General features: G+C 34.5%; 11 protein-coding genes across 16 annotated transcripts in view; 6 read left to right on the top strand and 5 right to left on the bottom strand.

Moving 5' to 3' along the window:
* The first annotated feature begins 11897 nt into the window (after positions 1–11897).
* Positions 11898–19299, top strand: LOC129874798 (uncharacterized). Of its 4 annotated transcripts, none has more exons than XM_055950160.1 (8): positions 11950–11986; positions 13145–13237; positions 13636–13872; positions 14065–14192; positions 16171–16273; positions 16551–17069; positions 17306–17643; positions 18786–19299. In XM_055950160.1, the coding sequence occupies exons 3-8, from the start codon at positions 13704–13706 to the stop codon at positions 18942–18944; spliced, it is 1416 nt and encodes a 471-aa protein (XP_055806135.1). In that variant the 5' UTR covers positions 11950–11986; positions 13145–13237; positions 13636–13703; the 3' UTR covers positions 18945–19299. The 4 variants fall into 4 exon arrangements, with proteins under 4 accessions (XP_055806132.1, XP_055806134.1, XP_055806135.1 ...); XM_055950158.1 differs by having other exon boundaries at positions 11951–11986; positions 13606–13872; XM_055950157.1 differs by lacking the exon at positions 13145–13237 and having other exon boundaries at positions 11898–11986; positions 13606–13872.
* A 5336-nt stretch (positions 19300–24635) lies between these two features.
* On the bottom strand, positions 24636–54627 carry LOC129872175 (pre-mRNA-processing factor 39-2). The gene is made up of 12 exons (XM_055947061.1): positions 54371–54627; positions 52107–52201; positions 48347–48576; positions 47570–47737; positions 42353–42713; positions 42131–42274; positions 41135–41287; positions 40940–41056; positions 39001–39081; positions 34086–34235; positions 31073–33055; positions 24636–25204 (listed from the first exon to the last, which is right to left on the bottom strand). Exons 1-12 carry the CDS (start codon positions 54420–54422, stop codon positions 25094–25096), a joined length of 3645 nt encoding a protein of 1214 aa, XP_055803036.1. The 5' UTR covers positions 54423–54627; the 3' UTR covers positions 24636–25093.
* A 9897-nt stretch (positions 54628–64524) lies between these two features.
* LOC129873211 (two-component response regulator ORR10-like) lies at positions 64525–66034 on the top strand. The gene is made up of 2 exons (XM_055948255.1): positions 64525–64907; positions 64998–66034. Exons 1-2 carry the CDS (start codon positions 64817–64819, stop codon positions 65420–65422), a joined length of 516 nt encoding a protein of 171 aa, XP_055804230.1. The 5' UTR covers positions 64525–64816; the 3' UTR covers positions 65423–66034.
* Positions 66035–67968: 1934 nt separating this feature from the next.
* On the top strand, positions 67969–72348 carry LOC129872982 (cold-regulated 413 inner membrane protein 2, chloroplastic). Of its 2 annotated transcripts, XM_055947955.1 has the most exons (7): positions 67969–68050; positions 68151–68364; positions 68555–68668; positions 71021–71116; positions 71210–71274; positions 71805–71874; positions 71952–72348. In XM_055947955.1, the coding sequence occupies exons 2-7, from the start codon at positions 68207–68209 to the stop codon at positions 72115–72117; spliced, it is 669 nt and encodes a 222-aa protein (XP_055803930.1). In that variant the 5' UTR covers positions 67969–68050; positions 68151–68206; the 3' UTR covers positions 72118–72348. The 2 variants fall into 2 exon arrangements, with proteins under 2 accessions (XP_055803930.1, XP_055803929.1); XM_055947954.1 differs by having other exon boundaries at positions 68022–68364.
* A 967-nt stretch (positions 72349–73315) lies between these two features.
* LOC129872615 (uncharacterized) lies at positions 73316–75072 on the bottom strand. Its single transcript, XM_055947555.1, has 4 exons — positions 75048–75072; positions 73796–74473; positions 73584–73683; positions 73316–73496 (listed from the first exon to the last, which is right to left on the bottom strand). The coding sequence occupies exons 1-4, from the start codon at positions 75070–75072 to the stop codon at positions 73316–73318; spliced, it is 984 nt and encodes a 327-aa protein (XP_055803530.1).
* Positions 75073–76770: 1698 nt separating this feature from the next.
* Positions 76771–85389, bottom strand: LOC129872981 (carboxyl-terminal-processing peptidase 1, chloroplastic). 2 transcript variants are annotated; one of them, XM_055947952.1, is made up of 13 exons: positions 84958–85389; positions 83493–83612; positions 82535–82672; positions 81708–81812; positions 81456–81624; positions 80657–80733; positions 80533–80577; positions 80322–80405; positions 79361–79399; positions 79221–79283; positions 77528–77657; positions 77399–77455; positions 76771–77322 (listed from the first exon to the last, which is right to left on the bottom strand). In XM_055947952.1, the coding sequence occupies exons 1-12, from the start codon at positions 85345–85347 to the stop codon at positions 77400–77402; spliced, it is 1416 nt and encodes a 471-aa protein (XP_055803927.1). In that variant the 5' UTR covers positions 85348–85389; the 3' UTR covers positions 76771–77322; position 77399. The 2 variants fall into 2 exon arrangements, with proteins under 2 accessions (XP_055803927.1, XP_055803928.1); XM_055947953.1 differs by having other exon boundaries at positions 76771–77201.
* Positions 85390–87834: 2445 nt separating this feature from the next.
* Positions 87835–96519, top strand: LOC129872226 (GBF-interacting protein 1-like). Its single transcript, XM_055947136.1, has 10 exons — positions 87835–88219; positions 89213–89256; positions 89782–89881; positions 89971–90085; positions 90417–91030; positions 92145–92427; positions 92989–93262; positions 94044–94205; positions 95166–95627; positions 95944–96519. The coding sequence occupies exons 1-10, from the start codon at positions 88048–88050 to the stop codon at positions 96232–96234; spliced, it is 2517 nt and encodes an 838-aa protein (XP_055803111.1). The 5' UTR covers positions 87835–88047; the 3' UTR covers positions 96235–96519.
* Positions 96520–97312: 793 nt separating this feature from the next.
* Positions 97313–101595, bottom strand: LOC129874330 (coatomer subunit zeta-2-like). Its single transcript, XM_055949590.1, has 6 exons — positions 101459–101595; positions 100385–100544; positions 99684–99831; positions 99512–99589; positions 97843–97927; positions 97313–97721 (listed from the first exon to the last, which is right to left on the bottom strand). Exons 1-6 carry the CDS (start codon positions 101459–101461, stop codon positions 97662–97664), a joined length of 534 nt encoding a protein of 177 aa, XP_055805565.1. The 5' UTR covers positions 101462–101595; the 3' UTR covers positions 97313–97661.
* A 6917-nt stretch (positions 101596–108512) lies between these two features.
* Positions 108513–112131, bottom strand: LOC129874144 (probable methyltransferase At1g29790). Its single transcript, XM_055949387.1, has 2 exons — positions 110703–112131; positions 108513–108969 (listed from the first exon to the last, which is right to left on the bottom strand). Exon 1 carries the CDS (start codon positions 111835–111837, stop codon positions 110716–110718), a length of 1122 nt encoding a protein of 373 aa, XP_055805362.1. The 5' UTR covers positions 111838–112131; the 3' UTR covers positions 108513–108969; positions 110703–110715.
* A 3008-nt stretch (positions 112132–115139) lies between these two features.
* Positions 115140–122041, top strand: LOC129873097 (uncharacterized). Its single transcript, XM_055948102.1, has 7 exons — positions 115140–115296; positions 115862–115927; positions 116028–116077; positions 116178–116242; positions 121440–121531; positions 121638–121709; positions 121802–122041. Exons 1-7 carry the CDS (start codon positions 115294–115296, stop codon positions 121838–121840), a joined length of 387 nt encoding a protein of 128 aa, XP_055804077.1. The 5' UTR covers positions 115140–115293; the 3' UTR covers positions 121841–122041.
* Positions 122042–128735: 6694 nt separating this feature from the next.
* Positions 128736–133277, top strand: part of LOC129874059 (two-pore potassium channel 3-like) — a 7712-nt gene continuing 3170 nt past the window's right edge. The window contains exon 1 of the mRNA XM_055949281.1: positions 128736–130024. Within this exon, the coding sequence (XP_055805256.1) occupies positions 128907–130024 (1118 nt within the window). The 5' untranslated portion in view covers positions 128736–128906. The remainder of the gene's footprint in view (positions 130025–133277) is intronic.

Genomic DNA, 133277 nt, shown 5'->3' with positions numbered 1-133277 from the left:
AGATAAAATCATTGCAAATTCATTATTGATGTTCTGAAATGATATTTATTTTAAAGTAGAAAATAAATTAGGTCAATGGGAAGTCTAAATTCACTTCCCTTAGCGTAAATAGAAAAAATAATTATCGAGTTCAATACTTGTATATAGGACTATCGAAGTCAAATCTTAAAAGTGAAAAGTTGAATATAGCAACATGCATTTAAAATATTAGTTCAAATATATATCTGGAAGAAAAAATATATATTCGGACATGTCAATCAATTTATCCCTATGATCATACAATATTAACAAGGTTTGACGAATGAGTCATCAGTCAACCCTGACTCTGATTAGTTAAAATATGACTACAAAGTCTTAACATATCCAAAAAATATTTAAAGATTATTAACAGAGACCAAGAAAAAAATAATCAAATTCTTCATTGGGAAAGCCTAACTCTTTAAAGGAAAGGGATGTAGCGCAGTTTGGTAGCGTTTTTGTTTTGGATAAAAAATATCACGGGTTCTATGATATTTATGTGCATTTTATATTTACATTAAACTCTTTCTTTCCTTCATTTTTACTTATTACAATTGAATTTGTCACACTATTTAAAAAAATGATTGAGATGACTATTTTATTACACTATTTTTATTAATTGATGTTTAATAATTAATCTTAAGAGTAAAATATGAAGAAAAAAATTGTCTTTTCATGAAGTAAAAAATGACAAGTAAAAATAAAAAGTTGATTTTAAAATAATAGACAAGTAAAAGTGAACCGGGAGGATATTTTATAATAACATATTTCTATTCATTGATGTTTAATAATTAATGTTAAGAGTAAAATATGAAGAAAAAAAATTATCTTTTCATGAAGTAAAAAGTGACAAGTAAAATAAAAAAATAATTTTAAAATTAGTAAACAAGTAAAAGTGAACATATCGGATGATATTTTATAATAACACATTTAGTATAGTGTCACAAATAAAATTTGAAGAGGGTGAAATACCTACAAATCCTATTCTTGTCTTATTGTTATGTAGGTTGTTTCTATGGACCCTTGACGCAAATACACATCAAACTCATATATATAATTATGTATATGAGTTAGATTATACGCACCTCGACGAATTTTAAGAGTTATTTACCATCTCTAAGACCAGCAACTTGTACCTCTATCCATCAAATGCAAATAGATATGAAAATATCAATTGATGTTTTTTTGATAGCTGATTAGAGTACTTATGCAAATATTGGTAATATATGAATTAGTAATGAGTGAGTACATGTATTAGTTATGCATGGATTAATTATTTATATATTGATTATGTTAGTAAACTGTATTGTAAAATATTAAACAGTAACAGAAACTTCTGAAAATAATAAAAAATAGAATCTGGAAATTTAATGCAAGAACAAAATCGAGCCCACTGACTACACAGTGTGTCCTTAAGGAAATTATTCCCCTCAAAGTACCCGAGGTATTGGAATCTTTCCTCCCAGGATAGAACGATTTACTCACGAAAGTAGAGGTACTGCAAATCTTTGATGACTTCGAACCACTTGATGACTGTATTTCACACGAGTTTAGGAAGTGCAGAAAGAAGAAGAAGATTGTATATTCAGAATTTCGTATGAAACATTCTGAAGATTTACATATATATATATAGACTGTTTACACCTTTTCAGAAAAGGCACCTGTTGGGAAAAGGTTTGCCTGTTGAGAAGGTTTGCAACTTTTCGGACAAGGTTGCAACCATTCAAAAATCCGTTGGAAAAAACGGAGGAAAATTTTAAATTAATCCGGGAAGAAATGGGTCGCGGGTCGCGGGTTGCGGGTCAGGATTTTTTCCACTTAATTAATTAAATAAATAAATAATATTAATTAATTAAAAAATTAAAGAAAATTTGGTCCAAAAAGATTATCAATCAATTGACCAAATCCAAATCCAAATCCAAATCCAAATCCAAATCCAAATCCGAAGCCGAATCCGAAGCCGAAGCCGAAGCCGAAGCCGTAGCCGTAGCCGTAGCCGTAGCCGAAGCCGAGCCGAGCCGAGCCGAGCCGAGCGAGCGACGACGACGACGGCGCGAGGGGAGACCCTCTTCTTGACCCTTTAGCAACATGAAGGAGTGCTTCTATTTTTAAATAGGAGACTTTTCATTTCCACCACCTATGTGAGACCAAAGCTTATTTAATAAAATAAGAGAGAACATATCATTTTCTCTCCACTTCTTTTTCCCTCAATTTCCCATTCAACCTATCAATTAAACCCAACAATCCCCCACATGAATGGGGAATGTCTACAAGATAAAGGAATGCACGGATAAGTGTGTGATATACAAGCGAAGATTAATTGCATCTGGATAAGTAGGTTTCCCTTTGAACTTTTCATAGTGAACTTATATAGGATATACTCGATCAATCGGTAGATGCGATATCTTTGAACCGTCGAACTTTGTTGTATAACTAGACAACATAAGTCACACAATCAATCATCCACCATCTATGGTTCTCACGGTTGTGTTCGTTTCAGCCATGAACACCGCCTGGTTTCGTGAATGCATAGAGAATGGGCCTTTACTGTTATTCCCCTTGAAGCGGCTTATACTTCACATTCACATAGGTGATTTCTAAACGTGTAGTCCTATAGACACACTATCTAGTCATTTTCCGTCAGATTTAGATAATCATTAAAAAACCTTTAAAGCTTTATTAACTCATTAAAAAGCCTTAAGGTTTTATCCTTTGTTTCTGAACATTGTCATTATCACGAGAATGGGTTGAGTTATTTGACAATGTTGAACCGTCAATCATAACTTTGTTTGATCTCTTTGAACCTAGTTCTTGGGATCTCCAGTCTACTAGGTAGAGTTACCGCCATGTTGACTTGTCCTAGGCCTTAACCCCATTCCCCTCGATGATCTTTCAACAGCCTCTCTAGATAAGCCTTTTGTTAGTGGATCCGATATATTATCTCTTGACTTTACGTAGTCAATAGTGATAACATCACTAGAGAGTAGTTGTCTAACAGTATTGTGTCGCCGTCGAATGTGACGTGATTTTCCATTATACATAACATTTCCTGCCCTTCCTATTGTCGCTTGGCTATCACAATGTATACATATGGGTGCCAAAGGTTTGGGCCAAAATGAAATATCTTCCAAAAAATTTCGAAGCCATTCAGCTTCTTCACCAGCCTTGTCTAAAGCTATAAATTCAGACTCCATTGTAGAGCGGGCAATGCATGTCTGTTTTGATGATTTCCAAGACACTGCTCCTCCACCAACGGTGAAAACATATCCACTTGTGGATTTAACTTCAGATGATCCGGTGATCCAGTTTGCATCACTATATCCCTCAATTACTGCGGGATATTTATTATAATGCAAAGCATAGTTTTGGGTGTGTTTCAAATACCCCAAGACTCGTTTCATTGCCATCCAATGAGTTTGATTAGGATTATTCGTGAATTGACTCAACTTGCTAATAGCACATGCTATATCTGGTCGTGTACAATTCATAATATACATCAAACTTCCCAAAACTCGTGCATAGTCCAATTGTGAGTCACTTTTACCTTCATTCTTTTGAAGTGCAAAACTTACATCAATTGGAGTTTTTGCAATATTGAAATTTAAATATTTAAACTTATCAAGTATATTTTCAATATAATATGACTGTGATAATGCTAGACCTTGTAGAGTTTTATGGATCCTAATTCCTAAGATTAAGTCAGCAACCCCTAAGTCTTTCATGTCAAATTTGCTAGCAAGCATACGCTTCGTAGCATTTACATTGGCAATGTCTTTACTCATTATCAACATGTCATCAACATATAAACAAACAATGACTTCATGATTTGGAGTATTTTTAATGTAAACACATTTGTCACACTCATTAATCTTAAATCCATTTGCCAACATTGTTTGGTCAAATTTTGCATGTCATTGTTTAGGTGCTTGTTTAAGTCCATAAAGTGACTTAACAAGTTTGCACACTTTCCTTTCTTTACCTGGAACTACGAAACCCTCAGATTGTTCCATATAAATTTCTTCCTCCAATTCTCCATTTAAGAAAGCTGTCTTAACATCCATTTGATGAATTTCAAGACCATATACAGCTGCAAGTGCCACTAACACCCGAATAGATGTTATTCTTGTTACCGGCGAGTATGTGTCAAAGTAATCAAGACCTTCTTTTTGTCTATAACCTTTGACCACAAGTCTTGCCTTATATTTATCAATAGTGCCATCAGCTTTCATTTTCCTTTTAAATATCCATTTTGATCCTAAAGGTTTATTTCCTGGAGGAAGATCAACCAATTCCCATGTATGGTTATTCAAAATTGATTGAATCTCACTATTGATTGCCTCTTTCCAAAATGCTGAATCAGAAGAAGACATTGCAGCTTTAAATGTTTGAGGCTCATTTTCAAGCAAGAATGTCACAAAATCTGGTCCAAAGGAAGTAGATATCTTTTGACGTTTGCTACGCCTTGGATCCTCTTCGATTGGTTTACTTCCCTCTTGAACTTCTCTTGGTCGTTTAGATCTTTCACTTGGGGATTCACTTTTAGTTTTATACGGATAAATATTTTCAAAAAATTCAGCATTATCTGATTCAATTACCGTATTAACATTAATTTCAGGATTGTCCGATCTGTGAACCAAAAATCGACAAGCTTTGCTGTTTGTAGCATAGCCAATAAAAACACAATCCACGGTCTTTGGTCCAATTTTTACCCTTTTGGGCAAAGGAACTTGGACCTTTGCTAAACACCCCCACACTTTGAAATATTTCAAGTTGGGTTTTCTTCCTTTCCATAGTTCATATGGAATAGTTTGTGTTTTGCTGTGGGGTACTCTGTTGAGTATTCGATTAGCTGTAAGGATAGCTTCCCCCCACAAGTTCTGCGGTAAACTGGAACTTATTAATAAAGCATTCATCATTTCTTTTAATGTTCGGTTTTTCCTTTCCGCAACTCCATTTGATTGAGGTGTGTAGGGGGTAGTAGTTTGATGAATAATTCCATATTCTAAACATATCTTTTCAAAAGGAGATTCGTATTCTCCACCCCTATCACTTCTAATCATTTTTATCTTTTTATTCAATTGATTTTCTACTTCGTTCTTATATTGCTTAAATGCATCAATTGCTTCATCCTTACTATTAAGCAAATATACATAACAATATCGAGTGCAATCGTCAATAAAAGTTATAAAATACTTCTTTCCACCACGAGTTGGTGTAGACTTCATATCACAAATGTCTGTGTGAATCAATTCTAAGGGACTAGAATTCCTTTCAATAGATTTATAAGGATGCTTAGCATACTTAGATTCAACACATACTTGACATTTTGATTTATTGCAATCAAAGTTAGGCAATATATTTAAATTAATCAGTTTTCGCAAGGTTTTATGATTGACATGTCCTAAACGTGAATGCCATAAATTATTTGACTCAAGTAAGTAAGAAGAAGCTTGAACTTTATTATCATCAACAACCATTACATTTAGTTTGAAAAGACCCTCAGTGAGGTAGCCTTTTCCTAGATACATTTCATTCTTACTGACAACTACTTTGTCTGAAACTAGAACACACTTGAATCCATTCTTGATAAGAAGGCCGGCAGACACCAAATTCTTTCGCATTTCTGGAACATGATACACTTTGTTCAGCGTCACCACCTTGCCGGATGTCATTTTCAGAAATACTCTCCTATATCCTTCTATCTTTGCAGTTGCAGAATTTCCCATATAGATCGTCGCATCAGGTGCTACAGGGGAATAAGTAGAGAAGGCTTCTTGGACTGCACACACATGCGAAGTGGCTCCCGAATCAAGCCGCCATTCTTTGGGATTACCTACTAGGTTGCATTCTGATAGCATTGCACACAGATCATCAATACCTTCTTTATTTTCCACCATATTGGCTTGTCCCTTTCTCTTGTCCTTTTTCGGAAGACGACAATCTGGAGCTTTGTGTCCAACTTTCCCACAATTATAATAATTGCCCTTGAACTTTTTCTTGTTCTACTCCTGATTCTTTCCAAAAGGTTGCTTTCTTTTCTTATTCTTTGGAGCAGCATCTTCAACGATGTTCGCTCCCATAATTGCTGAATTTCCACGCAACTTCTTTTCTGCTGTTTTGTTATCTTCCTCAATCTTGAGACGAATCACAAGATCTTCCAACTTCATTTCCTTACGCTTGTGCTTTAGATAATTTTTGAAATCTCTCCACGAAGGAGGCAATTTTTCTATCATCGCAGCCACTTGAAATGCTTCATTAACTACCATGCCTTCAGCAATAAGGTCATGAAAAATAAGTTGTAGTTCTTGAACTTGGGTTCCAATAGTTCTGCTATCTATCATTTTATAGTCTAGGAACTTAGCAACCACAAATTTTTTCAAGCATGCGTCTTCAGTCTTGTACTTCTTCTCAAGTGCATCCCATAATTCTTTAGAAGTTTTCACAGCACTATAGACATTGTACAAATCATCATCCAAAGCACTTAGGATGTAGCCCTTGCATAGAAAATCTGCCTGTGTCCATGCCTCAGTAATCATAAATTTTTCATTGGCCGGCATATCAGCAGCGGGCACAGGAGGATCTTCGTTAGTGAACTTCTGCATACCAAGAGTGGTAAGCCAAAAGAACACCCTTTGCTGCCATCCTTTGAAGTTGGCTCCAGAAAATTTTCCTCGTTTTTCTGCCGTTGGCACAGAAGTGCGGCTTGTTGCAGCAACAGTCGCAGAAGTAGTAGCAGTATCACTTGTCATTTGTTTTCACTGTCAAAATAGACAAACTGTCTTAATATTTCAGAATATCAGACCTTTTACAAAAAACAACGATGAAGTTTTTATACTCTTCAAATCGTTGTACAAGTATGAACTTTAATATTCCAACGAAGTTTTTATACTCTTCAAGTCAGAATATTTATTTCATACGGAGTAGAAAACCACACAGGTTTTAGTCTCCAAAAGTATAATACAGTTTAATCAGAAAACAAAATAACGATAATTTCCTTAAGATTGTTAGTAAACTGTATTGGAAAATATTAAACAGTAACAGAAACTTCTGAAAATAATAAAAAACAGAATCTGGAAATTTAATGCAAGAACAAAATCGAGCCCACTGACTACACAGTGTGTCCTTAAGGAAATTATTCCCCTCAAAGTACCCGAGGTATTGGAATCTTTCCTCCCAGGAAAGAACGATTTACTCACGAAAGTAGAGGTACTGCAAATCTTTGATGACTTCGAACCACTTGATGGCTGTATTTCACACGAGTTTAGGAAGTGCAGAAAGAAGAAGAAGATTGTATATTCAGAATTTCGTATGGAACATTCTGAAGATTTACAGATATATATATAGACTGTTTACACCTTTTCAGAAAAGGCACCTGTTGGGAAAATGTTTGCCTGTTGAGAAGGTTTGCAACTTTTCGGACAAGGTTGCAACCATTCAAAAATCCGTTGGAAAAAACGGAGGAAAATTTTAAATTAATCCGGGAAGAAATGGGTCGCGGGTCGCGGGTTGCGGGTCAGGATTTTTTCCACATTGATCAATTAACCGAAGCCGAAGCCGAAGCCGAAGCCGAAGCCGAAGCGGAAGCCGAAGCCGAAGCCGAAGCCGAGCGAGCGACGACGACGACGGCGCGAGGGGAGACCCTCTTCTTGACCCTTTAGCAACATGAAGGAGTGCTTCTATTTTTAAATAGGAGACTTTTCATTTCCACCACCTATGTGGGACCAAAGCTTATTTAATAAAATAAGAGAGAACATATCATTTTCTCTCCACTTCTTTTTCTCTCAATTTCCCATTCAACCTATCAATTAAACCCAACAGATTATATATGTATTAGTTATTCCACCTTTTATCTTGCTAACCAAATATCATATTAATTTTATATATAAATCATTACCTCTTAGTTAACTATCAAACATAATGTTATTTATAAAAAAATTAATATCTATATAACTCACCTTTAAATCATCTATCAAACGACCCCTTAATATTTTTATCTCTCCTAAATTTTGAATAAACGCAGAAATAAACTGATGTCCACCATCAGTATCTTCTGTTAACGAGCAAGCAAAAAGTATTCATCATGCATTTGAACCACATTTTAGTAGCGTGTTCTTCACGTACTAAAAAGGCACGTAAAGGAGCCATTTCTTCTATGACTGCTTTCTTTCTGAGAAAGCATCACATGTCAACATGTTATTATTGGCTCGGATAACCTTCCACGTGGCAAATATCTACAGGAAAGGCCCATTCCAAGGACTCAATCTCTTCCATCCACTTCTATCTCACACAAATTGTTCGGAGTGTGCGAAATTGATGATTATTATTTATTTTTTTTACCTATTTAAGTCGTGATGCAATATTAAAATTGTTTCATCATTAAAAAAAAATATTATTAATAAGTGAATGAATAAGAAAATAGCGGTGGACAAAAGAACATAATAAGCTAAGTGAATGAATAAGGAAAATAGCGGCAGACAAAAGAACATAATAAGCTAAGTTTAATTAGATGACATTTCATGAGTGGAAATCTAAATTCAAGAAAATTTGATAGAGTATGCGTTATTCAATAGGATAGTTAGGTTAAATACAGTATGAAGTCATTCGATTTGTTATGATTTGCATAGTTGTTAAAAATAGATTTTTCTTTTTTTTTGTATGTAGTATTTAGATCACCATGATCCGACGTATTTTTTAAGTGATCTGATAATTAAGTTGAATATAACATAAAGTCATATCAATTTATTTTAATTTACACGTCATAATTATCGACATTGTTTCATCATTTCTACCGCTTAACTTAAAGGGCATTTTAATTTGAATTCTCTTTATTAACTTAAATAAGGCATTTTTCACACAACTACCATAATTTGAAGTTATATTTTTAAATAGCTATACACAAATTGACCCTTTTTTTGTGCAAATTACTCACTTAGCAAACTATTTACCACAATTGATTTCATAGTCAACCATCTTTAATCACCTTCTTTGTTTTTTTTTTTTGCAACTCAGAAATAATGAAGTGGTTCTAAATACAAATATCAATCTTCTAATTAATTTCCAATTTCAATTTGAATATTAATAATTGGTATTTTTAAAATAAAATTTACACACTCCAAATAATACATCATGGTGTAGTCTTTTATGATTTGAAATTTCTGATCAGTGTTTTAAAAGGGGAGACGTGAGACGAGGCGTTTTACTTAATATAAGCCAAGGCATTTTACTTAGTATAGGGCGAGGCGTAAGCCCTATGGATCTTTAAATTTTTAATTTACAATATGGTATAATAATATAATAACATAAAATTATAAAAATACATAAATAGTTTGAAATAATTACAAATATGATTAAGAAAACTAATAGAAAATAAAACTTCTAACATGACTATATAAGTCTAAATACTGTAATATCTTAACTTTATAATAATAAAAGAATCATTATTTCTCAAAGTAATTTTTATCATAGTATACAATTTACCCTCCTAAAAGAAAATAATCAATAAAACTTACTAGTATTATAATAAAAACATCACTCCATCATGAATAAAAATTAAATTACTTTCAAATAGCTAAATAAAATATGATAATTTGAGACATATGAGAAAATCATGAAGACTAATGATAAGTGAAAAAGTAAAATTTTGCCACATATTTTTTAAAAAAATATTAAGTAATATATAATCACCTTCATAGTGTTACCAAATAATAAAAATATGATACTACAACTTGTTATTTGAATTACTCTTAATCTTCTCATCTCTGTAGATTAAAAATTATTATTAAGTTGCTGCCATGTGACTAGGAGATCACGAATTCAAGCATTGGAAACAGTCTCTGGCAGAAATGCAAGATAATGTTGCGTACAATAGACCCTTGTGGTCGGGCCCTTCCTCGGACCCTGCGCATAGCGGGAGCTTAAGTGCACCGGGCTGCCCTTATTCATTTATTCAAGAATTATGAGGGTAGACAGTGTCAACTAAAGATTTTAACACAATTTGTGTAAGATCTGTTAGGCGAGCCCGAGAGTTGGACGTGCTTAAAGCGTATAGTCGGGTGCTTAGAGTGTAAGTCTTACTGAACTAAGTACCACAATTAAGTCTTAGGGCGTTTTGCTAGAGCTCTGCCCTAGGACAAACCCCTAAGTGAGTTTCAACAAAGTCTTTTAAAACACTGTTTCTAATACTAAACATGATATTAAAAAAAAAGTTATTTTGACTTTTTAATTATGCCACATAAATTAAAATAAGAAAAAAAGTTAACAACAAAGCAACAAATTCCATCCATCTCTATCCAACAATCGTTTCTCCATGCTTTCACTCTCACGCTCTTGCCACTTGGTTTGATTTTTTTTTCTTGTTTTATTTTACTTTTTCATTATTTCATTACAAAATTATATAACCTTTTTTTATTTCATTAGTTTTTTCTATTTTTTTTATGCTTGTTTGATTTTGAAATTCACCAAAAAGAAAAAAGTAAGAGCATGCTATTATAACTATTTTAACTCAAGCAATTCATATATAGACAATTATACATTGATATACGACGTATATGCACCCTTATGCAGTTATATATATATATATATATATATATACGACGTATATATATATATATATATTATACCCGATTGTATCATTGCATAATTGACATCGAATACATGTATCTTCTTATTCTTTTTCTTCTTAATGTATATTTGATACCAACCAAATACATGTATAATCTTCTTTTTCTATGTATGCATTTATACATATATACACATGATACACTACGTATTTGACATCAGATATATGTATCTATTCACAAAAACACTACATACATCAGTTCCATCTCAAAACTAATATGTATCCATGCATAAATACACTAAATACATTAATGCGTTTTTTATACTAATACACTAGACATTTGATACTAGATAATTGTGTCTTCTTTTTTCTAAGTATATATCTGCGCATAATTATCCTGAATACATCACAATATATGATATCAGATATATGTATGTAGGTACAAATACACCAAATACATGTGCATATTGGAAACTAGATATACAAATAAATGAAATTGTGAAATTCAAATATATTGTGAAATACAGATACAAAAAGGAAGAGTATGAAAAGAGGGAGAGATACAAACAAGATAGATACTATGAGCCCGTTTGGATGGGCTTTTAAGTTTTTTTTTTTAGCTTTTGGACGTGTTTGCCTAATGCTAACTTTAAGCCATAAAGTTCTTAAAGTCAGTCAAAAATGAAAAGTTAGGATTTCTAACTTTTTTTTTCTAAGTGCTTAAAGCCATTTTGTTTGACCATAGAAATTACTTTTATATCCCTTGTATTTTAGCTAAATTTCCAAACTACCCTTTTTATTCTTTTAACACTAAAATTCAAACACTTATTTTCAACATAAGCACTTTTATCCAAACACTCAACTGCTTATTTATAAAAATAACTTTCAGCAATTCAAAATTCTAAAAGCACTTCATACATAAAAGTTACTTTTTTTAAGCTCATCCAAACGGGCTCTATATGACTATATCTCCCAAACATATAAATCGTGAGTTGAATACATTGTATCTAACAACAAACTCAAACACGTTTATAATTAAAGTAACTGTCGCTTCCTTTTATAGTTGCACCATATACACAACTGCTAAATTCATTCACGTCATATTTCATTTTTTAAAAGAAATAGTTGAATAGAGTCTCTATATCTATAGTATGTAAGGATTTTTTTTTATATATATTCATATATATAAAAGAAGAAAAAAGAAAATTTTGAAATGTGTGTGTGTTCACATTCCTTAAGTACAACTGCTTACAGCTTGAAGTACAAAAATACAAACTAGTGTCAGCCGTAGACAATACAGTATCTTTTGTCTCTCTCTATATATATACAGAAGAAAGGAGCCAAAGAGAGAGAAAAGCGCGCGTTTAGAGAGAGAAAGAAAGAGAGAGAGACGCTGGGTGACTCTACCAGGTAATATAGAGACCTATAGATACAGAAATTTGTATCTATAGGCTGACTATCTGTGTGTATTTATCTGTCATCCATTAATCACCTTTCACTATTTCTGTATGTAGTACCTTTCATCTTCTTGTTGGAAGTGTTTATTTTTGATTTTTTGTTTAAAGTTGGTAATTTGAGCTGTTTTTGGACTTTGAATTTTTTTGTTTAGGGTTTTTGATCTGTTGATCATTTGTGGTTTTGGTCGTTGGATTATGTGATATGCTATGCGTGATTCCTTGATTGAATTGGTGAAAGTTGATTGAAGTTGACTTTGCGATCTCCTGGGTTTACTTTTAATTATTTTGGGGTTTTGGGTTTTCTCCGTTTATGTGAATTTCTTAGATACGAGAACTTCATTACTGGTAATTTTTTTTAATTATAAACTTTACAAATACAATTTTTAATTTTAGTTACCTTTTGAAAATATTCTGAAAATATGGATTATTCATGTGCGGTTTAAAATTGAGAATGATTTTCTTGACTACATGTGCAGTATACTGCTTTCATTTTTTTTAAAAAAAAATTGGGTAGAAGTTTGATTTTTATTTTTGAATTACTTAGGAAATGAGCCTTTGTTCTTGTAGATCTTAATTAAAAATGGTTTATCTGGAGTAGATGGGTGGTGCAGTGGTTTGTAGGTTTCCTGATCGGTCTGAATTAGGTTAATTTGAGGAAAAGTTTGGGTTTCCATGAGCTGGGGAGGAAAAATCAGAGGAAAAAAAAGAGTTGTGTCCACAGCTGTGATTCTTCTTTACAACGTTCTGATGAAAAAAATCAGTCTTTATGGGGTTAACTTTAAAGGTGGGCAGAAGTAGCATCTTATCTTTGTTTTTCATGGGAAAAAGCTTTCATTTTCTATATATTTTTTTAATGTTTGGGGAAATTAAGCTTCAATTTTAGCAGATAATAATGAAGGATGACGTTTATGGAGTAGATAGTGATGTAGGAAGTGAAGAGTAAAAAAACATGACTAGAAGAATTGTGTGAAACAAGTAATTAATTCAGTTAAGGCATTATTGATTGATGAGATAAAAAGGATTCCCTCAAAACAACTCAACTCCGGCAAGCCTATGTGGAAGAAGGTTTGTGTATGTTTGGTGGTGTGAATTGGGTGGTTTTTGTTGGCAGGTCCAGTTTTGATGGGTTAGTGTGGAACAAATAAAAAGAGTCCGCAAACAAAATTGGTCTTATCATCCATCTTTACAAAGAACTGATTAGAAGGTGTGATTTCACTTCCCTTGTAACTTTTGTTAAAAACTAGCAAATTGTGGTAAAAAAATTGTTTTCATGCTTTGATGGGGGAGAATTATTCAGTGCAGAAAATTATCTATAAAGATGTTTTTGATGTTTGCTTCAGCCAATAGTTGAGTTTTAGGTGTGGTTTATGACAGCAGGAGTTTTCTCTGTTCCTTTATATCAAAAGCGGTTTTGGTTATTGGTTTGTCATTCATTTGAGTATGATTTCTTTTGATTATTTCACTGGACACAGTCGATGACTATAAACATCGTGCTATATATTCTACTTTTCTATATGCTAACTTTCAGAAATAGCAATGAATTCTAAAGTTTTTTCAATTCTTTGACAACAGTCTCTTGTGGCTGATACTATCTGTCTGAAGGGGTTTTGAATCCCTACTACTGATGCTTTCAGATCCAGATTGTGCTAGATATCCCAAGTACGAATCAAATGCCATCACTAAAAATGAAGACAAAGCTAGCCACATCCAGTTCAAAAGAAAAAAATGTCCTCCACGTCTGTCCAAACTCAAGTGTCATATCCAAGAGTTCTCTCTCTCGAACCAGAAGTGTGCAGAATGCAGACGAAGTTGCAGATCTGATTCACAATACTCATGATGGTAGGTTTGGTTCCATGTTATGGTTCTTCGGAATAAAAATTCTTTCACTGTTTTTGTAATGATGTGGGAATTATGCTTTTCTCCTCACTCACAAGTTTTACAATGGAAGTCTCTGCTCTAAGTCTACGCTGACATTGCCATTTCTTTGTACTGACATCCTGGCTCATTCATCCGCTGCTTTAATTGTTGCAGTTCCGATCTACTATAAAGTATATCAACACCAAGTCGGAAGAAATGGAGATCATGCTAATGATTTGGTAGATGGACTGCTTGAAAAGCAACAACCACCTGTTACTGATTCTGCAAACCTTGATACAATGGTAAATACGTTCTGGAGTGTTAACTATTAGTTCCTGACGTTTTTTGTGTATAGTAGTCTTCATTTATTTATTCGTTTCTTTCAACTATTTGGTGTATAATGGACACGGATTCTTCCAAATATACACATTGCTGTCATGCATCTTAATAAATTTATATAGTTTCAATTTTCCTGGTGAATGGTCATAAATATATTTTTCATAGACATTATGGAGACACAGAAACTGAACATAGGAGCAAACAAGGAACCAAAGAAAGGTCCACAGTCAAGCTGTCTGTTCTCTCCATATCTCTACTTTAGTGGCTGTGTGAAAATAACAGTATGTGAAAGGGCTGAGGGCCTGAGGCACAAGCCTCAGGAAAGTAGGCCATGTATTCCCCGTCTCAAAAAATGACTTGATTTGTTTTACGAGGGTGAGATTGAGTAATCTTCATGTTGATATTTGACATGAATTAATCCATCTTCGCGAACAAAATTTATATGTTAAAAAAAAGTTTTTCTTGAACAGGTATTAATTTTTTTGAAATGTCTTGTTATAGATGTTAAAAATCAGCACTAAGAAGGTGCTGCAATTACATCATAAAGGAACAAAAAAGAAGAAAAAAACGTGCTGGCTCTCTTTACAAAAGATTCAATGAAATGTAACAGGGTTTCACCATCATCTATCAGTTCCTGTTTAAACCAAAAAGATACCCACAAAATGCAATCTGACTTGATCTTCAAGACTGAGCTCTTCTGTCCTTCAAGACATCTCTTGTTTCTCTCTTTCCAAACACACCACCATATGGATGCTGGTATTGTGTTTAAAGACCTTTCCTGTTCAACATGACGGTAAATCTGATGTATTACCTAGCATTACCCATTTGATGCCCCAAAAAATCAAGAAAGACTGCTACAGCTGTGTACTGGTAGGACAATATAGAAATAAATGGTCAACAAACTCTTCTTCACACATCTGTTTTCTATTGGAATCCCCTTCTTTGTAGATTGTCTTTAGTTGAGTAAGCCTTCCTAGCCACTGACCATACAAAACAGTTCACTTTCATGGTGCTTTAGAGTTCCAAACTTGTTTCCAGAAACCAAAATGCCGCTGATATGACTCCCTCATGAGCAAATTATAACACGTCTTTTCAGTAAAGAAGCCTTTCCTGTGTTCCTTTACAGGTAATATATGTTAAGCAAATATATAAGAACTTTTAAACATAGATTTCATAATTGAATAAAACTGATTTTGGAAATTGTGGGAAGATAAATTTCATCTTGCAAAAATTGAGTGGGTCATAACAAAACCCCAATGCAAAGGCTGCTGTAATTAGAGCCCAGATATTCCCATAAATAGAAATTCATTATGGTGAAATCAAAGTATAATAATTTATCTCAGAAGTAAATAATGCTTGTTAAATATCCAACACAAATAATTTAACCTGATATTTCAGTATCTAGTTGCCAGAGTGTTGGACACATTGACAGCCTTATTTACCCATAAAATAAAGGTCATTGAGAGACCCTTCAATCTACAGATTACTATGTGGTTTCATGCTTTATCTTGTACACTTTCTTTGATTATGCATTTGTTTCTAGCTGCTTTTGTTGTACTCAACTCATGCTTGATTGTTTGGCTCAAGAAAAAGAATAATGCACAAGTTGAGTACAACAAAAGCCGACCCCAACTAGCTTGAGATTGAGTCATAGTTGTTATTGTTGAGTACAACATAAACAGCTAGAAAGAAATAGATAATTCACATAAATTTTTTTGGCAGAGATAATGATTCACATAATATAACTCACACATTCTTACTTTATTAATTCACATAATATTGGGCTGATAGACACTAGGATATGTGCTCCCATCCACTGACAGTTTTATACATGTTAGTTTTCTATGCCATACTTGTGTCTGCATGCCAAAAGTTGACAATTTGATTTTTGATGTTTGTTTGATGTTTGTACCTTCCTATCATGTTTTGGAATCGCTGCAGGAGTCTACAATAGTAATCTGCAAATCAAGTTCAGAGACCATCTTTTCACCTAGTGTTGAGCCTGTTGGGGTGCACAGTGAGTCTGATATACCAAGTGTTGAAGGTACACCTCCAATTTTGTTGGATTCCTTTGTTGATTGTGAAATTCATAAACAGATTTTGTTTCTTCTTCTCTTCGTCCTGAAAAAGTTCTTAGGCAAATCAACAACCCTCCCTTAAATTTGCTTTATTTCTTCTGATCTTGAAAAGGATGTTATCGAACAGCCAAAAGCCCCTCGGGCCATAGATGATAAGAGCTGAGGAGCACAACTCTCTCTCTTCTAGTTCTTGCAAAAAAGATCGTTCTTACATAAACTTATTGTATTTTTGATTTTTTACAGCAAGCAATGATTTTTATGTACCCCAATTGGAGACTGAAGACAGTGATAGCAGCAGAAGTTCGTGTGAACATCAGACGTGCAATGTTTCAGATTTTTACATCTCTGATATGATTGTTTCTTGTATGGCTGTCGAGGATGAAACCATCTATGATGACAGTTTGACTGACAGATTCTTGTCTGAGTACAAGTGTGAAGAACCAAATATCTTTACTAATGTTGATGAGGAATACTTGCTGCTGCCTTTTCTTGAAGACACTGCAGCAGCTAGCTATAGTCAAGAGTGCAGAACATCTGGAGAATCTGCCATTCAGTCAGATGATTCGAGCTTATACATGGCAATTCACCAGCTCAGATCATCCGAACAATCTGATGCTTTCACATATTTAGAATCTGATCAAGCAGAATGCTTTGACCCACATATTTTCATTAGAAATTTGCCAGACATATTAGAGAGGCCGAATATTTTGCCAAAAGAATCACAAAGATGCAAATCGATCACCCTAGTACTTGACCTAGATGGTGAGATTCACTACTTGGGTACTCCAATTTACTTCTCATTTTAGTCTTGCTGCAATTTTTTGTTACTCTGGAAATGATGCAATGTGTAGCTTTGCTATACCTGGGCGCTGGTTACTAAGATTCTTTTACGGCAGGGAGTACCCTGGTACATTCTTGTACAGACGTATAGTTTACAGAGTATGACATGGTTCCTACGAGATGGTCTAATAGTTTGTGTATTCATTTCATGTCTTCAGAAACACTTGTTCATTCTACACTGGAGCACTGTGATGATGCAGACTTCACATTTCCCGTTTTCTTCAGCATGAAAGAACACGTTGTCTATGTGAAACAGAGGCCTCATCTCCGGACATTCTTGGAGAGAGTTGCAGAGATGTTTGAAATTGTAATTTTTACGGCTAGTCAGAGCATATATGCGAAGCAACTGTTGGATATTCTGGATCCAGATGGAAAGATTATTTCACGGCGAGCATATCGTGAATCATGCATCTTCTCTGATGGAAGTTATACAAAGGATTTAACAGTATTAGGTGTTGATCTTGCAAAGGTTGTAATTGTAGATAATTCCCCACAGGTAATCTACTTGCATCTTGTATTTGATGATAAACCTATTATTATACACTGGTCCTGTTACTTGGGAATATGCTTTAGTCAGGTTAATATGTTTGCTTTAGGTCCTATACTTTCTAGGAGTCTTTTAGCCCTGTTAGATAATCTTATGCCACTAGAAATCTAGAGAATGTCTAGTACTTGTCCTTTTTTTTTTTTTGGGTATAATGTTGGCCTGAATAGATTATAAATGGAGAAACATGTTCAGTGAGGATTTATAACAAACCCCAATTTTGAGACTGAGCCACTGAGGTGTAGTAGTAGTAGTTGTTGTTGTATATGCCTATCCTTTGGTGAGACAGATGGAGACAAATTCTACTTTTGTTTTCCTTTTCAAATTTGGTTATGGGCGGTAGGGGGGAGTGAACTGGTGAGATTAAGTCACTAAAATTCCTGGTCAATAGGTGTTACATGTGTCAGCCAACTTCAGAAAGCATCAACCACCTTATGCTTCACTGCCCAATTGCAACACACTTTTGGAACATGTTCCTAGCGCTTTTTGGTATAAGTTGGTCCATGCCCTTCAATGTCAGTTATGCCTACACTAGTTGGAGATCTATGGAAGTTAGAAAATCCATCGGGAAAATCTGGATCATGACCCCAGCTTGTATTTTCTGGGTTATTTGGAATGAAAGAAACAGGAGATGTTTCGATGGAGTTTTAACTCCAATTTGTAAGCTTAAGGCTAGTTATTTGGTTAACCTTTTTAGCTGGGCTAACTTTTCCCCTGTAAATAACTTAGATTACTACCTGGATTTTGTCAGCTCCTTAGCTCTATAAGTTTTTGTTCTTACTGAGCTGACAGATCCCCTTTTGTATCTTTGCATCTACTGGATGCCTTAATGAAATCTCACTTACTTAATTAAAAAAACACCTTTATCAGGCATTTCACTGCGCTACTCTAGTCTTCTGTAGGAAGAATTCAAAATTGTTTGTTACAAAAATAGTCTCTTGATGTTTGCAAGTTTTTTTCAAGTTTGATGTGTTTAGTTGGTAATTGGAGAAAACTTAAGAGACATGAACAGCAATATGCAGAGTGCTTATTTGAGCATGAAGTAAGACTATTGTTTTATGCAACTGAATATTAATTTCCCATCTTGATTTCAGGTTTTCAGATTGCAAGTGAATAACGGGATTCCTATTAAGAGTTGGTTTGATGACCCTTCAGACTCTGCACTAATTTCTTTACTTCCATTCCTAGAGACACTGGCTGATGTTGATGATGTCCGACCTATCATTGCTAAGAAATTTGGTAACAAGGAATAAAGAGGCCCTTGTTTCTTCCTAGTAGTTCCTCTAACATCCTCTTCTCTTCTCATTTAAACAGGATTATCCTTCATTTACATGCTCATTGTTCTATCCTCATTGAGCCTTGATATAATTGGGGTGTGCAATAAGAATACTAGTCCTTTTCTGGTTGAGTCAGTTTTTTGTGCGTATTTCTTTCTTGTTTCCACCCTGTTGACAACTATCTTCAGTCCATTGCTTATCTAATTTGTTGTCGCATATAGTTGCAAGAGGTTCTTCTTGTGTGCAATGTACAGTTATATTTGCCTAGTTATTTACAAGCTTGTGTATATGAATTGATCTATTGTGAAATAAATTGTGATTTCATGTTTCATTATCTTAGCATAAAGCTGTCCATTGGACTAAATTACCTGTTAATTGTATAGCTTTTGCACAATCTCATGTACTTGTCAATTTTGCAAAAACTTTAGCTTCCGATCAAATGCTAATTGACAAAAACATCAGGGTTGCCGGTAGAAATAGGTTAAGAAGCTATTTGGATCATCATTAGATGATGCTTTAAAGATCACCAACTTTTAGAAGTCAAAAATAGAATAGCATGGACATGCAAGCATTTGCTTGTTTCTTCATGTAGAATAGTGCTGGTTGTTCTGATCTTCTTTTCAGAACGTTACTTGTTATATGTGCTAAACATAGTTGAAAATCCATCAAACTTGCCTCAACGCCCAAGTGTAAAACCTTAGTCCTGGAGGTGCTACTCAATTTGCCTATTGATGAAAGATTCCACTTGTAACATTGACTGCCTACTATTTATCAAAAGATAACAGTTGTCTGAAGTTATAATCATAAAGTTAAGAAATTGATCAGTTAAAATGTTAAAGAGGTTCTGGCTAACATTTCACCCAGAGAATTGATTGCTTTGGAGTTGAAAATAACAATGGTATAGTTCCACCAGTTATTTATTGCAGGGAGGCCAATTTTAGCAATCATACTGCTAAGGGCTAATTAGAGCTGTATCACCAGAATGCTTTGAATATTGGTAGATTGCCTTTCTTGGTCGCTGATACCTGCTGAACAGCATTAGAGTGATGGCTAACTGTAAATTGTACCAAAGTAGAGACTAGATATATGTGCAAGGGTCATGTAGTTTCCATTTTCTAACAGGTTAATTTTTTTACCTCTACTTCAACTCTTCCTCTGTAACTTCTTGCATGGTGTAATAACTGTTGGTCTTTGAGTGGAAAATCCCTCTGCTTCTAAAGGATCCCAAACAAAACAAAAAGAAAAAGGAAAAGAAAGCTCAAGATGATACCTTGTCAAAAAAGTAAACACTAGGTGATAAAAGTAAACATAACTCTGAGCAACATAATCTTCTTCTTGGTATAGTGAAATTGAAAGCTAAAAACATTTCGTTTAAGTTTACTTTACCATCCATTTTATGAGCTCTCTCATTTTCCATGCTTGGTTTAACAGTTCCTTGTGATTTGAACATCATGCTGTTGCTTAGTGCTTTGGTTTTGATTTTGTGTTAGTGAATCTAGGTAAGCTATGCTTCTGCATTTATTTAAGTTTGTACAACTGTTTTCATACTTGATATGATGAATTCCTAGATATACTAGGGATGTTTTATTTTTCCTAGTGGATCTTTTTGGTGGGGCGATGTCTGGCCTGCCCAATTCAAGTTTGAATTGTGTCAATCTGCTAACATAGTTGATGAATCATTGCTACTGGACATGAGACTATATCATTCTTTTGGATTATTCCAAGAATGAATGCTCATCAAGATAGCTGAGCTAAAGCACTAGATCATTAATGATTAGCCTTTTGCTAAAATTGGAGTTCTCTGTAGATTTAGGTCATTAAACTTCAAGGAGTATGGCACTTTCGGCCTGCTTGGTGGCTCAATCTGTATATAGTAGTTTTGGGTGCATGGAATATTGTGCAAAAGGATTACAGTTTGACTAGGACACACGGAGTTTTTGATGTTATGCATGACCAGATGGCATGAGAATCTATAGTCCATCCCTGGGATATGAGTTGTATGACAAGCTTGTGATATTAACCATGACTGAGCTCTATAGGAGTGGAATATGAATTAGCCTTGTGAAAGCATGTCAGATGATGGAGTGCATCATTGTGGGTCAGCGTGTAGTTCTGAGAATTTGTTTGATAGGTATATAATTGCAGGATGTTTCCTTGGTATACCTGCTTCCCATCCTGTCAGTATTCTCACCCATTCGATTCACAACATTATTGACTTGCTTTTTGATCAAAATGATTTCATAACCACAAAGAAAAACCTCTTTCAATATCCGTCTCGTCTCCCGATATAGTATTCAATCAGGTGTAGGATGCTCTGTATTTGCAACACATGTTATTACAGATGTATCATAAAAGGCTTCTTGAAGTGCTTAATTCCAGAGTGGAACCATGGTAGAAGAAAGATATGAACTGTTGGGAACCACACAGGATTGAGCCTTTAAGGATAGTTGTCACAGCATGCACGATCTATTGAATTATGTTAGTGGATTAGCTGTGACCTAAATCATTGAGAATCTCTCTTAGTGAGTCATACATCGAACTTTGGACATGAGTGGGATTTCTAATATTATTACTGGTGTAGTGACATTAAGCAATTGACTTTATATTTGAGGCAACTTCTCCTTAGTCATGCTTGAAGGAACCAATTTAATCCGGTTGAAGATGATATCAAGTACACCTTTAGTTTAGTCTTTGTCAGTTATATAGATCATCTACCAGCCCACTCTACTCGGGCCTACTTCAAGAGTTGAACACAGTATTCAGAGTATTCCTTATAGGCCATCAATCTACACAATACTTAATTCTTCATCCGGGTTGTGGACTGGCTATGTTTTGCGAAAGCCACATAGACGGGTTAAAAATGATAATGTAATTTTTTATGTTGTTCGGACCCTCCAAAAATACTGCCGCATCCGTGTCGGATCCTCTAAAAATGCACTACTTTTGGAGGATCCGACACACCCGTCTATATTTTTGAAGAGTCCGAGCAACATAGGTAATTTTCCCCTTGGTTTAGTCCACGTGTTATTTCCTTTGAACATGATGCTTAATATTGACACGAGGATTCTATTTCCAGTATTGAATAGTTTAGGCAAGTTCTGCAAGAATGGATGTTTTCTAGTTGGTGACAAAGGTGGTTGTGGCAGCTGCAAACACTCTAGATTGATGTCTCTGGTGATGTAGAGGTAGGGATTAGACTTTCAATTGGATGTTTCCCAGTCGAACCCTCTGTGCAGATACTGAGAAGTTTGCATGATTTGGAAAGCTCATGGTCCAGCTTACCATAATATTTTTTGTCATTGATATCTGTGCTTGTAAAATTTCATTACCCTTTCCAATCTGAATCTGTTATCTGCAGGTCATATGGAGATAACTAATCTTTTGGCCACCAAGTGGACTAATCTTAGGTATGCAGTATTGATTTGTTTAATGTTTTTTCAGGGTCACGACAGAAAAACTACCTACCTTTTGTTTTATTTTGTTTTGAGAAAAACTAACTACTGCTGACAATATCAGGTTTTCATTTCCAAAATCAGGTTGTTTTCTCTTATTTTGTTTTTTCCTTCATTATTGAAGTGTCAGGATGAACTCAAAACTGTGTAAGGTATTTTCCTAGGGCAGGGTCTATATTTAGAGATGTTATATCTCATCCCTTTTTGTATAGTATGTCCATGCAGTATAGCTCAATTGTCATTGTCCTTTTTTTTGTTTGTCATGTCTTTGGTGCTCTTTTAACTTTGTGGCATGAAGAGTATTTGTTCAACCAAGGAAAAACTGTAAAAGAGTGCCTTTTTTCTTTTTCTTCTTCTTTTTTCGTTTTTTTAAAAGAGAGGTGTATGAACAAAATTACCCTTTTCAGCCCTTTATATGTAGAGGATTATTGAGTTTGTCAGCATCATCTGTGTATGTGTTGAATTGGACTGCTTGCTTATTAACTGTGAACTTTATTTTGATATAATAGTCAGGCTGTATTACTTCCTCTGGTAACTTGTGATGATTGTCCATATTGAGTGCTTGACGCATACCAAACAAGGGGCACTTGATTAATTATCACTTGAAACACGATAAGCTTTTTCCAAGAAGAAAGTAACCACCTTTTAACTTCTCGAACTCTTGAATTATAGGATCTAGTTATCTTGATGGGCTCTCAGTATAATGACTTTTCTTCGGATTAATTCTCGTATCATATTGTTAGTATTATCTTAGGGAACTAATCTCAGTGAATGACCATTTAATTTGTCATCTGCTGGTCTTAAAGATAGTCTATTCGACATAGCCTCAAGAGTATTTAGAAAAGTTGATAAAATGGCTCAAATATTCTAATTAAGATTATTCGAATAAAGTGTCGTTGCTGCTATTGCACTTTAGGCTTCTTGCGCAAGGATTTTGGTATATGACAGTGTGTTAATTGTTATGACTAGCATTCTTATATTTTCCTGGGTAACACTTGAAGAAAATAACAGTCGTGTATGTGCTGTGCGGTCTTGTTATAAAGAACGGGGATGTTGATATATGGCTTTTTAATAATCAATCTGTATGCAAATATCATTGACAGATTAATTTAGTATTTGGAATGGTATGGAAGCAATGAATATAATGCGTTCATGGGATGTAGGACATTCTTTCATAAGAATATGAACAGGAAAAGAGAGAAAACAGCAGCTAACTAGGCAAAGTAGTTGTGAGAAATATAGGAGAAATATTATTGAATTGTGTAAGAATAATATTACACAAAGACCTAGTGTGGTTTACATTTCTTGTGTGGTTTGCAGGCTATTACACATCGGGGGTTTACCCAGTGCGCACAGAGTGTATACAAATCCCTTCTCTTCTTCACTTAAAGAGACAATGAATGATACTTGATTCATAAAGAATGATTCTTTCGAAGTTATACAACCGTTTTGTCCTTAAAAAATGGCACACGAGCATGTCACGAAATATGTTGCTCTCAGACTTATTAGGTGAGGCCAATGCACTAGCCAAGTAGTGTGGTGAAAACAGTGTGCTCTAAAACTAAGTTGTTTATCTTATAGACACAGGAGATGATTCATAAGATTTAAAGGATTTTCAGTCCATTCCGTATTTTTAGCACTTACTACATTGATTTAAAATACTAGGGTTTGTCTAGTAAGTAAATATCCCTAAATTCATTAAAATATATATTGCAATAAAAGCTCGGCAGATATTGTCATCAGTTTCAAATAAAGCTATGTTCTGTAATATTAAAGTAAAAGTTTTCGGGAAACTTACGTGAATATACCGTCGTCAGCCAAACATAACTACCCGCAGACGGCATAGTCTAATTGTGCATATAATATACATATATTCAAGTATACATATATAAAATTTGTACAGTGAATATTTTGTAAACTAGACCATCAAAGGTATTGTGCTGTAATTTTCCCCAAAGTCCAGTTTTTTCCCTTATAGTTTTAAAGGACTTTATACACGCCAGATATGCTGATAACACAGATCCTGCAGCATCATCAGCTCTTTCAGTCATTAGTGCATATGTTGCACCTCCAACTGGCTAGATTATAAGCTAGTGCTGGTTTTGACTCAGAAAAAAGTACAAACTCAAGTTGGAAAAATTTACGTAAGACTACCCACTCTGACTCTAACCAAAATTTGAGTGAACTAAATCTGATTTAAACTATTTTACTCTGCCCACATCACTCAACCAATCTATTCGACACCCTAAGATGTCAATTTAAGCCATAAAAAGTGTAACCAACAACTACTTAAGTTTAACAAGTTGGATTATGACCTATTCAATCCATTGGCGACAAAACCAATCTTGACTCAAACAAACTTTGATCATATGATAGATGCAAAGAGAGGGCAGTTTAGACCACTGAGTAGAGATACATTTGAGGTCCTGGAACAAAATCTAAAAATACGTGATAGACACAGAGAAGTAACAACCTCTTTGGCTTTTGATCTCAACACCTTTTCCTTTCTCTGTGACTTTCATTTGCGACTCTAGGGCACAAACATACTCCAATCTTACTGATCTCTGGAAGAATTTGTCCTGAAAATGAAGAAGCCTCTGATGCCAATGTGCCCATACTATGTAAAGGTGAGATTCCATGAGCAGGGGCCCGCCTATAAGGGGATACAGAATATCAAGATTTTTCTGCAGAATGTGGTTGCCTTGCAGTTTCTGGTGATTCTGATTCATGAGCAGAAGCAGGAGCAGGAGTTCCTGAAGAATGTGGCTCCACAACCTGTTGACCCTGTGCATTGTAACAAGTCAATCTCTAGTGGCAGATGACGGTGTCAAAATCATATGCACAAAAGTTTATTATACCTATATTGACAGAGACAGGTATTAACTATTATCTGTTTAAGTCAACAATTAAAGAATGTAGTAAGTTGGAATTCTACACATCCAGTAATCCCAACACTCAGAAGACGCTGAGAGAAATCAATACTTGCAGCAGACTGTTCGTTTAATATTTAGCCACTCACCTCTTCACTCTCTTCCTTTGTCTACCTTCAAGATGGTGTTCAAATCTATTTTTTCTGGGTGATAAGGAAATTTTATCCACTGTATATGCCAGGCGGGTGCAAAGATGCACAGAAAGGACAATGCTCCTTTGCCCACATAAGGAGTCCAAAGAGCCCACCAGACTATTCCTATCATTTACATTATTCATCCTATACCAATATGTTGAAAGTATGAACATCCATACTTTGTATCGTGTCAGCCTCAAATTGAAAGACATGAGAACATCTATAACTACATTGTTCAACACATTCCAAATTATGCATGCGAGAACAATTCTACAAAAAGTTCTCAGTGCTTTGTTGATCTTTTTCCCTTGCAAGCTTTCAAAAATATTCTATCACTGATGACCTAACCAGCTTTATCCCAAATAAATTCAAGAATAGGCACTAAATCTATCAGCTGAAGTTACAATGCAAGAACAATTGCACAAGGGTTTCACAAGCACTTGATAAAAACTTCTGAACCGGACACCACCGTTGTAATATAACTGATTTAGTGCACCATTTCATCATGCATATGATACATGTTTTTATGTCCACAGCTTTTGCAGCTCTTCAGCACTTAACCTCCATAACCATTTACAGAAGAGGATTTTATTTTGTAATCTCTGGTTCTTTGCCAATCCTCCTTTCTTCTTAACTCAGAGAAGAGCTTTTCGTTCACCAGACGTATAGTTCTCTTTACTGCTTCACCATGCCAAAGGAACTCTCTCCTTACATATCCAGTTGTTTCTCCACCCTACTGGCATAGGATAATGAGATATTAGATTAGAAATGTTGTCCGTAATACTATTGCCTCATGGGGATCAGGGGTGAATTTATAGGCAAAAATTGGGGCACGTGAACCCGTGGTCTCTCCATAAAACTAGGTATTTTATGTATAATTTTCTAAAATTGGTATAATTTTATCTGCTGGCACCCATGCTACAAGAGAACTAAATGGTGCACTTGGTTGAAGGTTGTGTTATATACCTAGAGGACTAGGGATCAATTCCCACCAAATCATTTTTTCCTTCTTTTTTTAGTGGTGCACCCATATTCTAGAAATCCTAGATTCGCCACTGGTGGTAATCTACCTCCCATAGATGATATTATTCCTTCCAAGACTTCTTTGCCACCTTATTTACCATGTACTTTTATTTTCATGCTTCTCCCGCAAAGGCATTTCTAAGTGTTGTAGGTAGATCCTCTATACCACATCCCAAAGGTCTAGCTAAAGTGTGGCTGTTATCATCCCATTTTACTATTAATATAAAGATTTCCTTGTGTTTATAGAGCACAACCCGGCAAATACAGCAATAATTGCTGTTCATCGAAATTGCATATATCAGTCTATCATCTGCATAGAGAATATGAGAAACAATTACTGCATCCAACTATCCTTCATCCACCTTAAATCCGTTTATCCCTTTCTTGAACTTACTCAAAGCCTTTATCACAATCAGGACGAGAGTAACTTCTAGATGCAGGGAAAAAACAACCAGGATCTCAAGTTGAACTACAGAGAACCTCACGTATGAGATGCAAAATGTTATCCAATTTATCCATTTGTTCTTTCAGGAACTTTAAAAGAGAAATTTGAACAAATTCACATGATCAATTGAGAAGTAATTATCATACAATCAATCTGCCGAAACTGATCGAAGTGGCATATTAGAACTCGTAGTCATATATCTAAATCCAGTTTAACCACAACACCTCTTCCTTCAGCCTCATTCTAGAATCTAGATCCCTGATTTGTTTTTCCTAGATGGAAGCATTTCGAATCTCAAAATTCAGCTTGCCGACAATGATCTTCAATCTTTTAGTTAAAACTTTGACAAGGATTTTTTTATGATGCTGCCAAGTAAGCTAACTGCCCTAAAATCTTTCAACTCTGTGGCCCCTTTCTAACTAAGGAAATAAAAGTAGCATTGACACTCCTCTCACATATTTATGTTTGCTAGGAGTGTTGAAATTTTTAAATACAACTTTTTTAAAAAATAAAATAAAATAGGCCGGTCTGTCAGATAGAATGCTGGAACTGTCCAATCCTGGAGCTTGTCTCCAGCACTATTTTTAGTTACCCAGTACATCCTTTCCAGATAAAGTCTTTGCAACAAATCTCTTTCTTTATTGAAAATCATCCATTTTGACCCCACTCTGGCCTCCAAGTTCCTACTTGAAACAGCTATTCATAGAACTCTAAGATCATTCCACCTTCAACTTCCAACTTATCTATATAATTGTATCTTCTACTCAGATTGGCTATTTCCTTCGAATAATATTGTTTTTTGTCTACCTCTATAAGTTAGCTGCGGCTAGTTTTTTGCCTCCATGAAACTTCCTCAACTTTTTGCCATCTCTTCTGAATCCTCTAGACTATATATCTGGTACTCTACTACCGTCCATTCTCTTTCTTCGATGATTCTAGTCCTCGTAAACAATCAAGCATCTCAGCTGACCTTGTTTCCAGTCTCTCAAACACTTCGGAGCTTCAATGTTCCTTATCACATCTCAAAAATTACATTTTTTGGGGGGGCGGGTGGAGGGGGGGTTAAAACAGTGCCAGGTTTAGAATAGTTGGCGCAAAACCACCAGCTCTTCAGTTGATCCACAAGACTCTTTGCAGTTAGTCACATATTTAAAACTTGAATAAGATTTACACTTTGCTTCCCACAGTCTAGAGTTACAAATATATGATCAGAGAAGGTTCTGGATAATCTCAGTTTAATGTACGTGGACATACTTTGCGGAGATCAAAGCCCTATAAACTACTGATGCTGAACTGCTGTTACCATCGCTATGCCATGTGAATTTACTGTCATGAAGTGGGATATATCAATGAACTCCATCTATTGAATCCATGTCTTGAATAGATGAGAATACTTTCGTTCTAAGAGCTAAAATTGAACTCCTTTCTTTCTTTGTTCAATGAATCCTGCCAAATAGATTCAACCCATGATTCTATAACATCTGTACCTTCGGGCTAAGGTTTGACCCATGGAATATGAATAACCTGATCCAAATCACGGGAACTTGATCATTCAGATGAACTAAGGTTTAATTTTATGTATTACATCATCGCACAAGTGTGGAAGTATTAAGGAATTAAAGGAACTGAGTTTTGGAAATTTTGTGCCAAGTATGGCTGTATATATGACATACGGGGCCGTACATTTCATCTACAGTGACAAAATTGAATTATGGCCTCAATGACTCAACTTACGATCCATACTGGATCCACAGAGGGACTAAGATATGAAGCTTCTACGATTCTAAGTGTGGAGAGGATGTTAGGCCATAAAATGACATATGGATTGTACACGGGATCGTGCTTGAAGGTCCCCCAAAGTTGAGCTACTGTTTAAGGATTGGTGTCCATGTACGGCCAACATACAGACCACAAACGACTTCTATGACCGTATATGGCACCATAAGTGATGTTACTGGATTTACTTGAGACGCAGGCGTGGATCCCATACGGTCTGTAATTGAAATCCACGGTCGTACCCAGTACCATATGTGAAGCCTCCGGAATCGACAACGCCAGTTACGGACACGACTTACGACCGTGAAATTGATATAGGGACCGTCTTGACCATGCTCGATTTCGAGGCTACTACTTAAGGGCCCGGTATGATTTACGGACAGACCTACAGACGGTATGTCCGATTCACGGACAGTACTTGGAGATCTAGGCCGCCGTAAATCGCCCGACACAGCTTCTATAAATACGCTTTATCCTGATTTTTCTTCCATTTTATACCTCTCCAAGCCCTAGCACGAGTACTCTCTCTTCTCCTCTTCCTCCCATATCAAGGTAAGCATATTCTAAGTAATTCCAAGCAATTCTAACATATGATTATGGATTCTAAGTGCGATTCTACACTTCAATCTTTTGAAAACCCATCTCAAGAACGGATTTTTTGAGTTCTTCTTCAAGTATTTTGGAGCGATTAAGGTATGTTAGACTATCTTTTCATGCAGGAGCATTATTGTTTTTCCCCATGTTACGTTTCGTTGAAAAACCGTACATTCTCTCCATGAGATAGTAGGGTTAATTATGAAAAGACATGCTTTGTTAATGTAAATTTACTATGAACACCATGAACTCTTTATGAAATCCTTAGGGTCTCATTATGATCCTATTCCATGAATTTCACTATTCTCCCATGAAAAATATGCTAATATGAATTATATTTTTTCTTCAAAAGAGAAACTTATGATTTTACGATATGATGAACAAGATGATGGAATGAACTATGATTTATGAGCCCTTGAACTAAACTTTACCACATAATGAGTTGGGAATATTATTGTTAACTGAGAAGGCGTGAGTCCTACGACAATAGCCCGAAACTACGTGTGCCAATGTAGGATAAGGATTGTTCTGAACTTTTCGGTGATATCTCTATGCCATCCACTTGTGGATATGATATGGATCCAATGCTAACTTATGGAATGTCTATCTCATGCCCCAGCAAGGTGGGATGGCTTAGCCAATCGAGCCAAGATTGAACTCCATGTGCTCACATGATGGATTATGCTGGTCAAACTAAGAAACTCCCATAATGGACGAACTTATGATCAAAGACGAAACATTAAGGTCAACCTAATGATTGAATCCTTTGATTCCTTTCCATGTCTTATTTATACTCATTGGTTGTCCTTTCAGCTCATATATTATTCTAATGTTTCATTCCATGCCATTTTGTATACGAGTACTATTCCACATGTAATACGTCCCTTTTGCCGGGGGCTGCATTTCACGATGTAGATACAGATACGCAGAACGACAGAGTTGTTCGCTAAGATTCTGCATTATCAGCTTATTGGTGAGCCCCACTTGATTCATGAGACAGTCTTCTTTATTCAGTTTTGCTTATGTATGGGTATGTTAGGGTCCTGTCCCAACAACATTTTTTTAATTATATGTTAGAGACTTCATAGATAGACGCGTCTAGACATCCATTTATGTAACAGTTCTTTCTATTTATTGGATATGTTATTATGAAAAGTTTTGAACTTAATGAAAGCTTTATGAATGGAAATTCTTTTTTAAAGACTTTATTCATGAATCTATTTCATTCTATTCCGCATATGTCTCAAGGGTATGTCATGTTAGCTGATTCGCTCATGCAAGTTAAGGCATCGAGTGCCGGTCACACCAAGGCCCAGGTGACCAGGCCCAATTGGGGTGTAATAGCTTGGCTTCATGGGCCTCCCATAGTAGATAACTCATACCGTAGTTCACTTCCCCTTCTAATTTGTGGTCCACATACTCTAGAGAACATGCAGTTGAAATTTGTAGAGGTATTTTTCAAACTTAAAGTAATGGAATGAGTGTCAACCATATTTAAGTGAAAATAGAAAAAATTGTCAGTCACTTGATTAACGATGTACAAAGGTGATCCTTATATCGCAATTTGAGCTATGCATAATATGGTAGGTTATAAATTTGTATGCTAATAAAGTGACTAAATATTCTATAACTAAATTCTAAATATTCCAAGGTATCTTATTCTATATTGATTTTCCTCTTCCATTTTTTTAAGAAAAAAACCCATCATCAGATAGCAACTCAATAAGATAAGCAATTATAAGGAATGAACCTGATGAGTTTGATTGTAATCCTCATCTGTTTGCTGCTCCAGATGATGACATTGCTGCTGTTGTAGGTGAGAGTACTGCTGTAATTGGAGATGTCCCTGTTGTTGCCATTGTTGTTGTTGTTGCATACTCTGATATCCTTGTTGATGTACTTGGTACTGGTGCAAGAGTAGTTGATAACCATGTTGTTGCATCTGGTATGCAAGTTCTTGGGACTGACGATATTGCTCCAGCTGCTCCTGTGTTTGCAGAAAGTGTTGCTGCGTTTGCTGGCCTTCCTGTGGTTGCATCTGTTGTGCTTGCTGTTGAAACTGCTGTTGCCATAGTTGGTGTACCTGTGGTAAATATTGTAGCTGGTGCAGAAGATATTGCTGTTGTTGATATTGTGAAGAATGAATTTGCTGGAAATACTGTTGCTGTTGCGGTAGAGGTGTTTGCTGCTGACTCTGTTGCTGAATAAGCTGCTGCTGCTGATACAGCTGTTGACTTGGATGTGGATGCATCTGTTGCTGTTGTATACTAGTGTAGGGCTGTTGCATTTGCAGCTGATTTTGCTGATACTGGCCGTGCAAAAGATGCTGCTGCTGGTAATGGTGTTGCGATGTTTGATTCAGTGCTTCCTGGTGGTGTAAGGGCCCAATTTGCTGCCTACTCTGCCCAGAATGTTGAGGTGTACTTGGTTGAGAAAATGAAGCATGTGAGGAAGACATTTGAGCGTGGTTTTCTGATAGAGAGATGTGTCGTGATTTTTTATTCAATGCTTCGTGATGGGGATTCAGCCCAATTTGCTGGCTATTGTTCACAGAATGTTGAGCTATACTTGGTTGAGAATAAGAAACAGGTGAGGAAGACGCCTGGGGATGGTTTCCAGACATGGAGATCGGCTGTGGCATATTATTCAATGTCCAGCATTGGTTACTCGGGATATTCCCCTGAGATGTACCTGATTGACACTGCACAGTAGCCTTATCCAGGACCTGTTGGATCTGTGAATCACCCTGAGAATCACACAGGCGCAGTTCTTGTGAAGCAGCTCGTTGTGGCTGCTGATCATATCCTGCAGGTTGATTGGGCACCTTTGAACTATTTCCCTCAGGAACTGCGACTGTATCATTTAGCTGTGAACTTTCAGCAGTAACAGCTGGAGATGAACAACTAACTGGTCCATTTCCATCATTTACAGGATCTTGTGGTTTGCCCGTGCTTGATGAAGGAATTTCTTCACCACTTTCAAGATCATCAGAATGCATGGCAACAAAGTCCTGGGATTCCGTTTCCCCAGAAACCAAGGAAAGATACTCCAAGGAAACCGGCATTGGTGGCTGTTCAAGTTCAACATCCTGATCTCGATTGATAATTTCTGAACTTGGATGTTCTTGTGAGGCTTCTAAAACAGAAAAGGGCCTTGGTGGTTTTTTAAAGTCCAGTACAGGCCCAGGAGACTTGGATACATCTTCTCCAGGTTGGGGTATGGAATCATAAGAGAAGTCCATTGGTCCAGGCAAATCTTCTCTCCTCTGCTGTGATGGACCATGACTTAATTCCATCGGCGTAGATGAATCATCCTTTGATTGAACCACAGGCTCAAATGACAACTCATTTTTTCCAGAGCCATTTCCACTGGATAGATCTTCCATTTCTGGAGATAGCTGTTCTTGTTTACCAGTCACATCATTGCCATTGACCACAGCTAAAGACGGGTCTGCAGAAAGCTGATCTGGTTGATTCCCATCTTCAAGTGTCAGTAAATGCACCTGCTCTCGTTTGGACAGCTGGATCATATGGCCAGAACTCGGTCCTTTTGATGGCTGATTAACTAAGACATAGGAAATGTTTCTCCTTTGCTCAGTAAAGCTGTTCAGTGCACTCTTCTCAGTACTTATGTGTTTAGATGAGGTATTGGTTCTTATGAACTGAGGAAACAATTTGATGTGACGACTCCATGCCTTTCTTATCTCAGAGATAGAACCACAAAGATCAACTAACTGTTGTAACCATAAATGATGATTATCAGGGACAGGTGAAAGTACATTTAAGACATCCAAAACACAAAATAGTAAAACTTGGTAAATATAATTTAAAAAAAGGACACTTCACTTTATAGAAACCTAGGGCCAGATTCAGTAGATACAAGACCATGAGGAATTGTAAAGAAGAAAAACAAGTAAACGTTTTGCTTTTAGTATGGTGCAGATTTGGTAAGGGCCAGCATATCTCCTAGCAAACTGAATCAGAAGTTTCAAGTAAACTGAGTTCTTGGTTAAAAATTGTTATTCCTGTAGGCAGGTGGTATTCACACTATTGGCTGGTTAAAGGTGGAAGTGGTTTGTCTAGAAACAGTAATTATTGCATAACAATTAGAAATAAACTCACTGTTGAAACTGAGACCATCCCACATACATTTTGTACTTTAAGATGAGATCTAAAGTAGAAAATCACTATACATAAAATAAAAAAGGCAGACGGTGCACTAAGCTCCCTCTATGCGCGGGTCCAGGGAAAAATCACTATACATCAAAAGAAAAATCAACTTATCATGTATGCATACTGAGTGTGTCTTTTTTAAATCACTCAGTTTCAAAGTTTTCTCATTCACTTTAGTATGATATGACTTAGTTAGTCGTGACACAATCCTCTTCTACCTCAGCTAGTTAGGAAGATTTGATAACATGTTGATAGATGTGAACTGTTGGATCAAGTTTACAATATGCACATCAGTGTTCAGCTCACTTCCAAACTGTTGTTAGTTGTCCCTACATGTTCACTAGTAAAATTCTTATGAAATAGATACTTGATTATGTTGCACTGAAGTCATTTCTTTCAGATTTCCATTCCATTAATTGTTGATGGACCCAGCTGACCAGCAGAATCAGCAAACAGATGAAGCCACGAAAATATTGAGCAATTTTTCCACTTCATAAGAGAATTCCCTCCTCATTTTTCCTTCCACAGCCAAAATGGAGAATAAGAAAAGAAAACAATAAAGAACTGAAACATTTAGAGGGGGGCTCTCACCTCCAAAAATAATAAGGATATACTCTCTCGATCTTTTACATCCAAATCTTGGGATACGTCTGACACAGGAGAGATTGCATTAGCTATGATAGAGTCTACAATGCTCAATTGCTTAGTTCCTTCATGCACCATTGCAAATCTTATCAATTCCTGCAGAAGTAGAATATATTCATTATTTGGTATTTGTCACAAATCTCATGTAGTGCCAAAATAGCTCACAACTTAGAAGCTCTTCAGGATCTTTTCAAGCAAAAGAGTCAAAAGAGTAGTAACTTTAAGATGTGTACCTTTTTTTTTTTTTGATGAAGTAAGTTGTTTCATTACCGGCATCAAGAAGATGCAAAGAGTACAAAAGTAGATATGCTAGCTCCATTAAATGATAAAAGTTAAGACCCGGGAGCGAGCCACAAAATATAGATGGTGATTTTGACTTCTTAATATAGATGCCCCCGAGAGTTCTTTATTATTAACAATGGGATCCTCACTACACAACAGAATTCCAAATGCGCAATTGGCGTTAAACCTTTCCAAACTCAAGAGTGTGAACCTATTACTTACAAATTGTCCTACTAACAGAAAACTGAATGCTATTTTCTTTTTCTTTTTTTAGAAAAAATACTCGTGGTTAAATAATGGTGATGTCTGGGCCAGCTTGTGCATGCCTCGACTATTCCACCAAGTAACTCTACCTGCAAAGGCTTAAGCAAATGAAAAGAAATCACCTAACATGTTTTGGTTCAGTTGGAATTTGAACACAGGTCTCTCCAAGGTTTCACCAGCTTCATTGACAGCTACGCATTCAAGGAAGAGAGGTTATGGAAGAAAACTAGTCAAAAAGTGAGCCACAATGAAGAGGACATAAGAAAATATTTGCTGTAGGCAAATTATCGCGATAGTAGCACGTGTTAGCGAAGAAGGGAAAGGTAAAGATTTGCAACAGCAAAGCCCCTACCACAATAATGATGCATTACAGAGCTCCCAGATATATTAAAATCATTACTCTCTCGGGTAGCGATGCATCATTCGGCGATCACGGAGAACTATGACCTGGGGCCTAGGCAAATCGAGGATTTGAAATTTATGGATTGCTACAGCGATTACAAGTTAATATACAGTAATAAATGGGTTCATAATCACATCTTTGTAGATATTTTATGGATCTCTAATAAAATATAGGGTCCGAGCAAAAGCTAATTGTAATGACCTTGAGGGTGATTTTCGTAAATTTGTACAAAACACGCGTGAACAGTAACACGCGTGAACAGTAACACGCGTGAACAGTAACACGCGTGAACAGTAACTTTTTGGGCAGAAAATGCCCCTTTCTTCCCATTTCAATATTTTTTTCAACATTTGTTTGAGTTCTTGAACTCCTTGAGGTGATTTGAGAAGAGATTTTCGAGGCAAAGTGTTGGGTAAGTGATTTTTGACCTAAAACCTTCCTTTTTCATTAAGTTTTTGACGATTTTAACTCTTAAATTTTAGTTTCAAACCCCAAAAATCCTTGTTTCTTCCCTAATCCGAATTTAAGGAAAATTGTGATTTCCAACTCGTTTTGAGCTCTATTTTTATGGGTTTTTCAACCATGAGTTCCTTATTACCAATAGAATGGGATTGTTCAATAAATTTACAGATTTGACCCTTTTCGAAAATAGTTAATTTTTGGACCATTTTACCCCCGGTTCCGAAACCTATCAATATGGGTGTCATTGGACTCCTTGTGACGTGTATGTTTCATTGTTGATAGTGGATTGTCATTCCGGGCGCTGAATTCGAGATTTGCTTGTCCGGTGGAGGTATTTGAGTGCGGTTTCGGCAATTGAGGTAGGTTTGGCTATCTTTCTTTGAGATTGAGATGGGGTAATTAGTCATTCATATGTTATAGACTTTGGGATGGGGTTGTAGTATGAGTTGAGAATGTTATATATATTGTGATGTCCGTGTGGAGGCTTATTTATTAATGTGTTGCCGTGACGGGGTTTATTTGTATTACATAGCCCGTGTGGGGGCCTTATTTGTTATCTTATTTGCTTTGAGAGCATGTGAATTATGATTTGCCTAAGAGAGAGGCTTGAGTATATTATTTGACTTGTGATGCCGCCTGAGAGATTGAGTTGGGGTTTTTGAGCATACTTGGGTATTGAAATATTGTTGAGAAAGGGGTGAATATTTAAATGAAAGTGTGTTCTTCCCGTTACTATTTATTGAGGGTGAATATCATGTGTAGGTTAAGTTTTGAGAACTTTGAACCTTATACCACATGTGAGTTGATTATTACTTCCATGCATATGTGTTTTGATGCATTCATCCTCATTCATCATATCATGAAACATGGGAAGTTGAGAAATATGGAAATTCTTTTTGAGAAAGAAAATGAAACACCTTTAAACCTTTGTATCTTGAGTCCCTGACCGAGGCAGTTTTCCGGCAGGGTAGTGGATGCATTGTGATCCCAACCTTTGTATCTTGAGTCCCTGACCGAGGCAGTTTTCCGACAGGGTAATGGATGCATTGTGATCCTAACCTTTGTATCTTGAGTCCCTGACCGAGGCAGTTTTCCGGCAGGGTAGTGGATGCATTGTGATCCCTTGACCACGAGGAGGTGGCAAGGATAATGAGATTGAGGTATATGGTCTGCGAGACCCCCATGGGTCCAGCTTGGTAGCACAGCTCGGCAGGTGTATACGACAGGCTGTGCGACAGTCTTGATTCCACCGTACCACCACATCATTGCATCATCATATTGCATTGCATTGCATTGACATTTGTGCTGCTTGAATTATTTGATTAATTGTGATTATGAGTTGTTATTATACTTTATTCGTGCCACTATATATATAAACTGACGGCACCGATGCCGAAGTGGGACTTTTCTATATGCAGGTGGAAGCGTTCCTTAGTTTATTTCATAAGTTTGATTAATTCCTTATACTCAGTCAGCTAAAACCTACTGAGTACATGTGAATTGTACTCACCCCTACTTCTGTGTCCCTTTTTGATGCAGATACTAGTCGGGGTACCCCACGTGGCAGTTAATATTCTAGCGGATTGTGTAATTCTCAGATTAGTGGTGAGGTCCCAGAATTCGGATCGTCACTAGTCTATCTTTATTTTTCAGTCTTTTGTATCATTCAGAGACTTATGTTGTATCTTCAGATTCGAACATTGTATTAGATGCTCTTTATACTTATGACACCAGGTTTTGGGATAATTTCTTCATTGTTTTTTTTTTCTTTTTATTTAAATCGTGGAATCACTTTCCCCTTTGGGAGTCTTGTATGAATTTTATTTTTAGGGTTACACATCAGATTGGGTTTTGAGATGTGTGCCATCATGACCTCAGTTTTTCGGTCGTGACACTACTGGTTCTGTGAACACATAAACTATGCTCTGGATTCGCTACTGACCTGGGCAGATGTGAATACTATTTTGGAATTTCAACTTGGATAATTTCGGAGGTATATAAGCAACTTTTGAATGGAATTATCAAAATCTTTGGCTACTTTTTTTTCCAGATAGGTAACTGAAAGAATATTATTGATGTAAAGAGGGGGGCAACTTTAAGACAAAGCTGGACAGAAGTACATCCAAAAGATAACTTAACAATGAGTGTAAAGAGCTAAGAAAGTCAGTCAACACCTCCAACTCTAATACATTTGTTGAGGTTATGTTGCACCAAAAACTAAGCAAAAATAAACATTTGTCGTTTAGATTAAGAGCCTGTTTGTATTGGCTTATTTGAAGTTCTTTAAACCAAAATAGCTTTTAAGCACTTTTGTAGTGTTTGGATAAAATAAAATAAGTGCTTTTACACACTTGTTTTTAAGCCAAAAAGACAAAAATAAGCTATAAGTTAGAGCTCTTAACTTATGCCTTTTGGCTTATAAGCCAAAAACTCTAGCATTTCTCTCTCTATACGACCCACCAAACTACTGCTGAGATAGATTTCCAGATGTAACCCGACGTTTTATGCATATCCTGTTTGTGCCATGAAAGTAAAAAATCAACTGTGCTCCTAGGCATGCACCATTTAATTCCCACAGAAATGGCTACTTGTGGCTATTTTCAAGCTGTGGGGGCAAGGAATCAACACTCAAACACCTTGAAGATTGAATATTGGATCACTTTAATTGAGAATTTCTTATCTTTTCTTACTTTAATATTCAATTCCTTGTTTTGTAATGAATATCAGTGGTGTAATTAGTTTAATTTCATATTATGAATAGTGCTAGTAAAGATACTACGTAGCTAGGGCTTTGATTTATCTCTTGTTGCTTTTGTATTGATGAATTCTTATTGTTTATGAACTGGATCTTTGTTTGTTTGATTAATCTCGTGTTTTATTGCTACTTTTCAAAGGGTGATATTCCCTATTAGCCTTAATGAAACTTGGGAAGGAAGTTATAGGTTAATTAACAAGATCTATGTTGCTCGGATTCATCAAAAATACCGATGGGTATGTGTCGGATCCTCCAAAATTAGTGCATTTTTTGGAGGATCCGACACGGGTTCAACAACATTTTTGGAGAGTCCGAGCAATATCGAAGAAGATTCTATGTTAATTGACGGATCAATTAACTCAGATCTATGGAATTGAGGTTAGAGATAATTTTTTCATAATTTTTTTTGCCTACTTCCATAAAGAATTTTTTTTAACTAATAGTATAACATGAAGTTTACATAATACTCGCATACTTCATAATAGTACTATATATATTTTCTACAATCTGATACAAAAGTTGAAGCTATGGACCTCACTTCTTCCTGAGTATCTCATTAAATAACAGCTTTCTAAAATACTCAACTTTACAATGTCCCAACTCCAAGGAAACTCAATTTGGAGGAGGGAGTATTGACATAAACTACCAGTTGCAAGAAGGGCATCCTTTCCACAACAGAGATAAGAAAAACATACCTCATAAAGAAGTCTAAAACCAGGGAAACGCTTTATTCCATCAATTATTACATCTCTTGCAGCCTCCACACTAGAAGTGATCTGGCACCAATGAAAGGTAGTATCAGATTCTGTCCAAGAAAAAGAGCAAGACCCATAGAAAGAGCTATTACAATTAAGTTGTATTAACCGCAATATGAAATGGTTTACAAAGACAAGACCTTGTACTAAACAACACGTCTCATTTTTATGAAGTAGAATATCATTAAACCAAACAACATGTCTCACTCACCCTTTACTGAGCTAGATATTAAGTGACAATACTTTCTCATGATTACATTTGAGCAACAATCTGCAATCTCCCAATAAATGTAATAAACTTCTAAATTTAATTATGTCTATAGATATGGGTGTCTGATGGGCTGCGCCAGCCCGGACTGCACGGGTAAGCCCTCGAACCGGTAAAAGGGGCTGGGGGTGGGCTTTCTAAAAGGAAGTGGCTGGTCCGGGGTTTTCCTGGATACCGGGCAACTGGGACCTGTTAAGCCTGCTTTAGAAGAAACTGAGTAAGACAAGCAACTGTCAAAGGGAGATTAATAAGGAAATGGTTATTGATAAACTCCGAAAACTCCTTCGTCGCCTACCACCTTTCCTCTGGGAACTTGATAGTGTCAAAGTCCCTTCCTAGCACCCATGGGATATTCCATTTCCCGAAAAACAACTGTCATCTCTTTCAAAATAGTTTCCTCGGAACCCTTCCCGTAAGACCACACACTCCCTTCCGAATCCCCACTCCAACCCATTCCTGGTATTTCTAAACCGAGCCACTAACATGAACTCACTTCTCCTTATCTCCATACTTCCTAGTTTCCTCTCATCTCATAGTAAATTGTATACCACCAAAATTTCCCCTAGCTGGTATATAGTCATATTTCTCCCATCTCCCCCTCCCGGCACACTTCTATAATACTATCTAGCACGGCCTCCATTTGTAGTTTCTTGAAAAACAAAGTCAGTCTGCCCCCAATCTTACCTTTTTGTTCAGGTCATTCATTCCATCACATCCAACTAATGACTATCCATTGACCATTTATTTTTCTTACCCCATCATTTTTTTCCTCCACCACCACCTTTACCCTTCCTATTCCCTGTTCCCCTCATGTATACCACTATGTGTCATCCCCTTTTTGTGTGACAACTGAATAATTTCCCTCCCTGTCATATCAACATTTTCTACTCTTACATCTCCTTTTGACTCTTGTTCTGTATCAAGTAAGAGTTCAATAATTCTATCCTTCTTTTTTTTTTAATTTCCAACTTTGATCATTGAAATGGGCAAAAGTACAGCTTTGAGTTTGGCATCCCAAACTTTGACAAGATAAAGGGGAAGCAACAGTGTAGGACTGTTCTACTAAGTACCACCAAAAAAAGGGAGAGGAGGGTGGTGGTGTCCAAATTAGCTCAAAAGCTAAATGGACACGCGAACTAAGATCAGCATATAAGTGGAGAAGTGTAAAGGGGGATATCATCCCCGAGTTTCGAAGGCTGTTGTTGGCTCCAGACGAATTACTCGGTCATCAAAAAAAGTAACTTTATCCTCCTTTCCTTCAAATGAAACTCTAGGAACTTTCCAAAGTTGAGACATGTTTCCGGCCCATTTTTGGTTAGCTTCTTCTCCCTTTCAATGAAAGCCAAAGGTTAAGGATCATTAGAGTAGGAAAGCAGCAACTCAACTTAAAATATGGTATGACAATAGATAAAGGCATAAAAGTCAAAATAGGGGGTAAAATGATTGAAACTCCTTGAGATTGATTATCCAAAGAGATCTGTCGAGAAAGCATCCATAATTCTCTCTCTATCTCCCACTCCCTTGTCCCCCCAACCAGTGAAACATCAAAAGAAACCACTAAACCAACAATTGTGAAATAATGTGTTTTAAGCTGCAGCATAAATTGCATACCATGTGTCGAAGACGATAATAACCAATGTATAGCATAGGAATGCATTGGAATTTCTGCTCCTTTACTGCCATATTAATTGCTCTTTTGTAAATATCACAAGCAGCTGAGCAATTTCCCTGGCAAATTCAGGAAGCAATGTCTTATGATAATTACCGTTACTCAATTTAGGACAACTTGTTTAACTTAGTACATACCAGACGTTTTTCCATATTTGCTCGATTAGTAACATATTGAATGAAACAGGAGTCCCAATCTGCATTAATAGGAGGAAAGGAAGCACGAGCACCATCTGGATCTCCAATTTGCTCCATATATCTAGCAGTAAAAAGATGGATTTCTGGAACATTCTGCATGAAGCACTTAGAGATAAGACTCCTTGCTTAACATTGAACAATATAATATATGGTGTCCAGAGAACTCAACTGTATGATTTAGTTTTGAAACACTGCGTCCTTTTATCTTATCACTCTCTTGTAAATAAAAGTGTTTTTAGCAAGTAATTTCATTCATGAGCAAATTCTAGAAATTTTGGTGAAGAATTTGTCCAGGCAGCAACAATTTACTAACCCAACCATCAGAAACAACAACATGCCCAGTGTAATCCCACAACCACCAAACATCAGAAACTCGGAAAGAAAACTTCAACTAGAATAATTCAAATGAAGCTTACTTTCAACAAGTCGCACTGCTATAGAAAGAACAGTCTGTAGGAACATAATGTGCTTCTTGGTGCCCTCATATTGAAACACGCACTGTACTACTCAGTCTTCCAAATGTTCAAATTTTTTGTTATTGATTCTTTTCTTTTTATGAGACCTTTCCGTTATTGATAATTTAACTGGGAAAAATTGGTCTCCAGAATTCATAGGGGGCAGTTACCATTTCCTCAATAGGGATAACCAGCACTTGCTAGAACTTGCTCTTATGCAGGTATAAAAGTAACTAGTGAACATATTTGCAGGTAAACCAAGTGATCCAAATCGCAAATCTGAGGTTGGTAAATTGCTTAATTTAAAAGTTAAAAAAAGTAAGCACTCAAGATTATAACTGATTAACTTACATATTCACTTAACCAGATCCAGCTATAGCAGTAAGACAAACCAATCAATAAAAGAAAAGTGATTCAACATTCAAGAGAAAATTGAAGTCGTTGTCAACCAATGCCTGTCCAGGAAGTATTTTGAAGTTACCTTTGAGAAAACTTTTGTTGCTCGTTCTAAAGCAAAAATCGCTAGCTCTCGTCCTCCCTTAGTCTCCATAAAATCAACATAACGTATCCAGAACTCAGGGTAGTTGGCACAGGATATCAAGCACCTCTCATACAGTTTTAGGGCCTGTGGCAGAATAGTTTACAATTTTGGAGTAAAATCAAGCAGGAATCCCCAATATCTTCAGGGAACACTAAAGCATACCCAATCAAAATCATCTTGCTTTTCGATGAAGTCGAGATAATCATGCCAGTTCTTCAGCTCATAGTTGTCAAGAGGAATTGCCTGGAAATATCGCCTCTGGATGTTTGATTCAAAACTTTTAATTTTTTCCTTTAGTTGACACGCTTTCCGGTATAGCTGATCTCCACAGTATCTGTACTTATACAGTGCTTTCACTCTGATTGAACTGTCACTAGGATCCTGGAGGTCCTTAACAACTTGAGCAATTTCTTTATTTGATAACGCAACTGTTGCATCGGATAATTCCTTTAGTTGTACTTCACGGCTGTCATCACTGAGATGTAGAATCTCCTCTTCTAAATTGGTTACAAGCTTCTTAAAGCTGGATAATTAATAAGGTATATGAACTTTTTAGGATTCACAAATGATATGCTTTAAAGCTGAAGCAGAGAAGATACAATCAAACAGAATGTGGCAAGAGGTGGCAGGTGCTGACCTAGCACATAGAACTATTCCATTAAATAGAAATGTTCACCTTTTGCCTTACCATGAACCAACTCAGGTTATGTTAAGGGCAATGTTGTTGGTAATGTAATACAACTGTGCATCCATTTTTCAGAAAATAAAATTTTATTAATAATAGGAGACCATGTAAATCTTTTACTGTCCTAAAGGGGTGTTTTGAAAATAACGAATCAGGAAATAATGGAAAAATATAAAATGCCTACTTAGGGACTGGTTTGATAAGAATTAGCAGATATTGGCAATCCAGGTACAAGAAATGCCTCTCCACATATCTAAATAACTTTTTTAGCACATACCCTTTATCAGCACTGAGCATATTAACCTTTTAGTCATATACTTTTTTGGAGTAATCCAATCCATTTAGCACGTGAATTTCTACCAAGGCCAGAAAGGGACTAGAGCCTTCATTCTTCGAAGTTTAATAAAATAAAGTAATATGGCCTACTTAGTACTTTCTGAGCATAGATAATGAAGAACCTTTTTTTTGATAACTAGTACTGTTGTGCTCCTCAGCAATTAGGGATTGCTGGCCACCCTCAAAAAAAGTTACAAAGTAGCAAGATCTAGCTTTACAGTGCTCCTAGGAAATCAACCAACTCTTCTACTTCCTCTATACAATTTTCTTTACACCAAAAAAAATAAAGTCACTAAGCAATTCCATTTGATATCATGGATGGACTTAATCTTATCTTCAAAACATTTTCCATTCCTCTATTTTCATATTGTCCACCAAATCCATGAAGGTGTTATCCTCCATTTCCTGGCGCTCGCTTCTCCCTCTTCTAATCCAACAACTCATCAGGTCAACTATATGCTCAGGCATTGTCCTAGTCTTTGTAAGACTGAAAAACAGATTCCACAATTGGGCAGTGAACTTGCAATGCAAAAAAAGATGGTTATTTGCAGTGGCTGATCCAGAATTTGAAGGTCATGAGTGCTCAATTCCTTTAATGTAAAGTTGCTCGCCAAGAAGTGTTCCTTTCTAGAAGCTTACTAACATTTTTATAGTTTAGTTAGTAAATAAAATATTAAAAATAGAAAATTGGAAAATAATAAAGAAAAAAAAAGTAAATAGCAGTGAAAAAGTATAAAAGAAGAGTAAAAATGTAAAAACATGTTGCAGTAACATGATTTGAACCCTCGCTAGAGGACATTGGAACACTCAAACATCAGCTTCAGAACCAAAGCACCCATCAGACCTTTTGGTTTATGGGTGCTCATGAATAGCTTATATCGATTTTCCAGTATAATCTATATACATATACCAAGATTAGGAATGACGGTATTCGGGAGAAGGTGGGAGTGGCCTCTGTAGAAGACAAGATGAGGGAAGCGACACTAAGATGGTTTGGGCATGTTCAGAGGAGGTGTGTTGACGCCCCAGTTAGGAGATGCAAGAGGTTGGATTTAGGGGGTATGCAGAGGGGTAAGGGCAGACCGAAAAAGTATCGGGGAAAGGTGATTAGATAGGACATGGCACAACTCCATATTATTGAGGACATGACTCTAGATAGGAAAGAGTGGAGGTCGCGTATTAGGGTAGAATGCTAGTAGGGGTAGAATGTTGTCTTGTCTTGTGACGATTTAGGGTCTGTCATAGGACTAGTCGCGTCTTTGTAGTTGGGTTGTTATTGCTTTTTGATTATCACATTAGTTTGCTACTGTTTGTTTTTCTGTTAGAATTTACTTTGCTCTTCTTTTAACTGCTATGCTATATCTATTGTTGTCTTCTTCTTTCACTTGGGTTTGATACATTTGAGCCGAGGGTCTTTCGGAGACAGCCTCTCTATCTTCATGAGGTAGCGGTAAGGTCTGCGTATACTCTACCCTCCTCATACCCTACTTTGTGGTAGGGCTGGGCATAAATACCAAAAAACCGAAACACCAAACCGAATCAAATTTTTTTGGTTTTTCGGTTTCGGTATTTTGGTTTTCGGTTCATATTTTTGTAATTTCGATTTTTTGGTTCGGTTTTTGGTAACATGATTTTTATATTTCGATTTAAACCAAAATTTATAATACTTTTTTTAAAAAAAATTTATACATATATATTATATACATAGCCCAACTGAACTAAAATATTCCTAATTTCCTATTTCCTATTATATACAACGAAGACCAAGAAACAGAACAAGCCTTCTAGTTTGCTGAACAAATCTGCAATGAAGAAGGAGTTCCGCCACATGGCCAAGGCAGTAATAAACCAGGTTGCAGACAACTATTACAGGCCAGATCTGAAGAAGGCAGCCCTTGGAAGGTTGAGTGCTGTTAACAGGAGCCTCAGGGTCGCCAAGTCTGACGTGAAGAAGAGGAACAGGCAGTTTTAGTTGCATGAGTGTTAAATTGTGTTTTTTGCAATGGCATTATTGTCTCCTGTCATTAAGTACCAAAGTTTTGTTTTTCAATTTTATATTTGAATTCTATTTTCAAAAAGCTATTGGTAAGGGGCTTTGCTCCGTGCTTTTGGATTGAAGACATTATGATCATTTAGAAAGTATCTGTTTAATTTGTGGAAGGTGTGGTTTATTGGACTTGGTTTATAAATGGTCACCTCCTTCTGCTTTTTTTTTTAAAAAAAAAAAAGATTGAGTTTAAAATTATGTGATTGAGTTTAAAATATTTCTTGTAAGCTAACAATACTTGTTTACGTTTGTTATGAGTCAATATTATGTGATTGAGTTTCAAAAAAAATCAATTTTTAACCTTAAAATATAGTCCAATTTACAAACAAAATTTAGCCCATTAAACAGGCCCAAAACCGAAAACCCAAAATTATTAAATTGAAACCGAACCGAACCAAACTAATTCGGTTCGGTTTTCGGTACACATAATCTTAAAACCGAAAAAACAGAAATAAAAAAACTGAAACCGAACCGAATAACCGAACACCCACCCCTACTTTGTGGGATTTCACTAGGTATGTTGTTTGTTGTTGTATATACCAAGTTCCCGTCGGGGTCAATGGGTGCTCGAGCACCCGATATTCTATACTTGGGTCCGCCCCTGGTTATTTGGCTCCCCAGTTTCATTGCACAAGAAACATTTTGTCACTGCTACTCTCCCCTTCTTTTGTAGAACTTCATGAGTAAGACATGCCCTCTTTACTACTAGGCTAGCCAAGTAAAACATTTCACCTTGGTAGGTCCTATGCTTTTCCATACATTCCTACATATCCTCAGACCTTCCTCGTGCATAACGCTATTTTCCCTCTTGTATAATCTGTTCACTGAAAATCTTCCATCCACTAAATGTTTCCATCTTAGGAGATCAGATTCCATTGTGGTATTAGAGAAGGAACCCACTTCATTAAGCATTCGATGTCTCTGTGATGCCAAAGACTTTCCCCCAGATCAAAAATAAATATGATTACGATTATCCATGGTAGATAAAAAGCAGTGTTATCAAAAGTAAAAAAGCACAATAAAGCTCTAAGGTCCGTTATGGCTTTAAGCGCAAATAAAGTGTGGGCTTTAATAAAAAAAGCGAAAAAGAAGAAACAACACAAATATATACGTTTAGTCCACTAAAACTTATAAGCATGAATGACAAATATATGAACAAAGAAATAGGAAAAAAAAAATAGGATAAAGTAGAGTATCAATTTTTTAGCGTCACCTCTTCAAACGAGACTCATCGGCAAGAAAAATATGTCTTAGAACCTGGATGATGACACTGAAACACACATTAAGTGAGGCAAAGCGCTCAACACTTTTTGAGCCTCGCTTTAGGGCTTAAGCGCGCCTTTGACTGGATAAAAGGCTTTAAAGAACAAAATAAAAAATGAAAATGGCTGCTCTAGCGGTCAAATACCACCAGAGAGGAGTAACTCGAAGTTCCGTAAGGGACCCTAGCTGATCACCTCAAGAAAACAAGCTTGAGAGCAGGACGGGCAGTGGTTTTTAGTGAGAGAGATATATCGGTCTGGTCGGAAAAGTGTTTCCAGTGGTCGGAGAGTAGATCTGGTAGGGTTTCGAGAAGAGAGAAAGAGATTTAAACGTTAAGCTTTCAGATCTTGGAATGGTTTGGAGGAGAGTGAAAGTCTTTAAAAATGCTGGAGAAGATCAGAGAGGGTTTAGAAGAGAGAAAGTCAATGGTCAGGCTGGAAAAGGTATTCCAACGACCATCAATGAAAAAGGAGGAGAGAGAGTAGTGGAGGAGAAAGTGATCTGAGACTTACCTCCTCTAAGCTCCACTGCAAGATATTTGCTAAATTACAATTTACAGGGTTCACAAACAAATTCGGTTTGGGGGGGGGGGCGTTGCTGTTTTTAGATAATGAAGAACCTTAGGCTCTCAGCAATTGAAGTATCAAAATTCAAATATGCAGTCTCAGAATCAGCACATCAAGAGCAGTGTAGTATTTATACAAGCTCAAAATTCAGTATTCAAACATGACTTACCACTAATTGTAGGTACTCTTGTGCCACTTAAGTATGAAGTAACGAATTTGAGCCCTTTATAATTAATATTTTTAATCAAACACTTTATTTTTTTATATCAAGTAAATAATTTTTTATTCGTGATTAATCAAACACTTTATATTTATTTTATTTCAGAATATGATACACAACCAAAAGTATCTAGGGTAAAAACCGTTCTCTGAAATTTACTCAGGGGACAATTACCAGAAAAGAATAAAAGTTGATTCAAAATAGAAGCTGAAACCAAGACAAATACTCGATGTATGAATGGAGAAAGTAAAGCAAGACGTACTTCTCATAGTACTTATGCAACTTCTTAGTGGGGAAGCGTAGAGCCTGTACATAAACTAGAGTAAGGAAGCCCCACTTCTCCTGAGAGAACTCAAAGGACATGTACTTGTCCCATAAGACATGACAGAAGTAGTCCTTCCCAACAAGGGAGATTCCTTTGGTAAACAACCTGTCAAAAGTTTAAAAGAATAAACTGATTATATAAATTACTATTTATGATCTCACTAAATATGAACATAACTTACAATTGAATTTTCAGAAGCTTTTAATGAATTTCAAACGTGTAAGCATATTGTTGCACATAACGAGGTTTTCACTTTGTATGAAAATGAAAGGTGGAACATGAACAGGTAAAAAGAAAAAGAAACTAAGTCTAATTATATCAGTATTTAGAAGAGTTATGTGATGCAGGGATGCTACTTCTGTCTATGTGCAAACTATAGATGGTTCTGGACTCAGATAAAGGACTCCAGCTATGGCAGGTTGACAGCCAGTATAAAAATAATTAACTGGGATGAACCCTCTCAATTGGATAAAGATTACTCATATAGTGGACACGCTAGTTTGGGATTGAGACTTAACTGATCTAATTGAATGTGATGCAATGATGCTCTCCTATAGCTACTTCAGTAGTGAATTCCACTGTTTCATTGTCTTTTCGCTTGAAAATATTTCTCAGATGTTAACATTTTCATCATTATAGATAACAACTAACATGGGAGGTAAGTCTGGCCTCTTTTTCAAGAAACTTACAGAAGTATAATTTCCAAGGATTTACCTACGAATATCAAATGGATCCTCGAACGAATTCACAGCAAAGGTACAATAGTCAACCCACAGACCAACAGAAAATGGTGTTGATTCCACAGCTCGCTCAAAGATTTCAACAGCTTTTTCAGCATTACACAGCCGTGCCTCATGATAAGCATATCTTTTCCAATGCCAGTGGCATAGTGGAAACTTAGACAAAAAGGAGTCAAAAGCCAAACAAATCGCATTCCTATCATCCTGCAGTATTTGGAACAGAATTACTTGTATTGACCAAACAGGGCAAAAATATAAGAATGGGAAGAAGCATGTGAAATTGCATGTAGCGCGCTTCACTAATAAGATAGAAAGGGCTTTTCTCACTTGTTTGTTCTAACATTAAGAGGTGGCCTTACTTCCTTTTTAAAGCAAGAATGAGGATATAAAAAAAGAATTTAATTGATAGAATAGAGGACTCTTTCTCAAAAAAAAAAATTGATAGAATAGAAGAAGACTAATATACAGCTGATACTCATATTGATAAAATGATATGAACAGCTCATTGTAAATTGTAAAAAGGGGGATTTTACCCCATTTATCTAATGCCGAATCGACGACCTATTCAAAGTTAGAAGAGCTCTTTGGATTTGAAAAAAAAAAAATTTGCTGACAAGTACATATTTTTTTTGTCAGAAGAGTCCTCCGAATATTTTGGTCTTACATAAGTTTGGATATCATCAACAGATCTAGATGTATATCTTCTATGTTCAAGTGACTGCCCCTTGGAAGATTTCATCTTCTACTCAACCTTTTTGCCAATCTGGAACAGAAAAACAGTTTGACTATTGATTACACCTGCTCCTCATAGAAGCAGAAACAGTTACAAGAGCGCAGTTCCTGCAAGCAGGTAAGTAATACCTATGATGTGTTCTGGCCAAGAGAGCAACCAAGAAGCTTATGATGCTAAGAAAGTCAAATGGCAAATGAGAAATGGAGGTCAAGGCCAGAGAAGCTAAAAATTAGAAGTGAGGAGCAACATATTCTATCAAGTGAATCATGACCCAATTTTCGTTTTCTTGTTTGGTTGCTTAATGTTGTTACATAGTATTATGTGCTTACAATGGTGACTTTGTTATTTTATACTTTGATCATAGTTGGGTGTATAACAAAAATGAGTCCTTATCCCAAAAAAAAGTGTTGTAAGTGGAGATGGACCAAGCTAGTGAAGAGGGTACATGGACACTACTTTATACTTTCTTGCCAGGTGAGTATCACAAGAATGCTTGTTGGGGGTTGACTCATCATCCGTCCTTTGATGCAGGTTCATATTCAAGGATGAATCCTTCTAGATAAGGGGGATGATCTATGTTGCTCGGACTGCCCCGCGTCAGATCCTCCAAAAATGCATTTTCAAGGATCTGACACACACCCTTTGATATTTTTGAAAAGTACGAGCAACATAGGGATGTTGTGTGTATGGGCAGCCAAGAATTAAACCGATTAGCTTATGATGCTAAAATAGTAGAATTGTGGTGAGTAATGCGGATCAAAGCATGATAAGTTAGAAGTAGAAGCGAAGAGCAACATATTCTACCGAGACAATCATGATCCAGTTTTAACGATGCACACACAACTCTCTATCTATGGGGAAATTGGACATGACTCATGAAATAAAATTGTAGCCCTTTTTTTGACAAGTAATTTATAAAAGAAAATTGTGGTTTTCAACTTTATCAACAAAAAAAAATTATAAAAGAAAATTGTAGCTGACATCTAGTTTGTATGGATTCAAACATTTTTCATTTGGATTCTCCTACACAAAGTTCTGGCTATCACACTAAAACGTACAGAGCTAAGTATGGCCCATAACTGCACGACAAGGAAGAAGCCAATGCAGCAAGCGCAACGCACTGAAATCAGAGAAGTGCCATTTTGTAGAGGGATTAACCCAAAAGACCCTTCAGTACTTTTAATTAACAAAAAAATGGCCAGCTTCTTCTTCGACCTTCATTGTCTTCTTCTTCGTTTGCTTTGTCCTTCTTCTTCAACCTTCATCATCTTCTTCTTCGTTTGCCTTGTCCTTCCTCCTCCTCCACCTCCTCCTTCTTCTTCTTCCTCTTCTTGTTCGTCATTCTTCTTCATCGTCGTCTTCTTCTTCTCCTTCTTTTTTTTAAAATAAATTGATGTACTACAAACGTGAATCGTTTCAAGTGAATTATATATCAAAAGACTCGAAACATCAAGAGGATTTCATATCTAAAATTTGGGATTGTTTAGAGGTGATTTTGAGTTGATCGAAATAGTCAGTGTATACTTCATATATAGTTAACCTACATTCAGCTTTTTGAGTGTATCATAATGTATAGTCAGTGTATGGCTCATGTATAGGTAAGCTATATTGTATAGTCAATATATATTTTTTATGACTTTTGTCAAGCTATATTGTATAGTCAATGTATACTTCCTACAACTTTTGGCTATTTTTATGTAAATAAAACATGACTATATTTGTTGTAAGTTAATTACTTTATTGTATATATTTGAAACTAGACCTTTTGTACAGTAGCTTAATGCGTGGTCACTGTTGTACACATTTTGTTATATTGTTTTGAGAGTTTTTGTTATTTTTGACCAAGCCCGCGAGTTTTCACGGACAGATACGATTATTTATAAGTCTATGCAATGTCACTCCGAGAAAGGCTTCTCTCCCAAGTTCTATTGAAGAATTCTACTTTGCTACCTAAGATTGAATCCTTGTAGCATTCATTCATCTTGTAGATTAGGTTCATGAAGACGAATTTTATACACCTTGCTTTGTGATCAATTTCTAAGTAATTGGGTTCAATCTCCTCCTACTCCACCTTTACTTTCTGGGCTTTTGATTCAATAGAGAGTTGAAGTTTTATACTTAATTGCCTTTCCAATTTGAGCTTTTGATTTTATTTTTTAGATGTAATAATATTTTTTTATTAGAGAATACCAACAAGAGAGTTCAATTGATGAATATTACAACCCCAGCAAAATGCATCTAAGTACAATAGCTACATGTGAAAAGCACCAAGGAAATTAATCATTTTTTATTGTAACTAAGGAAATTAATCATCCTATCTATTTCCTGTACATTTTCGTTTTTATACCAAAAAGTTAATAGAGCTTAACATATATGCTTCAAGGTACAAATATTTTCCTCTTTGTTTTCAACATCTCTTATTTATTTCCTTCCATACAATCCACCATATAGCCATCAGTATAGTGTTCCACAACTTTTTGTCACCTTTTGTAGTCTTCTTCTAATCCAACAATGTAGCATGTCTTAAACGATTTTGGCATGCATAATTTAACTTTCTGGGCTTTTGATTCAATTGAAGGTTGAAGTTGAATATACATACTTCCACTTGTCTTTGACCCTTGGGTTCAGCATCTATCAATATATTGTAGGTATCAGGCAAATGCTCATCATAAGTTCATAACTACTAAGCCTTAGTTTTCTTAACAGAATCCATCCTAGTCTAGGCAATGTTATACTTAATTCTCTCGTACAATCATCCCAAAGCCATGACCATAGAAGAGCCAAACCCACCAAAACATTGACCATTGCAGTGAACTAATCCAAGAACAAGAATGTTGTTTTGCTTTCTGGACTGGAGTATTGTCGTTCTTATACAAACTAGAAAATGCAAAATAGTAAAGTTCAATACGACATGTTAACAAAATCCCAATATAAAGCTATGGCCTATATCAAGCATTATAATAAATTTGACCCATATGTAGCCAGGTGAATTTGGACTTACAGGGTAGGTTTTTTCAATCTCTGTTATCAGTGAGTACCAGGAATCAAGGTCTTCTGAGCCTCCAGAAATCATATCCTTAAGTCTTTCATTATGAACTTCAATAAAGGAAACCATAATTCTGTCTTCAGAATCAAGCAATACAAAAACATTGAAAAGAAAAATGGCACATGTTGCAATACTAAATGAGGCTAGTTACAAGAAAACTAGAGAGACAAAGAGGATAATAACTTAGTCAAACTTCCTGAAGTTTGCAATAAAAGGAAAAATGTGGAAACTGAAAAACTAAAATTTTGAGATATCATAATTGTCAAACATAGATGAAAAAGAAATGAGAAACAGAAGAGCAAATAGCCGAATAAAGCCTTAAAATTTTCCTTCCTAGGTTCTCTGTTGCAATCAATGGCTGTTATTCCGTGCAAGAAAGGCCAAGCCACCGGGAATATCACGTTTGAATTTCATGCATATGAAAAAGTTATCAATCTACAGTGAGTGTGCTTTCATTTTTTTTTTCATTCTTCTTTTTTTACAAGTTACATTAAATGTGTTCATTAGAGAATCATGGCACGAAAATGTCTGATAGTCTGAGAGTGGAGGTTCAGATTCCAGCTTAATCGTGCAAGAGAAATCATAAAAAAATGATCGAATCTTCGGACGCCCCGAAAAAACAATGCACAATGACCAAAGTGACTGTTTCCCTATAGTAGGAAACAAAAAATGAACGTGCTATTAAAATGGATAAGCTAAATAGAAGAAGGATGATCATCAACAACTGGTATCTATTATGTGAAGAACGATAAAAAAACATCACCCACATGCTATTGCAATGTGATGTAATGCTATGTTTATGGATTTTTAATGTCTCATACTCAGTATGAATGGCTGTGTTTCTCATGTTTTGTAAAATAGAAAAAGTCAAGTAGACCCAGGGTGTAAAATGTTGAAATCACAAACCAAGAGATGACTGTGAACATTCTAAGGTATTCAGCAATCTTTCATTTTAGAAACTAGCTTCAGAACAATGGTGAATTAACATCTGTCTCCAAGCTACATGGCCTAAGATGGCTTATCATGGACCCCAACTTTTTTTAGACACCCAAAAAAAGTTATTATAACGGCTAATATTGCGTTTCACTTGAATACTTCATTTTCTTTGTTGTCTTATTTCATTAACAAATTTCTGTAGACGAAATGGTTATACCACTTGCTACCCTTCATCCTGACCATTCAAACTCAAGAAACACTAGGAAGCTATAGAGGAGGAATAAAATCATAAACTACCAAATAGCAATTTTCTTTAGATAGTAGATACTGTATATTAGATTTTCATATTACCTTCAGTAATATTTTCATTACAATGTTCTTTGGTAAATTTTAATTAGCTACACCAAATTTTACTTTCACTAAAAATATTCTAATACTTTTTAAGAATGAAACAACATTCTAATACTAGTAAAACGAGCTTCTAAAATCATCTCCGTATAAAGTTTTTTATTCTACTCCAATACTTTAGCAATGATGCTCACAAAAATAACAAGACAATCCAACAGCTGTGCATTATCTCCTCAAAAATTATACGCACATGAATTACAACATTTCATGAAAAATGATACTTATTCAATCTGACAAAAGGAAAAAGTTATTCCAACAGCTTTGTTTTGTTATTTCTTAGCAAATCATCCTTTATCATAAAACTTGTTCGTAGAGCTACAATCCTAGTGAAACTAGAACCTAATTAATATGGTCTCCTGCTTCATTTCATTTCAATCTTTTTTCGTAAAACTAGAACGTAATGTAAGTTTCTTACCCCGTAGAAGATGATAACAATCACGAGAATGAGAACGAAAAGTAGGATGTGTGGATTGGGCGCACGTTAAACGTTCCAACCTTGCCTCTGACATGACACCTGACCTTTAAGTGATAGCAGGATGGAGGGGCTGATCTAAAATTCTCTGAATTTCAAACTTATGGGTCAAAATGAGATTGGGAAAACTAACTCACTAGGGATTTCTCGATCATAATTTAAAAAAAAAAAAACAAGAAAGATTGAACATGTATGCACATATACTATGAAAAATTACACATAAATCATCTTATCATCAACCATATCACACATGTGTGCTAGTTATATCTATTTAAGTTAGCATGAATGTTATTTAACAAGTTTGATTCTAGAAATAGCAGTTCAATCAGTTTGTGATTAGCAAGCGATTTGGTGGTTATCAAATGAAATTAGGATGGAAAAACTTCAATTTAGAGGTATAAACCTAGAATGGGATGAGGTCCGTCAGCAGCATTGTGATTGTACACCTCCTCCATAGCTGGAGAACTCTGTTGGAAGCAGCCAACTAGGGTTCACGTTTGATGACTGAATGCTTTCTGTACATATAGACGGGAGGTCAGGTTTTGGCTGGGGAACTGAAGATGAAGAAGACCGGACTGTGAATCGCCGGAAACAGCGCCTCCAACCGGTGATATGTTTTCCCCTAATTACTGCATAAGGAGTATTATAATATGGAAAAATAGTCAGTTGGTTTGTTATAATGTAATTACAATATAATTACATGAAGATATTGTTTGATTGCATATATATAATTATACACTTGAATTAAATTTTAAAATAAATATAAGCTATAAACAACTAGAAGTTAATATTTGACAAATATATGTTTTTATAAATATAGTAATTATACAATATAGTAATTGCGATAATTTATTTGTTTGTTATAATATAATTATAAGTGTGCTATTTGATTGTATAAATATATTATACAATTAGATTAAATTTGATTATAAAAAATTAAAAATTAATATGTACCTTTATAAATAAATTAAGTATTTAAGATATATATTATTTCTTGAAAATATATTAATAAATAAATATATATTTGCAACTAATATTGTAAAAAAATGATATATTTTTTAAAAATAATATATAATTTAATTAATTATAAATTTTGAAACTACACACTTTGGAATATCATTGAGTGCATATTTGACAAAATGATTGATATTATAAATATAACGACATAAATTAGTATGATATTTGACAAAAAAAAAGTTAATTTGACTATTTTAAATTAAAAAATAAATGACATGCAAGATGAAGTAACAAGTAGTGAGTTTCATACTTAAATTATCACTTATTAGTTTTAAAAATACTGGTGTATGTAATACACTCTCCTTTTTATTTAAAAAATCTTACCATATGCTTTCACCATGACATAATAAAATAAACTTTTAATATTAGTTAAAAGTTAAAGATCAAATTATTATTATCAAAAAAAAGGAATTTTTTTAATAATGTATTTATTTTCTTAAAAATAAAATTTAAAATATTTTTCTCATCCAACTCTACTCCAATAGAAAAGTGTTAAAAGTTGTTTGGGTGGTTTTGTAAAACTGAAGTAAAAAATAATGGCATAGATAAGTTTTTTTTCAAACAACAATGCATAAATGAGCCAAACTTTTAACGGATGACATAAATGAGTCTTTTTTCAAAGTTCAATAGTATATTTGAGCTTTTGAAACCTGGGAATTTGTAAATTATATATGAAGACTAACTATGCACTGACTTTTTTGGGGATTTTAAGGGAAGTCCTCATAAATCCACAACTTTTAAGTTAACTTTTAACAATTTTCATCATTTATACAATAATTGTGATCACGTTCAGTCCTATTCTCAACTTGAAAATGATGTGGTGACTTATAATAATAAACTCAATAAAGGTTGGGATCGATGTCACGAATTCGTGTGATACCGTGAGTTAAAAGTGTTCGAAAGTGTGTGAAATTACATGACTGTTTATCAAAATTTACATTGAGCTTTTAGCCAGCAACATGGATGATGAGGTGATTAACAGTAACATAAGCATATAGGAGGCTTTATTACTTTCTAAAATTTAATCTTCTTACTTTAATAGGGTAATAAATAAAAGGAATACAAAAGAGATCAAAACTGATTTTGGTTGGCCTAACACAACAGGTTCTAACTTCCTTTATTGCAGTTCTCCCACGTAATATTTGTTCGTGTTTTATAGTTGCTTACCACTTTTATTGTTTGGTATAAACAAATAGGAAAACTAGAAAATTCATCACTATTTGACTAAATGCAAAACAGAAGATCTGAATAAAAGATACTACGTACAATTTTGAAAAATTGACTCTCTAACTACAGTCATTAAATTAAAAAAGAGAAAGAAAAGAAAAAAAAAGAAATACTTCTACCATTTTAAATTAATTGTTATGTTTTGCCTCTCAGGAATCAATATGATGATTTTTTAAAACTAAATTTGATTAGTCCAACTCAATATTTTACGATTAAAATTTAGATATTAAAAAAATACGAAAAGTGCTATAAATTGCAATTGTATAAAATTTGCGTAATTTGACTCTCGAAAAGCAAAACATGACAACTTATTTGAGACATAAAAAGCATATATACTCCCTCTTGTTCAAATTTATGTGACACTTTTTTCGTTTGAATCAATGCCAAAAAATGGCACATTCTAATATTTAATAATAACATAACTTCCTGAGTTAGGCAATTTTGGTGCAATAAGTAAAACCTTTTTGTTCTACTGACCAAATGATGGTGGAATCATGAATTTCAATTTGCATGTATCGTTGAAGTTCCTGCTAATATATTTTGTTAGCATTGGTGGTAGATTGGGGTTGATTTTCGTTTGATTCATTCTGGTGTTATTGTAATTATTAGTAACAAGTACTCAACCGTGGGAACATCTTAAAACCTTGCTATAGATAATTTCATATCTAGATATCCTATACATGTAAAATCAATAACTCTGTCAAATCAGTGATACTCCATATCCTTTTCCGCTGCTCATCCAGAATCCAACCTTTGATCAGGTAATTTGAATTCAAATCATAACCAAAATTTAAAATACCAAGCTTTTCACCTATATTTACCAGTATCTTTTTGAAACTTCCCTCTTCCTCCTCCCTAAAACTCTCCAGTGCCCTCGTCTTCATAAGTTTCATGCGCCTGAGGTCAAATTTCAAAACAACATCCTGCTTCACTTCGTCGTCCCTGGATTGTTGGGCCAGCCCAGCAGAGGCAGCTCAAGCTAATCAGTGGCCTAAAGTAAAATAAATCGGAGGCTTAAATTTTTTTAAAAAATTATATATATATTTAAAGTCTATTCTTCTAGTTTTTTGAGATGCAAAGTTATTTTTTTTAAAGAAAGAAATTAGTTTTTCTATAAATAGTACTCCATACATTTTCATATTTTTCCGATTTTGAATTGACACGAAATTTTTTTAAAAAAGATTTTATAATCTTATGATCTCAAGCTAATGATATGTATATATATCAAGATATCTTTTAATCTCGTGATCTTAAATATGTCAGGTGGAAAATTAAAAAAAAAACATTCTTTAATGTTTCGAAACGAACTAAAAAATATAAGACAAATAAATTAAAAGACACAATATAATTTTTTCTTTAAAAAAAATTAATAATTTTAATTATTATTGAAAAGTGGGTTGCCTAAAATTTGAGGTCTAATGCATCATATTTAAAGGCATTGAACCGCCCTTGCCAGCCAGTACAGTTCGTCTTTAAAGATGAGATCACACTTGTATTTTTTCTGAACATCCAAGTCCAAGAAAGTTTAGTGCACACCCAATTACCATCTAGGTTTTCTTGATTTTTTATGCGTAGATAGTAAACTTCTTGAACATTGTTCATAAAACGGAACCTTATAACGATGAACTCCTTTTTCAAGGAATCAAAACCTAAAGCCCAGGAGAAATTCTAGGATTGGGTTGGCGGTTTATCAGAGACAGAAAATGAGATGAGCAAAGACTTAGTTATGGAAGGATTCCATAAAATCAACGCCACCGGTGCATTCGACGGATACAAAACCCTGAAAATGCCTTTAATGCTACCCATAATCTCAATTTTGGGCAAGAAATTCGGTCGAAAATGATGGAATTTTGGAACATATCTTGCCAGGGAGAAGGTGTGTCTACCATTTTTGGTCTTGAACTGAACGAGGATATTATATTTCACTCGGCTCGATTGCAAATACATAAAGTGTGTTTCAGTAATCAAATCACGCTTGGACAACAAATTTGAAACCATTTCAATATAGCAGGTAATCTGCTTAAGATACTTGAAGTCTATTTGGCTTAACTTATCTAAAATAACTTATAAGCCGGAAATAACTTATAAGCCAAAATAAAATAAGTTGGGGTAGGCCCAATTAAATTGTTGGACTTATTTTAAATACAAAATGACTTTAATTTGGCTAATCAAACATTCAAAAAAGTCAAAAAAACAACTTATAAGTTGATGAAAACAACCTATAAGCCAATCCAAATGACTCTTGAAACCGACTCTGAATTTGAAAACACCAATGCCACACTCTGGCATGGGTCTTCTGCTTATTTTCTCCATTCCATTGCCCTTTCTTTTTATCAGCTTCCATGGAGACCTTATAAGACTCACATAGATTTCTCCAAGAATTGAAAAGAAGTTTTTTTGGGACAACGACTTCTTTTGCCCTTCCTTTTTTTGCGTAGAATGTGACTTGACTAATTTTTTTGATTATTAGAGTTTATATACTAAATAAAATTTAATTAACATATAAAATAATAAGAAATTATATCATGATTTTCTTAGTATTAAATCATTTTTTATTATTAAAATGATGTTACAAAAAAGAAAGAGCAAAAAAATATATATACTTTTTGTAACGGTTTGTTTCCGTCGTTATGATTAAGTCAATGGGGAAGAAAATTGGAGCCAGAAAACTTTTAGATAGTGAATTGAAAACATTGAGCCTAGGCAAGACTTGGACAAAATTTGAAATAAGTGAGGTCTAGAATAATCCGATAATGCATCGCGGATTGAGTTTCTAATTTGATCATTCAAGTTAATAGCCAAGACGATACGGGCATGTGCAGCTTTACGAAATCGTATTCAAATGAGTAAAACTTTCAAAATTGAACTTGACGTGAAGTAGTGATTTTAGAATGTCATGGGTTGAGGGTGTGTTGCAAAATGGGAGCTTAAGACTTAAGAAACGACTTTCTGTTTTCGTGCATCCCATCATAGTGGGATTATTCCCGCCTATGACGGAATGGTTCTGCTGTGGTGGGACAGTCACAAATTAAAATGGGAAAAAGTCCAAAAATCATTTTTATTTTTCTCACTTGTTCTTCTGAGATCAGAAGCGACCTAGGGCGATTTCTTGTAGTTTCCACCAATTTTAGTGCTAAAAGGTAAATTAATCTCTCCCTAAAATTCATGAGGGATAACTTAGGGGGGTTCTTGGCTTGAATTTAATGGTGAAAATATTCCTAGATGGGTGATAGGATCGTGAAAGTGGCCAATTTTAGGATTTTGATATAATTTGGGCATTGTAGGCCATCAATTGTTGATTCATTATAATTGTTGTTGTTTTTAGACCAAGAACAAGTTGAGAGACTTCGAAAAGGAAAAGCTCTAACTCTTTAGAGTTTTCAAAGCTTGGTTTCGAGGTAGGTGATGATTTATTTTCTCGTATGTGTCATGTGTGCTTGTTAATTGCTTCATTTATATGCATATATATATGTGAATAGGGAAAGATAAAATGAATCACGTGAAATGACTGTTTATTGTTAATGGCATGCAATGAACTTGTTCTTGGTATTTATGATTGTTGAGACTATTCATTGTGTTTGTAATTGTACGGTGTTTGATTGGACCAGGTATCATGTTTTGACACATAACTGAACTGGGTGTCACGTTCTGACACGTAATTGAATCGAATGTCATATTTTGACACAATATTGGATCGGATGTCACGTTCTGACACACTAATAAGTGAAGTATAGGTTCCATAAAAGCACCATTCTTGGCTGTGTATTGGATTGAGATTGCAGACTTCTATAAATGTGTGTTTACTGTGTTGTAGTTACTTGTTTATATCTCACTTATTGGAATAATCGGGTTATCCTACCAGTACACCGTAATTTTGTGTATTGATACTACATTTGCTCTTTCTTTGTTGAGTACAGGGCATCTTCATGCGGTTGTTGAGTGATCTCAAGTAGACTATCGCTGAGTATCAAATTCAAGGGTGAGTCAACTTCTTCAGGCTACCGTGAATTCTCCTTAGTCTTGATCCTTCCTCCATGACTTAGACCTTTAGACTCTAGTTATCTTTTTTGTTTTGATTTCTGGATTATATCCCCATCTTTAGACTTGTTAGTAGAAGTTTTGGTACAATGACCTTCAGTTCATAAGAGTTGAATTTTCACACTATTTATATCTTATCAGCTGACTTATTGAGTATATGTAAACTCAACACTTATTTCACCATTTAAATCTGCTTCTATATCTTCAAATGTTTGTCTCTTGTCAATATTGTTTAGTTAGATTGTAATAATAATTCTCCCACCGGAGGGTTAGAATAGGTGTCAATCACGGCGGGATCGGGATAGTGACAAAGTTGGTATCAGAGTCTTAGGTTTGTTGATCTCGTTGTATCAAAATGAGTCTAGTAGAGTCTTGCAGAATGATACACAAACGTCTGTACTTTTCTTCGAGAGGGTAAAGTACTTTAGGAAAATTTCTTGATCTTCTTTCCTTTGTGCTATAACTTGATTCTAATTGATATCTGGTGATCCAAATTGGTATCTAACCTCTTTCACTTTCTTGTCCGCAGATGATTAACGCTCGCTACAATGGTGTTCGACCCATAAATCCTGTTGAGCTAGAAGAGGAGTTAGTCATTAGAGGACGCGACCGAAGTAGGGAAAAGAAAAGGGAAAACAATAGAGGCCGAGGAAAGGCAGCACCCGCTAGGGGTGAAGTTCAAGTTGAGGACGTACCCAGAGAAGAGGTCTCTCCTGCACCCCAAGATGAGGTAGAAGGGAAAGTGGATGTTGAGGTAGAAGAAGATGTTGAATAGGTGGAGGATACACAAACTGGGGTTGCAGGTCTTCTCCCTTTGGACCTGATTCTAGCTCAGCAGATTATGACTTTCTTGAGTGGGTTGCTCGGCACTGGAGTCATTCCCACAATGCCCGTAGCACTGGCTTCAGTTGCTCGCCCATTTGCTGTTGCAGCTCCTCAGATAGATGGAGTGTTGGAACACGAAATTTCCTCAACAAAAAATGAAAAAATGTTGTAGTTTTGTAATAGCACCTTTAAATAATGGAACATGAAATTTCATAACCCCTTTCATTACTGTAAGTTTAAAGTTGTGATAAATGAAACTTGAAGTTTCCTCTTCAATGACACATAAATTTTCATCAAACAAATGTCAAAGAAAAGGAAAAAAAAAGAAGAAGAAAAAGGCTGGAAAGAAAAGGAAAATAGAATAAATAAAAATAATATATATTACATCCACTTTTGAACACAAATTTGGGTGTCACTTTTTAAAGAATTATATATTCAACTCTTAAAATGTCCGGGATAATAGAATTTCTGTAAAATATAGGAGTGTAACTAAAAATTCAGTAATAGTATTTAACTATTTTCTCCTTTTAACACTTAACTAAAAAAAAAACTTTTTAAGTTAATTATCTTTAGGTGAATGACCATTTGAGATATTAACTTGTGTTTAAAGACAAATATATAAATATTAAAAGAAAATCTATTATTTAAGAAAATAAAGAAGATTAACGCGGAGAATCATATACTAATTTGTTTTAGGTTAAACCATGACTTCTCTGTTCTGAAGAAAATAATGGATACAATTAGGGGTTATTTGGTAGAGTATATTAGGAAAACTAATGCATGCATTAATTAGATATAGTAACAGTATCTTATTTGTTCATATTATATATCATTAGTTATATACTTTATTGTATATTAAAATATGTATTATTAATATCATAATTTTTTAAATATTAATAATATAAAAAAATTTAATATATGCGTTAACATGATTAAAAACTCAAAATTTCTTCTATTATCATCATCATCAAAATGGTCAGAGTACAGTATGAGTAGAAATCAATGTGGGGTAGAGCTGTTGATGCCATGTGCCCACGATATGAATGGAGACAAAGAGGCCGTTTATAAATTGTTTTCAGCTTTTTTTTATTATTTGGCTAGCCAACTTAAAATTATTTTGTGCTTAAAATAGGCTCCAATAAATAGTTGAATTTATTTGAATGAACTTATTTTAAGCAGTTTATAAGTTGAAAACAGCTTATAAGTTAAAAAAAAGTTGATCTGCACCTACTTTTTTTCAAAAAAATTTATAAGCAGTTTTCAACTTATAAACTGCTTAAAAATAAGTCAATCCAAACAAGCTAAAACTCTAGTACTATCGATCTCCAAATGCTGTGTTTCTTTAATACTCTACCAAGAGTGTTTTACAACTCAATCATTATTGATTAAAATTAAAATTAAAAAAATTAAATTAGTTTAATTAATTTTGAAAATTATTAAAATAAAAAATGTAATTCATATTTACTCGTTTGATTGTTATTCCTTTCAGTTCGATTTGGTTTGGTTATAAACCATACACGAAAAATAAAAAAAATAATTCATTAAAAAAAAATAAAGACAATAATTCATTCAAAAGAGAAAAAAAGACAAGAATTCATTAAAAAAGAATGAATTGTCTTCGTGTCATTTTTGATCTTATAATTCTTAAATCAGAACTCCAATTATATTTAATTTCCTACTTATATTATTAACTAATTCAATGTAATAATGCATAAGCTTTTGATATTGCTGCACAAATAAAAGACACATCATATTTTACTCTTTTGCATTAAAGTATTGCATATTTCGCATAAAAAAATTATTCATAAAAATAATATTATATATATATATATGTAATTTGTCGGTTCGATTTGATTATTTCTTCGAATTTTTTGAATAAAATCAAATCAAATATAATTGATTCTTAAAAAATGTAAAACCAAACCTTGATTCAATTTTTCAATTTGGATCGCTTTTTATCCAAATTGTGAACACCCTTAAATTGGTTACTCAAGTTAAGCTATTTTGAATTATATAAAGATTATGTTCTTTTAAAGACAGATTTAAAAAGATAAATTGGAACCATGAGAGTACTATTATATTTATAATTATAATGATGTATCTCTACACTTTGCTTTGATTCTAATGTCTCATTTGTAATATCATATTCTCTTCTTTCTATTTCCGGTGGGTCATGTGAATCTAGAGACTTTCTTTTTTATTTTTGCTTTAAATTAACTTTTAAAATTTTCATCATTTATGCTTGTGACTACATTCAAACTTATTCTCAATATGAAAATAGTACGATGGCTTGTAATAATAAATTCAATAAAGTTGGGATTGATGTCATAAAAAGTGTGGTTGAGTTATAGTGTTCAAGAATATTTAAAAATACATGACTGTTTATCAAAATTTACATTGAGCTCTTGCCATAACATGGATGATGAGGTGATTAAAAGTAACATAAGCATGTAAGAGGCTTTATTATTATTACTTTCTAAAATTTAATTTTTTTGCTTCAATAGAGTAATAAATAAATAAATAAAACAAAACAAAAGAGATTGAAACTGATTTTGGCTGGCCCAACCCAACAGGTTCTAACTTCCTTTATTGCAATTCTCCCACCTAATATTTGTTAGTGGTATATAACTATTACCACTTATATTGTTTGGTATAAACAAATAGGAATACTAGAAAATTCATCACTATTTGACTAAATACAAAATAGAAGATTTGAATAAAAGATACTACGTAAGATTTTTCAAAATTGACTTGCTAATATTAGATTACACTCGTAAAACGTGTGGTCCAACAGTAGAGAAATGGTAATCTTTTCCATAGAAACTTCACAGCAAAATCTCAAAAGAAAATTATAGTCCATATTGTCAAACATTAAATAAAAGGAGAGAAGAAAGAAAAAAACAACAAAAAGTCATACTTCCATCCTTTCAAATTAGTTGTCATGTTTGACATTTCAAAAAATTAATTTGATAATTTTAAAATTAAATTAAATTAGATCTACTCAATATTTTATAATTTAAATTTAGATATTCAAAAAAAAAAAGTAAAATACTACTATAAGCTACAACTTTTCTTATGTCAATTTAATAAAAAATATATTTTAAAATATTGATTAAAATCCACATAATTTGATTATTAAGAAGCGAAATAAGTGAGGGAGCTAAGTATATATATACTCTTTAATTGTGATATTTCTTCCTTCTGGGTCAATTCTTTTTAAGAAAAGACACATTCTAATATTAAATAATAACGTAACTTTAAACGTTCCAATTTACTTTCAATAACATAAATTATAGGTGTACAAATTTTTATTACTTGTTTTATATTAGTATAATTTTTTAATTTTTTTTTAGATATGATTAATATTAAATATAACATCATCGTATAAATTAAAATGGAAGAGATAATAGATATCATGTCCATGCAATTTGATTTGAAAAATAACACAAAATCAAATAGTGGGATCCACTATGCACTGAATCCATCCTTTGCCTTCTCAAAGAGTCATTTTCATAAACAAAGGCCCAAAGATTTGTAAAATCAAGAAAATCAACATAGAAAATCCTTAAGATTCTGATTTGATATCTCCATTCGTATCTCTCTTTTTCTTCTGTCAATATTTTGCGTATCTTCTTGAAATCAACACCATATCCCCATATATATTAACCTCATAAACACCAAACCACATAACCAAAATTCACAAATTCATTCATATTTTTGCCAAAAAAAAATAATAGCAACAATGGATACACAATTTCATGTTCTAGCTGTCGATGACAGTATTATTGATAGAAAACTCATTGAAAGGCTTCTCAAAACATCTTCTTACCAAGGTAATTTAATTTTAAAAAAATTCCTCTGTTACAATTTATGTTGAATTAATTTAGATTTTGGTTTCTAATATGTTTTTTTTACTATGACAGTTACTGTTGTGGATTCTGGAAGTAAAGCTTTAGAGTTTCTTGGATTGTTGAGTCATGAGGAGAATGAAGTAAGAGAAGTGGGAGTGAATTTGATAATTACAGATTATAGCATGCCTGAAATGACTGGTTATGATTTATTGAGGAAGATTAAAGGATCATCTTATTTGAAGGATATTCCAGTAATAATTATGTCATCAGAAAATGTTCCATCAAGAATTAATAGATGTTTGGAAGAAGGAGCTGAAGAGTTTTTTCTTAAGCCAGTTCAACAATCAGATGTTAATAGAATTAGGCCCCATTTGATGAGGGACAAACCAAATACTCTCAAGAGAAAGGCTATGGTTGAATCCATTTCCCCTGACAAAACAAGAAAATACAACAACAACAACTTGTGTGGCATCTTTTTGCAGAACATTTGTGAGTGAAGAAGGGGATGCTCGATTCTTTGGGAAAAAAAGTTCTTCATTTCAAGTGGAAGGAGAAGGACATGGTTCAAGAAGAAAGAGTGAAAATTGTTTCAATCCGATGTTTGTACCAACAACAAGAAGGTACTCTCTGTAATTCTAAAATTGAGGTTAGAGAATATGATAAAGTGTACGCAGACTTTATCCTACTTCGCATACGAGATGTTTTGTAACAAACAAATGAATTCGAGGCTTATGTCTCGGAATAGATTTGCCACACAACAGGAATTACAGACGAATTATCAAAAAAAGGTTGAAGATGATGCAAACTTCATCATGGTATTCTGGATTGGATGGAAAGTAAATGGATTAGCAATTTGTTGTGTTGAGGGCCATGATTAGTGATTCTGTAAAGTGGATTTACAATGATGTTACTGTAATCAAGTAGATCTGATCTGATTTGGGTCTAATTTAGCCCTAATCATATACATTATACATAGGTGATAGGACGGACTTAGGAGTAGTACATAATTTTCTTTTTGCTGTTGTTACACAATCTAATTGAAATCACATGTGTTTTAACTTTTCTCTTTAATTGGAAAAAAGATGTAGCAATTGAATTCATTAACCATATTAGGTAGACCCTTTTTAGATCCAATTTTGTGCAATTTGAATGACTTATTTCATTTTTGTGCGAAAAAAACAATCGTAAATTGAATGATTATTTGGGAATCCCTAAAAATTTTCCTGTTGAAATATAACAAATTGTCTATAACCACAAAATGGAATTGGAAATTTGGAATCATAAAAGCAGCAACAGGTTACCCAAATAATTGAAATCTAAAGTCAATATCAAGAAGGCAACTAAAAAATAAAAGAAAAAAACTTGAATCTAAATTAACAATTAAGCAAAGATGAAAATATTTTATTGAGAGGGAATCATAACCAAACAGTTAACGATAACACAGCTTTCACCAAACAGAAATAGAGCAGAGCCCTGATATTTTGCTAGAAAACAATCACTTGATGTCTAACATATAGGCGTTAGCTGTCAAGTTAATTATTGGAATTAGGAAACAATTACATTCATAAATCATAATTGATTGGGTGCACTTGTTGGTACGCCAAAACAACAATTTAAATCAAGACAGCCATCTATCGCGGGTGTTTAAAATATACAAAAATCTAAGTAAAAAATCATTTCAATTTTAAGTGTTTGTTGATAATTAAATTTAAATTTAGACCTTCGAATTTGAGGTTAGCTTAGAGAATAGATTCAAATTTAGATGGAATGTCTGAATTTGAGTTGTATGAAATTAGGGTTTGGCAGAGAGCAACTTCAAACTTGACGGTTTGTATTCAGAAACGAATTGAACTTCAGACTTGTACGTCAAAGTGGCTAAAATTTAAAACTTCATAAATTTCAGATGTGTTATTTTCAAATTGTGCACTTTGGCCATCCTCTAATTGGGCCTTCAGCAATCTCTAGACTCGATTTCGGTGCTAGTCGACCACCGTTTTAGGCCCAAATATTGAATGGGTCACAAAGAGAGAGAAAAGGTAGTGAATGACTTGTTTGCCCTGTTGTCAAAAAAGAAAACGACCTATCTAAATAAAGAAAATTCGAGGGTGACGCAAATAATGAATTTAATTTTTAAATTTAAATATTAAATTCATCATAAAACTAAAATTATGAGTTTAGATACTTATAATATTATTGAGATTTTAATATTTCGTAAAATCATGAATTTAGATAAATTCGTAATTAAAAAGCGATATCCGATCACAATCAATAATCTCTTTTTCACCTCAAATAATTTCAGTATTTGAATACTGTGGCTGCTATCTTCCATGCCGGATCTATCATACATGTGAATGTTTTCCCATGCTCAAGTAACCGCACACGTACAGACATAACTCAATTCATCATTTTCCAAGGGCCCGTTTGGATATATCATTTTCAATTTTTTAATACTTTTTTAAGAAAAAAAAAAACTCACAAAAAATTTAGTAATATATTTTTTTTAAAAAAAGTAAACACATCTTCAAATATTTATTTTTTGTTGATGATAGTGCATAAATAAGGTGAAATGTAAAATCACAAGTTTTAAAACCACTTCTAGTATATGTCAATAACAACAATAATAACATATCCGGTGAAATCCTACGAGTAAAGTTTGAAAAGGGTACAATGTATGCAGATTTTATCACTACCGTGTGGAGGTAGAAAAACTATTTTCGAAAAATACTCAACTCAAGTGCAATAGATTCCAGTATAAAGAAGAAGAAGATAATAAAGATAACATAGTAAATATCAAGAAAACAATGCTTCTAATACTTCCACTGTTTCATATTAATTGATCGTTTTTTATTTTGCACGATAATTAAGAAATCATAAATAAGAAAATAATTTTACTAATTCATGTCTTAAAAAACTTTTTGAAAACTTTAAAAATAAATGTGAATACTTTCAAAAAGAATTAATTACAAAATAATATAAAAAATATATTATGGAACAATTATTTTTAATATTATTATAAACTAATATGAAACGGAGGGAATTCTCCAATCATTCAATAATCCAAACGAGACAGAGTTGTAGTTGCCCAACTAAACGCTCTTCGTTCGACAAATGGCACACTGTTTCTTGTACGTATGAATCACCAATCTCTTTTTACTCTCACTTCCCACTCTCCTTCTTCACCACTTTCTTAACTCTGATTTCCACTTTGTTTATCTTCATTCGCAGGCCTAAAAGCAAAATACTAAGTTAAACAGTAGAGGAATTTTAAACGAAGATATAAAATGATGTCCCTTTCTCTTTCTCTCTCTTCTCCTACACACCATTTTGCTTCTTACAATAAACAATTATGCGCTTTGAGATCTCCTCAATCTCATCACACTAGGATTTCTCAGTACAAGTTGCAGCAAAGCTCCAGTTTTCTTGGCTATAACCCTCTCAGGTAAGTTTATTGGGAATGAATGATTCAATATGAGAAACCCCATTATAAATTTGTTCCATTTTCCCCTTTTCTTTGATTGGTGGGGTTCTCCAAAATCCCCTTTTGCACGTAGCTTATTCCCGAGATATTCTATCTATTCCTCATGGGGTTTTCACTGTTTCTTGTTTTTTTCCTTTTCTTTCTTTTACAGAGTGTCAATTGATCGAAGTGGAGAGATGAAGGTGAAGAGACGTGGAGGAGTGGTTTGTTATGCTGCGGCTCTTGCTCCTAGAACTCTACAGTGTGTCTGTGCTATTTCCTCTGTGTAAGTCTCCTTTACTTCATTGCGCTTACTGGAGTTGGTGCTAAGTTTGCTTGATCATTTGCTGCTAAAATGGGGGCATCTAAAGTTTTGCCAAGTGAAATTAGGACTTATGAGTAAGGAACGGGAGGTATAAATCCAGTAAGCTACTCCAAATGGTGTTGTATGAATTTTTTTAGCACATGGTGGGAGTGACTTCAGTGGAAGAGTTGTGGGAAGCAAGGTTGAGATGGTTTAGGCATGTGAACAAGAGATGCATGGATAGCTAGTGCGGTGGTGTGAGAGGTTGTCTATGGATGGATTTAGGAGAGGTAGAGGTTGACCAAAGAAGTATTGGCGAGAGGTCATTAGACAATACATGACACAGTTGCAGCTTACCAAGAATATGGTCTTAAATAGGAAGGTGTGGAGGACACGGATTAGGGTAGTAGGTAGAGTGTAGTGGACTTGCTGTCCATTTTAGTAGTCGTAGTATTACTCTTGTTTCTTGTTCTTCGATTTTTATTATTATATGTTGTTTCGTGTAGTTTGATTATAGTATTATTTTGTTGTAGTATTGTTCTGCTACTATCTATTGTTTTATTAATGTCTGTTTTTTTATTTCCATTATTTCTTTTTCTAGACTGTTTTTATCTTGAGCGGGGGGTCTATCGGATACAACCGCTCTACATCTGGGGTGGAAGTCAGGTCTGCGTACACTCTACCCTCCCTAAACTCCACTTTGTGAGATTGGGTATGTTGTTGTTGAGTGGAACTCTAAGTGCACTTACGAAAATGAAGACTTCGTTTTTTGGATAAGCAAATACTTTTTAGAGTTCCAGCACCAAGGAGAAGCTTGTAGACAAAATAAAATATACAAAACTTAGCCCTTATCTAAAAGTTGTAGGGAGCATATGAAGTCCATCGAAGCATTTACATTATTCAAACTACACCAAACATCAAGATGTAAAATGTAATTAGCATGAGAAACTCCATTAAAACACCTCCAGTTCCATTCCCTCAATAAGGGCCAATATAATGCATTATGGAATGTAACAAACCTTTCAAAGAGAGTTTTGTGGCTTTCTTCCCATTCAACTACAATATGTATCTCTGAAGAATTCGGCATTACCATAGGATCCCAGGTGAATTTACAAACATATTCTATATGTCAGTAGTAACCTCAGAGTGTAGGAAAAGGAGATTCTGTCCCACATATCCTTCTCTCACATTTATCACCTATTGCACAAAATCGTTTCTCTCTTCCTCAGGGTGACACATGCTTCATTTTGTGCTGTCCAATTAAAACAACATACTTTTAGAGGAATCTTATTTTTTCAAATTAATTGCCAAAGATGAATTCCAAGATTCATTCCTCCGGTTTATATATAGTAACACCTGTATACACTAAACCTCTTTTGTGTGCCACTAAATCTTCCTTTTCAATAATCTTGTTTTCTCAGTTCAGTTGTCAGCAACAAGGTAACCTCTCCAATTTCCAGTCTTGACTCTCCTATTGATGTTATCTCCATCTATTATTTTCTCGACAATAGTAATTGTGCATTAGGATGTGATCTGAAGCTGGATAAGTTTTGACATACCTCCTCACAAGGGATGTGACTAAACCAGTAATTGCTGCCAAAATTTGATCTTCACACCATTTCCCAATTCAACCTAAACATGTTGCCTCCGGATTCTTCTCACAGGTTTCTAATATGCACCAATGATCATGTAGATAATATTTCCATCCATATGATTTTAAGGTCTATATGGTTTCCTTTTAACCCCTTCAATCATCACATGATGGCACATGTTGACCAGTGCAGGATATGGCCAAACCATCTCATTTGACTTTCTCTCATTTTATCCTCGTGTTCAACTTGGACTTCCAAAGCTTCCAGATTACTTGATGATTAAGGGTCACTTACAGGCTAATGTACAAGCTTGAGATTTTAAGAGCTAAGGTATATAAGGAAAACAGGTTGCTGGTAGCACCACTCGTTAGAAGCATCAACCAGGAGAGAGCATTGGCCCTTGGCATTGACACATTAGTTTTGCTTGCCAAACACACTTTCGTTAACACAACACTGTACAGATAGAAACTATAAAAAGAGAGGGACATGTGCAGAAGTCTTTTCTATAGATTGTACATTTGTTCCCATCAGGTAACATTAATTAATATCATTTTTAGAGACTTACTCTTTGCTTTCTCTTTTTTCTTGAGTCTGACTGGACATTATTTTCTTTGGTACAAGTGTGTAGAATCTTAGAAGATTCAAAGTCCGTGCCTCTTGTTTTCTTTCAAAGTAATCCTTGTTCTGCATGCTGTACCATGATTTGTATATTGCAATCTGACAGTCAAATGGTTATTTTTAGGGTACTCATGCTTGCAAAGGGCACTGCTATTCACAAGGCTTTTCTTGTTCCTTTATTTGCTTTACAAGCCCCTATGGCAGTTGTCTCGTGGATCCAGTAAGTCTATTAGCATCTGTGATCTAGCTTGTGCTTACTTTATTAAGGTGAATGTTTTTGCAGTACAGAAACCTGACGATAAATGACTTTCAGGGGTGAATATGGCATTTGGTCAGCATTTTTGGCACTTCTTGTTCGGCTCTTCTTCTCCTTTCCTGGTAGGTCTTCTGGTTGGTTCCTTTATTATGCCTATGGTTTAAACCTCAAATCTTGAAAATTGACAATCTTGTCTTTTGCTTGGTGTATTTTGTATGTGGTTGGATAACATTATCCAGCCAATATTCCCTCGGGAAGCAGGCTATTAAATTGTACCCAATATTTTTCCTGGTTCTATTTTAAGGTGAAAATCTCAGCCATTGTTTGGGAAGGAAGTAAGAGAATATGCCCGACTTTTGTATGTTTACAACCCTTAGTGAGTTCAACATTATAAGAGAACAGAATAAAGTCATAGTAGGAAGCAGAATATGTATTCATGCTGTTTAGCAGAAAATTGTGAATGGACATTGCAAATTGAAAGTTTGACCCTGTTCTATGTTATTAAAAGTGATAAGGAGATGATTATATAAGGTCGTTGTCAAGGTTTTTGCTACTCATTTTCTTTGGACGCTGTTATGTTTTTAGCTACTACATTCAATCATTTTAGATGATTTTATTCGAAATATCTGACTTTCGTCTTGATCATTTGTAGGTGAACTGGAATTGCCATTTATAGCATTGTTGATGGTAATTGTGGCTCCTTATCAAGTTGCAAACCTAAGGTTGGTATATATTTCTCTATAAATGTTCCTTGTTCAGATCGAGTAGAGTTATATCTGGTTCATATTGCTCTTGGCAGGGGGACAAAGGAAGGTGTCATTCTTTCCTTGGCAATAGCAGCTTATCTGGGTTTCCAGCATTTCACACGTGCTGGCAGCTTGCAGAAGGCGTTTGATCAAGGTTCAATTATTGCCACCCTAGCCATCATATGTATTCTTGCTGTGCCATGCTTGCTCTTGATTTGACGTTAAACTACAGTGATTTCTCAAAGGAGTCCTGTAAATTATTGAGTCATTTGAGGGTTGGAGATCACACTAATAAATATCTTTCTTTAAATCCTTCATGTAAATTTCTACTGTTTATCTAGTCAAGTTTGTGGGACAAATTAAGGTGAATGTATTTATGCAGGAATAAATTGGATGACCTCTGTGAACAAACTTCCATTTATATCCTATTAATTTCTATACTTTGGGCAACCTCTGGTGCTACTTATCAACGAAACAAAATGATCCTTACTTTGGGTTTTACCATTGATGTAAAGAAAGAAAAAGTGTTTCTTTGGGCTATTGCATGGAATGAGTTTGCAAATTCCAGTGGTTCCTCCAAAAGATAAAGAACCCTCCTTCCAGATTCTACTTGAAATGTAAAAGCCTAAAAATGTACAGAAGGGATAACTGCTTTTTGTATAAGCACAGGGTTGGCACCGCTGCCATGCAGGTCAGACCTGGACTTTTTATACGTTCATGTTTCTGGAAGAGTGAGTGGGGCTTGCAGAGCATGTTTGCTCCATTGAAGTCTTCACATTTTTACATTTTTTTTTATTTCTAACATGAGTTAACATTCTTCTGAAGTAGTTCAAATATTCTAATTCAATTATGTTATCTCTCTAATGTTGGTGTATCAAGAAAGGACTCTGTCTTGCTCCCTTTGTTTCTGATAATGTTATGCGAGGAAGAAAAAAACAAATGGAAAAGAAAGAAGAGGTCAAAGTTTCAAATGATTCTTCAAAACTTAGTTGTGCTTTTGCAATTTATATAGTGTGCTACTGTGTTCTCTGTATCTTGGGAGCAGCATTCCTCATATGCCATAGTTTGGAGGATATATGGTTAGATCTTATTAGTCTCCTGTCGATGGGTCCACTTCCCGGATTTTGTACATGACTCTTCATTGAAATTCCTAAAACGAGATATCGTGTCTAAAGAATTTATTAACTGCAGAAATATTTTAATAGAAATTGGCTACATTAAAATGTTGTTCTTCACTACGTACTGACTTCCTACTTGGGCTAAAAGCCATAAATGGACGAAGTACAGCAAGTTTCATGTGTTGAATGCCATGGGATTTTCACATCTCATGATGATTCTGCTCTTTAGAATCAATGGGAGTATGGAGACAACTAGTGTCTTCTTGCAACCCCTGTGAACAATGTCTTGCCCAATCTGTTTAGAAATGAATTGCTGTAACTGCCACCATGAAAGAGGCCACGGCAAAGAGAAACTGGAAGTTGCTTGATAAATTATCTGCTCCACTGGGGGTACTTGTTGGTTCTGCACCATAATCTGTTGGTTCAGAACCAAAACCATTCTGTCCACCTGAGGTGTTTGGATTTATTGGCGTCATTGTGCTGCAATTGCAAGACATCAGACAAACATCTTTACATTTCTTGGCTAGGAGATAATTTAAAACTCAAATAATTTCGGATGGTTCATACCTTGGAGGTGGCAGAGAAGGGGGTGGCAGGGTAGGGGGTGGCTGTGCAGGTGGTGTGGTAGGGGTTGATTTTGATGATGCATAGTGACAGTTCCCAGAGCCTGCAGTAATGAAAGGAAAATTAGAAGCTTTGCCAACTTTTCTGGATTAGCAGATTAAAAAACTACTTATATGTGATGTTTAGCAGCTTTAGTGCTGCAGTCTTGCACGCACTTGGGTCAGTATAAGTAAGCTGTGCTGTTCCTCCAAAATCACAGCTTGTGGGAGCTGGATTCTTTTGGTAGTAGTCATTGAAAGCATAGGAAGCATGGTCTTTAATTGTGTTTGGATCGTAGCAGCTTCCGCCAGACTGAATAGTTGAACAATCTGCACCTCCAAAGCCACACGCATAGTCCAGTGCTACTTGCAGAGCAGTTGTTGAAGCAGTGGGACTGGCTACACACCAAGTCCCCCCAGTAGAAGGCCCCGGATTGTTGCTCGGGGCTGGGTTTGGGTTTGGGTTAGGATTTGGATTTGGATTTGGATTTGGGTTTGGGTTTGGGTTTGGGTTTGGGTTTGGGTTTGGATTTGGGTTTGGATTAGGATTTGGGTTTGGGTTAGGATTCATGTATGGACTAGGGTTCGTTATTGGCTGTGTGGTAGATGGTGGCGGGGGGCTATCCATCGTAGGGGTTGGATATGTTGTACCTGGGGTTGTTGGATTAATAATGGGAACATCTAGCTGGTCAGAATACATGGAAGGTGAAATGGCAATGTCCTCCTCTTGGAATGCTAGTTTCTTGCTTTTTCTGATGGCTTCTGTGGGATGCTTGTCTGCAATGCTTGTACCTGAAGTAAGTGTAAATACCAGGTAGGTGTCAGTTTGTTCTTTCTTTCTTTTTTCTTTAGATTCTGCATGTTGAAAGAATTAATAGTATACCACAAGGACCAAGAATTTGTTGTTCTTAGCAGTTGTATTATTTTCTTAGGGATTGATATATCTTCAGAAAAATGGGGCTTCATAAGAACCACTTTTTCTGTTTTTCCCTCAGAAGACAATTTTATTATCCAGGAATGAAATTGACATTTCTTGGAGAAAGCAAACTCCTTTGAGTAAGCTTTTCATTAGGATTTATTGTTGTAGATTCAAAACTTGCAAAATTGTCATTCAGTAGCCTTTATCTGTGCAAAACTTGACTTCTGAAATCATTAAAATTATTTGTATGTCCATAATCCAAATTGATTAAACTGAAAAGTTTTACTGGTATTTAAAACTTAGAACAGTGCATGCATGCAAAAGAACAGTGAGATGGTAAAACAGTTGAATTCAAATGAGTTGCAAAGGAGCCACACAAAATTGAATATTAAAATCTACATTCCTCTATTCAGCTCAACATAATCTCATGTATGAATTAGCTCCCAAATTTAGTTTGCCATCAATTGCAAACTTCAATTTTTTGGATGGAAATATTGAAAACTAGCAAACCAACTGTAGGAACATATCGAAACATCTATAGTCCAACGGAAGACTACCATAGAAGGATTAAAAGACGAGAAATAGTAGAAATATCACTTCAAATTTACCAGAGTTGAAGATTATGTAATTACATTTCGAAACATTATAAAAGAAAAGGGGTAACATAGTGATATTCACCTGAAAAAATCAGGAGGCAAAAGAGGAAACAGAAAGAAATTTTCATAGCTACTTGTTCAACAGGTTTTCTATACTTGTTCTTCCTTGTTGTTTTCTATGAGAGATTTTGTTTGTGATGAGAATAGTAGTTAGTTTCTCAAAGAAGAGAAGCACTAGAAATGTAAGCTGTGAAGAGGAAGCAATCATTTGTTGCTGCATGTAATGTATATATATAATTTTATGATAAAGTTAATGAGAGAACAGAATCGTAGCTTTCTTGTATTAGAGTACAGGTTTATTGAGTTTTAATTTAGAGGAATATAAGAAAACTTGAGAAATGAGGCATGAGGTAGCTAGAAACTGCAAGCAATTGGAGGTGCCTAAATAGCAAAAGGTTGTTGCCTCAACAAGGCAAAAGCCAGCAAAAGCTAATCTAATTTTGGATGAAAATCTCAAGTTGTATGTTTGGACACCACTATATCTTCTTCTTTTTAATTAATTTTTTATAACCGTGTAGCGTCCGAGTCAGCTAGCGCGTACCTCGACTAATCTCACAAAATTTGAATATGAAATCTCATAATTCTCAACACACTTTATTAACCACTTAGGTTCTAAACACCACTATATAGTTACTAGATTGTATAATTACTATCAGAATAGCAAATTCAAAGATACAACATAGTGCTTCGTTATACAAGTGGTAATTACATAATTAAATAATTTTTTATAATATTATACAACAATTAAAAAAAGGTTTTTATCCAGATTTTTTCCTCATATGTTCTATTTAAGTGAGTTTCACCAGTTTGGATTTTCTTGTATATGATCTAACATATGATGGTTGAGTTTGTTACAATTTTCTTCCCTTTTTTTTCTGTCTACCTTTTCACTGTTATACAAATACCTTGAGAGGTAAAGTAAGGAGGAGAAGGGAAAATGACAGATTTTTGTTATTTAGTACTTGCTTTACAATTTATGCTCTGAGGGTAAAAAGTTTTGGGATATCTTGCCAAATTTTCCTTTGCCTGTTGAATATTTGACAATCTTATGAAGTGTATAGATTCAAGCTGTCTAAAGAAAAGCCTATAGAAACTACTACTATGAGAAAATGCTTACCTATTCATCTTTTTTATTGTATTAATAATTGCATTTTGATACCATACTTCACATTAGCAGCCTAATCAAGATTTCTACTACATAATAGAATCAATGTTTCCTTTACATCATCACAATCATATCTTGTTCACATGGCCACAAAAAAAAGGAACATCAAAAAGGAAAAATTAAGGTAACTTCAACTTAACCTTTTCTGGCCACCTGCCCCTTTTCTCAGGTGTTACAAATCTTTTTGAAAATTTCATCTTAGCCCCAAATAATCCTTGGGGCTAGAGATAAACTTTTTGGGAATACTATGTAAAATAGATGTAAAATTCTGGAGACACGACTCAGCTGGCAAAGGAACTCTCTGTGCAACCAGATTTCATACAATATGCATGAGATTAGCCGCTTTGGTGGGATCTTTTATCCTGGTTGGAGGAGAAATTACCAAATGTCTAACATTTGCAGAGGCTAAAGATGCATGAATCTAACACTTCATTACTTCCACTATTAACTTCAATTTTTTGTCTCTCTCCTCGATGAGTAATGTTTACACCTCATTATGAGGCACAAATTCCATCATAGAACTGATTTACAAAAAAAAATGTATATACAATATGCTTTGTTGGTACATCAGGTAAATTGCTAGTTACAGTATTTATGTACACACCTTGTGCTACTATCATCCATTGGCACCTGCCATCAGTAAGATAAATACAATGACACAACTCAGCTGGTTCTGGCTGCTAATTTCATCATCGAGTAGCCAGTTTCTGCATCTTGATAGATTAAAGTTGCTGATATTGATCTGATTTGTTCTTCAAGACTGATGTCTAGGCAATAGAAGAGTATGCAATATGTACTTTGTTTCTTCCTGGTGATGCTCAGACAAAGGGTGAAGCTAAACGGCTGTGAAGGTAACATCTGTTAATATCATATCAAACTGAGTGTTGCACGACTGAAGGACTACCCCAATTATCCATCCGTCATGGTGAAGAATCAGAATGACACTGAAAGGAAAACGAGCCAGCTGTGTATAACAGAAAGCCATGATAAGAAACCATAAGTTAATAAAGAAACAAGAAGAAGAAAATAGAAACCTTAACCTTATCCTTCTTGTTGCTTATGGCACTTTGACAGACGATTGTTGACTTCACTCCAAGCTGCAAAATTTTATTTAGTTTATATTCAGAGAAACAGAATGCTGTTGACACATGTAAATGTGAGTCACTTACCAGGAAAATTCCTGAAATCCGGTTCAACTCCATTGCCATTAATATCCATATGATTTGGCGTGACATACTTCCCAATTGTTACAACCACGCCCGAGCCATCGGGAAGCTCGAATACAGACTGAATCAGCCCCTGAAATGATGATAAGAATACAGTGATGTTGTACCTCAGAAAGAAGACCAGCAAACCTACCATCCCATACATCAAAATTTTCTAACTACCATTATAAAGATATAGTTGGCTTCAAACCAATTTCAAGCTACTCCAACTTCACAGAAAGACCATATGCAGCCAACTGCATGGATCTCCTCGCAACAACTAAAACAACAGAACTCAAAATAATTGATTACAAAGCATGTATCTTTGAAATGGTCCCCTTGGAATCTAGTTACCCAAATAATAGTGTTTCTTCGTACACTTCCTTTGACGTGTGTAATCGTATGCATCTCAACACTTCTCCGAATAGCTACTGCAATAATTGTAGCAATTGCTAGAAACACACATTCACAAATAAACTAGTCTTAAAGAAGCTGCAACAGAAATGCCTCAGATCGGGAACAGGAAGGAGTTGAGAGCCCCTACTAAGCCACTCCTCTTTTCTTAAGTGTGCCCCTCTTCAGAACAAATGAATATGCTAATCGTTACTAATGCTAATTATTTTCCCATTTGGCTGCTAATTACACTGGCCACAATAGAGGGCTACTAGTCCTCGCAACAACAAATAGTGGCACCAGACTAGTTAAGGATTCACTTAGATCCCCTTTACATAAGCAGGACTATAGCACCGGAAAACTATCAAGAAAATAAATTTTTAGGTTGGTACTCAGCGAAAAGACTTCAACTGATAGACATAATTGATTCTATCAGACGATTCAGAAACCATTGGTTATTTCATTGAAACAAATGACTTGATTACTTCTTCTCTAAAATGAATGAATTAGCAATATCTAGCAATCATACTTTGGCTCATGGTATGAAGTCAATGTGAAAAGAGATGACTTCATTAGGGGCATAGTTAGCTAAGTCTAGACGAATAGCTTTAATCTTCATCTTGGCCGCGTAAAAAATCATAACCAATGGAATATGCCAGTGGGGCTTAAATGCATTGCACAAAAGGTCGTCTGAGCCCCATGTGCATTAGTTGTCCAACTATTATTTTTGGCCTCAGGCCAGTACAGTTAGCCTCATCCCCACAAATTTCCAAGTCCCATGCATATTCAATTTATCTCTACCGTGCTATTTTGTCAATGATAGTGATTCAACGAAAGTTAGTCTATAGCAAGATTTTGTACCTCTTTGAGAACTGATGAATGGGATGAAATAATGCAAAAGCAGAAAGTAGGTTAAGAGTGATGATAAAGGTTCACATTCAATCAGGTCATCAGAAGCACAGCATTTTGAATTTTTGATCATGGTAATGCAACATTCAAGAAATTTCTTTAGTTCTACTTATGCATTTAGATGATTGGAAACACTTTCTGGAGGAAATAAAGAAGTCCCACATAGCTGGATATGCTCTCTCTAGTATACTGTCAACAGTTTAGGATTGAAGAGTAGTTGATAAATATAGTGTACCATTGAGGCGTTTACAAAAGTTGTTTTACAATTTATAGAGATGTGCTTAATACTAACTAGTATGCCAATAAAGAAGTTCAAATATTGAAAAGAGAAACCAAAGTAACTAGAAATTCAGACCTTGCCATATGTCTTGTCTCCCACGAGAACAGCTCTGCAATTGTCGTGAAGTGCAGTTGCAACCTGAAATGAAATTCATAAATTAGAACACAGTTCAGCACTTCAAGAACGGGTGTGGAAATGTAGTGTGAGTAACTCACAATTTCACTTGCACTTGCAGTACTTTTGTTAACTAAAACCTGCATTGGAAGTTACTAAAGTCATCAGAGTGGTAAAGACAATTAGTAACTTTTGAGAACTAGAAGAGAAAAGGATGTCTTCTTGAATTTGCAACAATAACCAGAGCCTCTCTATAATTCTACAGTCAAGCAACTATAAGCTCAAAATCAAATTGTTTGATCTTATATCAGCTGTTTATTTCATATATCCATTGCTTTTAGCAACTTCAGCTAATTTAAGGAATCTACTCTTTAAGTTTCAGCCATGCATCATCTTATGATTCTGTAATCAGGAAAATGTTAGCACAAACCACCAAAATGTTATATATGAATACCTGTTTATTTCATTTATCCATTGCTCTTACCAACCTCAGCAAGTTTAAGGCATCAAATATTCAAGTTTGAGATAGCTTCAAGCAAAGACTCAAGCTAATGCTGAGGGATGACATATAGCAGGGCTAAAAGTCAATATCTAACACTTCTTAGACTTATACTGTAAAACTGCAGACTTTGAATATGTCAGTGGTCAATATACCTTAAAGAAATTGGGGCAGCATGTGGGTTTAATTCGATGCAAAGAGAAATTAGAAACAAAATTTGCCTTAAATCTACAATCCACTTGACCTTAAAAGCTCAAAGGTTTTTGTTCAAAGTGAAGTCTGCTTCAATTTGACAGTGAACAGAAGTTCCCAAGTTTCTCATTCAGAACGAAACTAATGGAATTGTTCATTCCAAAAAAAAAAAGAGAATAAATGCAATTTGAAGAAAGTTTTAATGGATTCTTCTATTTCATAAGTGATGATATCAAAATGCTTGTAACAACGACAAGAAAAATATGCAATTGAAAGAAAATATTGAAGAATTCTGCTGTTTTAGAGATGACATCTGAGATGTGGAGTCTTATATAATGAAAATTGTAATTTTTATTTATGAAGAGCCTTACAATTAGTGGAGCTGTAATAAGAGGTGGAGCTTCTGCAACAATATTCCTTGTATACTGTGGATCCCTTCCAACAGTGTAAATCACCTGCCAATACATATATTTCAGAAGAAAAGCTTCTTACTGAACAGTAAGAATTTAAGGCTGATAATTCAAGCATATCCATATCACACAATAGCTAATGTTCCATATAGAAGATGAGAAATATGGCTACCGTGTCTCCTTCATTCAGAAAGAGTTTTGCGATTTCAATGCCAGCCTGAAACGAAAAAATTCACCGCTTGATAAACAAGTAACCTGTCAAGCTCGACCAAATCAAATAAGGGGTAAAGGAAAACCTGCACTAGTCCACCAAGGTTATCTCTGAGATCAAGAACAAAAGACGAGGCACCCATGCCTTCGAGTCGCTTAATTGCTGCAGAAAGTTTTGACAATTTCACAAACAAACTACACACAAAAAGCTAATACGCATTAAGTTGCTGAAACTGAAAGAGTTCAGACCATGTCTCAGGGGTGAGATCTTCGGAATGGACAATACTCTTAGCAAATCAGACTATACAGTTTAAATGCCAACACAAAAATATCCAGAATACAATAAAACACGATCTCCTGGCATTTCATTTGATATTCAGGTCTTAATGAATAGCTATTTTAAACTATAATCAGTTCAACTGAAGATGTTATATCCCGATGGTTCGACGACGTTGAAAGCTACAAAATGCAATTATAGTCATCATAGAGTGGTTCCAAGCTGTTCTTCCAAGACATGCAAAACCTCTTAATGAGGCATGTACGACTTAAATTTTGTGCTTCCACTTGATTTCTGTGGAGCTTGGTTCAGCTTATCGGACAGAGCCATTAGCTACATGAAACCCTCTGGTGAAATAAAACTGGATTTCATTTCATATTTTATATCCTCCAATTAATGTTTACTTCTGATGTCAGCATCTTCGCATCTGTCATCTCCTGTTATTCTAGTAAGAGTTGCCCGCTTAACATCACAATCTTAACAAGAAAGTTTAGGTAAAAAGTAAAATAGCTTTAATTTCTCTGATGAAGTTTTTAGTAGCACTTAAACTAGTAACATCTTTCAGTTGTTTTACTCAACATAGGGCTGCATCAAAAACAGATACATACCAGTAACCAAATCTTTTCTAGCCAACGCATTGAACTCCTTTAAGCGCACATAACCAACAGAAGTAGAACCACTTTCAATCTGCTCCAGCCGATAAAAAACCGGTGTCTTAGCAATAGATTGCCTCTCCACATCAATGGACTGGACAGGTCCACAATTCCCATGCTTGACCTGCAACCACATCATGAGAATCAGCATGAAGATGTCATTGAACAATAGACCTATTGAGTTCCGGCAGTGTACAGAAACACAACCGTGATGTTCACAGATGTCCCAGTTGGGCCTAGTAACAGTGAAGATGCTTCAAAGGAAGATTTACCCAGCACATCCACCCCATTCACAGATATTAGTTCATCTCCCTGCCATGAGTTCACATGAAAGATACATGTTAATTTTTGTTTACTGAATGGTAAATCAAACTAGAATAGAGAAAATTGTAGTGGACCTAGATACTTTCAGTGGGGAGAGAGAATGTAAAGAAGTAGTATACGCTAATATTTACACTCAATTGCAGCCAAAATAGCACATCTTCATACAACAACATACCCAGTGTATTCCCACGAGTGGGGTCTGGGGAGGGTGGTGTGTGTACATAGACAGACCTTACCCCTACCCTATGAAGGTAGAGAGGAGGTTTCCGATAGACCCTCGGCTCAAGTAAAGCAATTCAAAATAGCAAATTTTCATGCGGTTTACACATTTAGCTATAAAATTCCATCACTTAAAATATATCATAAGCCATCAAGCAGTACAAGACACCTATCAAACTAACAAGCAAGGCCCCAAGCACGTATGGTGAGAAGGACCGGACACCTTGAGGGAAAAGCATATTGAATCAGAGGCCATTAGTTTGGCAGTTTAATGCTTCTCTCTCCTTTTTCAATTGTATTCATAAATAACCAAGACAAACCTTGCTGTTGGCATTATCAAGTAATTGTGACTACAATAACCGAGATATTTAGCAATTCATCAACAGGGAAAAGAAAAGAACCACAGCATAAAGCTAAGCAAAAAAAAAATAAAAAAAATAAAAAAAAAAATGGAAGTGCTTTTATAGTAAAATAGACTGTAAATGACATACCTGTCGTACACCGGCATTATGGGCAGGGCCATCCAATAGGAGCCCTAAAACCATCAGTTTTGAACCTCCAGTGCCATCTGGAACATCCCTGAGGTTAACTCCAATCCCAGTCATATCATATCTAGCCATCTTGGAGAACTTTCAATGACAAGCAGTACATGTCATGGAACAAGAACACTGGAAAGTTTGTAAGTAAGACGTTTATTTGAATAAGAAAAATGCAAGATACACTGAAATAGAAGGAATCAATAGAAGTCAATCTATCTCATGACTTACAATACAATACCATGCTTGACTGAAAGTAGAAAAGTACTAACAATCGTCGCTAGCTCATATGGTTTCATCAAATTGTGTTTCATCCAATTAAACAAAATGGAAGGATGATAATGCAGGAGGATGACAGATGAACGATCGGTAAAGATTCGGGACGGTTAATAATACAAACATCTATTGGTATCACGGGTAAAGTTGCTGCCATGTGACCAGGAGGTCACGGGTTCAAGCCTTGGAAACAGCCTCTGGCAGAAATGCAAGGTAAGGCTGCGTACAACTGACCCTTGTGGTCGGGCCCTTCCCCGGACCCTGCGCATAGCGGGAGCTTAAGTGCACCGGGCTGCCCTTTTTTTTTATTGGTATCACAAAAGAGAAGGTGTGAACATAATGTAAAGGAACTTCCAACCACTAATGCTCACAAAGAAATGTCAAACCTCTTCCAAACTTCCCTAATAAATTTATTTCAACCAATAAATGAAGGAATACATCCAAAATGCTTAACGCTATGCAATATTAAACTCGGAAATAAAATTTCTAGTCCTATGTAACAACCTAAACCAAAAAAGTTTTGTATTTCCATGTGGTAGACATCCCGCCTTCCTCTAAAAAAATGTATGCTAAGTTAAACATACGTATCAAAATCAACAATACAGACGTAAATATAGTTGTAAAGAGGACTTATTACCTGTTCAGGAGAAAGAAACCGTGTATAGGGGTCACCCAAGCTAGCCAACAGACGCTTGATGATATCATGTGCTTTTGACCTTGTCTGAATTGATGAACTTAAGATGTCATCTTTTTTTTGCTGGTAATAACATAGAGAACAAAATATTTAGTCATTAATACTTCTAAGCTGATATCAAGACAAAGAATATGATAGGGAAAGCAATGATCTAGGTAGGATGAAGAAAAGGCAAGAACCCAGGGAGAAAAATGATGTCAGTAGAGACATAAAAAGTTCAGGTCTTATTGAAAAGACATAAAGACATGATGTTGTGCAAGCAAAATGCTTTCACTGGTTCATTTATCATGTTATATCCACATGAGCAACTTTTTTTCACTATATGCTTTACTACATCAGACTTACTGAGCAGTTAAGTGAAAGACTTATATTCCACCACTATTACTACACATCGTAGTTAAGTGCACTATCTACAATAGAAAGAAACTAAAAACTCTTCAGTATTATAAAATATTTGACATAACATTCATACATCAATTTTCAAGAATCTGACTACTAATTAATCTAAATTCAAACACTATCTTTACAGTGTACAATTCCATTTTATTTTTTTGATGAAGTAATTGACTTCATTAAAGGCATCAAACAGATGCAGATAGTACAAAAGAGAGTGAGAACAGAAGTGAGCTTGTTAGATCCATTGCAGTGAGCCCTGTACTAAAGATAAGGAGCTAACAAAATCCAAAAAATTGTACAATTTCAGTTATTTAGCGAAATATATTTGTATTCCTGCCTCACAAACAGAGCTAATCAGCATTTTCAGGGAACATTTCAATATGGATCTTAACCTCCAGCCCTCACCAATTCCTAAGAGCATCTCTTTCGCCATGTTGGAAGAGAATTTTCAGGTAGAGGATTTTAAAGCCATAAAACAAATTCCAATATACATAAAGAATGAAGTTAAACATATTCTCCTAGTAATAGTATTCTAAATATGTTCCAAGTATGTATTTTTACAAGTTCAGTGATCTAAGTACGTCATCAAATTTAATACCCCTTACGCTAAAAGAAGGAAAAAATCCATATTTAGAATGAAATACGCATATTCTCTGGCAGCAGAATACGAAACAATCAACAGATACGGGATAATTATCAATAATTGAGATATGCAAGAGAACCCCTTCAGCTAAAAGGAAGAAAAAAAAGATGCTACATTTAGAATGAAATATAGCATATTTTCAGCAAACTACCAAACAATCATTGAGATAGCTGTCAATAATTGATATGCAAGAGAAACCCTTCATCTAAAAGTAAAAAAAGATTCTACATTTAGACTGAAATAGAGCATATTCTCTGGTAGCAAAATACCAAACAATCAACAAGATAGCTATCAAGAATGATATGCAAAGAAACCCCTTTAGCTCAAAAAGGTAGATTTTCTTTCTTTTAGAGAGAAACGACATCTTACAAGCCAAGATTCAGGAGACCAAGAACGACGATTGCTGGTATTAAGAAAGCTGTCATTGACAATCTGCCAAGCTTCTTCCACAATGCTTTCATTGCTCACCGCTTTGGATACTTCAGTGTCATTATCATACACCTCCTCCGTCTCATTCTCGCGGCAAATCACCTCCAAAGATGAGTTAGAAGATTGAAGTGAAGGAGATTCCAAAGCGATGGAAATAGGGGCAGAAACAAGAAGCCCCAAAGAAAGAACGAGTGAAACTCCAGTAGAGATAATTTGCTGAAGGGGTTTATGATGAGAGTTGAAAGATGATTTTTTCGGAAGAATTGAAGCTTTGATCGGCGAAAAGGAGGTTAACAATGGTGGAGGTAAGGGGCTGTGGAGGAGCCTCATCTTCAGAGTGAAGTATCTTTTCTTCCAACAACTAATTTTAAGATTAGATAAGAATTCAAATTTGAAGAATTAAATTAAAAACTATTAATTTACGAAATATTAACAGCAATAATATATTCAATATAATTTTACAATGTGATGTGTGCACAGACTTATATATTATGAAGGTTGAGTATATATATCCAATTGACTTTCCGCTCAAAAATCAAGTAGGAAACAACGACACATAATACGAAAATCAAAATAGAGAAAATTACAAGTACTGGAAAATCGAAGGACAAGATAATTTTTGAACAACAATAACAATAATAATAAAGTAAATATTGTTTCGACAATATACTAAATATGTTAAAATTTCATTCTATAAGTAACCAATTTATTTCATTTTGTATTTTTTGAATTGATTTTATTCTTTTTTGTGTGTGCGGGTAAAATGATTCGATAAGATCACATACTAGGTTTATTTTATTAGGATAAAATGTTTTAGATTTCTTAAACCTTGTATAAATATGAATAGATATACAATGTGATTTAATATAAATTATCTTTCTAAATTAAATTAGTAAATTAACAGTGACATTTGATTTCCATATAATAATAGTAATAAAAAAAGAAGGTAAATGAAACAAATGAGTTCCATCCCCTAAACTCATTGTGAGGAAAAAGAAAAGAAGGCAAAAAATAATATTATTGCTAAACAAGAGACAATTCGTTTTAATTTTCATCAAAAAAAAAATGCAAGACAAAATTTTTCTCAAATAATACGTCAGATTAATATTTATCACTCCTTAATTACTATCATTTTTTGAATTTAAGTTCCATTCTCGAGTCATACCTCCAAATAAATATTCAAAAGAAATCAAATTAACACTTCTATGTTTGTTTTTTTATTCTGTATTCGATATTCATATTGGAATTCGATTAAATCAGATTCATATCATGATAGGAATCAACTAATCAAGATTCGTGCCGGATGAAACCCATTCAGGAGATATCACTTTGTATCAAGAATATTTTTCATATCCAATATCCAAATATGAGATTTATAATTAAAAAAAGAAGAGTGTTAACTCTCATCTACTACTGCACCATATCCTTAATTAACACTTTTTGCTTGAAAACAAAAAGGAATTTCATGTGCAGCTTTGTCCAAATGCTTACACCAGCTGATAACATTCTCCGCATAGGCCCATTATAGATATCAGAGCCCAATACGGAAACTCTACTTCCTTGTGGCCCATTAAATAATAAGCCTTTTTGCCCAACACGTCATCTTCTTTACCAAAAGTTGCCTGCTAAGTTGGAAATTTGGACCAACCAATCAGTGACTTTTTAATATTAAAAACATTATGGATAAACATCTTTTTAGTAATCGGATTCCGATACTCTCATCATTCAGCGCGTGAATTACAAACACAATGTAATCTCAATTTCTAGTGAGCCCAATTCGTATCACGTGCTTCTACCGAGCGTGACGTCTCTTTTAGGGTATCCAAATTTAATTAAAAATCCATAAAAAACGCGGCTATATCCAATAATTTACTTTTCTGTCATGTAATCTCACCGGATTTTTAATTTTTTGAGTATTCAATAAAAAGATTTAAGAAAAAAAAAAAAAATCTTTCATTTAAGTATATAAATTACTTCTTTCGTTAAAATAATAGTGAGGTGTTTGAATTGATTTATTTTAAATATTTTAAAGTATTTTTTAAATTTAAAAAATTATAAAAACAAGCTAATAGTAAAAAAATAAATATTCTCAATTTATGACTTTTAACTTTTAAATTTTATATAACTTATAAGCTATCTTAAAAATTCAATCCAAACACTCCTTATTTTGGTCAATTTTTAAATTCACAAATGTCTAACTATTATTTTTCTAAACAAAAAAAAAGTACTCACAAAAAATTGCAAAATGAAGAAACCTTAAGAATAAAACTAAAGGAGTAATTCATTCCACTTGTATTTCTTTCTACTTGAACACTAAAATAATGTAAAAGGAACATTTCAAACTCTATGACTCTCCTAAACGTAACAAATTTTACAGAATTGTAAGATAGATGTAAATTTTGTAAGAGATATATGTAATTGTCTATCCATTTTAGTCAAAATCTCATAGAGATTGATTAATTATTTATATATCCCTTCTATATTTTATTGCTTGTTAAAAGCAAAAATGAGAAATATAATTTAGATTTAACAAAAGAAATTTTATTAAAGTTGAATACTTCAATTTCAACTCAAAACTTGTTATATATATATATATATCATTTGACCCTTCTTTTTTTTGATAATGTCATTTGACCTTGTTAAATATATGTATGTCGATGAAAAAGAAAAAATACCACGCACGTAGTAAAAAGATTATTTTTTTTAAAAAAGCAAAAATCAAGAAGAAGAAAAAAGAAGAAGGAAGATTTTCCAAAAATAAAAAAAAAAAAAAGAAGGAAAAAAAACCACATTTATTTACTAGTATTAGGAGGAGAAGCCCATATAGTGGAATCTCAAACCCACAGAGAGGAAGAAGAGAGCAGCAAAAACCCCTTCACTGTATGCGCCTTTCATAATATAACTAAGATATACAGAGAAGAGGAGACCCAAAAACCTAACTTTAACAGATCTGAAACAAGAAAATACTTTGTGGTTCTTTCTTGTTTTTTCCTCTCTTTTTTCACAGAAAAAGAGTTGTCTTCTTGAAGGATGAGTAACAGAAACAATGGCGGAGTTGGGGTACAATCGATACCCGCAGGGTCAAGAAAGATGGTACAAAGCTTAAAAGAGATAGTTAACTGTTCTGAACCTGAGATCTATGCTATGCTCAAAGAATGTAATATGGACCCTAATGAAGCCGTCAATAGGCTACTTACTCAAGGTCTACCATAAACCCTAAATCTTTAATTTCTTTTTCTTTGGGTTTTAGGGTTTTTTTATGTTTTGGGAAAAAGTAACTGTTTTTATGGATAGAAACAAGAAACGAAAGAGAATCTGTAGCAATACTTCTTTTCTAGATATTGGGTGTTTAGAAATTGTGGTTTTTAAGGAGAAGGAATAAGAAAAGAATATCCTTTCTTGCTTTTATAGGTCTTTGTTTAAGAAAGAAGAATTGACGCCTGTTTGCTGTGCGTGTGAAGTATAGGATTTATAAATTTCATGATGTGTAGACAAAACCCTTTTCTTGAATGCAAGATTTGATTTTTATGCTATACCTGGTAGTTAGTTCCAGATTTATTGAAAGATATCTTAACTGTTTGAGCATGCAGATATCATCATTGATTGTGACTTTAGAAAATGAAGAGAAGACAAATATAGGGTCTTAAGGGATTTTGCTAATCAGATTACTATGATTTCTCTTTTTAATGCACTCTGTGTTAATTATTGTTTAGTCTTATCTGGTTTACAATTACTCTTCTTTTACTACCCTTGTGCTCTGATCTTCATCTATCCGGTTTAATGGGACTTTCCTTTCTTCTTTTGTGTGTGAGTCGTCTTATTTGGCAGCCTTTTCTTGGACTTTTAAATTAATGTTGTTGTGATTTTGGTTGTACAAGTACTAAATTCCATTTTAGGCAACTTTTGTTTTTCAAAACTGCATGCTTTAACTTAAAGCCTCAGGAACTTATTACTTGTGCTTTTCACTTTTAAACATTATTTACAGCAGTTGAAAGTCCTTGTTCAGATTTTGCCATCTTTTAGGGGGTCCAAATGAATCGTGTTTGCCTTCCTCTGTGCTCTTCTATGCTGTAATTGTACTTGAGGTGATAATATTTTTAGTTCTTTACTTCATGGTCTTCTGCCATCCCATTGAATGACCGTAGTTTGTGATTAATTTTGATAACCTTCTGATTGAAGTTTGTTGATTGGCTAGATACTTTTCATGAGGTGAAGAGCAAACGTGAAAAGAGAAAAGAGGTTTGTGATCTTTACTTAAAGCAGGAATTCTATGGACAAATTGCTTTTGGAGCTGTGATTTAAACTTTCTCATCCTTAATACCGCCTGTTTCTCTTGTGATTTATTTGATATGAGATAGGGAAAAATTAGTCTACTCAGATCTCTTACTACCCTGGTTCGATGATTAACTTCTGATGGAATCTTGAATATTTCATCTGTAAAAACAAAGGAGAAAGTGAAAGAATTCTTTATTTGGAAATTTTATCAGTAGAGGTTCTTTTTAGTAGGCACCCTAATCTTATTCTTGATGTTCCAATATCTCTTCCTGTTTTATACTAATAAATTATGGTGCATTATTCTTTTCAAAATAAATTATGGCTTACTATGTTGTATTGAGTTGTGCACGGAAGTTTTCTCTTAATATGTTTTATGTCTTATTGGATATGTTACATGATCTAGCCGAATATTATTAGGTGTTACTTTGTTGCTTTCTTAAATGGCTTGTTCATTTCTTCATTCTTCACTCATATTTATCTTTGGTTCAGAGTAAGGATCCGACTGAATCTAGGCCACGTGGTGCAATTAGCAACTCAGGCCGTGGTAGCAGGGGAGGTGCAGAACGATATGTTGGACGTGGTGGGTCAGGTATGTACATGATAATGTACACTCTTTTTTGAATAGTTTGTCATGTCATCTCATGAGGGTATTGTTTTGTTTCTAACCACCTTTTCCAGAGTCTACCAAGCCTATTTCTGGATACAGAAAAGAGAATGGATCAAATACGAGTAATATGACTTCTACTCCTGGAATTTCCGGAAGTAACATAAGCAGGAGGGCTACAACAATCAGGTTAGTAGTTTCGACTTTGTAAATGGTTTAGATTCTCTCAAAAGGACATCAGTTGCCTGTAGATGTTCGTGTTTTTGGTTCCTATAGAGTATTCTGTAGCCCCACAGTATGTTTCTTTTTATTGAAGTGTCTCTGGCGTTAATATAATTAACTTAATAATTACAATCAGTAATCCTTGTATTGGATTAATTAAGCTGGAAATTCTTTTCATGCACTACAATAATCATGCAATGTGAGCTATTCTTAAAATGCATGTGACAAAGCACACTTTGAGTGCGCTTTTAGGAGATGCATAACAGTGTTCTCAGTGCTTTTATGATATGTGTTACAGTGATGTTGCTGCAAATGAAAGTAAAAAGCCAGCACCTGCAGTGGTTGATGGTGTTTCATTAGTCTCACAGCGTGAGACTTCTTCTGGATATCAACCTACATGGGGTGGGGTGCCTGGTCAAGTTTCCATGGCTGATATTGTGAAGATGGGTAGGCCACAGAGCAAAGTGCCAAGTGTACCTAATGTATCTCACCATAATGTCAATTCCATCCCAAACCATATTCAGGGGCTCCCTTCTGGTGCATCACATCAAAATATTCAGTTCTCTGATAATCATACTACCAAAGTTTCTGAGGTACATCGAGAGCCACAACATCCTTCAACTGATGAGGAATGGCCTCTAATTGAGCAGCCATCAGTTGATTGTCAGTCATCTATCTCAGAGCCTCCGGCTGATTCAGAGCTGCATCCTGATCCAGCTAACTTGTCATATGACAGAATTAATCATCAAAATGAGATTGATGAAGTTCAGGGGACAGACAACTGCACGATTGAAAATCTTGGTAGTCCTCCAAGCAGAAAGTTGCAGGAGGATAGTGCTGGAGGTGCATCTCTTTATGAGAATGACCTCTACAGATATCAGAACCAGAATCATACTTTTGACCATCAACAAGGTTAGTATATCACAGTTTTGATTTGGTAATGTGATATGCATTTCATTGTTGTTGAGAATATGTAGGATTTGTTGTCAAGTAGCTTGCGTAATAGTTATTTTGACATGGTACTGTTGGTTTTTGTTTTTTTGTTTTTCTCCGTGAGGGTTCCAGGCTTTGGCAAGTCTTTAGCTCAAGTAATTTAAAGATTCTCTCTTTCACCGTTCTACCATAAGTAATCATTACATGTTTCATAGAGCAACTATACTTGCACTTTGGTTTTTAGGAATGCAGTTTCAGAACCCAAGGCTTTATATCATACTACCAATATAGCTTAAATAAGCTGGACATTGAGTTATGGCTCTTTAAGATGCGGATTGTTTAATATGTGGAGTGGGACATATAGCAGCAGTGGAGTTCCGGGAATTTCATCCTAACTGCCTCCAAAGCTCTTTCTTACTGTATTTGGAGCTTCATGTAATTCAAGTGGTTGTCACTTTTGTTTGTCTTGTCACTTTTTGATGGTAATGTAACATAACAAACTTGGTTGGCATAAACAATACACTCTTCCCAGCTCTTTTGTTTGTCTTATATTTTTTTGATAGGAATTTAAAATATTAATTTTTCCTGCAATATGCGCATTTTGGTATCATTAATGTTTTGTTGACCATGGCTTCATACATTACTTGTTTGATTTACTGGGGCATCTGATAGATGGATATAGAGGGAAACCTGGAGTGCTGATCACATGCTGTTCATACTCATAGATTGTGTCAACATGAAGTTACTGCATATTACGAGGTTCTTCTCCTGCAGTGTCAAATTTACCACATAAAGTTGAAGCTTGATGTTAGTGCACATGGTCCCCTATTTGAAAGAGAAGAAAACCCTAACAAATCTCAGGCCACATAGAAACTTCTCTCTCTCTTTTTGTGGGGGTGGGGGGTGGGGTGTTCATGCGATATGCTAGCTTGGAGACATATAAACCTGCTTTGTCATTATATAGTCTCAATTTAGTGGAAAGCAGTGTAGTTTTACTACATAATCAAATCGTTATTGTTCCATCATATTTTGTTACTTATAAACTTTTGTAATGTCTATTTTTGTGTAATAATGCTGTGTCATTATGTTGCAGTTGAAGATGTTAACGACTCTGTTTCATCAGTTGCTGCAAACTTTCAACAGTTAAATGTACAGGATGATGAAGGGTTGCCACCTGAGGGAGATGGTCCTTCTGTTGTAATACCAGACCATCTTCAAGTTCAAACTGCAGACTGCTCACACCTGAGCTTTGGTAGCTTTGGTTCTGGTATTGGTGGCTCCTTTTCTGGGCCTTTGGCATCTGCTCCAGTGACGAGTACTTCGGAAGATGCACCTAAGGAAGTGGATGGTTCATCAGTTGGGCACTTGGGATCCAGGTAGGCCTCCTTCTTAACTGTGGATTTTCTGTAATTCATTGATGCTTTATCTAATTATATCAACATATAATGTAGAAATTATGTTACATTAACGTACCAAAACTCTATTGGCATTTCCCCTACCTAGATATGTGGGTAATTTTCAATCATTGTTTTACCTCAGATTTTTACAAAATCAAATTACAAATATCCTTGCATTAGTATTTTTGTAGCTGGCTTGTTCTAAATGTTCCTCATAATAGTCAATCAAATTAATCTGTACTATTCTAACATCCCAAACAGCTAGTATCTATATGAATCCTCTGTACAACTTCACTGTTTTCGGACTCATTTCATTCCAGTCAAATAATTTATCATTTGAGACAGGCATGCAGATTTTCTCTGCCCTCTCATACCAATTTTTTTTTTGTTTTAGACGAGTTAGGAGTTCTCTAAAGCTCACTAAACAGTGCAATTTTCAACTTTTACATAAACAGTTCCATGTTTTTTAAGTATAAAATATCTATCTTACAGGATAACATTAGTATTTCTCTTAATTGTTAGTGTATCTTTATATTGCAGAGCTTCAGAATACTATGGTGATGAGTCTCTCAGACATGCATCTGAGAGTAACTTATACCATAGAACTAATGCAAGTTCTGGAAATTATGATTCACCTTCTGCTTCACAACCAGAGCCTTTGAAAGCAGAAACAACTGAACAAGGAAATCAATATTCGTATCCCTCCTCTGCTGCTGGCTACACATATGAAAGTGCACAACAATTAACTGCAGCATTTAGTCAGCCACAAACAAGTTCCCAGATGCAAAATCTTACTCCTTTCTCTAATGTAATGGTAATTTTCGTCTTTTGTCAAGGATGTAAATAGTTTCTCTGCTCTTCATTGCATGTTTACCTGTGCATTTGCATAGCTTAAGTCTGAAGGTAGTTGTACCGAGTATATTTTGGTCTTTCTGGGGTCGTGTATTTTTGTACCTTGGTACCTTTATTAATAATGCCTTTATGATGTTAAAAAATATATAGCTCTTGCACCATTAAGGACAACGTTTTGCAAGTTATATGCATGAGACCATTCAACTAACAAAACTGAGTAATTAACCAGTTTTGTTTTTTAGAGGGAAAGATGACTAGACAATTTTTTTGGTTTTTATTTTGTACTTTTTGATTAGTGAGTTATTTCTTGCAATTGTTTCGGAAAATTGCCTTTTTCTTGTGATCCTTAAACCTCTTTTGTGGGAGTCACTTAGGATAAAACCTGAAGTAGAAATTCCTTCTGCTTAATCTGTTTTTGAAGTCGGTAAGTATGAAACTACAGTGGCAAAAATATAATCTAAATCCGACGCACTACTGTAGGGGTGCTCAGTGTAAGTGGTAATTTTCTATTTTTTGTAAATTGTAATGTGTGTATATTCTTCCAGGAATTTGTCTTTAGTTTTTACTTATTCCAGAAAGATAAAAACCTATAATAACTTTTCCTCCCATGGGAGGATGGATGGTAGGTCAATGGTGTACAAGAGAAGCAAAATTGGAACATCTAATATACCATTTCATTTGTTAGAGAGCCTAACACCAAAATTTTCTACATTGAGATGCTCACTGCTATTTTGTTTGAGTAGGCATTCACAAATTCATTGCCTAGCACCTTGCTGGCTGCTAATGCTCATGCTGGCCGTGAATCTGATCTTTCATACTCACCATTTTCTGCAACACAAGCAATGGCTATGAAATATGGCAGCTCTGTTTCTTCAATTGGTGGTTCAACAATTTCCATGCCTGAGGTAATGCTATCCTGATGAAACTAATTGATTCTTCATAGTGAATGTCTATTTCCTCTTCCTTTTTTTTTTTGATAAAGTAACATTCTATTTCCTCATGTTCACTTGGTGTATTGCTCATGACTTGCTGCTTGTCAGTGTTTTCATGTAATGTAATAAGCAAAACATGTTGCTTTTTGTATGTTTTTTAAAAGTAATTTTAATGGTTCTAGTTGTTTATTTGTGCATGATGGAAATGTTTTACATAATGGATATAGTTGCATCTAACACCTGTGGGTATCTCTCAGCATTGGGGAAGAGAGCTTCTGCTATTGGAAACTAAAAATTCGAATGTTCTCTCTCTTGATGTCGACCCAAATGTTTGAGGGGAGCCAACCTCTTTTGTATTTTGTAAAATCTCTATAGTGGAAACATGTATACAGAGAGAATTTACTTGTCATGGATTTCAGAGTAATTCAAAACCGGACTTGATGTATTTGTGTGGTACAGTTTAGAGGCTCTTGCTTGTTGAGAGGAGTAGAGGAAAATCACCCTTTGAATTTAGGAAAAGGAGGCCGAAGTTGTGTGTGTAAATTTCTTATAATAATAAAGCTCTATTTTGGTTTTCCTTATCAAAAATATGTTAGTACCTTCATCAAAAAAATGTTAGAACCTTTTGGTTTTTGCATGTAAGATTTTCCTTTGGGTTGTTGCAAAATAAAAGAACGGGCAATTAGTTGTTAATAACCTGTAATTTAATGATTCACAATAAAAGTTGCTAAATTCGTTTCCTATAAGACCTACATAAAGATTGATTTCTCTAAGAGGAGTGTGGGTTGAAATTCAGTTGATGATTCATATAAAGCTAATGTATAAATCCCTCATAGTTTTCCTTTATCATGGAAAGGAGTAATAAGTTGAATGATTTGCGCTTATCACTTATTTTTGTGGTATGCATCATTGATTTTTTCTTTTGACTTGCAGTCTTTGAAGAGTGCTGGTTTTCCATCAGCACAGTCTACACAGCAGACACTTCCTGGAACTAGTGTCACCACTGGACCTACTGTGCCGCAACATCTTGTGCATCCATATTCCCAACCAACACTACCTCTGGGACCATTTGCTGCTAACATGATTAGTTATCCCTTTTTGCCTCAGAGTTATACATATATGCCATCCGCATTCCAGCAACCATTTGCTGGTAACAGTAATTATCATCAGTCGCTGGCGGCGGTGCTTCCCCAATATAAGAACAGTGTTTCAGTCAGCAGCTTACCTCAATCAGCCAGTGTTGCTTCTGGGTATGGTGGTTTTGGAAATACAACAAGTATCCCTGGTAACTTCCCAATGAACCCCCCTGCTGCTCCCTCTGGTACTAACTTGAGTTATGATGATGTGTTGAGCTCTCAGTACAAGGATACCAATCATTTAATGTCTCTTCAGCAGGTAACCATTTCATTTGCTTTAACAGCTGTTCAATTCTTTGAAGTCAATAGTATACTGCAAATTGCTGTTGATTCTCCCTTATTCTAATATAATAGGTTTTGATATGTATATTTCTAAATTGGACTAATAGTTTTTATAGCATTGCTTTTGTCTGGTTATTAGCTCCACTTTTGTCGAAATGGTGCGGTAGGAGGAATGCTTCATTTCTTGTGCTAGCTAGCTGTATTCTATTGTTTGAGCATTTGCTCGTCAACCCCTCCTTCCTTTCTCGAATTGAAGGCAGCTCATTTATATGTTCATTATCCCTTCCTTTCAGAGCGAGAACTCAGCTATGTGGCTTCATGGACCTGGTTCAAGGACAATGTCAGCTGTTCCTGCAAACACATATTATGGTTTTCAAGGTCAAAACCAGCAAAGTAGTGGATTTAGGCAAGCTCAACAGCCACTGCAAAATCATGGATCATTGGGTTACCCAAATTTCTACCATTCTCAGGCTGGGATCTCATTAGAACATCAACAGCAAAATCCGAGGGATGGGTCATTGGGTGGTGGATCCCAAGGCCAGCCAAAGCCATCTCAACAGCTATGGCAAAATGGTGGCTACTAATCTCTTACTGCCTCCTACTTTTTTGGAGTCTCGTAATGAGTGTGAAAGTGGCCTTTCAGGGTGTTGCTTTGGAAGTAACTAGAATGCACAATCGATTGGATGCTTCCCTGTGCCTTGAGGTTGTACTTTACGTGTTTGTCGTCGGTCAAATGTAACTTAGGATGTGAGCTAACGTCGCGCTAGTGGACTTTGTCTCTTGTTTCGTCAACTCTGTCACACAGTTAACCCCTTTGTTTCTTTATTAATAGTGAAGTGTTCTGTTTCCACTAAAATTGCATTGTCATCCATCTTAGTTTCACGTTATTTGGATTAGGTAATTTAATTTAGTGGATGATACTGATCTCCTACTTCCCTAATCCCTTTGTTTGGAAATATACTATCTACTGTCAAATTTGGTTCAAATTCCACCAGAGAAATTAGGCATAAAGGTTTTAACAGAATTCACGCTTTGGTTCTATAACAAAATCGAGTTTACTCATTTTTCATGAATAATTGTGGACATTTTTAAAACCGAACTAAGGTGAAATGGACCACATCAACTTGTCGGACTTTTAGGTCTGTTATAAAGAATTGAGAGATCTAATAGGGGTATTATTTGACAACAGTTGCTTAAGCTAGATTTGGATCATGACTATTTTCATATACGTTACTTTACATTCTTTTGGTATTTATCCTAACAAAGACATCATAGCCATGGCATTGATTTGTCGTCTGTCTCTTTATATTTACATTAATAATAACAATCAACAACTTGAGAGCCCTGGCGCTTGGATGTGTTAAGAAACTTGTTATGTTTAACCGTTTCTTGCATCAATGATAAATCAACAATATCTCAGAAAATTGTTGTGTTAAATGAAGCAAACTTTTGGTTTCTTCTAACATTAAAACTGTAGACTTCGACAAAACAAGGACATCCCAAGAAACTCAAAGGACGACCACAAGCTCGGAGCTTGAGGACATAGAATTCAACTTATTGAAAGGTAGTTGGATTTTATCTAATGGGATTTCAAGATTGACTGTCAAATAAGCTTAATGGAGTTGAGGTGTTATAACATCACTTTGCAGGTGACACAAGAGATGAACAAAAATAATTAACTGCATTGAGGGCACATTACTATTGTTAATTATTATAGTAAGGGGAGGACCAAGAAAATAAAATCATGAAAAGTCTAAGACACTATATGAGGCCAAAATCCACATTGCAAACGAGTTCTTTCCCCCTGCTCTATGGTCGAATCAAGTTTGCATTACATGATCTACATCTTAGTGGATCCAACAAAATCCAAACATGTAGAAACAACACACTCTGCGTAAGTTGAAACTTTTTTTTTTCTCCAAAACACATTCAACTCGATGCTCATCAATTAGTTCATTCAGAAGGAAAGAAAATCAGTACTTGCAAGACCTTGGTTTCCCTTCCTTACAAATCATTTGAGAAGAGATCTTGCCAAGTGTTCTCGTGCAGTTGCCAATGCTTGACTTATAGTCTGTAGAAAACCACAAAGGTCGTGTAGTGAAAAATGAGTTAATTGGACGGGCATGGTAGTTACTGAAGCAACTATTCCATCAGTTTGAAGGACCAAAGCATCAGGAAAGAGCAATATTTACCTGCTCTGACAAAGGTGCCCCAGAATCCACGCTATTGCTTGCCACTTTCCCAGCAATAACATTTGCATCCGTTTCAAGAACAATTCTACAGAGACAAGAAAGTGAAATGGAGGATCTTCATAAGATTGTAAGCTAATCAGAAGTAGTTTCAAATTCTTCATCAGCTTAGTTCCATAAAACTGAAATTGAGAGCAAGATTGAATGCCCTCTTTCTTTTCCATTCTCTTTCTCCACTTCAATTCTCAAGGTCAAACACTCTAATATGTAATAAACACGGTTAATCAAAAAGGGTATGAACTCCTAATGCTCTACCGTGGAAGTTGGGAACTGGGATGGATGAAGAAGTGGACGTTGAGGATGTGTTTGGTATGGAGGAAAAAATGTTTTCCAATTTTCCCATGTTTGGTTTGGTCAAAATGATTTGGAAAACATTTCTCTGAGAAAACAAGTTCATTCAAAATCAGTAAAATAACCCTTGGCTCAAAAAGGAGCAATCAAAGAGGGATAGAAAGAAAAACAACGACAACAATATAGCAAGATAAACAATGCAATCAAAGTAACAAAAAGTAGTAAAAATGAAAAATAAGATACTACGCAAATACTAGGTAAGACTACTAAATAAAGAAAAGATAGGAAGAGGAGATTAGCTCCCTGCTTCTCCCTCATAAAAATACTACAACACACGGCTACCTACTATCCTTCTCCACCCCATAGTGTTTTCCTATATTTTCCATACTCATTGTACTTTCCAAAATTGCATGTAAATGCTCTTGAGACAAAAAATATTTTGTTTACCTACCGAATACCATAAAATAAGTAAGAAACCCACTTATTTTTCAATAAAATATTTTCTATGGAAAACATTGTTCGGCATATCAAACACATCCACAATCTAAAGTAACAGGAAAGCCAAACTACTTGACTAAGATCAATGAACATACACCGTCAAAGGAAAAAGCCACTCAACCCAACTCCGACGAGGCCACTTCTCATAAAAGTGAAGTCACTAACATAAAAAAAGGGTAGCAAATACAGTGACTGTCCAGAATAAGGTCTGTGATATAATACCATCTATATCTGACTCAAAATGTTAACAGCTAAGCTGATGAGAGCTCTTTATAGCTTGTAAAAGAAACATATGTGCATAAGAAATAGGTCAATGCTATAGGCTTAATAATTGATGTTCTCTTTCTTTCTTTTTTTGGGGTGGGGGGGTCGCTAAGCAGCAATCTTTTAGCCTTCAGCCTGCAAGTACTAATTGAGCACAAAGGAAAAAATACCTATAAGCAAACAATAGATGTAGATATTCTGGACGTAATGCTTAAGCAGTGTCCTATGATTCTTTTGATCAGAAGTCTTGTGTTAATCAGTCTCCAGTAAAGAAAAAATGTCTTGTTAACTACACATTTGCCTTCTAGTTTTCCCCTATTTGTGGCAAATTAAATTCAAATATTGATTTTAAATATGGTTCAGAAAGTTAGATAAGCTTTTGAAACTCCAATTCTCTATAACTACAGAAATAAAATAAAATAAAGGTTTCTGGCATGCTATATTTGTACAAACATCGAGTAAAAGTTGCAGGAAAACAGTAAGAGAAAGCAAGATTAAACGAGAATTTTATAATTCAGAATTTGAAATAAATAAAATAATCATGGTAAGGTGCACTTACCCGCCATCAACAATCTCATCAAGACACAAAAGAATAAGGTCCAAATTTTCAAGTGACTCTTTCTTTTCTACATTGCCCCTAAAAGAAAGGCATTCGCAGCAAGATGAGTACATGAAGATGGAAATATCAAGGGATGCATATTGAAAAGGAAAAGACTGCTCTTGTAGACAACCTAAGAAGAATACCAACAGCATCAAAGAATCCTTGGAGCACACTGGCAAGGATTATTTCATTTTCATTGTCACTCCCAGTAACAAAGAAATGAAGATCTTGGGCAAACTTGTAGACAACAATATAATTATCAAACATTGTTATCTCCGCTGCAGAAGAAGTTAAAAGAGAGATCAGATAGATGAAGGTTGGCTTTCCGATCACAAATTTTAGTTTCAGCAGAAGAACCAATATGTAGCAGGACAGCTTAAGCACAACAGTCCGATTTAGTCACTGGCATAAAGACAATTCTCAAGATGTAACAAGTAATTGCTGACCAGGAGTCCAAATTCATATGACCTGGAGATAAACAACTCAAGAAGAGAACATGCAAGCAAACAACACAAAACCAAGTCTTTTAAGATTATTATTATCAACCTACCCACTACTGATCATGGTTCCTATTTTGGTAAATTAGCAAAACTTCTAATAGCTTGTCTTTGTTTTTGGCTCTTGATTTAAGACAATACCACCAGAGTTTAATAAAATTCTATGTTTGCAGATACTGGTAAGGTATAATGCATAAGATGGTATCACAAACAACTCTAATGCAGAATGGGCGTCCGTATGAATTTTGCTTCCTTTGCATGTTGAAAGGGAGATATTTGGAAAGAGCACGACCAAATATAAATAATTAAATCAATAGTTAAAGAGAGATCATACCTTCTGCCCTAGCATTAGTCTTTTGAGTCTTGGCAAACACAGCCTTCTCAAAAGCTTCCTTTGCAGTATTTGTTGGCCAATCATCTGAGTAGTAGTTTACAGCAACACGCTTTCCTTCGGAATCTAGAAGCAGAATGTTCTTAATTGCAGGGCAGGACTCCTGCAAAAAGAATTTGAAAGATATTATAGCAGGATCTGTCTACACGTGCATATATGATTTTAAAAAGGGATGAATTTCTTTTCCCACTTTATAGAGAAATAGGTTAAAAGCTATATTGACACATTTGAGACACATGGAAGTCATCCATGAATTGCTTATGGTTCTATCTATCAATGGTTCAAATTTAACCATAGTCCCAAAATTCCAAGATACACCCACTGTTACATATTCTCCTTCTAGTTTTCTGTTAAAGCACAAGTGTAACATAAATCATATTCCAAACCAAGCACAACTGCAACATAAAAGAAGCTGCCTTCCCTTTTTCATGCCCTACACAACTGATCGATGTCGACCAGCAACTACCTTCACTCCGATTATGTCCAACTCCAAATCATGTGCCAAGCAAAAAAATTCAAACACCTTACTCCAGAAGTTTGCTCAGTGGCCCTTTCCCTTTATTCTCTTAATCCCTAACTAGTGCTATATATAGTATAAGTAATCCTACTTGTCCACATAAAAATATGTTTCCTCTTCCTTTTGTTAATTCTTAAGTTTTTTTCCCCATTGTAGGAGACTTACAGATGCTAGATCTGATTGATATACCCACCCATTTTCATCTCCATGTAACAAACTCTAGAAAAACGTCGACAATCAAAGAGATCAGAACAAAACACTAGGCCAACTATTCCAATTTAACTAAAACAAAAAACCCGAAAATGCATAAATTTTTCTATACAAGTGATAACTTCAACCATACAATACTAGATCACTGATTAGAAAAAATGAGCTTGTTTTGGTCAAAAAAAAAAAGGAAGCATATTAAAAAAAAAAAGTTAAAAAGTTAAAAAGTTTTGCTTTACTTGAAAACAAAAGAGAATTACAAAAAGGGGTTAAGGGAAAGAGGGAGAGCTGACCATTGTGAGTGAAAAGAGCTCTGAATTTACGTTGAAAATGGCGGATCGTTCGACCTACGGACACACCAGAATCGCAAGCCGTAGAGAAAGGAGGAGGAGCCCAATTTGTTACGTTACACCTATGACATTTTGAGATTATTGATATCTTTACTGTTAAATTAAATTATTTTTTACTCTTTTCGTTCATTTTTATTCATCTAATATACTAAAAATAAATGTTAGATCATTTGGTGTGAAATATAATATTAAATAGTCTCAAAATTAAATTATAGTGCTACTTAATTTATTATTTAGTTGGATATTTTAAGATTATTCATATCTTTACTGTTAAATTAAATTATATTTTACTCTTTTCGTTCATTTTTATTCATCTAATGTACTAAAAATAAAAGTTAGATCGTTTGGTGTGAAGGATAACATTAAATAGTCTCGAAATTAAATTATAATGCTACTTAATTTATTATTTAGTTGGCAAGTTCGAAATAACTTATCCCAAAATTAATAATTAATATCAGGATAAGTTATCCCTCCTCTTAAGTGATATAGTATTTTCGGGATAACTTATCCCGAGATAAAATAGCAAAAATGACAAAAATATATCTTTAAATCATTTTTATACATCACTTTTCACATTCATGTATATTCATATTTGTTAAAATTGACAAGATTCTAGATAATTTTAATGTAGCAATTTGGTTGGTGAAAGTTTGGTAAATTTTGACATTTTGACAAAATGTGATGTCATGGATGACATCAAAGGCAAGAATTTATTCATATAAATAGGTAGCTCTTGTTTCATTTGAAACACACCTCAAAAATATTTCTCTCTTGTCTTCTCATATTCTAAGGCATTTGTAAAATACATTAGAAGAGTATAGAATTGATAGAGTAATCCTCTTAGTTGTATTTGGGATCTCTCCCCTTTCTTTGTTAATATAAAGACAGTTGTTCTCTAGTGGACGTAGGATCATTCTGATTCGAACCACGTTAAATATTATTGTTTTTCTTTGTTCTTTATATTTTTCACGTTTCCTCTAACAATTGGTATCAGAGCCAAGGTTCTGTCTGAGTATGCTCTGTGGTTGCAGTACAATCTGAACTTCCACATCAGAAAAGAATTACTTTGATTTTCTGTATTTCCAAATACTTTGTAGCAGAAGAGGAAGAACAAGTAAAAATTAGTTCCATGAAGTTTGAAATTGATAGATTTAGTGGGTACAACAACGTCAATAACTAAAAAATTTAGATGATGGCGTTACTGCGGAGGAAAGGTTCAATCTATGCTATTGACCGAAAGTATCCCGAGAACACATCGATTTCCGATAAGGCAAAGATTGAAAGAGATGCATTGAGTGTAATCCAACTATCTATTACACCTAACGTGCTTTGTGAAGTGAGTATTAGTACCGAGGAGACGGCCAAACAGTTATGGGATAGGTTGAAAGGGCTTTATCAGAACCGATCGATTACAATAAAGATTTTCTTACAACGGCGTCTTCACACATTTAAGATGGAGTCAGGTTATCACGAGCCTATTTTCAATGGCTCATGGGACAACCAAAACAACCTGCACAGCTTGCTAAGGCTCAGTCCTAACAACAATACAGCACACAGGTGCAAGAACAAAAACGCCCCTAAAATAGTCCACACAAATAACCACAAAGATAGAACAATATAAGAAAGCTTTTGAGAGGCAAGTGTCAATTTTCTTATGATATATTTCAAGTGTTAACTTATAAATGATGTTGTCCAAATGGACTTATACAATCTGAAAATAAGCTACAACAAAAGGAATGAAGGTCCCAAGAGAAAATGCTAAATATGCTATCTTTACACAAGTACAAAGGTTGGTGAAAAAATCTAGTCAAAGATTACTATAAAAGGCAAAAAGGATACGGCCCATTTCAGCTTTGGTGCAGCCTTTTGAAACCCTTTTTTGACAAGCTTGGGCATTAATTGACCTTCAAGCATCTTCAAGTTATCTCCCAAGGTTGGCATAATATTGAAACTGCGTTCGAAGCTTGTTGAGGCGCGATATGGATCTGCCCAACTCTTAAAAATGCTAGAATTTAATATAATCTCTTGCGGGGCGGCACACAAGTACTTTATTGCAAGACCATCTAGATGCATTCAATAAACTTGTGATGAACTTACAGATTGCTGGAATTAAGAAGGATAAGGAGACACTTGCATGTGCTTTGCTATTTTCATTGACTTCAAAATATCGTGATATTAAAAATTCAATGATGTATAGAAAGACGTCTATCACTCTTGAGCAAGTGCGGCAAATACTTAACTCTTGTAATGTGCGGAGGCATTTTGAAGAAGACAAAGATGATAAAGTTAGTGGGTTCTTTGTAAGAGGTCATACTAGCCAACATAAAAGGAGTAAATCAAAGCACAAATCAAAATCTCGTGTGAACAAGAAGAATACGGAGTGTTGGGGCTGTCACAAGAAGGGACACTTTGAACGAGATTATCCTATGTCAAAGTTTAAAGAAAAGGAGAGTGCATCCATTGTTGATGAGGTACATAATTTTGATGATGAATATGTACTAACAACATCATTGCAATAGTGGAGTCTATGCCAACAAATGGGTGTTAGACTCTGATTGTACTCTGCATATGACATTTCGAAGAGATTGGTTCAGCAGCTATGAGAAAAGTGGAGGAACTGTAGTAATGGGCAATAATACAACTTGTAAAATAGTTTGCATTGATTCAAATTGGGTTCGCTGCCATGATGAAATCGTGAGGACTATTACAAAAGTCCGTCATGTTCTTGATCTGAAAAAGAATTTGATATCCCTGGAATATTCTATACAATCAAGGCTACAAGTACTTGAGCTAGGAAGGTACAATGAAGGTGGCTAAAGGTTCTTTAGTCATGCTGAAGGCCAAGCTGGAGGATGACCTCTACACACTAGCAGGAAGCACCATTGTTGGCTCTGTTAACGCATCTACAGTGCAACAGTTATCTAATAATGATAAGGAAAGATTATGGCATATGAGACTAGGCCATATGAGCGCAGAGGACTGGAGATGTTGAGCAAACGCAACCTTTTGAACAGTAAGAAGAGCAACACACTTGAATTTTGTAAGCATTGCGTCCTAGGAAAGCAGAAGAAGGTCAGTTTCAACACTAGCAAGCACAAGAAGGGATGAGTGCTAGACTACATCCATTCAGATTTATGGAGTCCATCTTAACTTCCATCGAAGGGAGGAAAAATATATCTTCTCTCATTCATTGATGATTTTTCACAAAAGATTTGGTTGCGCTTCTTGAAGGCAAAAAATGATGCTTTTGAAGCATTTAAAGAATGAAAGATTTTAGTTGAGAATCAAATGGAGAGAAAAATTAAATATCTTTGCACAGATAATGACTTGAATTTTTGCAGTGAAGAGTTCAATAATTTCTACAAGGTTCATGAGATCGTAAGACATAAGACTGTCAGGCATACACCACAACAGAATAAAGTTGCCGGGAGAATGAATAAAACTCTTCTTGAGAAGGCTCACTCTTATAAGCCAAAATGTCCAAAGTGTTTTGGACTGAAGCAATTCATATTGCTTCTTATATTGTCAATAGATATCCAGCATCAGCGATTGACTTTAAGACTCCGAATGAGGTATGGTCAGATGAGCCCTCTAATATTCATACCTGCGAATATTTGGGTGTTCGACTTACTATCATGTTAATGAAGGAAAGACTGAACCAAGGGCTAAAAAGGCTATATTCGTAAGGTATGTAGGTAGAGTAAAAGGGTACAAACTTTGGTATTTATCTTTACTCAAATTTGTAGTTAGTAAAGATGTTACCTTTGATGAATCCTCTATACTTGATCCTCGTAAAGTTTCTGTGGAGTTATCAAGAAACAAGAACAATGAGCAGGTGGAGCTACCGGTGGAGCATACCAAGGAAAAGGATCAAGAGACTCAAGTTGATAAGTCAAAAAATGCAAATTTTGAAGAACGTGCTATTAATAAATCATACACAATTGCAAAGGAAAAGAACAAAAGGCATATATGGAAACCGAAATGTATTATAGAGCAAGCAAATCTGATTGCATATGCGTTCGTAGCTGCAGAAGTTCCTTATGCTAGCGCAGTTGATAGCATTATGTATGCTATGGTGTGCACACGTCCAGATATTGCTCAATCTGTAAGTGTGATAAGTAGGTACATGGCCAATCCAGGAAAAAGACATTGGAAAGCTATCAAGTGGATACTGAGATATCTCAAAGGAGCTTCTGATATTGGCCTAACCTTTCGAAAAAGTGAAGGTATTTCAGTTCTCAGTTTTGTAGATTCTGACTATGCAGGGGATCTTGATAGAAGAAGGTCCACAACTAGATACATCTTTACTCTCGTTAGCAGTGTCGTTAGTTAAAAATTGACTTTACAATCGATTGTCGCTTTGTCAACAATAGAGGCAGAATATATGGCAGCAACAAAGGCAGTGAAAGAAGCTATCTGGTTAAAAGGTTTGGTGGCAGAATTGAGTTTGGTTCAGCTGGAATCAACTCAAAGATGTGATAGTCAAAGTGCTATTCATTTGATTAAAAATCAAAAATTTCATGAGGGCACCAAACATATTGATGTCAGATTCCATTTCATTCGAGATATAGTTGAAGAGGGAGATATCAAGATCGAGAAGGTTATCACAGACGATAAGCTGCAGACATGCTGACCAAGATAGTCCCGCTTGCTAAGTTTTCAAACTGTAAAGACTTGGCGGGAGTATGCCTCAACTGATGCAAACTCTGGGAGAACAACTACTAGGTGGAACTAGTATGTTCAACAAAGGTTTGATTCTTCTTGTTTCTTACAACGGAATTGCCCAGTAAGCTTTGAAATTTTTGCCGGAGTTGTTCATACGCATGCTCGAAAAGCAAACCATGGTGGAGATTGAAAGAGTTAAGGTTGAAGACACAATCTAAAGTTGCTGAAAGAAAGTTGAAAATGGAGAATCTTGCCAAGGTGGAGATTTGTTAAAATTGATAAGATTCTAGATAGTCTTAATGTAACAACTTGATTGGTGAAAGTTTGGTAAACTTGGTAGGTGAAAGTTTAGTAAACTTTGACATCTTGACAAAATGTGATGTCATGGATGACATCAAGGGCAAGAATTTAGTCTTATAAATAGGTAGCTCTTGATTCATTTGAAACACACCTCAAAAATATTTCTCTCTTGTCTTCTCATATTCTAAGACATTTGCAAAATACATTAGAAGAGTAGAGAATTGATAAAGCAATTCTCTTAGTTGTATTTGAAATCTCTCCCCTTTCTTTGTTAATATAAAGACAGTTGTTCTCTGGTGGACGTGGGATCATTTTGATTCGAACCACGTTAAATATTGTTGTTTTTCCTTATTTTTTATATTTTCACGTTTCTGCTAACAATATTATTTAAAATACTATGTATAAGAACATTTACAATCTTCTAATGGGTCGGGGAATCGGGCATCGGCCCTCTTGGATCCGGTAGGAGCTACTCCTTATTTTTATGATAATTTTTTATATTTTTTAATTAAAAAATTGGACTGTACAAATATAATTTTTATTTATTAATTTATTTGACTAATTCTTATGTTTATTTATGTTTTGATTTCGCTAAATTACATATTTTTAATTATGTATCTTTTCTAGTCACTTGAAAGCTTGTATTTTATATATCAACTAAAATGAAAACTTTAATTTTACAATTTAAAAGTGATATGTGGTTAAATGAAGTGATATAAATAATAAATCCTCTTTTACTTTAACAAATTTAAGATGAAAGTTCTATTTTTAAGCTAAATAAGATGAATGTTTTATTTTTAAATACATATAGTATCATCATGAGAATGCACACACAAAAATATTTAAGTTAAATAAGATGAAACATTTATTTTTAAAAATGAATAACTAAAGTTTGCAAAAAGAAAATATAAAAAGCTAAATAAAGTGAAGGGTATTTTTCTACACAAACAACTTGTTCTTAAAATTTATGTAATGCACATTATTTTGAATAACAACAAACCAAATAATCAATAAGAGATAATACCAACATAATTTATCCTATCGTAAATAATCTCAGCATCACTTATCCCATTAAAATTAATCACATCATAACTTGCATTCAAATCAAACGACCCTTTTGTGTTTAATTTTTTTTATTAACTATGATCCTTTTCTAAAATATTAAATTATTATATTTAAAAAATAATACACTTAAATTATCATTCTATTTATTTATTGATGAGCCAAAATACTTCGGATAAAGGTTCAAATTTATCTCTTTGAAATTGACTTTAGTATAAAATTATGTTTTTTTATTTGGGTTGGAGGCTTGGAGCTCTGTCAGGGTTAATGCCGAGTATTAGCGGAGTATAATATAAGGTAAACTTAACATATTTCGTATAGTGTAATCAATATTAAAATAATATAGAAATTAGTGGTAGACAAATTTTATAGCGTTGATTGTAAAAAGATATTTCTATTAGCTACGATCAGTTGTTAAACAACTGATTAAAGATAAAATTTATAGCTAATTTCAATTTCTTTATAATAGTGAATTAACTTGGGGAAGAAAAATAAAAGCTCAAATAATAAATTCAAAGGGGAAAATATAAAAAAAATACTTCCCCTACTACATCAAATATCCTAATTTTACACATTACATTTTAGGGTCATTGATGTCTTTTCGTTTATCAAATCATCTCGCATTTGATTTTAGAAAGATCGGCTCCAAGTTTAAGGACTTGTGACTTAGAACACAAGTTTTAGTCAACCATGAGACGAACTAAATCTAATATTTAAATAGAAAAGGGTAGATGCTACTGGTTAATCCTAAAGGTTGGCTCAAAATGAATTTCTCAGTCATTAAAAAAAAGTTATTATTCTAACCTGATTTTCTTAGTCTTCTTAGCTTTGCAAGTGCAGTAAAAGAAATAAACTATGGCTTTGTTGAAATAAAATTGTGATTGTGAAGTGCAGCTTTTCAATACTTGGCACAGTACAAAAAAAAAAGGTTAAGAAATGGATATTAAAGCAGAAAGCCATTAAGCAATACTAGTTGAATGGCAGAGGGGATTGCAAATTCACTCTCACTTTTCTACAATTTAAAAAGCGCTAAGCTCCCGGTATGCATGGGTCCGGAGAAGGGCCGGACTATGAGGGTTTATTGTATGCAGCCTTCTCCTGCATTCATGCAATATCTTTACAATTATAATAATCATTTTCAAACTTGCAGCTCTGTTTTTTCTTACCAGATTTCCACTTGTATAGTTTCAAAATCAGTAAAGATTACACCAAAACTGACAAATGAATGAAGGGAAATAACTATCTATTAGAGCAGCTACTGTTGTTTGCTGCAGACTGTATATATGTGGTGCACAGTTTTCTATTGTTTGGATCCTTCTCCCCCCCCAAATGCAGACTACTCACATTCTCCGCCTTGAGAAGAAGAAAATATCTTGACACAACATAGCATTTGGCATCAAATAATTATGCGAATCTAGCAGAGTTATCTGCAAAATAACAACAACAAAAAAAGCTAAAATTTTAAAACAACCTCGAAAGGGATGGAGAGAGATAATCTACTTGAGCAGCTTTCAGAATGATTCAATCTGATAGCTAATCAGTCTAGAGACACAAATCATTTCCGGTCAAATTATTAGAAATAACGACTTGTGTTATAACAGTTAAATCAATGTTAGTTGGCTTCTGTTATCAATTAGTTTTTCGAACAAAGTGCATAGTAACACCACGTGACAGTTGTATATAGGGAATTTGTCAACAATCATTCAGGACGGCCTTCATTAAGGGTCTTAATGATCACTTTGAGTTGTATAATTCCTAGGACACCAATTGCACGAAGGTACTGTGTTTAATTGAATGGAATCTATCTCTAAATGGATTTAATTTTTGGATGGAAAAGGTCAAGTGCTTTGCAGATGACAAATTTTGTCAGCCTTCTGATGATCCAAAGTCCATTTTCATCAAAGAATAATTTTTGGAGAACAAAGATCAACAATTGACTCCAAAATCTATTGGTTACTTCTAATATGCATGCAAATTGTCTCTCTCTCTCTCTCTCTCTCTCTCTATATATATATATATATATATATATATATATAAAGAGGTAATGGGTAGATTTTGGAGATAATTCATGAATCTTATCACCTCTAGAAATAGTTTATAGATGAAAACAGAATTTGAACTCTCAAAACATCTGAAAAAATTATGTTTATGCCAAATGGCTTCTTGTTGACATAAAATTTACAATGTTGAGGGAAGTTAACATTTTTGCAGATACAGGACCCTTATAAATTAGGTACCAAAAGAGCAATTGAATCAACAAATGATGTAAACCTCTGCTAGAGTTAAAAGGGCTGCACATAACAGACAAGACACGGATCTGTTATTGAGAATCACATTTAAGAGGATCATCTTGAGAGAATAGTGCAACAGGAAACTAGACAGATTCTTTTTTTTGAGTAAGGTAACTTTGGAAACTAGATAGATTCTGGAATGACAAGAGTGTAAATTGAAAGAACGGCAAACATAGATATCACCGCCAGACTTTGGATAATATGGAGCTCTGACAAGACGGAAACATAGTACAAACCTGAAATATTCCACTTCAAGCAGCCAGTCTCCCCATCTAAGGCTAAGTGCATCAGAAATGCGCTAGAGAGGTAACAGTTCTTACTGGAAAAAAGGCTTTTACTACGAAGGATCTCTACTTAATGGATAATCAAGTGAATTGAGAAACAAATCTGTAGCTGACTCATCTTAAAACAACTGAAAACCGGATAATTAAGTAAGTTAGTTAGCCTCAGAAGGTATGAAGAATTCAACAGTATTTACTTTGGATCAACTAAAGTTCCCCAAGACATGGAAAATATGAAATCTGCTCTTTCAAATTCAAGCTACAATTGTTATTAAAAACAATTGGGAGTGAAGCAAAACCATTAATTTCTTCTTGCAAATACAAAATGTGCACCGGAAAAGATGCATATTTACAACAAATGTTACATAAAGACAGAAAGCTTTGAACTCGCATTACTTGAACATAATTGAGCTCCTCAGCGTCAAGCGAGAAGATTTTGATTATGTATGTTGATGCTTTCACTAGTTAAGTGCCAAGCCAAAAGTAATAGGAGTACTAAACTACTTTAGATCTATCACTACTAGCAACAATTCTAACTCCACCCACTAAAACAATATATGATCTCATTTTCAGAGACAAAGAGGGTACCTGGACTAGATGCTCATCTCGAAAGCGGCTTCTGAAGAAGAGCTGTCAAATAAACTTCTCCATTCTTCACACCACTAGCATCATTCTTAATTTCTACTGCCCACTTCACCTTCTTGTAGTTCAATTTCCAGATCAAGGGTTGAAAAACCTTGTCAAGATCCGCTTTTTTACTAAAGAAATGGTCCAACCAGAGGTATCCACCAGCCCTCAACACTCTATCAACATCAAAAAGCAAGAACTCCATCATAGTCACTGGAATCCACCTATTCACAGCATGGCCACATCTCACAAGATCCAGCACCCCATCAAACACTGGCAGCCTCTGCTGCAAAGGCACATGTAAAGGCACCAATCCCCTAAGTGCCACAGTCTCACTATAAGGGGCACCAAGATTCATTGTTGTAGTCACAACAGTCACATTATGCAGCTTCATTTGTGCTGCAAAAGTCCCTGTACCACCCCCAATATCAAGTGCCAGCCTAATAACACTTTTTGAGGTCTTAGTGAGCTGAAGAAACTGTGGAATTGGGAGATCTAGATCTGATTTATAATCCAAGTATCTTGATTGCTCAACTTTCATATCAAATCCCATGTTGAAATTAGACCGAGACAAACAAGAAAAGCTCTTGCAAGTGTAACTGTTCCACAACAAAGCCTTTTCAGGGATTGCAGAAAATGGGGTTTTAGGCAGAGAAGTCGGGATACTAGAAGGGGTTCTTGAAAAACAGCGCCTCCTTGGAAGAGGGTGACACCCTCTAAGGATAAGAGACTCAGCTACTGAAGAATCTGAGGGGCAAAGACTAAAGGGTGTGTAGTTCATGTACTGATGAAGTAAATCAGGATTGTCTTTACAAGAAGAAGCAATAGGTGATAAATGAGTGTAAAGAAGGAGATCAGAAGGGATAGTAACTGTAGATTTCTTGGCTTTAGCAGATGGAGGAGCTGGAGGCTGGAGACGCGTGAGGTGGTTAATGGTGGCGCGTATGGTCTGAAGCTGATGAAGAAGGTGGTCAGGAACAGGTGGAGCAACAGGGGGCTTGGATTGGATATTGGAAGAGAGATGATACAAAGAAAGAATGTTGGTAGCCACCATAACTACCAATAGAAGCAAATTTAGACCCATTGTGAACCCCATTTTTTTGTGCTCCTGCAAAATTTTCTTGATTGCTGATACACTTTAAAGAGTGTAAAAGTTCAAGAAATGCATAAAGTTTTGTGCTTTATATTACTGCTACTACTATTACTACCGACTCATCACTCATCAGAGAGGGATTTACATTAAATGTAAAAATTTGTATTTAGATCTATGAAGAAAGACGACTTTTTGATGTCTGAATTTCAGGGTGATTTTCTCTTTTACCTAGTAATAAATATGTGAATGTTTTGTTTGATCTGAGATGTGAGTGGGCAGTTGCTGTGTGGACTTGCATTTCTCAGTCAATTTGTTTACTTGTTTTACTTCTTCTGTGTTTTTGTGCTATAGTACTCCCTCCTTTATTTTTTACCAGTGAGTTGTTATATCTACTGCTTTATCGAAATTTAAATTATATGAATTTTAATTAATAATATTTTTTTATTATATAATATGAAAAAAATATAATTTATAATATTTTTGATATTTAAAAATGAAATATTAAATTAAAGGGGGTGGGTAATATTTTACTTGTTCATGTGGTTTGGTGAATCTTAGATGTGTTGTGTTATTATAAAATGATCAAGTGGAGTTTTGGAGGCACGTGAACATGGGATTCTTTTGATTTCTAGTTCACATTATTGCTTGCTCCTTTCATTTTTAGCTTATGGTTTTTTGAACCGTATGCATCAAAAGCGCATGCAGTTCCTAAGGGATACAATTTTATTTTAATCAATCGATTTTGTTAAAAAATATTATATTTTTTAGGTTAAGGAATTAGTTTCGAGCTTTCGAATCAACTTATTAATCTTATGATATATCTCAGTATGGAGGATGAGACCAAATAGTTATATTTGTTTGTAAACTCTTCTAGGGGCTGAGTAATATCTGGAATTGCCATTGATGATAATATTCAATTTGTACGACAATGTCTTTTGTTTCATTTCTTCTGGAACAATCATAAACTCTTTTTTGATTATGGATCTACTACCAGAAATTCAATGAATAATCTCAGCATTCAATGTGTATTCATGAATAATCTCATTTTTCAATTATTCAATTATTTCATTTTACCAAGTTCAATATTAGCCAGATTAGTCAACTTGTTTTGGCTCAGATTGTTGAAATATTTTCTAGAGTGATTTTTTTTTCAAACCCCAAAATAATTCATAGTCGTTGTAATCTTTACAATAATCTTTATTTTTTTGGATGCGCGTTGAGTAATTCTTCATTTTTTAATATCATGTAAATCACACAAGAGATGTAAACCATATTAGACTAGTCCTACGCGACATACTCAACTTAAAAAGGCATTGAGGGAGCGAACGATGCTGATCATTCGTGTGGATGACACCGCCCTCCAAATCAACTGAGCTATTCTGGAGGATTTCTAGAATAACTTTGTTAAGAAATTTTATATTCTTTTTCAATATATTTAAGTTTTCTAGTCTTCAAATGTGGATAACATGAATTTTTATATCTTGATTTAAAGTGTTATTAGGGGCACACAAAGAGTATCCCATGAACATGACATTAAAGAGGCAAGATATATACTAACATTTAAGAATTTGAGATTGTAAAGGAGGTGAACACAATAGTAAAGAGTAGTAGAGATGGACAACACATAAATAAATATATTTAAGTACAAGTTTTTTAAAATTTGAAACCAATCTATTATGTCTTCTTGGAAATTAATTTATGTTAAATGTTTAATTAGCCAAGAGCCCGTTTGGATTGGCTTTAAGTTGGTCAAAACCAACTTAAAGCCCCTTTTTAGCTTTTGAACGTGTTTGCCTAATGCTGACTTTAAGCCATAAAGTTCTTAAAGTCAGTCAGAAATGAAAAGTTAGGATTCCTAACTTTTTTTTCCAAAGTGCTTAAAGTCATTTTCTTTGACCATGGAAATTACTTTTATATTCTTTATATTTTAACTAAATTCTCAAACTACCTTTTTTTATTCTTTTAACCCTAAAATTCACATCATAAGCACTTTTATCCAAACACTCAACTGCTTATTTATAAAAATAACTTTCAGCACTTCAAAGTTCTAAAAGCACTTTATACATAAAAGTTACTTTTTTTAAGCCAGTCCAAACGGGCTCCAAGTTCAATTTAAGTTATAACTAAACAAATAAATAATATCGTTCAATCACATTTGATTTCAATTATCATTATTAGAAATTGGACGGTTCCAAAATCGTTGCCATAAAACTGGTATTGCAACGGTTACACCCGTTACCCAAAATAAATCACGATATTGGTATATCATATATTCCAAACCGTTGCAATTAAGAAAGAACTGTTACCATAGATCTTGTATTGCAACGGTTGTGACCAAATGTTGCGATAGACTAGATATAGCAACGATGTGTATATTTATGGCTACGTTCCTTATTTTCCCCCAAATTTTACTAAACCTCCAAAACATATATACAAATATAATATTTTACTTTTCCCCAAAATAACATATACAAAAAGAATACACTTCCAGTTCTCTAAACATTCTCCAATTCTCTTCATCGATGTTAGTATAAAAAAAGCTCTAAATACTTTTCGAAGCATCAGTGTAATTTTTCGGCTGGCGTCTCCAATTCTACAGTGCTCCAAAACACTTCCGGCTGGCATCTCCAGTTCAAAGCATCAGTGTCATTTTCTTCCTGCGGTGTTCTAATCCCTAAAATGGTTTGTATGCGTTTGTTCTAACTCACACTAGAACTGCAAAATTTGTTGTTCAATTCACTGCACAACTTCATAGAGTTGTAAGTTTAGGTTATCTTCTCTATTTTCTCAGGTCTGTTTTTGAGGTTATCTATGGCAACGGTTATTCTAAATCGTTGCAAAAATCGTTGCACTAGCCCTATGGCCACGCGAGCTAATGAAACGCGTGGTGAACCGTTAACATAGAGCTATAGCAATGGTTATTCTATCTATTGCGACGGTTTTTCAGGTATTGTCATATGTCTATTTTGTAGTAGTGTCAATTTAAGCTATTAGTAATTTTAATTTTTTTCGATTGCGTATATTGAAAATTTGACCTTGGCATATTAAATTTCATGCAAATATAATCATAACAAGTTAAACTTATAATACTAAGTCAACTTGTACTATCAACATGAGTTGTGGTGCAGTGATATGACTACTTTATCCTTAATTAAGTCTCGGCTTCGACCCTACGTATGAGGAAAAATCTTATAGAAAGCGCCACTCCCGAATGAATACCACGTATGCAATTCAAATTTAGTTAAAGTTTCACGGCCTCCAAAGCAACGGTGATAAAATAAAAAAAAAAAAAAAAAAAAAAAGCCTACTCGTACCAAACGAACCGGATGCGCACATAATAAGTGCCGAGAGAGGTTTAAAACTGCGTCTTCCAAACGCCGTGTCCCTCTTCTTCTTCTTCTTTTCCAATATTTCCGGCTTTCCTGCAACTCAGTGCTCAAATTCGTTACTTCCCAGAAGATGGTATTCTAACATACCCTGCTTCTTTCTATACGTTTTCTGAATACAATTTTGGATGCGATGTAATCTTTAAGACTATTTCTTCTGTTTAGGGTTGTTGCAAATCCAAAAATGGTTACTTTTCTTTGGTTTTCTTACTGTTTTTTTTGTCAAATTCTGGTATTTCTATGACATTGAGTTACGATTTTTTAGGTATTCATCTGAAAGTTGGTAACTTTCTCTTTATTGATAACTTTTTTTTGTCTTCTGAAATTTGATTACCTTTTTCGGACAAAGGAATAAGGGAGAGTGGCAGCTGGGGTTGTTATGAATCTGTGGTGGTAACGGTGTGCTTTTGTGTAACTTGGGCAGAAGTTGGAAAGGAGTTGCATTTTTCTTTTGTATTTGTTTTGGGTTTTGGCTGAATGCATAAGGACTTTGTTCATTGATTACTAAATTAGTGTATCAAGTCTAGAAAAGTTTATTTTAGTTGGACTATTGTTAGAATCAGTGATTAATTTTGAAGCTTGAAACTGTCTGATCTGGTAAATGAGAGATTGATTTCATTTCTTTTTTGCAATTACTGTAGGCTGACCCAGAATTGGAAGCTATCAGGCAAAGGAGAATGCAAGAGCTCATGGGTCAACAGGGCGTGGTAAATAATTGCCTCTGTATATATACTTTCTGTTTTTGATGTTCAGTTATACCTTGTCAAGCTTTGAATATATTCACTAAAAATAATTTTGGGCAAATAGGGAACTCAGCAAAACACTGACCAGCAGAAATCCCAGGATGATGCTAAAAGGTTTATTTTTTTACAGCTCATCTGTTCAAAATGTTGTCATTCTTAGTAATATATTAGTTCTTTCAACATTTGATATCCACTATGGAAGCGATTGATGTAGGGAGGCTGATGAGCGAAGGCAAATGATGCTTACTCAGATTCTGACTTCTGAAGCAAGGGCCAGAGGTAGGTATATGTTGTGTGAATTATTTTCCAAATGTTTGGTGTCTGAATTTTACGAATTAAAAACTCGTCAATATTTGTTTTATTTTGCGTTTATATTTAAAAAGCATCTTCTTTGAAGTTAATCACACTCTATTTAATGAATAAAACATTTTCTTATTTTTAATGGGTAGAAGTAACATTGAACACGACTTCCAATTCAGCTGCAGAGTTTATTGCATTAAACATTTTGACCTTGTAACTAGAACATATATGATGCAACCAAACACCATATACTGTCTCTTAGTTTCCATGTGAATAGAATCCGACGTTTTCAAAGGCATCTCTAAGGCGTGGCTTAAGGCTTGCCTCAAGGCAAAGGCAATAGGCATCATAAAATTCTCTTTGGGAATAAGGGAAATTGGAGAGGACCCTTTAAAGCATACTCTTCTGGGGTTTATGCCTAGCCATCAAGCATAGAGGTGCATTTTATTAGCTCTTTATGAAGGTGTTAGCTTCTGGTCTTTTGAATTGACTTTGTATCATTAAGTAAATTTTAAAAATCTTTTCCATGAGGGTATGGCCTAGTGGTCAATAATGTGGATTGAGCACCATGAGGTCTCAGAAGAGACAAACACAATGTTTTTTCTTCCCATCTGTTCTAGCCTAAGTTGTGCGGACTCTTTACTTTCGATGCCCCTCCCGTGCCGGATTCACCAAAAATACACTAATTTTGGAGAATTTGACATGCACCCATTGACATTTATGAAGAGTCCGAGCAACGTAGGTTCTAGCCCTGGTGGACAGAGTTACTTGGTACCTGTTGTTGGTGGGAGGTGGCAGGTATCCTGTGGAATTAGTGGAGGTACGCACAAGCTGGCCGGAACACCACAATTATCTAAAAAAAATGTTTTCCAGTGTTGCAACTTATGTAGGTCTTCTAGAAGGGTCAAACTATGCTCCCACAATTGGTATATCTTCTCAACTCATAACGTTTATGCACTGACTTAAGTTCATGACTTACATTAATTCACTCTAATAATCGTATGTGATTCTTTCATAAATTTAATTAAATCAAATGATTTGAAGGAATCTGCTTCATGTCTTAGGGCGCATTCTTCACCTACCGAAGAGTAAAATTCATATCCTTCGCCTTTTTCGCCTGTGAAACATTGGGGTCATCAGTCATGAATTTTGGATGCAGGGAGTATAATGTTGAAATAGTTTTATTGACCATTCACATATTTCTCAAGTACATTTACCTAGAGTGAAGAAATAAGGATTACATTTTCATACCAGGTAAATAAAGTACAATAGGACTTGCCAACATAATTTTGAAAGACTACTACGACATCTTAAATTGTATGATATTTCAACGGTTTTGTGTTGACAACTACCAAAAGGAATGTTTTACTTGTTATTGGAAACGTACCTGCCTAGATTGTTGTAGCATGAGGGTTACCCATATGTGCAACACTGTGCCTATGCACAACCATTCCCTTATGTCCCATAATATGATACCTGCTGATTGGAGTCTTGGATCCTGAATTAGCTGAACGAATACTATTTAACCATACTTTTAAGTTAAAGAGACATAGTAATAATACTAAATGAGAATGTCATTTTTTTTCTTTCTGAAATTGGTAACTGTATTTTACATCAATGAACCAAAGCAGTACTTAGGTAGTACTGAAACCATATTTACAAGAAAGCTCTAAAGATCTGCTATCCTCTTTTTATAATGAGTCTAGCACATCAATGATAGAGATAGTATCACTAGAGTAAATCGATTACACCAAAAACATAGCAGTAAGATGAAGTTTAACTTGACCTTCTGCACATCATCCTCTAAGCTCTCAAAACATCTGGAGTTGCTTTCTTTTCAAATTATCCACCAAATGCAAGCCGAGACAATTCTCCATCTACTCCTATTCTTTGCATGTGTTCCTATTCCTTCATAACTACTGAGAGCTTCTGAAACCTTAGTGCCATAGACCAGGATATGCAAGAAGAGATGGTTGACTGTCTCTGTTGTTTCTTTACACAGGAAGCATCTTGAACACAATGGAAGCCCTCTGTTCATCAAATTGTCCAGAGTAAGGGCAGCTTCTTTTGCTAGCAACCAAACAAAACTACTACTTTATGAGGGACTTTGGCCTTCCAAATTTGTTTCTATGGCCAGTTGGCTAACTGTTGATTGGGTTGAGTCTGCATTGACCCTAAATAGTTCTTTGGTGTTGTTTTGCCACAAAAGAACATCTTCACCTGTTTGTAACCCAGAAAATTGTTCCAGTGTTCTGAAGAAGTCAGCCACCCTCTGAACTTCAGTCATTGATTTGTCTTCTAAAATTGATATCCCAACCTTGGAGTGTCCACACATCTACTACTGCCTTCTGCTGATGACTAACTAAGTTGAAAATATCTTGAAATACCAATTCCAAATTTCAAACCATATGCCAATTGTCCTTCCAAAAGCTGGCTTTGATCCCATCTAACTCTTTGATCTCGGATTGAGCTTTCAACTCATTCATTAAGCTGGTATGAGGATGAATGCCTCCCAAAACAATAAATCCAGTCGAAACTGAATATCTGAAAACCTACTAGCTAAGTCAAACTCATGAGCCTCTAAATGAATACTAACAAATCATGAGAACAAACAAACATCTTATGCTGCGGCAAGCATACTATGATGTGACATTTATTGGTGGGGAAGTAGCCTTGTAGTCTTGCTTGTTGCATAAGGTCTTAGGAGCATTCTGTGGAGTGCTAAAATGTCTGAAATAAACTAAGTAAGATCTTCCACTAAATAAATAGTAGAGAGAGCTGGAGCTGTATACTAGGTTTAACAGGTGCAGCCGGGCTCAGTGGTATGTGCATCCAAAAAGGAAAAAGTCCCTCCCGGGCTAAGTACCAATGTCAGGGTACTCAGTAACGATCAAAAAAAGAAAAAGGCTCATTGACTACCCCCTAGATGATGGAGTAAGACTTACTGAATAAAACATGAATTCGCAGAAAAATACATGATTTGCAAATTGATAACTGAATCTAAATTGATTAACTGAATATGATAAATTGAGAATCTGAGCTTAGAAATAATAATTGAGAATCTGAGTGTGAAGTTGCAAACCGTAGTCAGTGTGGCACTCATGCTCGAGGAGGTTGACTACTTCTCCATAACTGAATGTGATCACACCAGTAACTAAGTGTGAGCTGAACAGACATAACATGTAAATGTGCACAACGAACAATCAAAACAATATGTTCACATAGCAAGGTCATGTTCAAGATAAACACATATATTTTTAAATTGAGCCATGTATCACACAAGGCAATGTCTAAATCATTTATCACTTTTAACTTTTTTGTTTTTAAGTTGTACTGACCACTGAGTCATAAATATGGTGAACTAAGTACTCCCTTGCTCGCTTAGCCACAAAACACACTTTTAAGCATTTTATCATACACTTAGGGAGCATGAATTTTATCTGAACTTCAACTAGTAAGTCTTAACTTACCTCAAAGCTTTAGCTCCAATTCGTCTTTTCAAATTTTGCGAGTATTCAACCACTCAATCTACAATACTAGGTTTAACAATGCAAATTCATAAGCTACTAAGTTCAATTTATCAACTTGAACTAGGCCTTAAGCCCCTAAAATCTTTTTTTAAGAACTGGTAACATTGTATTCTTCAGGATTTAAGGATATGTTGTGGACCTTTTAAAAAAGAGAAAAAAGACAGAGAAGTAATACTTACAGGTTACAAGGATCCAAAAAAATTCTAGAAATTGATCTGAATACTCTAATCCTGTCTGTTTACACCAAAAAAATAGAGATATAGTGCAATTTCAGTTGATTTTTGAATGGAATTGGATATATCTTCAAAATTCCTACTATTCCTCTCCTTCCACACTGTCCGTCAAATACAGTGTGGGATTAAATTTCACCAAGTCTTCTGTCTCTTGCTCCCTCCTCTTCTAATCCAGCAGCTCAATGAATATGCTGTGTATCCTGGCATAGTCCACTTCACCTCTGAGATGTTGAGGAGGACAAAATTTGGGTTGTGAAAGGGCAGTGTAAAAATAGGTGATTGTTAGTCTCCCGTCTTCCCACATAAAGAGCACCAAGGGAGTATGCCCTTTCCTTTCTTCCTCAATACTTCATTTGTCAGGCAGGCCTTCCTAACAACCAACCAACTAAAGCTTTTGACTTCTGTTGGTGTTGAGTTCCTCCAGACCCCTAAAATCTCAATTATCTTGTTCAAGGGTAATCCCACTTAAGGTTCGGTTTAGAATCATCAACTAACTCATAATAACTCAACGAATCCATTTGTAGCATGTATTTCCAAAAATTCCTTAAAACAAGTCATACCTACAAAACCCATCATTTTCCCAAACTTCATCAATCTCCAACAATGGATAATCATTTATTCTCCAATAAAAATCTTGCTAGATGTATTTAATACTTTAAATCCATCACAACAAGAACAATTTATTCGGTCTCAATGCTGGAATTAGCTTTAGGACCCAAATCTCAAAACTCCACTACAAATTTCTCAATTCATTATTAACCCAACTTTTATTTGAAACTAGAAATAATCATCTCAATATATTTAATTTACATTTAAAGAAAGAGAAAACTGAAGAAGATACTTACCAAAAAAAGGAAGAGAAACTGAAAAAGAATGGAAAATATCCTTACAGTGCGTCACTGGCGAGAGCAATAGCAGCAAAAAGAAAAATCTTGTTTGCCTGCGTATTAGCTTCGGGGACTAAAACCCCTGAACTTTGCAATGCCTCAAGTGTATTTGTTTAGTTACTTTTTGGTTTCCTTACATGTTACCCGACTATGAATTGTGGGTTTGGACTATTCGTCAGTGTCTTGTATGGTCCCAGACATTCTGTCTCTTGAGATTATTAAACATCTCCACATGAACACTTTTAGATTTTTACCTACCTTGTAAAAGATCAACTGCTATTGTAGAACCGGATGTGATCTAATGTTCTAGTGTTATAGTTATTGACCAATGAAATTGGTTATTGGCCCTGACTTTGGTAACTGTAGGCATTCTATATAGTTGATCAATTGCTCTAGTTGGCAACGATTAGAATAATTGGTGGTCTTTTAGTGGGATTTCTGCAAGTCCCTGCTAAAGTTTGGCCTCTGCTTTCTTCGAATCACTTATTATAACCTGTGGTCTCGATTTCAATTTTGTATGAGCCAGTTGCTCGTATTGCTCTTGTGAAGCCTGATAAGGCCAGAGGAGTGGAAGATGTTATACTCCGAGCTGCTCAATATGGTCAGATCGCAGAAAAGGTAAGTTCTGTTTCTTCTTTACTTCTTTCCTTTAAACCTTTAACTTCTACCTGATTAGTTATGGTGGCCTCACTGCCTTAGGTTGAGATGATGTTTGCATTTGCAGGTTTCTGAGCAGAAACTTATAGAGTTACTTGAACAGATTAACACCCAAACTACTAAGCAAACAAAAGTAACAGTAAGTCGCTCTTCTGCTCAACCTTTTGATCCTTCTCTATTTATAAACCCGAGCCTGAATCTTCTTGCATACTTGTTCTGACCACTTCTCAGATCCAGAGGCGTCGCAACGTTCTTGAGGACGACGATTGAGTGATTCAGCATATGGCAACCATGATAATATGGTGCTTTATTTTTTATTTACATGAGATATTTGGTTGTGGTGTGTATTGTAATACTCACAAACTTTGTCAAACTCTTTGAGTAGGAGTGTTCATCTATTGGTTTGGTACGAATTGAAACAATTTGATATTCGGGTTTCAAAGTTATGGTTCAGTTTTTTACTTTTCGATTTGTGCCGTTCATTAAATTCGTAGTACTCTTTAATTATTTTTTTTAATCAACTAAATTTAAAAATTTGTAATTGTGATTCATGAATTTGATTTTTTATGAAAAAATGGGAGAATATGTCATATCAAAATGTTACTGATATTTTATTCTAAAACAAGTGTCTTGTTCTTTGTTTGCAAAAAAGCACCAGACTCAATATTGTTAGAAGCTAAATGGTACAAACTGTCAGATTTAAAATGAATATATTTGCAGCAGCCGTTCAACAAATTTTACTTGCTGTGATTAATAGCAAGAAAAGTGCACATTAGTCATAACTAAGGGATGGAGTAAATTGTTTGATCAGGATTAACAGATACCATGAACAGAAGCATTAAAGTTTATATTTTAAAAAAATGTGTGGGTGTGTATGTTCACCTAATTATTAGATGTATAAGCACCTGTTGCTTATGTTTGACACCTTATGGAAGAATTATTATTTTTTATACCTAAGTAAAAATTATTATCCTAAAAGCATTTGTATATAATTTTGTGGAAGGCTATGGTTGCTACTACTAGTGGCTTAAAATGCTAATCATTGGATGTACAAATTAGTATCATTTTCATGGATCTGTTGGCTTATTAGGCAATGATTTTGAAATGTCTTCAGGTTCAGTATTTGTACTAGAGAATAGGCTGGAATATCCTGTTGATTGGATTTCATTCATCAGTTTATAAACTGTATATGGGATGTGGGCCGAAGAGTTTCCTACACCCCTTCATTTTTCTTCATCTATTTTATTTTATAAAAAAAATGTTTGACGCATTTCTCTCATATGGATAAGAGGAAGATAAAAAAGAAATTCTAGATATTTGGCATCTTTCTCCCGTTATAGTCACAATTTCTTAGATATCTTATCACTGAAAATTAGAGAATTTTAGATTTTATAAAAATAATAATAATTAAAGGTTTTTTGGTAAGTTATTTATACATATTAAGTGAATTAGATTTTGCTGAATTCCATAATCGGAATGCTAGCTCCTGACTAAAATTGATATGAGAATTGAGAAGAATTAAAGTACTTTTTGTTTAGTTTTTAAATATTTAAATTTTAATTTGTAAAAATATTAAATTGATTTAATTTACTTTAGTTTTAAAGATTAGTCAAATTAACTCTTGAGAAATGAAACGTGATAAGCATTTTAGGATGGAGAGAGTAAGGTTTAATATAGACAAACACTGATCATCAAACCATTATTTGTAAATACTGAATTTCAATATTTGAAAATACAAAATTATTATTAATTGTCAAGAAAGATTTCAATTATATTACGAGATAATCTTTTTTGTATCCAAGTAATAAAAATATTTATCATTATTCATATGTTTGAAAACATTCAAGAAACAAAGTGAATTATTTTGAACACGTTTTATAGGGTCCCTAATTAGTGCGCTCTCTGTCCTAATTCAGAGTTCGTACTTCGTAGTATGAAAATTAAAATATTTAATTTTAACGTAAGTTTGGAAATAGATTCTTTAATATTTTAAATAAAAGTTTTTCATTATTCAGCATAAAATATATTTGACGAATGTGTTTTGGTACTGTCAGACAGTTGACATTTCTTAAAACCAGCCAATCGCAAAATATGTTACTTTAATAGGCAAACTTGCATTGTTTTATTAAAAATAATTAGTCTAATTTTTGCACCTTTAAAGTCTAAATTACACTTTTGACAGCTAAACTACGCGACAGAATCATTTCATTTCATTTAATAATTTAAATAATGAGAAACCACAAATATTCTAAATCTTTCACCTAAACACTAATGAAGAGTTGATCATGTGGTTTAATCAATAATATGTTGGGACTAATGGTCAGTGCAAAATTAGCTCATAAAAATATAATTACTCGATCAAATTCGTCCAATTTTGTACGAGTAAAATTAGCTTTATTCACGTCAGTCGTAGTATTGATCTTATTCATATAGTTTCTTGTTTTTAATATCTATTACTCCTTCCATCAATTTTTACTTGTTCAATATACTAAAAACAGTTATCCAACTTTGCTTGTTTAGTTTGAAAAACCAAGAGGTAATTTATCATTTTGTGTCTATTTTATTTTTGTTATTAAATACTCTTATTTCAATATTTAGATGATATATAATTAACAGAGGTGTTATAGTAAAAGTATCCCTCTATTTATTGTTTTGCAAGGAGCGTGTCAATTCAAAATGGACAAGTAACGATGGAAGGAGGGAGTACCATCTAATATTTATTGTATTTTGATTATCACAATATTTTATTGTTGTTACTCTTTTTTTAAAAAAAAAATGTCCAATACAGGTTTAATTTAATTTTTTTTAGTTGTCACCATCATTTTGTTCTTTTCAAAACTATTTTAATTTGTTACACTTGAATCGATCGGAAACAATCTCTCTACATTCACAAGTCGTAGGAATAAAGTCTGCGTATACTCTATGTCTCTTCGGATCTTATTTATTTGTGAAATTTCACTCAATATATTGATAAAACAAATCGCCATTTAGTGACTTAAACTCATTTTAATATGCCAAAATTTAGCTTATTTAAATATTGAGTTGATTTGAGCTACGTATCTCAATGTTTATCCACGAGAATTATTAGTAAAATATTTTCTCTTTTAAAATAATTTATTTGATAATTAAATAAATTCTAAAAAGTTAATAAATAAATTAAAATTTAGTAAAAATTAGATGAGTTAGATTGTAAATTGATATGTATTATTTAGGCTATTTTGATTCAGCAATCTTAGTCAAAATATAATTTTGTAAATAAGATTGAATAATAGAAACGTTTATTTGCCATCCATATTGATAGCTAAAATCCAATAAGAGCGAGTGGGTTTGGTGGCCATATAACATTTACGTATGTTTTAACCATAAAAATAAAATATAAATATATAAATACTTCCTCCGTTTTAAAAAAAATTGCCTTATTTTCTTTTTAATCTGTTTCAAAAAGAATGATTGTTTTTCTTTTTTTTATAAAACTTTAATTTCAATTTTTCACGTGACATATTTAAAACTATAAAATTAAATAATATTTTAATACATTTGACATAACTTTAATTTAGGATCACAAAATAAAAAAATATTTTTTACTTTATTAAATTTCATATAAAATTAAATTAAGCCATTTTTTTAAAACGGAGAGAGTATATACTACGTGTGTTGTAAAGTTAAAAGAAGGATCATCCGTAATGGGAAAAAAGAAAAAAGTATGGCCGCAAGAACCTATGACTGGATCAAAAGTATAGTACACAAGGCCGCGTTTGGCTGCCAAAAATAAATGAGTTAATTATCAAACAACTTACCCCAAATGTACAGGTACCGCCAATGTTGCGTTTGGTTGGCCAAAAGCAAAAATAAAACATACACTTTCATCCTCTTGGAAGACTGAAAAATTATATTCCTTTTTTCCGTTCACTTTTAATTGTCTATTTTAAATTTTTTATATTTTTTTAAATAATTCATATAAATATTTTATCATAATATTTATATTAATGAATTAATATATAATCTTAGGTCTTAAGAATAATTTGCATGACATAATATTTAAGAATAAGTTATTTGCTTACAAAAATACCCTCACTTTATTTAGTTTTTTATATTCTATTTGCAAGTTTTGGTTATTCAATATCCATTCTTAAAATAAAACTTTCATCTTTTTTAGTTTAAATATTTTTATGTGTGCATTCCATGATGTCCGTATGTATTTAAAAATAAAATTTTCTTCATTATTTAATTTAAAAATAGAATTTCCATTTTAAGTTTGTTAAAGTAAAAAATAATTTATGAGAAATCAAAATATAAATAAACATAAGAATTAGTCAAATAATTTTATAAATAAAAATTATATTATATTGTGTAATTTTTTAATAGAAAAAATATGAAGAATTACCATAAAAATAAGGAGTGAAGGTTGTGAATGTTGTTATATATGGTATTAAAAAAATATAAATATATATGAACTTGAAAAGTGAGGTATAGAAAGGATTTAAAGGGATATTTTTGTCATTTATCTATTTTATTTCGGGATAAGTTATTCCGAAATTAGTATACCACCCAAGAGGAGGTATAATTTATCCCATCAATAATTATTAATATCGGGATAAGTTATCCCTAACTTGCTAGCCAAACAACAAATTAAGTGCCACTATAATTTAGTCCCATCACTATATGGTGTTATCCTTCTCACCGAACGACCCTGAACGGTACAAAGGGGTCTGCTTAACATTATATTACAACATGCATGCTCGTGCACAGTGGACTGAAGAAGCAGATACACGAACTAGTCGAAGAGGGTTCGACATCTACTATATATCCATAATTTTTTTAATTATGTAGAAATAATATAATTTTTTACCGAAGGAGATTCGGATGAACCCCTAATTACAAGATGGCTCTTCGATTGCTCATGCGGTCTTGAATTTATTGAGTTAATTACGATGCATATGAAGTCATGATCTTTCTGCAAAAGTAAGTAAATTTATGTATGCTTTTTTTTTAAGTTTTGATATACATGCTTCAAAAGGATTAAATAGTGGACTTAATTGATTATTGGATTATTTCCTCACTTTTCTTAGTCATGTTCTAGAAATTTTAAATTTATCTACGTGCTCTTGTTGGAGAATGGTGAGGTGACATTTCGTGTGATATTCATCTCATCGAAACATAAGATCACATGAGATGTTGTCTTATTGATTATGGTTGAAGGTGTTAATGATCTCATGATAATTTCAAGTCAGTTTTGTGACGATAAAAAAAGGGAAGTATGTTTGACCCTTATTAAAAATTTTAATTATCTGATATTCAAAATCCACGTTGATCTGACTAATTTTAATAAGATTAGCTGGTTAATCTTATTTAACAAGCTATTTATCTTTCAAGCAGTCAAATAGGTTTTAACTGCCACAATGCTTTGAATACCTATAGATGTGTTTTGGGGGATTTTTTTTTAACTGAGCATGTTTAATTAATTTTATCTTAAATTTTTAAAATAATAAATAATTTGAGATAATTAATTTTGGAAATCATGATTAATAATTTGAGATGGAGGGAGTCTATTTGTTCATAAATTTCCATATACTCTCTCTGTCTCAAATTATTTGTCGTGTTTTTCTTTTAAAAACATATAAAGAAAATATTAATTAGGAGAGATTTTCAACTGTTTTATGCTCATTTATGTGTTAAGATAATTTTTCTTCATTAAATATTTATTCTATTGAGGTGTTTGTAGTACTCAAAGAACAATTACTACTAAATATAAAATGGAATAAAAATTTAATTTTGTCTTGAACTTCTAAAACGATACATAATTTGTTACTTTCTCTATCTCAAATTACTATCGGTTGTGAATTCTATAAATAATTGTCTCGATTTATTTATCATCTTAAAAGTTTAAGATAATTCTTTTTTATTTTATCCTTTATAATAATTGTTCTTGAAGACTACAAATAACTCAAATATCAGATTATACAAATATCAATAAATAGTAAAATAGTTAAAAGTTTCTTGTTATTAGTATTTTTTAAGGCATATAAAAGAAAATTACAACAATTAACTGAAGACCGAGGAAGTTTCTTTAAGAAAATATATACGTGCACACGTCATATGATGTGGGCGCGGCAGTCTATAAGTTTGGGTCATAGGGATCATGTCAATTCGAGAAATTCTTCAATTTGGTTATAGCAAAAAACTAACCTTCAAATGAATCTTATCTTACTCGAATTATGATTAATCGAATTTGAATACAGTTATTGAATGTCGAATAAAAGTATATATTTAATTAGCTTAGTGACTATGAGTCGAACGTGTGATTACTAGTGTTCATAACATTATAGGTGTGGACTTAGAGCCCGTTTGGATGGGCTTAAAAAAAATAACTTTTATGTATGAAGTGCTTTTAGAAGTTTAAAGTGCTGAAAGTTATTTTTATAAATAAGCAGTTGAGTGTTTGGATAAAAGTGCTTAAATGAGGAAAATTATGTGAATTTTTGGGTTAAAAGAATAAAAATGGTAGTTTGGAAATTTAGTTAAAATATAAGGGATATAAAAGTAATTTTCATGGTCAAAGAAAATGACTTTTAAGCACTTAACAAAAAAAAAGTTAGGAATCCTAACTTTTCATTTTTGACTGACTTTAAAAACTTTTTGGCTTAAAGTTAGCATTAGGCAAACACGTCCAAAAGCTGAAAAGGGGCTTTAAGTTGGTTTTGACCAACTTAAAGCCAATCCAAACGGGCTCTTAATGTATGTGTGTAGCTCAATTAAAGGATGTCTCCGTAAACTATGACCCCAATTATGCTAATTAATTCTCCTCAAATTGATGTCTCCTTTGATTTCATTTTCTTGATGCATTACAAAATTCAAAGTCTAACTACTATTGATTAGCATTACAAACGTACAATATAGGATAATAAATAGTACTATGATTAATTAACACAAATCTATACAATTAAATAGTGTATCTAGTAATTAATGTAACTCGTTATTGCGCCAAGTAATACTACAAAAATTCCACATGAAATTTGATATCTATATTGAAATTCGATTAAATTCAAATTTGAATCAGAAAATTCCATACTAGGGTTAAAGGAGACGATTTTATACGTTAGAGATTCGAACTCGAGACTACTAATTAAAAATAAAAAAATAATTATCACTCCACCTCAACTCGATAGAATTCTTTGTTGTTATTCGGTAGCCAAACAAGACCTTTTCTGCTTCTTTCTTTCGCCTGTTCCATTCCATAGCGCAGAAACTGTGTCACGTGAAAACCATAATTTCAAGAACTGTCTGCTAGTTTCTGGTATTCCGACCGACCAATTAGCCTTTTTCCGGCGAGACCCAGATGGAGAAAGAGCCACTCCTCCCTTCTTATCTCAGCCCCAGAGCATCACCCCACACATACCCATCTCCTATCTCCCTCTGCCCTTTACCTGAACACGATGAAATTTCAATCCCTCCTGTCCCTGTCCCTCTTACCCCTTCTGAACTCAAAGAACGCATTATATTTGGTCCCCTTGAAGCTACTGCCACTGCTATTGATGCTTTGACCTTGAACTTAGACCTCCCTGGTTCTTCATCTTCAACCAATCTTGAAACAGCTGATAATCAGAATTCTTGGTTGCTTGACCCAAATTACCCTTCTTGGACAAAGAGTAATCTTCATAGGTCTAAAACAGCACCAGCAATGGCTGTTATAAATGATTTTGAGCATTCATCTGTTTCTAAGCCACCCCAATTTGGGAAAATTTCAATTGTTGGACAAGGGGTTGTGCTTTTGATTCTTTACTTGACACTTGGGGTGGCTATCTATTCTTTTTTTAAGGACCATTTTAAAGCTACTGAGACTCACCCCATTGTTGATGCTTTGTATTTTTGCATTGTTACTATGTGTACTATTGGTTATGGTGATATAACTCCTGATAGTACACCTACAAAGTTGTTCTCTATCTTGTTTGTACTTGTGGGTTTTGGTTTTATTGATATTTTGCTTAGTGGGATGGTTAGTTATGTGCTTGATTTGCAAGAGAACTACCTGTTAAGGAGTATTAAAAGTGGGAATTCACATGATGCTAGGTCTTATATTATTGATGTGAAGAAGGGTAGAATGAGGATAAGAATGAAAGTGGCACTGGCATTGGGTGTTGTGGTTCTTTGTATTGGGATTGGGGTTGCTGTTATGCATTTTGTTGAGAAGCTTGGGTGGGTAGATGCATTTTATTTGTCAGTTATGTCAGTTACCACTGTCGGGTACGGTGATAGGGCATTCCAATCAATGACTGGTCGTATCTTTGCATCCATTTGGTTACTTGTGTCTACACTCGCAGTTGCTCGAGCCTTTCTCTACTTAGCTGAGGCCAGAGTAGATAAACGTCATCGGAAAATGGCAAAATGGGTGCTTGATCAGGATATGACTGTTGCGCAATTTCTTGCTGCTGATATGGATAATAATGGATTCGTGAGGTAAAAGTTTTCTCTTCCTTTTGAAGTTAATGCTATTATCTTAAAATACTTCCATTAATTTTTACTCTATTTGCTGATACTTGCCATAGTCAGACTCAAGGAATCCGTGGAGTGGATATATGCTTCGGCTTAGGTTTGAATTTTGTTTCGTATAAATTTGTCCTTAAGACTTTAGTTGTTTGCGTCTGTTGGAACCTGAGCTTTGCAGCAAGCATATAGTCAAACTCAAACTTGAGTTTTGCAGCAAACATATTACTGGTTCTGTTGGAATTAACATATATGAATTGTTTTCCTTTTTCCTTAATTTGTAAGTTAAAGAGTAAATGAAGTAGCTATGAGTGAATGCAACAAGATCCTATTTTTGTAGTCTTGAATGCATTTCAGGTTTTATGGCTGATATGCTTTATTGTCTACCATCACACTTAGGGTACTGGATCCAGTGTGTAGTACAATAGATGAACTCTCTGACATTCAAAAAATGGTAGGGAAGTTTGCTTTTAAAACCAGATGAACTAGTCAATGTTGAGAGAGGGTAGTGGTTCATTACAATCAAGTAGTAGAGTATATATGGGTTTCTTTCCATGTAAGAGAGAATGCATCAACATCAAAATAGACGGAACAAAGGAAATAGTGGATGATCATGTTAAGTTTTTATCTCTAAGGATTTATTTGTCTGCGAAGCACAGGCCACAGAGCTGGTATTTTCAAGTGCAGATTTCTTTCCTCTACTGATTTTCTCCGTGTTTGTTCTCGACATGCTTTTTCAGAAGTTTCTTAATAAGCACAACTGAAGAAAATTGATAATTAATGAGACACTAGAGCTTGATCTGAGCTTTGGCAACACTGGCAAGCTTATCTCGTTGATACTGTTTGATCCACGTTGTGGCAAGATATTATTGAAGTGAAGCGTAGTAAACACGTGTATAAGACCATATTAGATCTACAAACATTACAAATGGTTGATTGAGCCGTGAAAATGCCAGTTGTTTTTTTATTTATTCGTGAAATTGCCAGTATTTGCCAGCCAAGATCCTGTCTGACTAAATTTATCCACATTGGTCCATTTGGAAATAGCCTTGCTTGAAAATGCATAATTACCTAGGCGAAATGTAACTGCCTTTCACCCAATTCAGAGAAAAGGTATAGTACATATCACATAGAGATGATGAAGTTCACTTTGTCGCACCTCCAATTTCTGTTTATTTTGTTCGTTTACACTTAAAGTGACCATGCCGGACAAAAACTTCATTGTTGCTAACCCTGGTCATTTTAGTTTCGCACTTTCACTCTCACAACTTGTTTGTATTGTATGAATGGAAAACATTATTTACTGTCAACCTCCTCTGCAATCAATGCTTCAACAGTTCAATCTTCATAATGTTTGTACATTCAGTTGGTATTTGTCCTCATTTTTACAGCTTCCAGAGACATGTTAGCCAGATGAATTTAGCATAAAGAAGTTACTAGAATTTGAAGAAATTGAAAGCATGTTCATTGTTAAGTTTAGGTGCAAAAATAGGTATTAATTGCAGTCATTGTACATGTAAATCTACTAGATTTTAATTAACAATTAGGGAAATGTTAGCTTTTCCATTCCATTAATAGAGCACCAAAAGCCTAGAATGTGGTTTTGGTTTGATTTCTGTCTGCAGTTACTTACTTTCAACCTTTAGACTTGATTTAGTCTTGTTTAGGAAGGAGTTTAAATTCATAGATATATTTTTAGAAAATCTAAGGTCTACACATCCTGTAAGCTCCCCAAAATTTGTAGATAGTTACTGATGGTTAATGACTCTAACCTTAAAAAATCTTTCAGTTTATGACATGCACTTGTATGATATATTTTTGGAATATGATTTGAATTTTGATGAATTAAGTCTTTGGACATATACAGAGATAAATGGCCACCAACAATTTCAAATGTTGGCATCAGAATTTAAAATCAAAAAATGTTGGTTTCGGAATTATAGCTTGGGAGATTTAGGTTTAAATTCAATAGAAGGCCCTAGTAAACTTATGAAATGGCTTGTCCACACTATTCATCGCAGAACTGACCCATCATACTCTTGTACTAGATGTCATCAGTAATTACTATATTAACCTGAACATGTCTACCATAAGTTGTAGCTACATACCTTGGAATAATAGGTATAAGGTGTAATTGCTAGGAAACGCTTAATGAGAGTAATAAGACAATAGAAAGTCAAAAAAGATTTAGTGAATCCATCAAGTAAATCTACATTAATTGTTGGGGAGGAGCATGTCGACTATAACTAGAATATTAAGAAAGAGTACCGATTTTAAAGAAAAAATTTAGTGAACCCAAAACTAGAGAGAATCACCTCACAAAATTCACTCACAAAGAGCTTTTCACATAGTGTTCCCAATACTGAATTTCCTCACAAAATACTCATTCTCGGCTGTCTCCTCAAAATGCAAGTTTCTGCATATCCTTGAGAAGATTGAGCATGTCATTAATATATAACAAGTAAATGAATGAACCATCATCCAACTTCTGAAAAAAGTGCAACATCTTTCATTCTCCTTAAACAGCAAAAAAACTATACCCAACATAAAGAAATCAATGCTTTCGTACCATTGTCTCCGAGACTGCTTGGATCCGTACAAGTATTTCTTCTTCAATTAATCAGAGTCTTCTTTTCCTTCTACTTCTAATCCTTCTAGTTGTTTCATATAAATTTGTTTCTCCAGTTCGCTATGTAAAAAAGTTGTCTTAACATCAAATTGCTCTAATTCCTAGTCATACATAGTCATCACACCCTTTTTGCCCATGACAATCAAAGCAAGCAAGATCTAATAGAGTTATGCCTCACAACATGTGATATATTATCGTTAATTCAACATTATGCATCGTACCTTGTAGTTTGCACCTTCAACCCTTGAAATTCCTTCCATTTTTGGCTTAATACATACGACTAGCCCCTCAACTTGCACATAAATCCCTTTTACACACCTTATCTTTGCGAGAACCTTGTACACCCCGCATATATCCATAGCTAATACTACATGATTTCATCACGTGGCTGGCGCAATTCCCCTAAAAGTTCTTGCGCATGAAGAGCAAAAAATTAATAAAATCTGAGAGAAATTTGATGGTCAAGATTAGATCAAATGATGCGACAGTCCAGATTAGATCAAATGATACGACAGTCTAACCCCTTCTTTTTTTTTTCCTTTTTCCTTTTTAGTCTTCATCGCCTTCACATTGTCTTCTTCATCAGAGCCCAACTGC

This window comes from Solanum dulcamara, chromosome 11 (assembly GCF_947179165.1).
Source record: "Solanum dulcamara chromosome 11, daSolDulc1.2, whole genome shotgun sequence".
NCBI lineage: Eukaryota > Viridiplantae > Streptophyta > Magnoliopsida > Solanales > Solanaceae > Solanum > Solanum dulcamara.
Note: the sequence above shows the minus strand (reverse complement) of the source record. Positions and strands in the feature narration are given on the sequence as shown.

What these genes read in the sequence shown, in the direction of transcription:
- LOC129874798 (XM_055950157.1), top strand. Translation starts at nt 13,704, where the DNA reads ATGCCATCACTAAAAATGAAGACAAAGCTAGCCACATCCAGTTCAAAA. An exon ending in GATTCACAATACTCATGATG is followed by an intron (nt 13,873 to 14,064) that starts GTAGGTTTGGTT and finishes TAATTGTTGCAG; the next exon opens with TTCCGATCTACTATAAAGTA. An exon ending in TTGTAGATAATTCCCCACAG is followed by an intron (nt 17,644 to 18,785) that starts GTAATCTACTTG and finishes TCTTGATTTCAG; the next exon opens with GTTTTCAGATTGCAAGTGAA.
- LOC129872175 (XM_055947061.1), bottom strand. Translation starts at nt 54,422, where the DNA reads ATGGAGGAGGTGTACAATCACAATGCTGCTGACGGACCTCATCCCATT. An exon ending in GTTTTAGACTTCTTTATGAG is followed by an intron (nt 34,236 to 39,000) that starts GTATGTTTTTCT and finishes CTACTTCTGCAG; the next exon opens with GAATTGATAAGATTTGCAAT. An exon ending in ATTACAATCAAACTCATCAG is followed by an intron (nt 25,205 to 31,072) that starts GTTCATTCCTTA and finishes TACAATGCACAG; the next exon opens with GGTCAACAGGTTGTGGAGCC.
- LOC129873211 (XM_055948255.1), top strand. Translation starts at nt 64,817, where the DNA reads ATGGATACACAATTTCATGTTCTAGCTGTCGATGACAGTATTATTGAT. An exon ending in CAAAACATCTTCTTACCAAG is followed by an intron (nt 64,908 to 64,997) that starts GTAATTTAATTT and finishes TTACTATGACAG; the next exon opens with TTACTGTTGTGGATTCTGGA.
- LOC129872982 (XM_055947955.1), top strand. Translation starts at nt 68,207, where the DNA reads ATGATGTCCCTTTCTCTTTCTCTCTCTTCTCCTACACACCATTTTGCT. An exon ending in GCAGTTGTCTCGTGGATCCA is followed by an intron (nt 71,117 to 71,209) that starts GTAAGTCTATTA and finishes AATGACTTTCAG; the next exon opens with GGGTGAATATGGCATTTGGT. An exon ending in GCTCTTCTTCTCCTTTCCTG is followed by an intron (nt 71,275 to 71,804) that starts GTAGGTCTTCTG and finishes GATCATTTGTAG; the next exon opens with GTGAACTGGAATTGCCATTT.
- LOC129872615 (XM_055947555.1), bottom strand. Translation starts at nt 75,072, where the DNA reads ATGTTTCGATATGTTCCTACAGTTG. An exon ending in GCTTACTTATACTGACCCAA is followed by an intron (nt 73,684 to 73,795) that starts GTGCGTGCAAGA and finishes TCATTACTGCAG; the next exon opens with GCTCTGGGAACTGTCACTAT. An exon ending in CCTTCTCTGCCACCTCCAAG is followed by an intron (nt 73,497 to 73,583) that starts GTATGAACCATC and finishes TTGCAATTGCAG; the next exon opens with CACAATGACGCCAATAAATC.
- LOC129872981 (XM_055947952.1), bottom strand. Translation starts at nt 85,347, where the DNA reads ATGAGGCTCCTCCACAGCCCCTTACCTCCACCATTGTTAACCTCCTTT. An exon ending in GGACATCTGTGAACATCACG is followed by an intron (nt 81,625 to 81,707) that starts GTTGTGTTTCTG and finishes ATGTGGTTGCAG; the next exon opens with GTCAAGCATGGGAATTGTGG. An exon ending in TTCTGAATGAAGGAGACACG is followed by an intron (nt 80,406 to 80,532) that starts GTAGCCATATTT and finishes ATGTATTGGCAG; the next exon opens with GTGATTTACACTGTTGGAAG.
- LOC129872226 (XM_055947136.1), top strand. Translation starts at nt 88,048, where the DNA reads ATGAGTAACAGAAACAATGGCGGAGTTGGGGTACAATCGATACCCGCA. An exon ending in CAACAATTTCCATGCCTGAG is followed by an intron (nt 94,206 to 95,165) that starts GTAATGCTATCC and finishes TTTGACTTGCAG; the next exon opens with TCTTTGAAGAGTGCTGGTTT. An exon ending in ATTTAATGTCTCTTCAGCAG is followed by an intron (nt 95,628 to 95,943) that starts GTAACCATTTCA and finishes CCTTCCTTTCAG; the next exon opens with AGCGAGAACTCAGCTATGTG.
- LOC129874330 (XM_055949590.1), bottom strand. An exon ending in GATGAGATTGTTGATGGCGG is followed by an intron (nt 97,928 to 99,511) that starts GTAAGTGCACCT and finishes TTGTCTCTGTAG; the next exon opens with AATTGTTCTTGAAACGGATG. An exon ending in GGGCACCTTTGTCAGAGCAG is followed by an intron (nt 97,722 to 97,842) that starts GTAAATATTGCT and finishes GGTTTTCTACAG; the next exon opens with ACTATAAGTCAAGCATTGGC.
- LOC129874144 (XM_055949387.1), bottom strand. Translation starts at nt 111,837, where the DNA reads ATGGGGTTCACAATGGGTCTAAATTTGCTTCTATTGGTAGTTATGGTG.
- LOC129873097 (XM_055948102.1), top strand. An exon ending in TCATGGGTCAACAGGGCGTG is followed by an intron (nt 115,928 to 116,027) that starts GTAAATAATTGC and finishes TTGGGCAAATAG; the next exon opens with GGAACTCAGCAAAACACTGA. An exon ending in CTAAGCAAACAAAAGTAACA is followed by an intron (nt 121,710 to 121,801) that starts GTAAGTCGCTCT and finishes ACCACTTCTCAG; the next exon opens with ATCCAGAGGCGTCGCAACGT.